This window comes from Acomys russatus, chromosome 22 (assembly GCF_903995435.1).
Source record: "Acomys russatus chromosome 22, mAcoRus1.1, whole genome shotgun sequence".
Lineage (NCBI taxonomy): Eukaryota > Metazoa > Chordata > Mammalia > Rodentia > Muridae > Acomys > Acomys russatus.
Window position 1 is genome coordinate 8885280 of NC_067158.1, and position 144179 is coordinate 9029458.

Sequence of the window (144179 nt, forward strand, 5' to 3'; positions counted from 1 at the left end):
CGTGAATCCCACACCTGGTGCCACCTCCTAATCTAGACAGAAAGAGCTATTTGATTTTGTTTTTAAATAGACCTATTTCCTTTATCACCACTTCAATTAAAGACTCTAAGAACAACAAAATCTCATTGTGTCTACACATCTGGTGACCCTAGGTCAGTTTGTGAGTGGATGCAATTAATACAATGAAATCCATGGCCTTCCTATCCTTTTGCATTAACTGAAGATGCACCCAACCCGGAGGCAGCTTCTGAGCTGAGAACGATATTGTTATCCAATACTGCTGATTCATCTTGAATCTTTAGATGTGTGTCTCCTGCCGCACAGGCGCTTTCTAAGGTGCTTTTCTGTCACACGGGCGTTACTGAGAGGACTGTCACCCAGCAGTCTGTGTCTTCTCATTTTCTATTTATCGTATCAGTCTGGTCTTTTTTTTTTTTTTTTTTTTTGGTTTTTCAAGACAGGGTTTCTCTGTGTAGCCTTGGCCATCCTGGACTCACTTTGTAGACCAGGCTGCCGTCGAACTCACAGCGATCTGCCTGCCTCTGCCTCCCGAGTGTTGGGATTAAAGGCGTGTGCCACCACCTCCACCCCCACCCCACCCTACCCCACCCCTGGCTTCGTGATTGCCAGTATACAAAAAAGGGAAAAAACACACCAGGAGGATACATGCTGAGTCTCCACAGGATCAGGCAGCTTTTCTCTGCTCACTGTAGCCACCAAGCAGGCTTTGGGAGCCCCACCCACCCACTGGCTCCTGTGACTATTTTTCTCCAATTTACCCACGTATGTCCTAACAGTAGAGATGCAGATACAGACAGCTTTAAAAAAACAAAAACAAAAAACCAAAAAAACCTCTTCTGACATGAGAACACACAGGAGCTCAATTCATCTCTTTTGGCCTTTGAGAGTTATAAAAACCCCTTCCTTACAGCATCATTATTAAGAACCATAACATCCCCAAAAGCTGTGCAAGTGAAATGACACAGCAGTGCTGAGGTACTCCCTTGGCCTAAGGCTGCCTCACTGCTTCCCAGAAGGCTGCTCTCGGGGCCGTAGTTAAGAGCCTCCAAAAACAAATGAGAAAAGAAGGCAAGGCCTTCAAGGCCCGAGGATCAGTAAAGTGGGCAGCGGTGCCCTTGCTTGATGTGTTTGGGATCTAAAATGTGCCACTCACTCAGTGTGGTTATCTCCTTTGGATGTCCCATCAGAATTGGCTTATCTTGATGGGGCCTCGGGCTGCCTCTCTTGGAAGCAAGGAAGTGGCTTAGGGCATTAGTGGACCACTCGTTATAGCGATGGGGATAGCCATCTAATTAAATTTGATCCTCATTAGACTATCACACTGTTGCTTCTTTTCTATTTCTACTCAAGTGTTTTCTGTTTTCAGAAATTTGATGGTTTCAAATTACCTCTCCCCCAAATGACTTTTTATGAACATATTTTCCCCAGTAGTGGAGGAGAACAAGTGTGTTCTAAAACTGCAACTAAAGTAGCTGATAGATCTGAGGGTGATCTTGCTGCGCCTCCTGTTTGTTTTTGGTTTGTTTGTTTGTTTTTTGTTTTGTTTTCGAGACAGGGTTTCTCTGTGTTAGCCTTGGCTGCCCTGGACTTGCTTTATAGACCAGGTTGGCCTCGAACTCACAGCGATCCACCTGCCTCTGCTTCCTGAGTGCTGGGATTGAAAGCCAACACTACCAGCTCACTTTTTTTTCTTTTCTTTTTAAAAAAGATTTACTTATTTTTATGTGCACTGATGTTCTGCCTGCTTGTATGTCCACGCAAGGGTGCCAAATCCTTTGGAACCGGAGTTACAGACAACGGTGAGCTGCCATGTAGGTGCTGGGAAGTGAACTCTGGTCTTCTGGAAGAGCAGCCCAGTACTTTTAACCACTGAGCCATCTCTCCAGCCCCCTCATAGTTTTTTCTTACTTGCTTGTTTGTTTTTATGTAGGTCAAGCTGGCCTGGAACTAATTGAATAGACCAGACTGGACCACTTTCCTTAGCCTTCTGGGTGGTTTGGGCCACTATGCCCAGGGAGCTGTATTTTGATTTGTATTGCATGTAGGCAGAATTATGCTTCTCAGTGTGCTACTGGCCACACTGGGCCAAGTGAATGAAAGTGTTTTGAGAAAGGAGATGGAAGCCAGGCATTCGTGGGCTTTTCAACTACTTTCTCGTGAGCACATTGCTCATTAAGCAGAGTTAGTTCTGTGGGTGGGTCCAGGAGCGCCAGCTTCTCAAGGGATGGCAAGGAGAAGGCGGTCTGGGTGGATTCTAAACCATCCAGGCAGGCAGAAGAAGGTGGTCTGGGTGGCTTCTAAACCATCCTTGTGGATTCACTTGTGACTGGAGTATTTGTGTCCTCCATCCTAACTCAAAGTTTTAAAACTTCTTATTATAAAATGTCTCAGATATCAAAGACAACATAAGCTGCCGTGCATCTATCACATATGCTTCAAAATGATTGTCTGTCTTCTCTTTTATTTCTTCCATACCCAGTTTTTTCTAAAGCTTTCAAAAGAAAATCTCATGTGTCATGCCACTTTGCTTATTAATATTTTAGTATGTTTTTCTAACAGATAAGAAAGACTTCTTATTGATAAATACATTAAAATTTTTAAGTCCTTGAGAACTCAAAAATTTGAATGTAAGAAAACTATCTGACCAATAAATGGACAAATGAACTGAACAGATTATTCTTAAAAACTTTTTTTTTTAAACAAATGGTATTGCAAAAGAAATACAAATAATGAATACATTCTTGGAAAATGTTCAACAATCTTAGGCAAATTCAAATTCAAATGACATTGAGAATGCATCTCATTCCAGGCAAAATGGCTATCATTAAGAAAATAAAAACTTTACCTACCAGGAAAGTGGGTCAGAGGGGAGGACATCCTATTGAGACTTTAGGTGTGAGAAGCCTGGGAGAATGAGGAAATAGAAGGATCCAGAGGGTCCTGGAAAACTACAGGCGTGTCTGGGCCCTGGGGTCCTCCTCAAACTATGGCACCAGCCAAGGAAAATATAGGCAGTAAACTTCGAACCCCTACCCAGACTAGCCGATGGACAGGACATTCTCCACCGTTAAATGGAGAAGGAGATCTGACTTTCACACAAACTCTGGTGCCCCATATTTGACCATGTCCCTTGGATGGGGACGCCTGGTGGCACTCAGAGGAAGGATAATACCCTATGAGCATATACAGGGGGAGGAGGTCCCCCTCAGTCACAGACATAGGGGAGGGGAATAGGGGGGGAAGCGGGAGGGAGGGAGGAATGGGAGGATACAAGGGATGGGCTAACAACTGAGATGTAATTTGAATAAATTAATAATAAAAAAAGGGAAAAAAAAAGAAAATAAGTAGAGGGCTGGAGAGATGGCTCAGAGGTTAAGAGCACTGGCTGCTCTTCCAAAGGTCCTGAGTTCAATTCCCAGTAACCACATTGTGGTTCATAACCATCTATAATGTGATCTGATGCCCTCTTCTGGCTGCATGTGTACATGCAGGCAGAGCACTGTATACATAATAATAAATAAATAAATCTTAAAAAAAAAAAGAAAGAAAGAAAACAAGTAGAAACTGGGCATGGTGGCACACACCTTTAAATCCAGCAGTTGAGAGGCAGAGAGGCAAGTGGATCTTTGTGAGTTCAAGGGCAGCCTAGACTACCTACATCGAAGTCTAGGCCAGCCCAGGTGATGTAATGAAACCCTGTCTATAAAGAGAAAGAAAAGAAAGAAAGGAAACAAGTGGAAGAAGGAGGTGAGACGGCTCAGTGGGTGGAAGTTCTTGCTATGCTACGGTGTAATCCTGATAACCTGAGTGCAATGCCTGCAGCCTGGGTAAAGATGGAAGGAGAGAGCTGACTCTGCAAGTTGTCTTCTGACCTCAGCACATACCGTAGCACATGTGCCTACACACACACACACACACACACACACACACACACACTCGTCATCAACAACAACAATAAGTTAAGAATATTAAAAAGTACAAGTGAGGAATTGGGGCAGTGACTCCGTGGATAAAAAGCACTTGCTGTGCAAACGCGAGGGCTGGATTTAGATCCCAGGGGCCCACACAATGCTCAGTGGCCTTGGTGGCCCACCTGCAACTCCAGAGCTCAGAGGACAGAGACAGGAATCACCAGAGCAAGCTAACTAGCTAGCTTGGGTTCAATTGACAGAGCTTGCCTCAAAGAGTAGGGTAGAGAGTGACGGAGGTAGGCTCTGGGTGTCAACCTCACGCACACAGATGTGCATTTGTATGCGCACTGGCACACCACACACAGGAAAAGTGAAACCAAATGCTGGTGACGATGCAGAGATAAAAACAAAGAAACAAACAAACAAAACCCCCTTATCTACTCTTGGTGAGAATGTAAGTGAATGCAGTCACTATGGAAATCAATTTGTAACCTCCTTAAAAATCTAAAAATGGAATTACCATATGATCTAGTTTTACTATTCCTGGGTATCTACCTGACAGAATCTAAGTCAGCATACTACAGATACTAACATCTCCTGCCCTGTCCACAATAGCCGCGATACAGATCCCCACACCCCAGAAATGCTTGTGAGCAGGTAAATGGATAAAGAAAATGGGGCACACATACACAATGGAGTTCTGTTCACACAAAGATTAAATTATGTCATTTGCAAAAAATGGACGGAACTGGAGATTATTATAGTAACCCAAATTAACCAGACTCTGACAATTATTACATTTTCTTTTGTTATGGAACTTAGACTACATGTATATATGTGTGTGTTTGTGTGTGTAATGTTATATATGTGATGTGAAAACAGGAAGAATAATAGGATGGGAAGAGATATTGTATGTTCTTTATTACAGGTGGAACTGATATTTACCACGTGTGTGAGGAAGCCTCATCCATACTTTTATGTACAGCAATAGTGTATCCATCCAGACTACTGGGTGTTTTTTACATGTCAGCATATGGAATATTTACATACTGTGATTCGTGTGCATATGGAGAACATGAAAGCAGAAGCAGAAGGACAACTCTGTGGCAGGAGGGAGAGGACCAGGAGGAGGGAGAGGACCACGAGGAGGGAGAGGACCAGCAGGAGGGAGAGGACCAGCAGGAGCGAGAGGACCAGGAGGAGGGAGAGGACCAGGAGGAGGGAGAGGACCAGCAGGAGGGAGAGGACCAGGAGGAGGGAGAGGACCAGGAGGAGGGAGAGGACCAGGAGGAGGGAGAGGACCAGGAGGAGGGAGAGGACCAGGAGGAGGGAGAGGACCAGCAGGAGGGAGAGGACCAGCAGGAGGAAGAGGACCAGGAGGAGGGAGAGGACCAGCAGGAGGGAGAGGACCAGCAGGAGGGAGAGGACCAGGAGGAGGGAGAGGACCAGGAGGACAGAGAGGATCAGCAGGAGGGAGAGGACCAGGAGGAGGAAGAGGACCAGGAGGACGGAGAGGACCAGGAGGACGGAGAGGACCAGCAGGAGGGAGAGGACCAGCAGGAGGGAGAGGACCAGGAGGAGGGAGAGGACCAGGAGGAGGGAGAGGACCAGGAGGAGGGAGAGGACCAGGAGGAGGGAGAGGACCAGGAGGAGGGAGAGGACCAGGAGGGGGGAGAGGACCAGGAAGAGGGAGAAGGCCAGGAGGGAGAGGACCAGCAGGAGAAGGGGGCAGGGAAGGGGAACAGGGGGTGAATATAAGCAAAGCATAGCTACAGACATACATGAAAATGTCATAAACCCATGTTTGTTAAACTTTGATTTACAACATGAAAACACTCTAGCTACCACATATCAAGACACTTTGTGCCAGGCGGTGGTGGAGCACTCCTTTAATCCCAGCACTTGGGAAACAGAGGCAGGCTGGAGTTCAAGGCCAGGCTGGTCTACAGAGTGAGTTCTAGGACAGCTAAGGCTACACAGAGAGACCCTGTCTTGGAAAAACAAGCCGGCGTGGTGGCGCATGCCTTTAATCCCAGCACTCGGGAGGCAGAGGCAGAGGCAGGCGGATCGCTGTGAGTTCAAGGCCAGCTTGGTCTACAAAGCAAGTCCAGGACAGCCAAGGCTAACACAGAGAGACCCTGTCTCAAAAAGAAAAAACAAGATAAAACAAAGAAACAGAAAGACAGACACACACTTTGGGTTGATGGTGCGGTCAGTGACAATGCGCCTGCCAGGGATGCACTACTTTCTGAAAGCAATGCCTAGAATTACCCAAGCAGTAGCTAAGGCAGTGGTTCTCAGCCTTCCTAATGCTTTGACCCTTTAATACAGTTCCTTGTGTTGTGGTGACCCCCTAACCAAAAAATTGTTTTGTTGCTACCTCAAAACTGTAATTTTGTTATAGTTATGAACTGTAATGCAAATATATGATATGCAGGCTATTGTTAGGGGACCCCTGTGAAAATTCATTTGACCCCCAAAAGGGCTCTCACCTCAGTTCGAGAACTGCTGGTCTACACCACGGTTTTAAACTCCTACCAGTTCCAATTATCTTTGCAGAGTTTTAAACTTTATATACATAGAATTAGTTTACAAAATCTAAATATGTAAGTAACATATTGCTGGGCTTCTGGCTCAACTTACCCAATATGTGCTTTTAATGAATTGTCCACAGGGCTGGAGAGATGGCGCAGTGGTTAAGAGCACTGGCTGCTCTTCCAGAGACCTAGTTGAGTTCCTAGCACCCACATGGCGGCTCACACTGTTTGTAACTCTGGTTCCAGGAGATAAGATACCCTCTTCTGGTCTCCTCAGGGAGCCAGGCATGTGTGTGGCACACAAACATACATTCAGACAAGACAGCCACACTCATAAAATAATTTTTAAAGGTTATTCAGCGCTGGGACCATAAATTTAGTGGTTATGCACTTGCCTAGTGTGTGTGAGGCCCTATATTCAATGTCCATCACTGAATAGGAGATTCGTCCATACGTTCATGGGCAGCAGTAGTTATTCATATAGACTATTGGATGTGTATAGAGCATTTACATACTATACATAGGGTATTGTGGTAATTTGAATATATGTTTGAATACTTGACTCACAGGGAGTGGCACCATTAGGAGATATGCCCTCATTGGAAAACGTGTGTTACTGTGGAGGCGGGCTTTGAGGTCTCTTATATGCTCAAAGTACACCCGGTGTGGCACACAGTCTCCTGTACATATCCTGTGGATAAAGATGTGGCCCTCTCAGCTCCTTCTCCAGCACCATGTCTGCCTGCGTGCCGCCATGCTTCCCGCCATGATGAGAATGGACTGAACCTCCGAAGTTGTTAAGCCAGCCCCAATGAAATCTTTTCTTTTATAAGAGTTGCCATGGTCATGGAGTCTCTTCACAGTAATAGAACCCAAACTAAGACAGGTATGTATTGTTAGAAGAAAATATTTTAAAGGTTTTAATTGATGGATATTTGATAATTTTCTACGGTAATTATATCTAGGAATTGCACTGGGGGCTTGCTGGGTATGACTCTATTTGGTTCTACTAGATTTCTTCAGTTTTCTCAATAGTCCCCCAAGCGGTGCCTGAGGAGTTAGAACTGCACCACATCACCACCTTTGGTATTGTCAGCAACGCAAGTTGTGTTCGCTGCTGAGGAGACTCTGGGAAGCAGAGTATCCTGTTGCATATGTATTAGGAGGGCTGCTTGAGATCAGCACCCACAGACGAGAAGGGCAGAGGCAATACTACCCAGGTGGAAGTTGGGTGGGCTGTGCAGCCGTTTCAGCGGAGAAAATGGAAAGCTCACATATTTGGATTATTACAGAGCCTCTGTCCTGTCATCCTGGCATGCTGTTTATGCCTCTCTCTCTCTCTCTTTTTTTTTTTTTTAGTTTTTCGAGATAGGGTTTCTCTGTGTAGCCTTGGTGGTCCTGGACTCACTTTGTAGACCAGGCTGGCCTCGAACTCGCAGCGATCCTGCCTGCCTCTGCCTCCCGAGTGCTGGGATTAAAGGCGTGAGCCACCACCGCCTGCCTCCTGTTTATGTCTCTTAACCCTAGAAGCAAATAAAAGAGGCCAACTGATGTCAACTGGTCCAGTCACTTGCCGTTTGGTTATTTGGTGGCTCTTTTGTGATACATGACCTCTGATGGTAGCAAGCAATCTTGATAGCCATTGTGTTTTCACTGTAGCACAGCTACCTTGGTGGTTAACCTGGCCAGTCTGCTTTCACTGGAGTCACCTAGGAGATACACCTCTAGGCAGGACTGTTGAAAGTGTTTATGGAGAATTTTAGTTGAGGAGGGAAACCCCACACTGAATGCCAGCAGTACCATCCACAGACTAGAATCTCAGGTAGAATGAAAGGAGGAAAGGAAGCTGGATGAGCACCAACATTTTTCTCTCTTTGCTTCCTGTGACACTGTGATTGGTGCCTCACTTTCTGTAACACCCTGTAATCGGTTGCCTCACTTCCTGTGACACAGTGTGATCAGCTGCCTCACTTCCTATGAACCACCATGCCTTCCTTGCCAACTTCGAGCCAAAGTAAGACAATCCTTCTGTAATATACTTTTATGAGACATCTTTTTTTCATAGCAGTGAGAGAATTAACTAATACAGCCGCCCTTCCCCAGAATTCCTCTTAATCTTTCTTCTTCCACGTTTCGACCTGCTGAGTTTTTGGTACCACTTTGGACTCTTTTTTTTGTCTGTCTGTTTGTTTTGTTTTGTTTTTCGAGACAGGGTCTCTCTGTGTAGCCCTGGCTGTCCTGTACTCACTTTGTAGACCAGGCTGGCCTCGAACTCGCAGCGATCCACCTGCCTCTGCCTCCCGAGTGCTGGGATTAAAGGCGTGCGCCACCACACCCAGCCCACTTTGGACTCTTTATGATGACAGGCACAATGAGGAGTGAGAATCAAAGTACGGGCGAGTGGCCCTTCGCTCCAGGCTACATGCTCCAGTCCCAGCAAGTTAAACTCACTGGAAACCTAGAAGTGAAGTATCAGGGTTTTGCATGCAACTTAGGTTTTCCAGGTGGCTGAGTTGATTGTACAGTGCTATACTCTTCAGACATTTTGGTTTTTGCCAAAACTGAGATGACAGTGGTTCTCAAAGCTGTTGGTGCATTAGAGTCGGGTGTAGGGTTTTCTATCACCTGCAGACATTCTGACTCAGAAAACCCAGGCAAGGTCCAAACCTTGCCTTTTTAACCAGTCATTTAAATGTATATGATTCTGAATCAAGTAGAATACAGCAAGTTCCTTCCTGTCAGGGAAACCCACTTCGTAGAAGCCACTTCAGTTGGTGACAGGAAGAATTTTAGTGGTGTTGAAAACCATTTCTAGAGACTGTATAAATTGTAATTTTCATTTTATTTTTTGTTTTGTTTGTTTGTTTGGTTTTGGTTTTTTGAGATAGGGTCTCTCTGTGTAGCCTTGATTGTCCTGGACTCGCTTTGTAGACCAGGCTGGCCTTGAACTCACAGCGATCCTCCTGCCTCTGCCTCCTGAGTGCTGGGATTAAAGGCGTGCACCACCACGCCCAGGGTAGTTTTCATTTTAAAGCCAGAGAGTCTTGAGTCTCTGGGTTGGTCTCAAACTGACTTTGTAACTGAGGATGGCCTTGAACTCTGATCCCCTGCTTCCATCTCCTAAGGGTTGGGATTACAGGTACGGCCACTACACCTGGTGTCATTGCAGCCGGGATGAGGCCTGAAGTTTGCGCATGCTGGGTAAGCACTCTACGGACTGTATCCCCAAGCTGCTAGGATGGTTAAATAAGGGTCTGCTTGAAAGCAGTGGTGGCTCTGAGTCGCGCTATGAGACACTAAGCTTATATTTAAAACATTCCAAAATGCATTTGACTTTTCTGAAATCTAGGTTATACTATTGAGAATGTTTTTAATAGAACAAGATAAAGTCATAGCAGGCTGTTTGCTATCTTTATAGCATTTAGTACTGTTGTTGGGGATGGTGATTGTTGGTGTGTGTGTGCCATGGTCCATGTGAGGAGGTCAGAAGGCAACTCCTGGGAGTTGATGCTTTTCCTGCTTTGGGGCTCTGAGACTGAAACTCAGGTCATCAGGTACGTGGCAGGCGCTTTTATCAGCTGAGCCATCTTTACATTCATATTAAACTTTTTTGCATTGGGCTTCATTCCTGGCAATAGCAATTTCACTCTCTGCGGCATTGCTTTTCCAACTCAGCGTTCCTAAAAATTCCATGGAACACTTGATAAAAATGTAGATTTTGGTTTTGCCAGTCTGGGAAAAAAGTCCCAGATTCTCCAGGGGACTCCGAGTGAAGTTAGGACAACTGTTCTGGGGACATCAGATTAGCTGCCTCCTGTGACCTCTAGTTTCTTCTCTCTACCCCGTCTTTACCTTGGAAGGAACTATGCGGCATTTCAGCCTAGAACTGAAGAGTCAAAACTTGGGTGGTTAACTGATCTCCTTACATATTCTGCCTTCAAGTCAGAAAGAAGACTTAGAGAAAAGAAATATTACTTTAAAAACAACTAAAAACATGATCCACATTTCTTTTCTTCCCCTACATTTTCCATAGTGACCTAGACTTTCCATGACCTTCCATCTCAACAACCTTGTCATATTCTGAGCTCTTGCTAATTTGCAAGACTTAAAAATATATCACTGGAAAAGATATCTTATATATATATATATTTTTTTTAGTGTTTTGAGACAGGGTTTCTCTGTGTAGCCTTGGCTGTCCTGGACTCGCTTTGTAGACCAGGCTGGCCTTGAACTCACAGTGATCTGTTTGCCTCTGCCTCCTGAAGGATGTGCTATTGTTTGACATTAAGATAAAGTAAAGATAAGTAAAATTCTCTTAGAAAGCCATTTAGTAATCTGGACCAAGAGATCCTCTGCTTGCTGGTAGCAGAATTGTTTTAATGTTTAGCTTATACTGCCATGCTTGATAATGGATTACAAATAACTTAGTTGCTTTATAAAATAAATATTTGTTGGGAGTCACTATGGGCTCCTCACTCGAACCGATAATAAGTTACTGCAGGGAAAAGGTCCTTGCTACAAAGATGTCTATTAATTAGTAACTAAAATGAACAGCTAGGAAACTACATCTTTAACAGCAGGGTAAGTTTTGACATAATAAAAACATAGTTCAGGACATTAAATATGCTGGGTAGATTATGACATTGTGTGTAAAACAAATGCAGTAGAAAGTCACAGAGGCAGAAAGTGAAATAGAAGATGGAATCCTAAATATTCAGTATGGTTACATAACATTTTGACAAATAAAATGTTGATAGCTGGACATGGTGGTGCATGTCTGCAGGCCTCACATTAGGAGGGCGGGGAGGGCAGAGGCAGGGGAATTTAGACTTCAAGGTCAGTCTGAACTCCACAACTAGATTCTGTGTCAAAAACAAACAACTGCAACCCACACCCACACATATACACGATGTAGGAACAGAAATACAACACACACACACACTCATATACACGATGTAGGAACAGAAATACAGCACCAACACACACACACACACACACACACACACACACACACACACACACACACACGCTGTACTGGAGGGCCAGATCCTCTGAGGGTTCATCTTCCTTCCCTGCTGTTGATGCATCTCCCAAAAGCTGTCCCTTACACCGCACCTAGCCCTTCTTGTCCTTGCTGTTCCTATGACTTGCTTTACTTCCTGTCTCTGCACCTGCAAGTGAAGGGTGGTGGGCAGAAATCTAAAGCTTTTTGTAGAGAAGAAACTAACACAGTTTTCCACAGAAGCTGCCAAATGTTACACATAATAAAAGGATCAGCCATGTTGTTGCCCCAAACTCAGAAAGATTAAAACCAGGCAGCAGGACATTTTCTAAAAAGTATTTTTCTTTTGTTTTTGAGGATTTAACAATTTAGTTACATCATTTTCCCTTCCTACTCCTCCCTCCAAACCCTCCCATACAAACCCGCCATTACATGTAATTTATATGCGCAAGTAAAAATTTAAATCTTAAAAACAACCAACCAACCACCACCACCACCAACAACAACAAAAAGAAACCCTCCTGTATACCCCTCTTTGCTCTCTTTCAAATTCATGGCCTCTTTTTCATTACTTGTTATTGAATGCACACACACACACACACACACACACACACACACACTCACTCGCTTTTTGTTGTTTTTGTTTGAAGTTTTGTTGTTGAGACAGCGTCTTCCTATGTAGCCCTGGCTGTCCTGGAACTCAAAACATAGACCAGGCTATCATTGAACTCACAGAGATCTGCCTGCCTCTATCTCCCGAGTGCTGGGATTAAAAGTGTACGCCACCATACCTGGCTATATATATATATATCCATAAATATAGCCTGTTCAGTCTATAATGCTACTTGTATGTATGTTTTTGGATCTGATCATTTGTTTGGAAGATTATTTCTCCTACTCTTAGGCTTTTTTTTAAAGCTATATTTGCTCCTTTTTTTTTTTTTAATTGTAAATTTTTTCAGAAGTTTGGTATTTAGCTGTAAACACCAGTTCACTCATATTTGAATCCACCCGTCACTGATATCACTGTCGGTAAGTTGAGAGAGTGGAGGCTGCCATGGGACAAGGCCATGGTGAGATGCACCTGTTCTTTACATTTGTTGTGTGGTGGTGGTAGGGGCAGTGAGGGGGGAAGGGAGGAGGGGGAGGGGAGAGGCAGATGGCAGGGGAGGACTGCGGGAATGAGCTGACCCAGGATGGGGTGGAAAGTGGAGAAGGGAAGTAGGGGTTCTGGAGATGATGATGGTGGATGGCATGTCAGTGCCCCATTCTGACCTTTGTATGAGGGAGACCTTCCTCTACCCTCCAAACTGTTGTTTTGTTTTGTTTTTTGTTTTTGTTAATGCCTTACTGCCTGGTTTCTGAGTTTGGGACAACAAATACTTTTTTCAAATGCCCACATAGCATCTTGCAGCGTCTGTAGGAAACTGTGGAGGAGTTTCTACTCTGGAAATGGCTAGGTCAGAGCGGTATCCAACTGTAGGTGGAGGAACAGGGGAGAAGCCAATCCATTGTGTGTACCCTGCAGCTGTCAGATCAAAAGGAAAACACCCATCAAAACCCTCTTAGGCCGGTGGAGAATAAGGACGCATGAAACTAGCTAATGGGTAGCCAATGAGAAGAGACGAGAGGAAAGAGAAGAGGAAGATGGACAAGCCAGCAGAGTGAGTGATTTAGGGAAAGATGAAGAGACCCTTGGAACAGATGAGACCTCAGTGGTCTGTCACAAACATTGTGTAGTTGTGGTGTTCACGTTCCCGTAGGAAGTCAGGACCTGGCTTAGAGATGCTGTCCCCAAGCTGTCAACCTTTACTCTCTTTTAGTCTTCTCACCCGCCGAAACCTTGCTAGGGCTGTGGAGAATAAGGATACAAAAAACTAGAAAGGCTAAGGACGTAGAAAGCCAGTCAGTGTTTGCCAAGGATTATTCTGAGCTAGTGTGTGTGAGCTACTGCTGCTGACACATGGAGAACGAGTGCCCTTGGTTCAGTGCTCTGGAGATGCCAGCTTCCCGTGGGTACCATTCATAGGTGACTTTTCTTAACTCCACTCAGTGCCTCCTAGTTTGTGTGGCTGCTTCCACTCCTGGCCCACAGAACGGAAGGCAGTGAGGTTGCGCACTCATTAATTTTGAATGGAGGAAGTGGGTGTTCGGTGACCTTGTTGAAAAGCCCAATGCTAATGTGGTACAGTAGGTGGCAGCCTTTCCCTGAGAGAGGGGAAGAGCTAATGCAAGATTGGCTTTGGCTGTAATAGTTCAGTTTTGTGGGTTTTTTTCCCCCCCTCTGATACAAGCATCAAGACTTGAAGTGATGGATTTATTACAGAAGGGAGGGCACTGGGAGCCCGGAGCCTGGTGGGGTGTGGGCATCTTCCAGACACGGCTCTAGAGCTGCTGCCTCTAATCAGTTGGCTGCCCAAGGAAAGTCTGGCCAAGTCCTGTTGGGGGATGGTCTGATGTATTTTGATGCTAATTAATAAAAAGCCATCCCACCTGGGCAGGGCAGATGAGAGGTGTGGCTAAATTTCCGGAGCTCAGACACACACACACACACACACACACACACACACACACACACACACACACACACACCACAACACACACAAAGTCTGGGAGGAAGAAGAAGCACAAGGCAGGTGTGGACGGAGATTCGAGATTCGGTCCAGGTGAAGAACGTTAGCAAGTGTGTGAGATTATGGATGGGAGGATCGCTTGATAGAAGTTAGTAGGAGCAGATGGCATGGGATTGGGGCAGGTATGTGATACCTACCCCACTATGGAAGTAGGTTAGAGGATTAATGTCTGCCCTGCCCCAGGTTAACTAAGGCTATCTTAAAATATAACAAGTGTCTGTGTCTTAATTGATTGCTAGCCGGGCATACAGGGCATACTGAAGTACTGATAATACTGATATTTAAAAACAACAAAGTCCAGATGTGACCAAACATGGTGGGCACAGGTCTCAGCATGGGGTGCAGAATGGGGCTCTGATCAGGAGTCCATAGGACAACACAGAAATGCCCCCAGAGACATAAATGGAACATGAATTACTGGCTGTGTACCAGAAAGACGTTTGATGGCAGAAGTGCCCTCTCTTTACTGCAGATCTGCAAACGGCCATGTAAGCTAATCTGCCAAGCTGGAAAGTACATTGGGTTATTTGGGTTCTTAGTGGAAAGTCAGACTGGGTGGAGGATCCTGACACTGGAAACCTGTCTGCTCTGTTTCCTTACTGGCAGAACTGTTCTCACCGTTTGTGACAGTTACTATTGTCAGCGTGACAGGGTCTACAGCTTATCCCCCTAGGAGACAAACTTCTGAGCATCTCCGTGAGGGCCTTTGTAGTGCTGGTTAACTGAAGCAAGAAGACCGGTGGCACCATTCCGTGGGTTTGGATCCAAGACTGAATTTAAAACGGAGAAAGCCAGCTGAGCACCAGCGACTCTCTCCCCGCTCACCAACTACGGATAACAGAGTGACTAGCCGCTTCGAGGCTTCTTTGCTCTGATGGACTGCATCTTCCAACTGAGAGCCAAAATAAGCCCTCCCTCCCTAAAGTCATGGACTTTGTTGAACAGTAAGAAAAGCAATGAGTTTTCTACTCACCAAAGGAAGGCTGCGGTGCTGGAGAGATGGCGCAGCAGCTCAGAGTGCATAAGGGTTTGGTTCTCAGCATCCATGTCAGTTGGCTCACAACGGCCCGTGACTCCAGGGTTCCTCTGCCCTCTCCTGGCTTCCACAGCAAGAACACTCACGTGAACATATTCCAACACAGACAGACACACAAACACATAACTGAAAGAAAATAATGCTATGTAGAAAAAGATGCTGTTTGAAACGCAGTGAATGAGGAGACACATATAGATCCTATATCTACTGTGCCTAAAGGAAATGTGGTGACCAGACTAGAAAAAGAACAAAGCTGGGGACTGGTGCAGATTATGAATGAAAGAAAATTAAAACCAAAACTTTAGTTCCTCAGTTACACTGGCCACATTTCAAAAGCTCGGGAGCCACCTGTACCTACCAAACAGCACAGATGACCGTTTCTCTAGGGTTGAAGATCGACCGGGAAGTGTTGCTGAGTCGAAGGACAGATAGGTGTTTAGCACAACCCCTCCAGGCTATACTGATTATTGGAGTAAAAGTTCCTGAGCATGGCAGGAGGTTCAAATGGCCTCTCACCACCCTCACAACAGCCCACATCAAAGTAACGCCACAGACACTGGGGAAACCTCCTGCAGGGCAGGCTCTCAGCTCTGCTGCCGGGGCTCACTGGTGTTTGCGTGGAACCACCAAAGAAGTTACTGGTGTTTTCTCTTCCTTCAGTAGATGAAGACACTGTGGCAGAGGTTTTGGGTAATATACCCACGATGACTTAATTTACAAGGAACAGCTACAGCTACGTTCTTCTGGGATAGAATAGAGAGGAGGAAGCTTGCTGTATGTGAGAGAAATTTAACCCCTTCCCTAAGGCAGGCCCAACTCTTAGCTTTCGTGACGTATACCATGTTTCTGGCTGCAGGCTTTCTACCAGGGCTGTAGAGCAACATTTCCTCAAGGCAGGTTGTGAGCCACTTCATGCTTCAGAGCAGACTGCTGTCTGCTTTACACAGAGGAAGTTGGTTTCTCAGAAGCTCACCTTTGGAGAAACACGTCTGTTGGGGGTGAAAATTCAAAAGTAAAATATTCTTAAGAAAATGAGGGCCACATATATGTGACAAATGCTTTTTCTCTAGGGAGTTAAATTATGATAAACTGCTTTTCTGTTAGTCTTTGTCTTGCAATTTTTATAAAAATTTTTAAAAATTCAAAGTCAGGCATCATATCATTATAAAAAGTGCGACTTGCTGTATATCACTGGCTAATGCTTTCATACTAATCTCAGAAATTGCTTTAAACTGAGTGCTGAACACTTTAGCCAATTGCAAGGGACTATAGAATTTAATTATAAGGTTTAAAAAAGACATCAATCGGGGCTGGGTCGATGGTGGCTAAAGTGCTCACTTTACAAGTATGAGGACCCAAGTTCTGATCCCCAGCACCCCTAACCCCAATCCCGGAGTGGTGGTGCATACCTGTGGCTGTGTGAGCAGCCAGTGTAGCCAAAGCAATGATCCCCAGGTCCAGTGAGCCCCAAGCTCAAAAATGGAGGTGAAGAAACAATTGAGGAAGACATCTTGACGAACACACACACCACAGAGAGACAGAGAGAATGTCTAGGAACTCTGGGTTTCCCCGCAGATGCCTGTGTCCTGTGTTGTGTCATACACTTCAAAAACAAAACAAACAAATAAACAAACAAACAAAAAAAACCCGAGACCGTCTGTGAATATCACTATTACTTTTATCATCAATTTACACGATGTAGTCTCTAAACACAAATAAACCTGACATGGAGATAAAGCGGGGGTTGTCTTTGGAGCTATGATAAAGGCCTATTCCTTCCAGATAAGATTCCTTAAACAGAAATGCTGCTTCTGAGAATGCGGGGCACTGGAACCACACGGAGACTGCTAAGTAACTGCCTCCACCTTCCCTCCAACGAACTACTACGGTTCTGTGGTAGTTTTTGATTATAGTCTTCATCTGCTTTAAGGATGTTACGTATTTCAAATTTGTATATTTTTATCTGTATGTTTGAGACTGAGTCTCACTGGGTAGCTTGGGCTGGCCTCCAACTCGTCATTCCCCTGCCTCACCCCTAGAGTTCTGGGATTATAGGTATGCACCTAGGTTTTTTTTAAGTTTACATACATCTAGAATTAGTTTTCTGTTAATGACATTAAATTTGGGGTACTTCTAAAGCATTCCTTGATATTCTTCTAGCTTAATCCTTGGGTGAGTTCACTATAGCCAAACACATTCTCAAATATCTAAGTACCTTGGGTTTATAGAACCACTTACTTGACTGAAAGTGATTTTAAACAGGATTTCAGGTACAAAAGGCCTCTCAGGCACCAACGGTAATAGAACTTCAAAGAATCACGGCTCCGCCCCTCCATCTCCTACCCCACCTCCTGGACTTCCATTTAAAACCACCGCTTCCTGTGTGGAGCCCTTGAAGGGAGGCTGCCCGTCTCTCAGCTGCGGAAAAACAAGGGGCACGTGACTTCCGAGAGCGTCTGCTGAGAAAGACTGACCTGCAACCCGGCAGCCCGGCAGCTCTCACCGCGGGGCTGTGAGGACTGACTGACGCCAAGCCGGGCCTTCTGAAGAGAAACAAGACGGTTGGCTTTGTTCACGTCCTCCTTTGGTGCAGGAGGACAGGCCGGGCAGCCTCAAAAAGGAAGTTCTGTGCTTCTTGTTTGGCTGAGAGCAACTTGAAACAAATTATATATATATATATATTTTTTTTTTTTTTTAAACAAAAACAAGAAACCAAGACAACCTTGAAACCATATATTCTCCCAGGCGTTCTCTGTTGCCTGACGACACCAAACAACGCACTGCCAACTGATGGCCTCTGCAGGTGCTGTAGACTTATACCTGCATGTCTTCTGTGTTGTTGTTTTTTTTCCCGTAGTTAATATTATTGTAGATAACTTGTCTCCTTGCTTGATAGAAATAACCGAGCTGGGCTTGGTGACGTGAAACTGCAGTGTCTCTCCCCCTCCCCGCCCAGGTCCCACTGTTTGATAAATACGGTCGGATGTGATCTTTGATTTACAAGTGTCCATTTGTTCTTGTATCCCACTCTCTGGCGTCCCGTGGACGTGTGTTTTGCTCAAGTGTCCCTGCAACTTAGAAGGACTAGGCTTGGATGAGTCGTGGTTTCCACTCTTAGAGCTATTTACATTGAGTACCTAAAAAAAAAAAAGCCGCCATATCTGTTAGTAATCAGGCAGCGATACAGCTACCCGTAAAGGCCCTGATGACGGTGAGAAAAACAGGCAACACCAAAACCACACCGGAAACACGTCACCGCCCACCGGCGGGACTCAAGCCCCTAAGCCATGGGTGTACTCTCTGCGCATGCGTATGTGCATGCGCTCGGTAGCTTATAAAGGAAACTCCTCCCATTTCTCTGTCTTCTCTCTCTCCCTCTCTCCCACACTTCCTCTCTCTGTCCACCTTCCTCTCTTCCCTCCTGTGTCTGCAGAGACTGTCTCTGCATTCCCGAATAAACCTCTTTAAGTGGGTGTGACTTCCATCCCTCCATACATCCTAACAATATCCCATCCATAAGATGGAGAAAGACGGGGCTCTGTTTCTCCACCTCTTTTGGACGCTGAGTGCAAAGACTTTACCTGATTCCCCTCGAAGGATCATGGCACGTGACCTTCCCTGCTGGGCCTTTTCCTGTCTTATTTTGTCTTATTCTCCGTCATCGTCAGCCTTACTGACAACAGCACATCAAGGGCTGACGCCACAGCCGGTATTCTATTGTGTTTAAATATGCGTAAGTACAAATGTTTCCCTGAATTTGTATGTGTGTGTTTATGTCTCTGTGCACATGCATACTATGTATATACATGTGGAGGCCTGAGGACAACCTCAGGAGCCATTCTCCTTAAATTGGGGACAGAGTTTCTTACTTGGGATCTGGGGTTTGCCTATGGGCTAAGCTAGCGGTTACTGAGTCCCCAAGATTACCGGCCGCTACCTCCCCAGTGTTGACATTTTAAGTGTGTGTCACCTTGCCCGGCTTTTAACATAGGTTCTGAGGAAGGAACTCTGGTCCGCAGTGCTCACGCTTGCCTACTAAGTGCTTTACTACTGAACTATTGCCCCAATCGCGCCCTGAGGGTTTTTCGAGACAGGGTTTCTCTATGTAGCCTTGGCTGTCCTAGACTCGCTTTGTAGACCAGGCTGGACTCAAACTCACAGAAATCCACCTGCCTCTGCCTCCCGAGTGCTGGGATTAAAGACGTGCACCACCATGCCCAGCCTCACATAATGTTGCTTTATGAACATAGATATTAAAATTCTATACTGTTCAATGGTTCCCACTGTCTTTCTTTCTTTTAAGATTTAGTTTATGTATATAAACACTATTTGTAAGTACACCTGCAGGCCAGAAGAGGGCATCAGATCACATTATAGATGGTTGTGAGCCAGCCATCAATTGCTGGGAATTGAACTCAGGACCTCTGGAAGAGCAGTCAGTGCTCTTAACCTCTGAGCCATCTCTCCAGCTCCCCACTGTATTTCTTATATGTTTGTTTATTTAATATCTTAATCTAATGCCAGGCTGGCTTAATCCATGCTGTATGCTGTCCTCAAATTTAGAGCGATCCCCCTGCCTCAGCCTTCTGAGTGCTGAGATTCTAGATGTGAACTGCCACAGCTGGTCCTGTCTCCCCTCTTCATCTCTGTCTCTGTCTCTCTGTACAGTGCTGTTTTCAGGTCCCCTCTGTGTCCTTTTATGTCTGTCGAGCTCGCGTCTTCTAACTGTTGTAAACGTCCACGAGGTACCTATCTGTCTCTGCCTGACTGCCTCTAACTGCCCGGCACAGTCACATTTCTGCCTGCCTCCTCATGGCCCTGTGCAGAGGGGGCTGTCTGAGTCCCGGGTTTACCCACACTCGCGCAGCCAGAAAGCTGTCTAGAATAGGAGGTGGGGATGTACCTTCCAACCCAACCGTTCTTGTTTTTCACAGGTCCAGCTTCCCAATTTTCACAAATAAGAGGACACTGGGTGATATCTCCGGTGCTTCTAGCGGCTGTTTTCAGTTACTTCTGACTCAGAACTTCCTGACCTTTAAGCACTTGTTGTTTCTGCTTCTGAGACCTCTGACAGCATTTCTGTCTCGTGCCTTGTCTGACGAGAGCTCCTTGTTGATTTGAGACGTTAAGAGTGTTCCTTCCCAGCTGCCCTCTGGCTGCGTTTGTGGTGGGCTCCAGCCGCAGACAGTTGTTACATTGTTGCTGCCAAGATCTGTCAAGCTTCGAATTTGTGGCTTGCGCTTTTTTGGATAGGGTTAACAAAGTCCCAGATTCATTTGACAGGTTTCTTTACTGCCTTTATCATTTTATGGTTTTACAATAAATAAAGGATGAGACCATTATTACTGGGTGCTCCTAACGTTAACCACATTGCTAGCCACCTTCTAGGATCTTAGTCTTTTAAAAGTCTGCTTCCATCTCTGGTCCTGCCTCTCTGGTAGTCAAATGAAGGGCTTCTCTGCTGGACACTATGTAGAGGCTCAGGAGGCTGCCTGGTCAACACAGGATCTGGCTCTGCCTTGCTGACAGACTTAATTTTCGTGGGCAGACACATAGAGAAAAGGCCAAGAATAGATAATTAACTTCCATGGAGAGATGATTAACTTTCAACATGGCTGCTTTCTTCACTCTCCCAACCGGAGACCAAAAGAAAGAAAAAAAAAAAGTGTCATCTTAAAACTAAAGCCTAATGGGCTTTTCCTCCTGTGGATTAAAAGCCAAAGGAGGCTGTGTTTATGACAAACGTGGGGACCTACCAGCCTCCCTGTCTTTGTTCATATTAGCTAACCCTAAGCTGAGGGACGAAGACCCCTCAAAGATCCTTAAGACACACCCCCTTGCAGCCCTCCAGGAGAGGCCACACTTCTGGAGTCTTCCATCTGCACTGCAGAGGGTCTTTCTCTCTGTGGATATTTTTCTCACCCCTAATCAAGTGTTTCTCCACCGGCTAGTTCTGTCTCCCTTACCTCTGCCTGCTGTACTTGGGATGTTTTGTTACTTTTAATTCTTCCAACTGGCAGGGAAACCCTCGAGAGCCTGAGACAGTAGGACTGTCACCACCTTGGTCCAAGCCTCTGTCATCTCATACCTGACCTCCTGCAGCAACCTCCTATCTGGCCACCTTCTGGCTTGTGTTCTAGATGTTTTTCTTATCCATTCTTAGCCTTGTCACAGTAATATGGTTTATGACAATATAGGCACCTAGGAAATGCCAGAAAAAGTTAATATTACCATAATTATTACAGAACAGCCCTTTGTTCTTATATAGTTACACGTGGAACCTGTGGCATGTATTGCACTAGTCAAAGGCTTCTTAGAAAACCTTGTTTCAGGGCTGGAGAGATGGCTCAGTGGTTAAGAGCACTGACTGCTTTCCCAGAGGACCTGGGTTCAATTCCCAGCACCTACCTGGCAGCTCACAACTATCTAATTCCAAGATCTGACACCCTCACACAGACATACGTGCAGACTCGCTTTGTAGACCAGGCTGGCCTCGAACTCACAGCGATCCGCCTGCCTCTGCCTCCCGAGTGCTGGGATTAAAGGCATGTGCCACACCGGGCTTAATGAATTTTTTAAATTACCTGATTAGACCAGCAAATCTGGCCATTTTTCATATTGCATAATAATACTTCCTGTACTTTAAAAAGATTTCTTAGACTTAATAATATTCATCACAAATTCACCCATTAATCATTTATCCCACGATGCCATTATCCCAATGCTGACCAACAACTACTGCACTGGGTGCACCCTATGTTCAGAAAAACTCCGATTTGGTCCTTATCAGCAAGCAGGACCCCTCTTCGTTGTTAGGGCTCTCTTACTGGAATCTCTCCCATGAGTCTCTATGGGCCTAATAAGCTTCAGTGACCTCTGAATCAGTGAGACCTGTGGGCAGGGGTGTTCACCTCAGAGAGAGAGGACTTTAGGGGAAAAAGGTTAAAGTTCTGCTGATGGAAATAGTAGACATCATGACACCAGAGGATATCCGCCCTCATTTAGTCTGATTTAAAAAAAAAAAAAAAAAAAAAAAAAAAACCAGCTACTGTTACTATAACTTTTTATAACAGTGTGGAGGTTTGAATGAGCTTGTCCCCCTAGGTTCAAATATTTGCATGCTTGGGTCTCCCGGGTTGTCAAGGAAGGGTTAGGAGATGTGTCAGTGGGGATAGGATTGGAGGTCTCCAAAGCCCACAGCACGCCCTGTCCCCTCCCGCTCTCCCTCCCTCCTTCTCTCTCTTCTTCCTCCTCCTCCTCCTCCTTTCTTCCTGAAGATCTTAGCCACTTCTCTAGTGCCATGTGTGACACCATGTCACCATGTTCCTCACCACGATGACAACAGACTAAGCCTCTCAAACTGTAAGCCAGCCCCCAACGAAATGTTTTCTTTTATAAGAGTTGCCCTGGTCATGGTGTCTCTTCGTATCAATAAAGCAGTGACTAAGACAGACAGGAATTTAAATATTTATTTATTTATTATGTATACAGTGTTGTGTCTGCATGTACACCTGCAGGCCAGAAGAGGGCACCAGATCTCATTACAGATGGCTGTGAGCCACCATGTGGTTGCTGGGAATTGAACTCAGGACCTCTGGAAGAGCAGCCAGTGCTCTTAACCACTGAGCCATCTCTCTAGCCCGAGACAGGATTTTAAAGTCTCTCCTTGACACACGGTTGCAATCTCAGTACTTGAAAAGCAGAAGCAGGAAGATTTTGAGTTTCAGGCCAGCCTGGGCTACATAGCAGGACCATGTTCTAGAGTGCCTCCAATGCCGTCATAAAACACTGAGCCAAAGTAACTTGGGGAGGAAAGGGTTTATGTGCCGTGCAGGTTACAGTCCATGGTTGAGAGAAGCCAGACAGGAACTGACGCAGAAAAGGAACACTGCTTAGTGGCTCCCTTCTCCGGGTTTGCCCAGCTATCTTTTATACAGGCCACGCCCACCTGACTAGCCATTGCACCATCCACTGTGGGTTGGGCCCGCCCACATCAATTAGCCAATCAAGAAAATGCCCTGAAGGCCACGCCCACGGGCCAGTTTCTCATAAGTAGTTTCTCAGTCCAGGTTTACCCATCGCAGATCGTGTTTCAAAATGCACAAACAGACTGATGAAGCCCTTGCTGCAGTTTTGTGGCCACTTGGGACTTTCCCAGCGTACTCATTAGTCATTCAAAACGTTAAATAACATATCAAGGAGAGCTGGGTTTCCAGATTTGAAAAATTAAGAAATTACCTAGAAATTGCCAGTGATTGTTATGGCAATCACTGATGGTGCCTGTGTTTGCATCTCATCAGCCTTGCCTCCTCAGCCTTGCTCAAAATGAAAGAAATCAAGGTACAGGTTTCAGCAATCAGGGAACCTTCAAACAGTGGGTGGGCCATACCAAAGCACACACAGGCGCACAGGTTTTACTCCTGCAAAGAAAGCGATGACCAACGTCTTCTTGATCTGACCTGGTTATTTTAAAAACCTGCCTTATGTGCTTGAAGAGCACATTGTCCCACGATTCCTTTACACAGACTCATGTGCCTGAACACAGAAATAAAACAACTGACCATTAGTCTAACGGGGTTAAAAACGCTGACATCAGGGCTATAACTAGGAGGTGGAGTTTTGAGGTACACAAGGTTCTGGGTTCAATTCCCAGCACAATAAAGAAATCTTTATCTGCTGTTTTCCTTCTCCCCTGCTTGAAATTAGTTCCAGTCCAAAGCTTTTACTGATGTGCACCATGTGCCAGGCTAGGAATATGGCATGGGAAAGGCCAAGCTAAAGCTCTAAGAAGGTCGCCTTAAAAAAAAAAAAGGTCGCCTTAAAAAAAAAAAAGGTCGCCTTCCAAATGGGGAAGCAAGAGCCAACAAACATAAACAAATAAAGCAACCCAGCTGCAGTAACTAAGGGCTGCAGAGGAGATAACGTGGGGCAACATGAGGATGGTGAGGTGTGGCTGACCTCGGAGTTGAGATCTGAAGGCTGACAAAGATTTGGCATGGTGACGATCTGAGGAAGCGGTTGGTCAGTACTTGTCACACTGAGTGCAGAGGGCTTGTGGGAGAAGTGAGTGTCCCATTTGAGGGCAGAAAGCTGGGCAGCTGCTGTAGCAGAGTAAGAGGGGAAGCCTGGAGGGCGATGGCGAGATGAGGAAGTAAGGGAAGACACCGGATGTGAGGCAGGGAGACTTGAGGGTGACAGGTTCTGAGCAGTGCCTACAGCGAGAACTGTGGCTACCTTGTAGGTTGTAGGAGGTCAAGCCGGGAAGTGGGAGGTCAGGGAGGCAACTGGGGCAGAAGTCCAGGTGACAGGTAGTGTGGCCTAGGGTTGTAACAGCAAGGTTAATGTTGGCCCACACAACGACTTTGTGAGAATCGGAAGGGGCCCTTTAGCTTAGCAGCACTAAAGACAAGAACACAGCATGACTTGTTGGTACCAGAGCGGCTGGGTTGAGAGAGGTGCAGGGCGGCTGCTTTCTGATGAGGCTCCCTGGGAGCCCACTGAGGTTTGCGCTCGCAGCAGCGGGTGTGGCTCTCTCTACCTGATAACTAAGCAGCAGTTACCAAGTGATGCTGGCTTCCCGTCTGCTGGCGCCGGAAATGTGCTGACGCATGTGACATATTAGGCCCATGTGTTTGCCGTCCTAATAAACTCTTGTCACCATGGCTCCCCTACTCTATGGGTCAGTGCCATGCACTGAGTGTGGAGAGAGAAAAACAGCCAAGTGGTAAGTCATCACTTAAAAGGGATTTCAAAATAGGACTTTTTTTTTTTTTTTTTTTTTAAATAATTTAGGAGAAGATGATAGCTTGACATCAAGTGATTTTTATCAACCAAAACCAGGCTATTGAAACAAACAAACAAAAGTATATTTTATGCCCCAGTAATGCAGAACATGCAGGATTTTCCCTGTGTAATTCACAGGTAGAGCCAGGCCAGACACATGCTACGATGCCTGCACCAATCCCCCCAATGGCTGGAAAAGGGGGTGAAAGGTTGAGCAACAGGCAGGAAGTTAGGAGATTACCCTCAGATGAGGGGAGGAGGAGCCCTTGATCACAGGAGGTGTGGACCTACCCACTCACTGCCCCTCCCACCACCACTAAAAAAAAAAAAAAAGAAAAAAGGAAAAAAAAAAAAAAAAGGCAACTACAGGGACATGAAACTCTGTGAGTTGACAATCAAGGCCTTGTATGTGTTTCCAGTTCCTGGGGTCTGTGCTTGCTCTGGGGAGGCCCAGAGCACGGATAACAAGACAGGACACATGGGAGGAGAGTATGGGCCACTCACACTCTCCTGCTGAAGGCTGCAATATGGCTGCAGCAGGAAGCAGCTGAGTTCATGTGTGTCAAAAGCAAAGAGAACTGCTTTCTCAGCAAGGCCAGTAAAAGAAAGAGCAGCAGGTTTTTCACTGAGCTGGGATGACATTTTGGATGACTTCCTAAAGGGATAAATTCACCAACTTCTTAAGAAACTAAGATCTTTAATTGGCAAGATCAAGCATTGCAAAGGCACCAGGAGTTGGGCTTTCTAGAAGGTCTACAGCAATCAAGTCAGTCATCTGTCTGTCTGTCTGTCTATCTATATCATCTTTTATTTTTTAGTAAGTATATTTCAGTCCTGCTCCATTAGGAAGGCCCGCATTATTACTGAAGTGAATTCAGCTTGAAGTCCCTTTGCCTCTAGTAGGCAAAATGAAAAAGGGTGAGAGGAGAGGGATGGATTCTGTCAACCACCGTTGCCTTCCGAAAGGCAACCAAGGGACAGCATGGAGAAGGACACATTTGTCACCGTGCACCTTCTGTGTCGTTTTGTCCTCATGCATGCATGAAGTATCTGAAAAGCTAAAGTGGGAAGGCTAAGTTTCTGCAATAAAAATAGGCTCATGCATAGAAATTGGCATCTGCTGTTTGACAAGGAACATTAGATCCTTTTCATCCCCCTGGAATCTTTGTCACTTCTCTGCAGTGCACCATGTGGCCATTCCTTTCCCCTGTGTTGACGACGGTTCTGTAAGCTGTTTCTCCTTCGCAGCACTAAGACATTCCATGCATCTTCTCTAAGGGGAAACCGTGCTGCTGTCCCTTGCTCGCTGCAGTGGGAGGAGGTGTGGGAGAGACGGATAAGGGGTGCTTGCTCCCACCCTGGTCATGTGCACCCCTTTGACGTCACAGAGTGACGAGCGGGTAGAGGAAGGAACTTGGGCCTGAGGAGTCAAACTCAATAGTGTTTGTGTCTGCCAACTACTCAGTATAGGGAGGGCCTGGGTCTCAGGTTTCTTCCTTTGCACACTGGAGAAATAGAAATGTCACTGAGCTATCCCAGCACAATGCTGGAGCTGTTCTGACCACCCCAGCCCCCCAGCCCAAAACAACAAAGACGGATTTCTGTGAAATCGTACATCTGGCCAGCTCGGCGTACTTTTTCTCCTTGATTTTCCCCAAGACACGGCCCCCTCTTGCACCACTCAGAGCACTTACTCTTGTGGTCACCCTTCCCTGCGGGTAGTTCAGGCCTTTGGCTCAACTTTGCTTCTTATAGTAATTCATGTTTTCTTTTGTAGGTAACAGCAAACCTTCAAGTATAATGGCTTTAAATATTAAGGCGGTTTATGAACTTACGTGACTGACCCTTTTGTGGCAATTGCCATTGGTATCTCATGGACTCCCCTTGAAAAGCGAGGTTCAAAACTTAACTGGGAACAGTCTGGCCCAGTGCACAGGTATGTGCTCCCAAAGGGTCTTCCCTTCTGCCTGACAGGTACGTCATAGTGTAACTGCTTATTGGCCCCTTCCTATGCTGTCAGCACACACAGGACATTGTTACTAACTTTCCTGACTCCAGTGCCTTTCACTGGCTCAATGTCCGTTTTCCCCATTACTTTATTTATTCACTTTTCATCCTGATCACAGTCTTCCCTTGCTCCCAGTCTCACCCTCACACTCCCCTCCCATTCTCCTCAGAGAAGGGGAGTGTCCCCCCACCCCACCCCATGTGTAGTGACCCACCCTGGCACATCAAGTCACAGTCGGACTAAGTGCATCCTCTCCTGAGGCCAGACAAGGCAGCCCAGGTCGGGGAAAGGGATTCAGAGGCAGACAGCAGAATCAGAGACGGCTCCTGCTCTGATCCTTAGGAGACCCACATGATGACCAAGCTGCACATCTGCTACATGTGTGTAGGGGGTCTAGGCCCAGCGCAATAAATGACTCCAGTGTTGGGGTTCTGTGTCGGGGGCATCTACTTTCCTTCTCAAGGGATAAATATGGCTAGCTAATCAGGCAATTAAGGATATTCAGTGCAGCAGCACTTTCAGCCAAAATTGACCTCTGACCTTTACATGAGCACCATGACACATGTACACCCTCATACATGCACCCAGAGAGGGAGAGAGAGAGAGAGAGAATCAAAGAAAGGAGATCTTCTGTAGATAGCTTCACTTTGTTTTTTTGCTTTTTTGAGACAAGAGGTTCTCTGTGTAGCCCTGGCTGTCCTGGAATTTGTAGCCCAGGCTGGCCTCGAACTCACAGGCTGTCTCTGCCTCCCTGAGTGCTGGGATTACAGATGTGCGCCGCCATGCCTGGCTCACCTTAACATGTTGAAGCCGCTAATTTTCAGGGAGCACTGTTGTGATACTCATGAAGTGAAAAGAGTGAAAACTTTTGAACTCTTGCTTTCTGGATTAAGCTGACAGACTTCCTTGCTTGAGGTTTGGCAGAGTCAAGCAGAGAGAATGATCTGTCCCGAGTGGCCATGCAGACACTTCCTGCTTCCTACTTCCTGCTTGCTTTCTCCTATCCTCTGGTCTCAGGGTTGCTAGGAAATTAAAAAAATAGCTCAACACACGAAGAGTGAAAGGGCCAGTTCTTATCTGTCCAAGTGTTTAATGAATATTTACCTTCAGGCTGGCTATAAGCATGAAGCCTGCTTTAAAAGCCGTGATCTACCTCTCTTCTCTCCTCTTTCTCTCTCCATCTCTCTCTCTCTCTCTGTGAGTGCGTGCATGAGGGTGTGCATGTGTAGGTCAAAGGTCAATTTTGGCTGTTGATACTCACTTCTGTTTTGAGACAGGCCTCTGTTACTGCATATGCTGGGTTAGCTGGCCTGCAGGCATATGGCGGTTTTTCTGCCTCTGCCTCCCATCTCATCGCGGATTACTGGATCACAGCTTATTACTTACTGTACCTAGATTATCAGGGTTCTAGGGACTCAGGCTCAGCCCCTCACCCCTGTGTGCTAAGCCTGCTAGCCACTGATCCATCTCCTAGACTGTATTTGGTTTTTTTGCACAGACCTCTCAAGAGACAGGAAAGCTTTCTTCTCCTGCTAAAGTCTTAAGCAGCGCAATAAAACCAGTAAGTTTCGGTTCTAGTCATCCAGGACCAGACCACATTCCTCAGACTTCAAAAGGGATTTTTCCCTGAGCTGTCACAACGGTCTAATACTGATGGGCGTGTAGCACACCAATGCCACTCTCTTATGTATCTGAGTCTCTGGAACATGCCTGTGAGAATGCAGGCCATAGACTGCTTTTGCCCATAAAAGGAAGTAATTGGCCAAGAAACAGAATCAAATTATAATGCCAAACAGACTGAGTGAAGGACTTCAACCTACTTGGAAAAGACCTCAACATCGAGTATCCATATGACCATCTTCTAGGTATCCAGGGTGAGCTCTTTGCTCAGACACAACACTTGAAAACAAAAGGAGAATGCTGCTGTTTCAGACACACCCTGTCAGCTGGAAATGAGCCGTCCAGAGGAGCACGTGACCGGGCCTCTGTGAACTGGCTTGCTCTCTACAGCCAGGAAGCTGCCGCCGCCACATCGTAAGAACCCTTTAGTTACACTCGTCTTTAGTCTCTATCACTAGTCCACAGAAAGAGAAACTTTTATTTATTTATTTTTTTTGAAACTTTTATTGTCAGACAAGATCTCGCTCTATAGCTCGGGCTGGTTTAGAACCCATGGCAACCCTGTGGTAGCCTCCTGAGTGCTGGGATTACAGGTGGGAGCCACCACAGTCAGCTAGGAAGAGGAAAAAAAAAAAAAAAAAAAGAAAAACAAAGTGGATTTCTGGCTTACTGTTGCCCTGTTATCACCCAGAGGCAGGAACTTGTTTAGGTACAAACCCTCCCTTGTAGATATTAACTAATTAATTAATTAACTAATGAAGGTATTTGGGGATCCATGTTAACTAGAGGCCCCATGCTGTTCATGGCAAAGAAGGACAATGGTTAAGGCTGGCTTAGTGTCACATTCTAGGGAGTGCAAACGTACACTCTGCATTCTGTATCTTGTTTCACTCGTGACTCTGCCATTTCACAGCGTGCTTGCTTTGTACGCAGGCTCACGCACACTACAACGAAGTCATGCACAGCACAGGAAGCTGAGGAACAAGCCTGCTTAAGTGAATTAGAAAACTTTTTTTTTTTTTTTCAGATCAAAAGACTACTGAAGGACTGGCCCTATGGATAAAGTGCCTGCTGTAGAAACAAGAGCACTCCACAAAGCAGCAGAGCAGGCCTGGAGGCATGTTTGCAATCTCAGCATTCAAGAACCAGGGACATCATTCTCAGAGCAGGCTAGCTATGTTAGCCCAATTGGGCAGCTCTAGGCACAGAGAAGACACTCAGTATCAATCTCTGGCTTGCTTACACACACACACACACACACACACACACACCTGTATATGTGTACACCCATATACATGTGAACACACACACATTCATATACATGCATGTCTCACACATAAAGATGCTCAAACTGGCCCAACATGTTAACATGAATAAGTCCCAATAAAAGCTACTGAGGATGGGTACTTGACTTAGTTACTGGGGTCAGTGCTCTGTGCTCTGTCCCCATCAAACTCTTTCCTTCTCTTTCACAGTGTTTGGCTACGAACTGTTTCATTTACCTTTCCCATTAGCCAGTAAATGACTAAAAGGTTCTATAGACTAAGGATACTATCATTTCTTTTTCTTTTTTAGATTATTTAGTTACTATGTATACAGTGCTCTGCTTGCATGTACACCTGCAGGCCAGCCAGCAGATCTCATTATAGATGGGTGCTGGGAATTGAACTCAGGACCACTGGAAGAGCAGCCAGTGCTCCTAACGTCTGAGCCATCTCTCCAGCCCCCCATAACACATTTAACATACTCTGACTTCGTTGTATCAAAAAGATGGAGCTCCTCAAATAAAAAGCTGGGGACCATCTGGCACACAATCTAATTCTATACAAGATCAACTCCAAGACGCAGGGAACTATGGCGAGATACAGTGAGCATCACACCATGGCTACCAGAGGGGTGCGTTATTTTCTTACCTATAGAACCACAGGCAGTGCAATCTGTGTCCAAAGACTTGAGGCCAAACTGAATTAAGGCTTGGGTTTCCGCCTTGTCTGAAGAATCCCTTGACGATGTGGAACCCCACCCAGATGTTTCCAATGTTCCCTTTGCATTTAGAGGGGTATTAAAATGCTATAAATACTGCCGTATTTGAGGTAAGGAGCAGTAGGAAAACCACGAAAGCTTCTTCAAATAAACTCTTGATTGTGAAGTCCGGAGGAACCCTGAAGCAGTCAGCTCTTTTGATGCCACTCTACACAAGGCCACATCCTCAGTGTCCCTGACTTGCATCCGCCAAGTCCAGAGTCACAGCTTTACATCACTCCTGCAAACAGACACCGACTTCGCACAGTGTAGTTGACTTAGTGACTCCTGACAATTTAGCTCTTTGAATAAAATCAAGAAAAAATATGCATCAACATTTGCATTCACAAAGAATGACTAATCCAGAAATGACAATAAACTTGTCAGATTTACACATTCAAATGAACATTTATTAAAAAAAAAAAAAAAAAAAAAACTAGTCATGGGCTGGAGAGATGGCTCAGAGGTTAGGAGGTCCTGAGTTCAATTCCCAGCAACCACATGGTGGCTCACAACCATCTATAATGTGATCTGATATCCTCTTCTAGTGTGCACGTGTACATGGAGGCAGAACACTGTATAATAAATAAATAAATCTTAAAAAAAAAAAAACTAGCCATTTTGAGAAGTGACACCCTAAAATTGGGAGCAATTCTCCAGCACACACACTCAGTGGGGTCCTAACTGCATCCCATAGCAACAGCCAGCACAGAGAACTGTTCCCAGGACCTCCGCGCCCCACCCCCACCCCGCCCCATCTAGCTTTGCAGTTCCCTGGCCTGGGTATCTGACAGCCTTTCTCTCATCCCTGTATACCCATCTAATTCAATTCCTGTATCACTTCACGATTTGCTCACTGTGAACTAAGAGTCTAAGATGAAATATGACCATTGCACCATGGTTACCTGAGGGTGGGTTATTTTTCCCATAGAATCCCAGGTAATGAGGTTCAAGCCCCCCTACTCTCTTCACTCAGTCTCTAGTTTACTTACAGCAAATGGCCGCCCTTTAGTTGGTACCTGCACTATATGAGCACCTAGCATTCACAAGATTATTCAACTATCTTGAGAGTAGGTATTTAGTTGCTTGACTATACAGTCATTGTTAGTGTTACCACCCCCAGGTCAAGTAACAAAATGTTACCAGGAATTAAGTTAATAGCCAAGCACTCTGACTTTCTGAGTGGATAACACATGCTGAGTGACTTATACTAGCTTACCAGGGAGCCCCAAAGTGAAATGGGTGGGCTTGGTTTTTCTTCTTCATTTGATTGGTTGAGGGCAGTTCTCCCTATAATCCCGAACCTTTGAGCACTGACTCCTGCTCCTCCTATCTTAGCCTACCCAGTATCTGGGAATCCAGGCTTGTCACCATTATCAGGTAGAACTCTTGATTTTTCTCTTGTCTTTCACTCCCAAAATCCAAATAGTCTTTGTTGTTTGAAACAAGATCTATTCTGTAGTCCTGGCTGTCCTGGAACTCATTATGTAGCTCAGGCTGGCCTCAAACTCAGAGATCTACCTGCTTTTGCCTCCAAGACCTGGGATCAAGTGTGTGTCACTGCCACACAGGCCCCCAAGCCAGGTAGGTTTAATGAAATCAAATCTGAAGCAGAGCATTCCACACGTGTGGGAACCTCTGGCCACATGACAAGGTACTTCCACTCTGTGGACACTCAGAATTTAGAAATAAAAGTTCCTAAATGCAATCAATGTATTACCTGTGCGCCAACAATTAAATCATGAGATTATTACTAAGTCTTGGTGACTCAAATGTTAATCAGGTATATTGGGATAAACTGGGCATGGCGGCTCACACCTGGAATTCCAGCACTCAGAAGGCGGAGGCAGAACTGCCAAAAGTTCAAAGCCAGCCTAGGTTATAGCCTGGTTACACAGTGAGTTTTAGGCCAGTGTAGGGCTACACAGTGAGAGCCTGTTTCAGCAAACAGATTACAAGAACAGATACAGTAGACCGAGAGGCTAACACCACGTACCTATTACTGGGTGGGTGACTTATCTGGACAGACTTGGTTTCCTCATCTGAAACTTGACTGCAAGCAGGATCCTTCTGGTTTACATCCAGTTTGAAAAATCACAACAGTGATATAATAAAAGTTCAGGACCACCTAAAACGACATTAATTTTTCCTACAAGTATTGGCCGCCTTCTATGCTTTTTCTCATCTGGGTACCAAACATTGAAGTTACACTTAAGCTTTCTAGTTTGCTGTCCTGTTGCTGTTGTAAAACTGAGGTAGGGATATGTAGTTTAGCTTCCTGGCTACAGCCCATCACTGAAGGAAGCCAGGAGCTCAGGATGGGAAACCCGGAGATAGGAACTGAAGCTGAGAGCCCCGAGGAACACTGCTCACAGGCTTGCTCACCTGCCTAGGAATGGCACTGCCCACAGTGGGCTGGGTCCTCCTACACCAGCTGGCAATGGAGAAACCACTTCACAGACATGACCACAGCCACTCTTCAGCAGAGGTCCCCTCTTCCAAGGTGACTCTAGGTCTGTGTCAAGCTGACAGCTGAAGCTATCTATGTGTGACACTCGGTGTTACTTTTCTCCGGGCTAGTGCTTTTCTGGTTCTCTTGCAGCACTCTTCACGGATTTTCTCATTATCTTGCTGAAGTTCAGGTTAGTGTCACGCTACACACTGTGTAGGTCTTCTGTCCAACCAAGGTAAACACATTTCCTGATAGAATCAACAGCTTCCATAGCCTTCATTCTTTTCGTTATTTTTTTTTTATTAGTTTGTCATGATAGTTTAATTGGTTTTCTCTGCTTATTGAGAAATAGTTTTTGAACATTTACCTTGTGTCTTAAATATGCTGTGACCATAATTACTTAATCCATCAACTTGTACTGACAAGTTAGAATCCTTCAATGTGTTCTCACTAAAATGGGGAAACATTCACAAATCAAGTCCCTACCCTGCTTCCTCGCCCCGTGCTCCCCGCCCCCCGCCCCATGGTTTCTCTGTGTAGCCTTGGCTGTCCTGGACTCACTTTGTAGACCAGGCTGGCCTCAAACTCACAGCAATCCGCCTGCCTCTGTCTCCCGAGTGCTGGGATTAAAGGCATGCGCCACCACCGCCCGGCCACAAATAAAAGTTTAAACTGTGAGTCTTTCGGTTATAAACCACGCGAACCGTGGGCAAATTACATTGCTGTGATGGGTTTCCAAATAACAGTTCCTCCCTCACAGGGGGGGACATGGGTTCTCAACATTGTGTTTGTAACTGTGACTGGCATACAGCAAACATTCAGTGGGTTTCCTCAGACTCACAAAGATGGGTTTATACTCTGACAAGAAGACCCATCACAGTGCCCAGACCAGTTATTCCCATTGGGCAGTCTAGGACAGTTACTGGGAAAGCTTTCCATTACTAACCTTCCATGGACAGTTACCAGAGAGAAACATACGTCCTTCAGGGAAGCAGATTTTAAAGTCTAGATTCATAAAACAAGCTTGAGAGCTCTCCTTTCCAAATGTGTCACTGTTGTTTTAAGGTTTAAGGAAAAAAATGTGTTATGTCAAAAAGATAGGAAGCTAATAATTGTTAATATTAGAGAAAACTGCACTTTATTTTTTAATTTAAAAGTTATTTTTAAAAGTACGTTTTCTTATTGTGCGTCCTTGTGTGTTTGGGGTGCATGTGCTACGTGACATACACATGTGTGGAGGCCAAAGAACTACTTGACAGCAGTTGGCTCCCTTTCTACCATGTGGGTCAACTCATGTATGTCTGTACTCGCTCATCACTGTTGCTGGCCTCTGAGGACCTTTCTTTAAAAAAAGTGTATTAGTAGGTAAGATAAATTCATCAGAATAGGAAACTCATCGCCATTGAAAAGAACTGCATTTCCTCAGAGGGTAGCTAAAGCAGACACACACCAGGAGCTGAGCCAACTCTATTTCAATAAAAGGAAGTTCACCATCCACCAAGGGAAATACTTTTTCTTTTTAATTTTTTTCTAAGAGAGCACAGAGTGTACAGACAACACCGATTATAATGGTTGAGAACTTTGGTGGCAAAAAAAAAAAAAAAAAAAAAAAAAAAAGGTGGTTATAATCTCAACACTCAGGAGGGAGAGGTGGGAGGATCTTGGGTTCAAGGCCAGCCTGGACTACATGGTGAGATCCTGATGAAAATACTGTACGGGGTATTATAGGTCCACAGAGAGCGCTTGCTTAGCACTGTCGAGACTGCACAGTCAATTCCCAGCACCATGAACAAAGTGGAAACACCTACCTTTGACAAAAACCCCATCTACTCTTGACGTCCTTGAATACAGTCCAATTTTACGATCCAGTGTGTCTTCCTGAATGGTTTCTGCATCATAACTAACTTGATAAATGATAATTTCATCCCCTCAGGTGGAGGCGAACAGAAATAGGTCTTTCTGCACACATACATGTGCTCACATGCACGTACACACGCTGGGAACTGAACCCACTCCTCTCCCAGTGAGCAACTCCTCACTTTGCAGCAGCTATTTTTTTTTTTTTTTCGAGACAAGGTTTCTCTGTGTAGCCTTGGCTATCCTGGACTCACTTTGTAGACCAGGCTAGCATCAAACTCACAGCGATCTGTCTGCCTCTGCCTCCCTAGTGCTGGGATTAAAGGCGTGCGCCACCACCGCCCAGCTGCTATTCTTGATGCCTTTCAATGACCTACACTTCGTCTGTCAGCTGTGCCTCCAAAACACACACAAGACCTGAGCAGTTTCCAAACCATCTTCACTACCCACCACCGTGACCCAAGACCCTGCCTGATCTCTCTAGGATCACGCCAACCCTCCTGCCCTCCCCTTTCACTCAGACTGTGTTCACGCTATGCTCCTCCCATGCCACACGGAGGCCATTCAGGATCTAGTTCTGCCCCCGTGTGCCCCCATCTCATACCATGCAGCTATACGTGCCCTCCTTCATGTTTAGAGTATCCCAGGCACACTTTCATTTCAGGGCCCTGGACGGCTGATTTTTTCTTTTTCTTCTGCATAGTACCAGCAGCCTTCAGCTCCTTCAAACTCCACCTCCTAGTACGGATTCCTCTGGTCCCAACCCAACACAGGACCTTCTCCACCTCCCCTTCCTGCTTCTTTGTCTGGCTAGTATGGCCTGCTATCCACTGTTGTAGCTTTTACTTTTTCTTGCTCCCATCTCCTTCATACTAGATTTATAATCAAGGTGGGGATCCTTTTTGCTTGCTATGTCATTCAATAAATAGAATACAGCCTGTGCACACCAAGCATTCAGATATAGCTCTATAGGAATGAGTGATGGGCATGGAAGGTGCTAGAACACACCCAGGTGCAATCCTGGAAGGCAGTGTGAGGTCCAGGGAAGAGGGTAGATATATGGAGCTCTGCTGACCTGATTGGCTACAGGAGAAAAAGCAATGGAAAGTTGTCTCTTGGGTGACTGCATAAACGCACTGAGCTAAAGTGCCACAGTTTTAAAAGTTGTTTACAACTTTAAAGAGAAACTGGACAAACACCTATTGGTGTCTTCAGCCTGTGTCAGAAAGTCATTATCACTCATGGGTCCCATGACAACCCGAGGGAGAATACTCAAATGACAGAGTAATTATTAATTTGCATAATCACTTATTTTTATCCTGTTCTGTAAGATTTTTCTAAGAGCAAAGCAAGCAATTACAACTTCAAAAAAGCTGGTAAGATGCAGCTCTTAGAGATTGCTTGCTAGGTGTGTGTAGGCCTTAACTTCTGATTTCCAGGACCATTTGGTGGGGTAGGACGGGGTAGTCTGGCAAAGATACTTGTGCCTGCCTGCCCTTCAGGATTTATAACAAGCGACATGAATAGAAATAGAATGCTTGTTAAGTTAAGGACCTAAATACAAAGATCGCTTTGACACAAGCAGCCTTAAAGATTACCTCCTTGACAGTCCATTTAGGAAAAATACAAACTTTTTTCCCTTGGGCAAAATATGGACTTTTCTTTCCTTCTTTACATATTTATTTTATGTGCATATATTTGCTGTGTGTGTGTGTATGTGTGCACATGTGTGCATGCAGGTGCAGGCACTCACAGAGGCCAGAAGAGGGTACCGAATTCCCTGGAGGCAGCCAAAAGTGGTGTAAACCACAGGATGTGGGTCTTCTGCAGGAGCAGCAAGTACTCTTAACCACTGAGGCATCTGCCCACTCCCTAAAGCTCTTTAATTCAGATGCGAAAGCATAGCACTGCCAAAGAAACAGAACTACTAGTCAAAGTGCTTGAACAAAACTACCCAACTGATGATTTATACTTCCTGTGTTTTAAAAATGAATGTCATAGAAAGTGAGCCATGTTTTCTTTTCTTAGCTGAAAGGAGAGAAAACCCAGGGCTTTGGGGAAGAACACGGAGCCTGTATTGTCATGAGTGCAATGCAGGCAGCTCAGTCACAGGCCTAACCTCACAAAGGCTCTCACTGCCTCGGCTGCACTGACTCCTGCAGCGACCCGGACAAGTGTAGTGCTCCCTTAAATGACAACTCTATGTGTTACACATGACTACGCCAGAAAATGGGGTGGTCTGTTTAGTCTGGAGCAGACTTATCACTCTGGCTTCCCATTCTCAAGCAAAAAGGAACCCACAGAGACAAAGTCACATATCTATTTTGAAAAGTATTTACTTAGTTTGAATAAATTAATTGCAAATAAAAATTAAGCTACAATATATAGCCTCAACAGAAATGACAAGAACACACACAACACAAGACGAGATTTCCTTGCATTAGTCACAAAATATGTGACGAGAAAACTTCAGAATCCATTAAATTCTTTGAAAAGAGGGTAATAACCAGCAGGTACTGATATATCACAGCTAACTTATAATACAAATTTCTTGACATGCATTTCCTGAGTGAACCCAAACGATCATTTTCAAAACAAGAAATTCTGACAATCAAATCAAATCAAATAGTTCATGGCTTCTAAGTGACTTTTTCTGTTTTAATTTTTAAAATCAAAACATTGATGTAATAAGATAAATTAAAGCTATACTATCACATACAAAAATTTGACAATAGTCAATTAAGTATCATACAATTTTTCAAACTAAAGGAAAAGAAGTCCAAAGACTGAAAGATGACTCCGTCTAATCTAAAGAATACCGACTTCTCCGAGTGTTGAAAGGGTCTGGTGTAGTGCAAGTGTCTGTACTTCTGTGCATCTGACACAAGGCTGGGATGAGAAGACACTGCCTTGCTGTCACACACTGGAACGAGACCCTGCAGACCCTGCGGCATGCCCTCCTCTGCTGTCACTGGCCTCGGGAGTCAGGCCCACAGTTAAGGCTGGTCTGCCAGGTACAAGGGGAGGTACTATTATCATTCACCCCTCACAGCTCGAGACTCTCTAATGCCTGGAATAACCCAAATACAGAATAAGTAACAAAACACTTTTTATTTTTCTAAAAGCAAATCAAGTAATTTTCTTGTTAATTTATTCACTTTCTCATAGGATTTTTTTTCTTTTTCTTTCTTTTCTTTTTTTTTTTTTTTTAGAAACAGTGAACAGATGAACCACAGTTTATATCCAAAAAAATAAACTTGCCAAATGTTGCCGGCACTAAAAACAGATCAGTTATCATGGGAGAAAAATAGATCATCTAGATTAAATTGCATATTCAAAGGAGCATATAAAACGTTTCTGAGCATTAACTTTTGTTATAGTACTACACTTGAGAGAAACATTAAGGAAAAAACATTTTCTGATTAACTTCAATGTGGTTAAAAACAAACACATCTTAGACAATGGTAATAATTAATATGAATCTGGTTTTATGAAATATTCTAGTTCATCAAATTCCTTACTTATGTGGGGCTGAGGGAGGGAAGCTCTCCTGTCTTTCTCCTTAACTTCGCAATCCTTGAGCTACGTGCCCACTAAACTACCACTCACACCGGAGGTGTGCGACACTGTCATTACCATGCTATAGCCTATCACGACATTCTAAGGTTATTTTCTATGATAAAGATAAATAGAAAAAAATGAATATACATGTTGCTGTATTTTACAATGTTTGCAACAAATTGTAAACTAACATAGTTTGAACCAACAGGCCCTCAGTTATACAGAACAACTTCTCAACACTGAGGGTGGGTGGTGATTCAAAAACACTAAAACGAAGGCATCAAATTAGACTATGTCTTTTTCTCCTCAAAATATATTTTCAAAACTCAGAATTCAGAAGTCTGGAGCTTTCAAAAATTCCTTTGTTTGAGTTTCCCGGATTTTTTTTCAGAAATTGCTATTATAAATATTTTAAAAAATTCTTCATCTTAATGCAAATGAGCAGAGCAGAGAAACTTACATGGACAATGGGTGAGAAAACCCAGCTCACTTAGCTTATAAACTTATAATGTAGTCCTAGAGTGTAGCTGTTAGTCTAGAGGTCCTTGGAAAATCAGTCTGATGTAGCCCTGTTCACCAGCCAGCTGATGTGCACAAAAGGGACAGGCTGCGTGAAAAGTGTGAGTACCATGAGGAAGTGGGATCTGGGACCAATACGCCGTTGTCTTTTCTGAACACACGTGCCCACAAGGGCTAAAGGCATGGGTGGGAGGGCCAGCGTCCACATAAAATCCAGCTTCACATCCAAGCCACAGAGGGACATAGGGACCAACAGACCTACACATAGGACATTCACGATCTTTTCCATCGCGTTCTTCTTTGTTTCCCCAATTATGGTAGCCATGAACATGGCCGCAGTTCAGATAGACCCATGGCTGCTTCTCATCTACAACGTCTTTCCTCTTCATACTGGGAAAGGCTAGTGTGTTGAACCCTACAGGGCACTGAGGCCTTGCTGCATTGATTTCCTGTCTTAGAGCTTCTAAGTGCTTCAGAGTAGGAGTGTGGGAAAGACCCTCTGCAGTACGCCACAGCAAGGTTGCCCCACAAAGGTCAATTAAGGAGCCGTCTTGTAGCTGATTGGTTTCAATTTCCACCTGAAGGAGAAAAGAATCAAAAGCACAGTTACCACTGTGTCACACCAGATCTTCAGCAAGTCCCAAGGAGACAGGAGACCTCCTAGGTTACCTGCTAAACCTAACGAAGTTTCCATCTGTGTGCAATCTGGAAGTACAACTTTTAGTAGCAGTTACAAAAAAATGCTAAATTTGAAAACCAACAATAACACATTGAATAGTAACTTTTCTCTTTCTAGCCAAAAGACAACTTATGATTTAATCATTTGGCTAGTCAACAAACCTAGTTATTTTAAATTATAAGTACAGTCAAAGACATACACAAAGAACAGATGCCTAAACTTTCCTACCTGGAACAAAACACCTCTAGAATTAGTATTTGGAAGTCAGTGTTTGACAGTTTTAATTTTCATGTGTCAGCAACATGTCTAAGACCTTTGCTGAAAACACACACACACACACACACACACACACACACACACACACACACACACTATTCAGTCCAACTCATCTTTTGTCTGTTTATTGTAGTAAAAAGAAGCTACACGTGCGTACTTACCATCTTCCCTCTCTGCTGGGCTGACCTGGTTTCGCGGAGACTGAACACATTCCCGCAGACTGAGATTTCTCTCCACACTCCAGGCTTGGAGTCCTCCGTGAACCCATTACGTGGGTGCATCACAAGAACTCCATTAGTGGTCAAGCCGTCCATCTGCCCATCAGATGTCTTCCACTTGGCAGCCTTTTCCTATAAAGGAGCAGTGCACTTGTATTTATGTGTAATTTGGAAACAGAAACTGTATAAAAGAGTGCATTAGGGAAGAAAAGGCTTTTTACCCCAAGAAAGATGTTTTTTGATGAATCAAACCCTGCTGCATAGATCCGAGCCGTAAAGGGGGGGTTACGCTCACATATGACCCTACAGGCAAACCTCGATATGGTGCTTTGCACGGACTGCGTGTCAGGGTTACTCTGACTTCCAGGGACTGTGTCCGTGACTACAAAATCAATAGGACTTTCAGTTGACCGACCAATCTAAAGGAAAGCAAAAGACAAAAAACTTAATTCAAAGAACACAGTGGATTCCATTAAGAAAGGGATAATGTAAAAACATTTAAGCCTCTGAAATTTCTTACGCTCAAACTCGCAACTTAACTATGGGGACATCTACACCTTTGAAAATTAATCTGTCACACTCTCTGATATAACAGTCACTTGGAGCATAGTGGAACACGTGATGAAATTTCCACAACCCTTGGGGAATAAGGAATACAATGTGGCTGAGATTCTGAGATGGCTGCAGGCTTCAGCCCTTTTCAGACAGACCTGTGTCAGATTTCCGCCATATAGCGCCCCACCGTAACAACACAGTGAAAATGTGTAAGTCTTTTATGACGACTCTAGAACATCACACTATGGGCAGCACTGAGAGAAAGCTAAACTGCTGCTGTGTTCAGGAGCTGTGCGTGGACCCGGCCTCCTGAGCCTCTGTAACAGCGCTCACCTCTTTTCCTTACATTCCCAGCTGTCAGTTCTTGCTTTTAGCAACAAGCTTCTCCTCTGACCACTTACACTGATAAGGACTGAGACATCAAATAACCAAACTTCAAAGAACGGGGCCTCAAAGGGACTTTGTGGAAGCACAGGAAGGAATTCTCTGTGTAGGCTGTAGGGTTTGTCCTAACCCAGCTATTTTTTTCATTTCTGAGTAGAAATGTTTCTAGCTGGAGTCCTGGGTGAGGCAGGGGTCAGGGTAAACCATTTAAAGTACTGGCTTGTAAACAGGTTACTTGCATCTTGAATGGAAGAGATGATAAAAGTGACACGTGTCACTAGTTTTAGTGGAAACATTCAGAAGACACCGGTCTGAACTGTATTACAACACAGAGCTGTACAACGTAAGGATGGCACACAGAGAGCACCAACACTCTGAGGGGCAGGCCTAGCTCTAGAGGACAGCCGAGGACCCCCTCTGCTCTGCTCTCCCAAGTAGCTGGAATTATAACTGTGCCACAGCGCATGTTTTTATTTTCCACAGGAGATAAAAGTTGATTCAAGATTTGCTAAAAAAAAAAAAAAAAGTCAATCCACACTAATTCCCTGTTATTGACAGGCACCATGTTCTGGCTGTAAGCAGACTCATCAATCGACCACGCTCCATACTGTTTCTCTGATGCCTTCCCCGCCCCCTCCCCTGCCCCAGAAGGTCTTTGTACTAGTTGGTGTCAAAAGTCCTACTAAACCTGGTTATAAGGTACAGATTAGAAAAAGGCTGTCAAGTCTTTTAGGTGCCATCCGTCCCCATCAGATCGTCCCCATGGGAAGTCTACACTTCACATTTAGACACGGGGAGCACCTACATATTTAACTGGACTGCAATCTGAATTTCTACCTGACAGACTCAACAGGAATGTTCTTACTCAGCTCAGAACGTAGATAATTCATTTCTCAAAGATGACCTAGTTTACTAGACTGTTTTCTTAGGGTCTGCAGTGCAGACAAAGTCCATTTTCCACAGGGATGACACATGTAGAAATTTTCTGATATTGGAAAATTAACTTAGGAAAACAAGAAGCCAACTACAAAGGATGAGATAAATAAATACAAGGTACTTTTTGAAGTTAAATTTCAAATCTGTGACCAAACAGCTATATATTATCTTGATTTTTAAAAAAAGCTAACCACATACATTTTAATCGCTTGTTGATAAAAATGTAATAAAAAACACTATTCTGTTATTTTATCATGATCCAATCTTTCATCACTAAGGATGTTGTTTATTTAGTTTAGTAAAAACAAGGAGGAACAAGCACCCATTTTCTAATACTAACTGTAAAGATACTATTCTTAAAAAAATTCTATGTCTCATTTACAGGGTTAGAAGAGAGATCAGCCTCAAAAATATTTTGCTAGTGATCAAAATTAAATACATCTCTAGGCTTTTCATTTAATATTATGAAGAAAAACTAATTGGGACAATAATTTTAATTGACAGTGAATTCTAATTAGGTTTCTTTAGAAAATCTAATATTAAGGGAGAAAATATCAAGAATTTTATGTCTTTGGTCATCACTGCTCTATAGTCTATCAGTATATAAAAACTGGCACAGGGAATGGGAGCCAGCAGGAGAAAGTTTTATTATTCCAGTAGCTCTGACCAGATGTGTGCTGAAAACCAAATCCCTACAGTTGATATAAATAGTTAGAAATTGCCTGTACTTTTTGTGACTTAGAGAGGAAAGGAAGAGGTGGCAGGGGAAAAAAAGGAAAAAGAGAAAGAAAGAAAGAAAGAAAAAGAAAGAAAGAGTCCTAACTATGTGCAGAGCGTTTCTGAGTTTCTTGTTTGCAATAACAACTAATATTCACTGAGAGCTCACCAGACAGCTGGCTTGGCGCTGCTTATTCTCAGCTCCCAAGGGAGAGGCTGCTCTCTGCACTCCACAGAAGAGGACGTGGAGGCACAGAGTAGCTAAGAAATGCTTACCAGGAATTTAGATCCCAGAGTCCGTCCCTCTCTCTTTTTTATTTTTATCTCATGCACATGTGTGTCTGTATGCATGCATGTGCAACTGTGTGTGCCTAGTGCCCTTGGAGGTCAGATCCCCTGGAACTGGAGCTACAGGAAGTTGTGAGGCACCTAATGTGGGAGCTGAAAAGCAAATCCGGGTCTTCTGTAAGAGCAGCAAGTGTTCTTAACCCCTGCGCCACCTCTAGCTTGACAGCCCATCTTTATACCACTCTACAAAGACGTTTAGATCTGAGGTTTCAATACGTATTTTAAACAGATATATCATGAAAGCATAACTAATCTGATCACAGCAAAGTCACTGACAACAGATTTTTAGCTTTTTCATTTTTAAGGAAAAACAATCATGCTATAGTACCTGGAACATGTCAGTGTTGCTGTCATGAGTGTATTCAACCACCACTGTCTGGGCTCGGGATAAAGTGTAGGAGATGCTGTGCTGGTCCTTGTTGCTTATTGCCTATAAATGAAAAGGTTGACAGCAAAAATTAGCAGTCAATCAAATCAGAAAATCTCTTCACTAAAGAAGGTAAACTATGTACATGCACTTGGGAAGCTGAGGCAGGTGGATCTCTGTGAGTTCAAGGACAGACAGGGTTACAGAGAAACCTTGTCTCAAAAAACAAAACAAAACAAAACAAAAAACTAAAAAGGTAAGCTATTTGTCACACACATGTATTTCACCCCTGGAATTTAGGGCAGAGGTGGGAAACTCTGTAACTTCAATTGTGACTGTGCCTTCATCACAAAGTTATAGAATACTTTTTAATAGTCACCGAATAAAAATACAAATTCTTAAAAGTCTGTTTCTCTTAAAAGCACTTTAAATTATAAGGGAACTAATATAAAATACCATGTGGAAATTGAAACGAACAGCCAATATATCTCTGATAAAGAAAAAATTCAAAATTTCACAAGGAAAAAATCCCATATTTTAATAGTGATATAAAAATTATATATAAAGTTAAGATTACATTATCAGCTTATTTTCTTATCCTACAGATGACAAATTTTCCCATATGCTGGACCAGATATAGAAAATTTTACAGAATAATTAAACATTACAGGAGAAAATAGACGCAATTCTGATGGCCACATTTTTGAGTTATCCTAAACTGAAGTCCACTGTTAAAAAGAACAAGTCTTATTTTCAGGTATTTCTATGTTAATGAGTTGAAGATAATATCAAAAGCGGGAAAACTTAGTTACTGCAAGAATGATTATACAGAGCAAAAAGGGGGAAATGTTTGATTTGCTTTTTAGCTAATCTTTAATAGGTAACAAATGTCTCAATATGCCAGGTGGTGGTGGTGGTGAGTCCAAGGAAGCCAAGGCCACACAGAGAAACCCTGTCTCAAAAAACCAACTAAACAAACAAAAAACACCAAAAAACTACTACCACCAAAACCAAAACAAATGTCTAAACATAATAAATACCTAAGCGCCAACTACCTGGTTTTAGCAAAGCTTAAAAGTGCTGGCTTACCATCTCACTTGGTTGTAGACAGTTTTGAGACAGGATCTCTGTACACAGCCCTGGATGGCCCTGGTTTGTAGACCAGATTAGCCTCTAATTTACAGAGAACCTTCTGCTCTGCCTCCTGAGGCCTAGGACTGAAAGCCTGAGCCACCACCCTGGGCTTCTCTGTTTCTGTTTGTTTTGAGAGTCTGGTTATATAGCCCAGGCAGTCCTTAAACTTGCGACCTTCTGTTTCAGTTTCTGTAAGTACTGGGATTACAGGTGTGTGCCACCGTACTTGGCCCTCATTTTCATCTATCTGGTTTTTAAATTGGGCCTTGTGCACCTCTGGATGACCTATACCTTACTATGCAATACAGAATGGCTTTCGACTTCGGTCCTTCTGAAGCTTTTCATGTGCTGGATTGTATAGGTGTAGGCACTCAAACAGAGACGTTTATTTATTTGTGTGTACATGTTCACACGCACATGCATAGGTAGGAATTGGAGTACAACTTGTGGGAATTACTTCTTTCCTTCTATCTTGTGGGCTCCAGGGATCCAACTCAGGTAGTCAGGGTTAGTGGGACGTCCATTAACCCACTGAGCCATCTTGGTGGCCCTTTTTGTTGTTGTTTTGAGGCTGCCCACATGTCCCTTCCTATCGAGGTATCCATCCTCAAGAACATGTATAATTTACAAGCATGGTGCTAATGTTTTACTACATATTTATGTACTTATAACTATTTATAATTGTTTCACATTTAAAAATCTATAGAAACTCTGTATTAATAAAATAAAAATTAGTAATTTCTGGAATTTTTTTAGGGGAGCAAGGGGAAAGGACAGGTCTCAAGGTGTTACCCATGTTGTCTATAGCTCTCCATCCTTCTTAGCCTCCAGAGCACTGAGATCTCAGGTGTATGCCACACGCGAAGGCTAAGAGTTAGCTTTGTTGTTGTGATCAAACACACAGGACATCACCCATGCTAGGAAACAGTCCTACCACTGAGCTTTATCTTTAGCTATGAAAGCTAATTCTTAATTTCTAAAACGTTTGTGGGTGTTGAGGCTATAATTTTTTTTTTAAACTGTTACACCTTTTCTTAGATTAATAATAAGGACTACACCAGGGTAAGTCTGAGTTTTACTGGAAGTCCTGGCTTTAATCCATCCTAGATGACTACCAGGATATAAACCAATTTTCTTCAGGATATACATATACATACATACTATATTGTTTTGAGACAGGGTCTCTCTGTGTAGCCCTGGCTGTCCTTGAACTCAGAGATCCTCCTGCCTCTGCCTCCCCAGTATAAAGGCACGTGCCACCTTTAAAGGCCAAAATTTTAAAAAATTGACACTAATCAATTTTCAATCCCTGAAGGTTTGTTGTTGTTGTTGTTTTGTTTTGGCTTGGTAAAACCAAAAAAGGGCTAACAGTGAAAGCATGAAGGACAAGACAATATAAAAAGTTGAGAAAGCAGGGCTGGGGAGGGAGGTATCTCAGGGCCGGGGATGCAGGGACAGGAGGCACCTGGAGCTCACTGGCCGGCCGGCCCGTCTTGATTAAGGACCTCAGGGTCAGTGAAACCCTGACTCAGGAAGTCAGATGACGAATGATGGGGGAAGACACCAGATGCTGACGTCTGTGTGGCTTTCACAGGCACAGACACAGACATACATAACATGCACACATACATACATACATACATACATATGCACATACAAAATAAGAAAGTATCTTAGAGGAAGATTATAAATATCGCCCTTGACAGCTGCCCTCAAACAGCTTTGAGGCTGCTTCTTGGGTGTCACAGTGATGTTAGTAATTAATGATTTTTAGTGCATGGAGAACCGAGGGTTTAAATGTCTTGTAACATGAAGCAGTGGTATACTCCACATGCCGAGAACACTTCCATGGGCAAATACTACAGAGAGCACCTCAGACTGAGCTGCCACCACCCACTAAGCAGCCCTTCCCACACACTCACTGGCTCTCATAGTAATCAAGGGAAGGCCAAATGGAAGCGTGGTATCCACGCTGGATACAGAACAAGGCTGAAATCTAGTTAACTTCAAGGACTAGGCACCTAAAACAAGTAACATACATCAACTTTAATGCATCTCATTTATTTAACCTAACAAGGGCAGAGCACGGAAGCTGTAATGTTCATGTATGACCTGGGGCTACATAGCTATAGATACCTCTAGAAGCCAAGGAACTCTGTAATATCGGATACCACATTACTGAACTCAGTTTGTGCTAAAAGAAAGAAAGGAATTCCAGGCAATATGAAGATTCAAAGCTTCCTCTGCTTTCATCAGTCTCAGAAAGGTGCGAGTGCTGTCAAGGTCCAGCCTCTAACACTTGGTGAGGAGACAGAAAGGGGCCAGCAGGACTGAGAGGGCCTGGGGGGCGAGCAGTCCACTGCAGGCACAGCAGGGACCGGGCGTGCCCTGCTCAGTCAGTGCAGCGCCTGCTGAGGTCTGCTCTGTACAAGGCACTGGGGCAAACCCAGCGAAGAGCAGAGTAAGCCTCAGGGATCTGGACAGCTTCTTTAGCTCCTCCCTGCCTCGGGTCTGTTGCTAAAGGGGAGGGGGCAAGTCCACATGGCACTCTCAAACACCATGTGTCCACGGTCTCTTCCTCAGTCCAAACAAAAGAAACAACCGAAACCGAGATGTGAAGCTCTAGCGAACAAAGGGCACACATCTCAGCTGACTGCATCGTACCTTGGCAGCCTGAGGAGTACATGCAATATGCACAGTGCTGGGCTTCACCCCATTTGCCTTAGGTCTTTTAAACAAAGCAAATCTACTCTTCCTCCTTCCTCTATCGCCATTTGGGAGAGACCCATTATACCTGAAAGAAAAGAAAATAGGTTTAGCTGATCTCTTGAAAGGATTATACAATTATAAAACAAAGGTTATGGTCTGCCTTACATGCATATTCAATTCTCGGTGACCTCATGGTCACCTAGCAACTGCTGATCTCCAGACCAGCTGCTTGGGTATGAATCAAAACGAGATTCTTTCTGGCTGTGTTTCAAGCCACAGAGAAGTATTATACACAGCTTTAAGTTATCTATATAAGTGAGAACTCAGCAACAGGATATTGTATTCCTAGGGACTACACACTTCCTGCCTCCCAGACTAGGTTTCTCTGTGTTTGCCTTGGCTATCTTGGACTTGCTTTGTAGACCAGGCTGGCCTCCAACTTAAAGATCTGCCTACCTCTGCCTCCCGGAGTGCTGGAACTACAGGAGAAAGGCACCACACCTGGCTGTGGCTATACTTTTTAAGGTAAATTTTCTGCAGAATTAATCGATAAAGAATCTACTTCCAAAGCTGAACTTGTGAAGTAAGCAGTGTCTGGACTTGTTAAATGCTAGCTACCCGAATAGAGCACTGACGTCTTGCAGCTCCTGTCCAACTGAGCTCTTTCCCACTTACTGTCACTCTTCCAAACCATTCTCCAGAGCACATGTGAGCCTCAATGGCAAGCAAGTGAGAAATGTAACTAAAGCAACCAGGAGAGTGAAAAGCAAATGTGAACATGTCTGGGTATGTGCCCCAACCAAGCAGTACTGAATTCTACCTCATCCATCATTAATCCCACACTCAAAAACAAAGACAAGCAAAACATCCTGGTAGGTTAAGCAGGCATAGAGCAATGAGTTCTCTAAGGTCACAGAAATGACACTGGCAAACCAAAATATTAATCCAAGTAAGTTTGCTGTGTGTGTGACATAACCCAGAGTGACCTGGGAAGAAAGGGCCTCAACTGAAGAACTGCCTCCATCAGACATCAGGCATGGGGGCCAGCCCATGGTAGGTGGTACCACCCTGGTTTAGATAAAAGCAACTGCCCATCCTTCACTCTGCAGATTGCCTTTGTTGGAGTGTAAATGACCGAGGTAACTGCTGAAGCAAGCAGACATCTATGTGCTGGGCTTGAGAGTCAGTTTGTTGCTCCCTTAGGTCTACACAAGTCTGTTTACCAGTAAGTATAAACACAGCTGGTCTTTAGGCACAAATTAACACTACTGCAGAAGGCAAAAGAACAAATACACACTAAGGGACACAAAATGACCTGAAGCAGGAAAGGGAAAGGCTTTTGGTAAAATTGGCAAAGTAGCTAAAGAAAAACCTTCAGAAGGATAGGACAGAAAATGCAGTCTTTCAAGGGTGAGGACAAAGTAAAGCTTACTCAGTGCCTTCCTGATGTGGGTGCTGGGAACTAAACTCAGGTCCACTGGGAGTTAAGAGCAGCAAGCCCCGTCACTATTAGCTCTGAGCCATCTCTCCAGCCCTTACTCAGTATTTCGATACAAGAATGGTTTAAATATGGGCATCAGAAACTTCTTAAACTGCTAACACTATTAACTTTAAATTATTTTGGAAGTAGTAAGATACAAATTCTTAAAACACAACAGCAAAAACTCTACCCGAGAGAGAATTACCACACCATACTCAGTTTTATGTTTCATCCTGCAGCATTCTTACCCTAAGACAATGAGTTCACCATATTTTACTGGGGCTTTGGAAGGATGATTTTCTTGATCAGGAGAAAACATGGGCTTGGCTGTCTTTCTCAAATCTTTGTTCACTGGTCAGGAGCCTTGAGACACCCTTTGCATTATTCCCTAGGGGAAAAAAAGTTTTGCTATTAACACAAACAATGATTTCAGTTTAAATAAAACAGTATTTTCCAAGTCTTCCTGAGCACATTATGCAAATCACATGAACTACACAGTATGTGATGTTCCCCTGATAATGGCTCTGCATTTGAGACCAAAAGATCAAATGCACACCTGGCTGTGTGCCACTTTACAGAACGTACATTTCCTTATTATTTCTACAAAGTACAATCAGAGGCCTTTGATATAATCATGTAAGAAGATATGATAAGTTTTTATAAATCTGGTAAGAAGGCTCACTAGTAAAGTTGCTTACCAGTAAGCCTGAATGACCTGAGTTTGATCTGGGTCTCCATGTGGCCAAGGAAAGAACCAACGCCTGCAAACTGTTCTTTGACCTCCACACGCACACCACAGCACATGCAGGCAGATGATAAATAAACATGAAAACAATATAAAAGAAGACATGAAAAGATGAGAGAGGCAGAACAGTAGGGATTTGGGGATCCAAGGAACAATATGAATTCTCTGTGCTCTCTTTGCCTAATGTATGCCAGATGTGGAACCGAGGAAGCCAGCAACCTGGAAATATCAACTAGTACAGACAAAAACAAACAAAAGCTTGCTCTCTGTTTAAAGGAGCAATCAAGTGGCAGCTTAGGAGATAGAAAGCTTTGGCCATAAGTGTTCTACTGTAGCCAAATACTATAGAAACTGCCCCATTCTCATTAGCCAGAGTGGAGTGCTGGGCCTCAGCAATCACCAGAACCACAAAAAGAGGCTGAAAACACAGCAGGATAGTGTCAATGCAGGTTAGACAGAAGCCAAGGCTCTTACTTCAATGGACAAGCATATTCTTTTAATCCCAGTGACACCAGTCGAAACTATGCAGATGGCTCTCATCTCCCTGTGCATACGCAGTGGGAAGGTTCTTTCCCCTGACTTGCCTTCAGAGACTTTATCTGCTGTCTAAGAGAGACATCCATTGCCCTGACAAGCAGTGTCAGGAAATGGCAGTGCAAACAGAAGGCTTAGATAATACAGTCTCAAAACAGAACTTGAAAATGTCCAGGTTTCAACATATTATCCTAACATATCAAGAACTAAAAAGATTTAAGACAGCAGAAACAGTAACTCACAGGCGACAAAACTGAGAAGACAAATCTAAGGCTACCCAACAAAGAGTTAGATGCAGCCATGATAAAATGTTCCATAAGCAATTACAAACACATGTGGGGATAAAGTACAAAGTCTCAGCAAACAAACAGAAGACACAAAGTGGAAATCTCCAAATTAAGGGATATAGTAAACCACTATAGAAAGCCTACCAGGTAGGCGGGGCAGCAGAGTGGGGCAGAACCTTCTGGGTCAGTGGGGCTACAGTATTTGCATAGCTGCATCCTCAAGAAGAAAAAGTGCAGAGCTGAAACAACACTCAAAGAAATAATGTCTGAAGACACAGCAACTGTGGGGAGAGACATACAACTGTAGATTCACAAAACTAAACAATCCCGTCTCAAGATAACCTAAAGATAACAAACAGCATCAAGATAAAGGTTCTAAAGACTTAAGTCAAAGAAACATCCTTAAACCAAGCAAACAAAATTAACAGTATTCCATCTACAGTGAAGAAGCTGGTAGAATGATAGCATATGTCTCACCAGAAATCATAAGACCCATAAAAGAGTGGCTCTATATGGCTTAAAAACTTACAGCCGGGCGTGGTGGCGCACGCCTTTAATCCCAGCACTTGGGAGGCAGAGGCAGGTGGATCCTCGTGAGTTCAAGGCCAGCCTGTTCTACAAACTGAGTCCAGGACAACCAGGGCTACACAGAGAAACCCTGTCTCAAACAACCAAAAAAATAAAACAACAAATCCCCCCAAAAAACCCACTCCACAAATTATTTATCGGAATTAAAATATAACACATCATTCCTCCCTTTCCTCTCTCCAATTCTTCCCACACAGCCCTTGCAACTATCACATTCATGGCCTTTATTTCTCGAATTCTTTTCGTTTGTTTGTTTTCGAGACAGGGTTTCTCTGTGCTAGCCTTGGCTGTCCCGGAACCGCTTTGTAGACCAGGCTGGCCTCGAACTCACAGCGATCCACCTATCTCTGCCTCCCGAGTGCTGGGATTAAAGGCGTGCGCCACCATGCCTGGCTTATTTCTCAAATTCTTGATGCTTGCATGCATCATGTATGCATATATACATACATGCTCCTAATGTAACTGCAACCTGCTCATCCTATTTAATGTTGCTTGTATGCATAGTAACAAGTGTCTGTATCCAATAAAACCAAGAGGAAAGCAATTCAAACATTTTTAGGCATAGAAAAATATAAAAAGGAAATTGCCAGTATCACGACGTAAAGAAACTAGTTAGAAGGGATTCTCTTAACAGAAAGAACAACTAACAGGGTAGCAAAAATATAGGTAAATATAAAAAACATTTTTTTCAAATTAATTACCAAAGTATGGCAAGTCTGAGAATGTTATATGAATGCCCACATTTGACTGACATTAGTGAATCACAGAGCTAGCGTGTCAGCCTGTGTTCTAGGTGCAGCTCTTTAAACAGAGCAATCTGTTCCATCTCTAAAAATGAAGGGACTAAAGTAGAATGAAGGGAATTTTGGCGCTGGGAAAATATAAGCAGCCACCTGGCCCTGGGCTGAGAATTTACAAGTAAAGCGTACACTGCTGCATTACTCAGGACGGCTCTACAGCAATGGTTCTTAACCTTCCTAATGCTGTGACCCTTTAATACAACTCTTCTTGTTGTGGTGACCACAAAATTGTATTCATTGCTACTTCATAACTGTAGTTTTGCTATGGTTGTGAACTTTTTGTTTGTTTCTTTTTTTGTTTTTTAAGACAGGGTTTCTCTATGTTATCTTGGCTGTCCTAGACTCACTTTGTAGACCAGGTTGGCCTAAAACTCACAGTGATCCACCTACCTCTGCCCCCTGAGTGCTGGGATTACAGGTGTGCACCACCACGCCCGGCTCTTATGGCTGTGACCTTTAATGTAAGTATCTAATATGTAGGATGTCTTATACGGGAGTCCCATGAGGGGGTCACCTGTGACCGACAGGGTGAGAACCACTGGTCTACAGGCGTACAGCAGAAGATCAAATCTTATTCAGGAATAAGAGCAGGTCTAATGTATGTTCCCCACTACATATAATATAAATATATTGGAAAATTTTATCACCGACACTAAAGCTGCAGTCACAGGAAGAAGCTCAAACTCAACTTCTACTCCTCTAATATTCTAAAGCCTAAAACAATCAGTCCCATCAGTTACTTACATACTTACACGATCCAGGATTAAGATTCCTTAAACACAGTGAACTGATGAGGAATTAACACTATAAACAACTGCCATTTCTCTTGCAATGAAATTCTAGAACATGGTGATGGCTATAACAGAAGTTACCAGAATCTTTACATGAAGGCCACTGGCCATTATCTATATAATGGGTCATCTTTCTTCTTTTGGTTTTTTGAGACAGGGTCTCTCTGTGTAGCCTTGGCTGTCCTGGACTTGCTTTGTAGACCAGGCTGGCCTCGAACTCACAGCGATCCACCTGCCTCTGCCTCCTAAGAGCTGGGATTAAAGGTGTGTGCCACCATGCCCGGCTAGGATCAGCATTTTTAATAAAAGGCCAGGAGCTAGACAGCGCTTTTGAACCCATTTCCTTCAAATATTCTCTTATGTATTCTTAAATCTGGGTGGATATGTAATTCTTCAAAATGAATCCCTGAATCATTCATTTTTGAGTATCTGAAGTGGATGCTACACAGAATGTCCTAAAGCCTCAGTTCTACTTGCTGTCCTTGTGTTAGCTGGGCTGACACCATGTGTGCATCCTAGCCTAATGCACTAGCACAAAGGACTTGGAACACCATTAATTCCACCAAGACAAGGAAAAAATGTTAAGAGGAAAAATCTTCCTGAGACAGTGGGGCTGTTTGCTGCAGCAGCTGCTGCAGTGAAGCTCTGCTTAACTGTTGGAAATTACACATGCTGCTTCTAATGGAGCAACTAACCTTCCTGAGAAAATGAGTCCCCTTTCCCCCCAAAAAAAACCATACTCTAAAATGGTAACATTTTTGGGTGGGATTGGGAGAAAATGAGAAGAAAGCCATAAAATATATTAAATTTTAGTTTGAATGCTAAAAGTCTGTGGCCATTTGTTCTATAAAATGCAGTAAAGGACATCTGTTTTCATATTAAGTCTTCCCAAAGACATACTTTTAAAGGGAAACTAAAACAACTGTTATTTTTCCTTAAATATTACAGGTTTGTTTTACTATTCACATTGCTAACAACCCTTTGCTTATTATCTACTAAACAGCTACGAATTCCTGCTCAAAAAGCAAGAGAAGTAAAATAAATACTAATCCAGGAACAAACAAAACAAGTGTGGGTGTTTACACAATTCATTTTGTTTTGTTTTGCAAGACAAAGTTTCTCTGTGTAGCCTTGGCTATCTTGGACTCATTTTGTAGACCAGGCTGGCCTCGAACTCATAGTGATTAGCCTGCCTCTGCCTCTCAAGTGCTTGGATTACAGGCGTGAGCCACCACAATCTTTTGATCACTTAAATTTTAGCAGGCATGAAAGTGGTGTGGAGACAGAAAATGGTTTAAAAGGTGAAAACAATTCCTTCTTCTTCTTTTTTATTTTTAAAAAGATTTATTTATTTTTATGTGCATCGGTGTTCTGCCTGCATGTTTGTGTCGGAGTGCCAGGTCCTCTGGAACTGTTCCAGAGAGTTGGGAGCTGCCATGTGGGTGCTGGGAACTGATCGAGGTCCTCTGCAAGAGCAGCCAGTGCTCTTAACCACGGAGCCATCGCTCCAGCCCCACTGCAATTCTTTATGAGAAACTATGGGTTGAATATATTCTCTGATGGGACAGATTTCTATTCTACACTAGAGTTCACCTGCATGTTTTCAACAGGATGAGTCAAAACAAAGTGCTAAGGTGTGTGTGGCGGAGCCACCCTGTGAGAGCAGCGCAGACCGGCCAGAAGGCATGGTTTCCACCTCCGCTGTTCTTTTATAATCAGAGGATTAAGAGCAGCTTTACACAGAAGGAGAACAAGGGTGTCAGAGGTGAGGTTGGAAGTGAGGACTTTTGTGTTTTCAGCTTAACGTAGCAGCAAAGTCCACAGTCTCCTCCCCAAAATAAATAAAGGGCACCACTGTGTACACATCCAACCCCTTCTAGACAAGTGACATGTCAAGAGTCGTATCACTCATAAGGATAACTTATTTCATCCTGACAGGAAAGCAATTAACATTTTCCCCCAAAGATATAATTTGTTTCTCTCAACTAGGAGTTTTCAGCCTGGGTACCACCACAAATTACATCTTAGGAACTTCATGAGCATCCCTGGCCTCTATATTCTCTAGAAGTCAGTAACACACATAATTGCTATAATCAAAAAAAAAAAAAAAAAAAAAAATCAGTGGCACTGGGCATGGTGGCACAGGCCAAGTAATCTCACTTCTGGAGAGTTATGGGCAGAAGATGAGTGCCAAACCAGCCAGATGTCTCAGATAATATCACCAACCAAGCAACCAATCACAAATGCCACTACTCCATTTAATCCACGTGAAAACCACCTCTCTGCTCTTGAACTGGGAATAAAAGAATTCATTCTCCAACAAAGGAAATCCCCCTGTTTTGATCTATTTTTTAGAACATGGAAAGGAACTCAAAACCATTTGCTTATCAGCACAGAGCTAACTCCTGTCTTTACACTTCCTGTGTTAAGCCTGTGCTGTGCTGTACAGGGAATGCATTTGAAGGTGGCAGCAGTGTCAGTGCCCTACTAGAACCATGACAGAAGCTAACTATCATTTCTATGCATTTAAAATGTTAACAGTGTCTCCTCAAAAGTTTAAAGCAGAGAAGCTGGAGCTGGGGTGAGCACAAAACCATTCAAGGTCCGTGCTGCAGGCAGGTTAGGAGGCCTTCTGGATAGAGACTCACATTTGTAAAAATTAGAAGCAAGCTTGGTTAAAAGTGAGAAAACCCTTTTACATACAAAGGAATGTCAGTTTGAATGAACTCATGGGTTAGGGTCTGTCTGGCACCTGTAGAGAATACTAATTAACAAAATGCTTTCATATAACATTATTTTATTTGACTCTAAAATTAGGTATCTGAATTGAAAATGAAAATCTTACTATTTCCAGTTTCTAGAGTGGGTCAGGAAGGGGGGGGGGTCCATTTATGGCCAAAAGCTCTGGCAGAGCAAGGACTAAAACCCACATTAACTCAGGACACATCAACTTGTCTTCTATCACAGCTACACAAGTGCAGCCATTCCCATTTTATAAACAGAGGAAGTGAGCCTCCCGGAGAGAAAGCAGCCTTAAGTTTCTAATATGCTGTTGACACAGAGATAAGGTTGAATGGGCTGGCTCTCACATAAGAACCAAGATAGCCTATTATGATGTCATTTAGGAAATTAGAAAGCATACTGTATAAGACAATTACAACTCAGTGTAAACTAGTAATGGAGACACAGCTATGACTTTTGAGATCATCTGAACCTTTGTCACTTCCTCAATGTTCAGTGTATTTGTCAACTCTATTTCTTGGTAGTGACCACCAATAAATGACATGGACCTTGTAGACTTATGTAAACAAAGGAGGGAAGAAAGGAATCCAAGGGGAAAAGCCTGGTACCACACAAAAGCAAATCCTTGGTACTTTCAGAAAGAAGAAAATGTATTAGAAAAATGAGTCCGAAGAGGCCAGGAAGAGAGAGTTCCATGCCCTCCGTGAACGTGAATGGAGAAGAAACTGCAAGGCTGTCGTCCTGACTGGGGAAGTGGAGTTTGCTTAAATGTTTATCATTCTGACCCAAATCATTTTATTCACTGTGTTACTGGAAAATGTAATTTTAAAACAACCAGGAACTCAAATATGTTGTTGTCCTGTCCATTTTCAGTTTGTATTCAACAATTTTAGATTACTTAAATTACTGAAGTGATTATATGCTTCTCAAAAAGATGGAAATTCCCCTATTACTATTAAAGGAACAATTTTTTTTTTTTTTTTTTAAACAGAAAGTGGCAAGTTTTATGGGACTTAGCAGCTATTCAGAATATAAGCACAGGAAAAATGCAGGGCATGCTAACTCTAAGTCAACACAGAACACCATTAGCTCTTCACTCAGACCCTTCAAAATGCCCAAGGCTGGGCTGTCTCTGTGTCAAGTACTGTTGTAAACATTTTACATGCGCAATTTAACCTCACAACAATCTTAAGAGACCAAAGCTATTACAATGCTAAAAGTTAAATGTTTTCTTTGAATTATCACCAATTATCTCATAATCATAGTGTTCTTTCAGAGATACTTTTGTTAAATAAGGTTATCACTACCTAAGACTAGCCCTAAAACCTTGGAATCTTGAGTAAGAGCTCTACCCAGTTCTTTATGAATTTCAAAATTTACCAGCCAGTTCTGTAGCATGAGGTTTCCATACCCTATAAAGGCAGTGACATCACTTATGTTACAGGACTTGTCATGAGGACCAAAAGAAAACAACTCTGCAGTAAGATTTCAAAGCTAGCCGGGCGGTGGTGGCACATGCCTTTAATCCCAGCGCTGTGAGTTTGAGGCCAGCGTGGTTTACAAAGCAATTCCAGGATAGTCAGGCTACACAGGGAAACCCTGTCTCAAAAAACCAAACCAAACCAAACAAACAAACAAAACAAAAAAACCTATCCCCCTCCCCCCCAAAAAAGGTTTCAAAGCTGGCCGTGTGCTAGGTTCACTCACCAAGTTACCTTCCTCCTTTTATAAGGTAACCTTATCCTGGGCAGGGTTCAAATGTGTGCCTCATTAAAATTACCAATAACTAAAAGGCATAGAGTTTGGGGAATCATAAAATTATTCCAACCGGAATATTATTCAGCTGTTAAGAAAAAAAAATGAAATTTACATATAAATGGATGGAGCTAGAAAAAAATCATCCTAAGGTAACTCAGATCCCAAAATACAAGTGTTGCATGTTTTCTCTTGTATGTGGATGTTACCTTGTAAGCTTTAGATATGTGCTACAATCCGAATAACCAGAGATTTGGTACCTGCTAAGGGACTGAACAGAAGGAGAGGATCTTCCAAGGAAGGGGAAATAGAATATAGTATTATGGAGAGATAAAGGGGAAAATAGGAGCATTCAATAGGGAGGAGGATGGAGCAAGGAAAAGGGAGGGACAACTAACACTAAAACCCTTTGCAAAGTCAGACTGTAGAAGCTTCCTCAAGTGCGTGTGTGTGTGTGTGTGTAAGTAATCTAAATGGAGTCACCAAGTAACGGCGGAGACAATGCTCTAACTACACATCTTATGCCACCAAGTAAAACCACCAGTGCCAGAACTGGGTTACTACATCTTGTTGAATCATTAGCCAAAAGGTCCTATGAACTCCCCTAAAACACCACAGGCTATTACTACCAACTCTACTGGTTGCTTCCCACAATCTGATGATAAGGCCCTATGGCTAAAGACAACACTTACTTATGTCAGTGAACACAGTAGTTGAGTTGGGTCCAACCAGAAGTTTCATCGTTACTAATGACTGTCATTCTTGGTGCTAGAGGGTGCCCTGTTATACAATCTCCATTATCCAGCTACAAACCCTGTGACCTACAACAGGCACTGCCTGCAAGGTATACTGGAGCAACTGTGTCATGGGAGTAGCCAACCACTTTTTGATTGCATTCAAAACCCACCTCTGAGGTGGAGCACATGACTGACACTGCTAAATGAGCCAAGAAACTGAGACTACATAGGTCATTAACTTAGCGGAAAACCTACTACTATTATTCTGTTAAAGGAACAAAGCAATAAATTGACCCCTAATGACATATTGCTATGCCCACAGATAAATGCCTTGCTCATCCTCATCAGAGAAGCTCTTCTTGAAGTAGATGGGCAATAACACAGACCCCATAACTAGGCAGTGTGCAGAGAATGAGGCCCGCTGGAGCTCTTAGACTAAACAGGGTGTCTTCATTAAACCCTCCTCTCAAGGCTCAGGGATCAATGCAAAGGGGGAGACTGAAAGATTGGAAAGGCCAGAGCCACGGACGATTCCAAGGAAACAGTGTCTTCCAGACGCAATACGACTGATGAGAAAGTGAATTCACAGAGACTGTGGTAGCACATACAGCACCTGTACAGGGTTAATCCATACAGGGCCCCAGCAGGAACAGGGGAAACTGGGCACGAGAACCCAACCCTAACCAAGAAGCTATCTGCAACTGACACCTACTGAAATCGGGAAAATCAATTTTCTCCAACGGAGTGTCACTGGGTATAGCAATCATTCTGCAGGGCAGGCCCCATGCCCAGGAGGAGTATGTCAATAAATCTGTGAGGTTACCCCCCCCAATTGTTTCCTCCCCCAATTTTTTTGGTCTTACTGGGTTTTTGTTCACTTTTTCATTTTTGTGGTATGTATGTATGTATGTATGTATGTATGTATGTATGTATGTGTGTGTGTATGTATGTATTTTAAGGGAATGCACACACATACAATTGGATGGGTAAGGAGGTAGAAAAGGTATAGGAGGAGCTAGGGGAGAGGAAAAATATGATCAAAATGTTTTCTGTAAGAAATAAAATTTTCAACAGTTATTTCCAATGATAATGTAATGTAAAAAAAAAAATCAAGTACTTATTAAATGCCTACTAAATATTTAATTAAGAATATAAAGTAGGGATTAATACATACTTTGTTGATTTATGGTGGCAATGTCCCATCATTTAAGATCTAACTATTCAGGGCTGGGTATGGTGGCACATGCCTTTAATCCCAGCACTTGGGAGGCAGAGGTAGACAGATCTCTGTGAGTTCAAGGCCAGGCTGGTCTACAAAGCAAGTCCAGGACAGCCAGGGCTACACAGAAAAACCCTGTCTCGAAAAAACCAACCAACCAAAAACAAACAAACAAACAAACAAACAAAAAAACCAAAAACAAAACAAAAACCAAAAGCCCCAAAACAAAAACAAAAAAGAAAACCTAACCATTCTCAGGTTTAACTGTGTGTTTCGTGATACCTAAGCTAATGTTTATCATTAATGCTTTGTAGACAACTTTGATACCATATACAAAGTTCAAGTTTTCTAATACTCTTAATACTGAATAATGGTCAAATATAATGCTTATAAGTATTATATAGTATAGCCATAATACATATAGCTAAGACATAATTTTTTTAAAAACCTCAAAATCTATTACAATCAATTAGTTTTAACATCAAATGATACACACACACACACGTTTAATTTTTTTTTCAATAGAGGAAAATCAGTTGAATTTAAACATGTTTTTACTACTCTCATAGAAGTTAACTTTTAAGGCATTTTCTTTTTTAAAAAATATTCATTTATTTATTTTTAACTGTTTCTGTTTATTTGTTTGTTTGTTTATTATGTATACAGTATTTCACCTGCATGTCAGAAGAGGGCATCAGATCTCATTGTAGATGGTTGTGAGCCACTATGTGGTTGCTGGGAATTAAACTCAGGACCTTTAGAAGAGCAGCCAGTGCTCTTAACCTCTGAGCCATCTCTCCAGCCCGGTATTTTCTTTTCAACATGTCTTAATAAGCTTCATTTTAAGAACAATGAGAAGAAAATTTTAGTTGAATTTCTTTCCTTTTTTTTTTTTTTTTTTTTTTGTTGTTATTATGTTTTTTTGAGACAGAGTTTCTCTGTGTGGCCTTGGCTGGCCTCAAACTCACAGGAATCCACCTGCTTCTGCTTCTCTGAGTGCTGGGATTACAGGCATGTGCCATTATGTCCAGCTTTTAGTTAAATTTCTAACTATTAATAAAATAAATTTTTTTCAGAGATGGTATCTTTCAATAAAGAGAAGCCATTGCTTTAAAAAAAAAAAAAATGACAATTACTGCTACTCCCAGTGAATAACTACAGTTTAACCCTCTAGTTTCTTTTCCTTCTTGGTCCTTGCAAAGCACTCAGGAGTAACAGGTGATCTTTCTCTGGTTGAGTGGTACTGTGTTCTCCAGAAACTTTGTAACAGTGACACTGTGTGTGGGAAGTTAAGAGCATTTAAAAAACAAAACAAAACCCTTTATCAGGAAAATAAACGCATATCACATATATCTGGGTTATTTCCTTCTTTCTTCTATCTGATTATTGTTTCATCATCAAATTACAAATATTCCAAATAACTAAATTATGGCCAACTTTCCATTTTATGTCACATGTATCTTATAATGTACAATAAACTTCTTCACAGACTAGAACACTAGGAAAAAAAGATCATATATACCAATATCTACATCAGATCTAGTTTCTTTTTAATTTCCTACAAAAACATTTTTTTCAAGTACGATTTTTTTTGTTTTGGTGAAAACACAACACTACTGGGAAATGATGACTTACTTTTTAGTGGAAATATTCCCCGTACTTAATAGTCCTATCTAATATTATTCAGTCCTCCCCCACCATAAGAACAATTAAAGCATTCTGGTAGAAACACTACTTAAAATCCTTGTGTGGCAGAGCTAGCAATGCACACGACGGCAACACTGTGCTAGCTACTGAATCATTTTCTTCAGAGAACTATGCAAGTCTCCATCTTGAAAGGGAAACTGCGATTAATAATATTATGTTCTAAAACATGTAAAAAAAAAAGCCAAGTACTATAGGTTAGGCTACATACATTAAAAATGAGAACAGCTTTCCATTTTCTGTTGGTGTATAACCAGCAGGCCATAATACCTGTAGTTATATGCCTCAGGCTTTCTTCATTGTGGATAGGAGTTTAATAGTTAAGTCCCAAGAACACAGAAACGTTGGATTTGAGATTTATCCAACCTTTCTCCTAAGACAGAAGGAAATGAAATCATATACAACACAATTCTAAAGCTGGGTATGAAGAAATGCCTCGTAAAAGCAGCCTGATGTGTTCCTGCCATTTCCTTTTGCAAGTTACCTTTACCTGAAGCCTCACGCTGACCCTTAAAATCAAGCCACAGGGCACCCACCTTTTTATTTTGTCGCTATCACCACACGCTAAACCTCCTTCTCACCAGAGGATGAAAATCGCGATAGTGTAAGGCATCTGCTGACTGCACTGGGAACCACACGCTGCACTGTGCCGTCTGCTCAGTGTTCTTTCACTGAAGCGCCTCAGAATGTGTGTGGGTGGGCCTGCATTACGCAGAGTAGGTAAACACTACAGGAGTCCAGCTTCTATTGGCTGAAGTGAGAACTCGCTTCGCCTGTCCCTCCTCCCTAAGACAGTATGTGGCCCAAAAGGGAAGAAACGGAAGTAAGAGGAAGCAGGGAACAATTTTTAACACAGGCTTAGCAGCAAATTATAGAATAAAGCACTTCAAAAGAAAAACATCCTACTTCTTAAAAAGCCATTCAGATTAACTGTGTACTTGCTCCGTAAATGCTGAAAATATAACTAAGGTGTCAAATTAGCTCATGATAGTAATTAATATACCTTGTTTTAAATGGTCTTTAGTATAGTAGATATCAGTTTATTATATTACTATACTCCATTTATGAAAACAAAATCAATAAAATTCACATGCATAAAATATCCATTTAGTATTATGAAATAAATTTGATTTTGCCCCTGATCTGGTCACAAAATACTATATTTCCCTGGATTTATAATCAGGTGAACATTTAATCCTATTCTCAATTGATAATATTTGTTACTTTATAGCTTTGTATTTTAAAATAAATTGAGGCTAGGGTCTAGATGTGTTGGTGGAATGGTTACCTAGCATGTAAAAGGCTCAACTCTCAGGACAGCAAGAACAGACAAAATAAATAAATAAATTAGATTTGTTTATGATCATGGAGAAATTACAGCAGTGCCTAGAAGCAAACTGGGACAACAGCTTTATAAAATCCCCACTGAAGGCATCCAATGCAAGATGTCTGGTGATCTCAGACCACCCCACTTGTAAATTACTCCTAAATCCCCTTTTAAGGAAAGCCCTTTACTTACCAGGAATGGGGTACACTGAGCATGTCTACTTCTCTGCATAGCCAAACATACTTAATTACATTTGCTTTCTTTTTTAATTTGGTGAAATTAAATCAAGAGTAAATGCTGATTATTTTGCTCCCCGCGCTGCACATGCAAGCCGTCTACACACCCCACCCACTGAAGTCCCACCAGATGCTACATACTTGATATTTATTCTCTTACTTAAGTTCGCTAGTTGGGACTGGAGAGATGGTCCAGCAGTTAAGAGTGCTAGGTGCTCTTCCAGAGGACCTGGGTTTGATTTTCAACACTTACAACTGTAAACTAGTTCCAGTGGATCTGATGCCCTCTTCAGGCCTCTGAAGGCAGCAGGGACGCATGTGGTGCAAACATGCAGAAGCCCTACACACACACACACACACACACACACACACACACACACACACACACGAAGGAATAACAACATCGCTCTCTGGGGGCACTCAAGGATCCAGCCCTAGTAAACATTCTACCTGCCTCAGACCTGATGCTGGTGCTCATGGTTAACAGCCACTATGGAAATGGCTCTCTAATTTGACAATTTAGCACTTCATTAAATCACGCTATGCTCAATAGCACCATTATTAGTGACACTTGATTCCAAAGTCAGTAAGTGCCCTTACTGATCTTAATTAGAATCAAAGTCTTGCCTAGAAATAGTTTATCTTTTTTGAAGTCATAAAAAATAATTTTAGTGTTTCTAAATTTATCTGAGAAACTTTCTCTCACAATGAGCCCACAGGACAACAGCTCTGATTCACAGCACGTCTATCATATTATGGACAATACTGTCATAATCATAATGCCTTGGCATAAAATGAACAGTTCTTGGAGCAGACAAGTTTATATCTATTCCTGCCAGTAATCCCTAACTGTGTCAACATGTCCCGAGACTGCCTTCAGTAAATCTTTTACCATTGCTTCTGGCCCTCTGCTGGCAGCAGGACCCCCTAAACAACGAAATAAATCCACTCAGACATTTAATCCCAGTGTTTGGGAGGCAGAGGCAGGCGGATCACTGTGAGTTCGAGGCCAGCCTGGTCTACAAAGCGAGTCCAGGACAGCCAAGGCTAACACAGAGAGACCCTGTCTCGAAAAGCCAAAACACAAAAAACAAAAACAGACATCCTGTTATGTCCAGTATGTACACACGCAGGCTCTAAAACTCACTGAATACATCCTAGGACCTTTTCTATCTGAGGACCCTATCTGTCACGTTATTCTAGGCCCAGGATTGCTCAAGAAACCGGGCACGGCAGGTTCAATACTCATACCATACAGAATGTAGTTGTTGCTGTCTATGCCTAACGTCATAACAAACCCTAAGGGCCTGCGGCCACTCTTTGGACCAACACACTAACTCTCCTATGTTCAGAAGTGTATTTCTTGCTCATTCCTAGATCAAATAGCCCATGTAGTATGAAGTCATTCCTAGTTTAATGAACAGAAGCAGAGAACTAAAAGTAGAGTTCCTTACGTGTTTCCTTTCAGGCTATGTTTATATCAAGTGATCCCAGGTGATGCATTTTTCTTAAAGAGCTCTGAAAAGATACTAAAAACAAAAACTTCCCTGTGTTCTAAACAATTATGACAAGATGTTTTTAGAATAGGTCACAGACATATCATATCCATAACAGAGAATGGCTAGAATTAAACTTGTAGCTTTTCTTCCTTAGCCTCAGCTCTGACTATTTAGCAAAACACTTTTGTGTCTGATATGTGCTTTTATTTATAATGATGTTTGATTAATAATGTCATGGAAGCCAGCCAAACACAAAACCAACTAGGCTGGTGGGAATTACTCACTAAGCTTTGGCAAATGGGCCTGAATCCCAACAACCTTTCTTCTGTTCTTAAGTATCTGGCTTGGACTATAGAAGCTTCCACTTGCTGGCCTCACTCTTCAATATGACTATGCAATTATTTTAGTTGAGCTCAAGGACCAACAATAAACTTGTCCCCTAAGACCTTTAAAATCATGATTTTTCACAAGTTAACCAAAACAAGGTACACTTACCTCACAAGTTCTAGGCTGGTTTCAGGTGTTTCTTTCCTTACTTGTCTCCTTTTTTCTTACGTGCTGTAGCCTAGGGTTCTGCTTCACCTTTGGACACAGCTGTCCTCTGAGAACTTGCTTCTCTAATGATCTATGCATACTTGCAAGGTTACAGTCAAGGACTCACTCCTTATAATCTCTGTACCTCTAGCCACACCCTCAGCAGGTGTGCAAATTATTTCTTCCTTTAGTTCCACCTTCCTGGTGATGCTTTGGTCATGTTCAACTAGCCACAATACAATTCATTTAGATGGTATCTGCTGTTGTACAGTAAGTTGTTGTTGTTGGTTTGTTTTTTATAGGCTATATGGATATGCCCAATTTTTTGTTTTGTTTTGCTTTTTACTTGCCAAATCAATTTAACTCCAATAACTGAGAAATTATTCATTAGGTCCAAGTTTTGTTAACAACGCATAATTCTTCCTGGTTAAGAGCACTAAGAAAAAAGTCACTAGTGAAACTATATTCTGCTGCTGAAAAGAACTTTAATGAATATACTGTTCAATTTGTTCCTTTCAAGTCTGCTCTTTTATGGGTGAGACAAGTCTGTATGGATGAGATCAAGCTATCTGGTGAAGGTCAGAAGAGTAAGCACTGCATCTAACCTGGGGAGCCAGTGACTCCATGTCAGAACATCCCAAACAGTAAATGTAGGCATTAAGGTGATTATGTAATTCAAATGCTAACTTCTGTGCCCCCAATTCTTGTTCTGAAAATCTCCTGTTTCAATGTTGTATAAACACTGCTCTCCAAATGTCCCTTGATATGCCAATAAAGCAGCTTACAGGCCATCGCTGCTCAGTGATGGAGAGAAAAAGGCAGAACTTCCTGTCAGCCAGAAGAGGAAGAGTTAGAGTAGGAAACAGGAGATACAGCCAGGGGATCGAGCCACAGGCAGGCGCCCAGGAGAGACCCAGAGAGAGAGCTCAGCAAGGAAAGCTACAAAATGCAAACAACTGTGGGATGTACAGCAGCCTAGGGCTCAGAAAGAACAAGTAAGTGTGAGCTCACTGAGCAGTAGGCCTCAGAGGCTGGAAACACTGTAGGCCTAGGTTAGACTGTGTGGAGGCTAGACGCTTCCAGCACTAGGCCTAGGATAGCACACAGAGGTAGTAAGCCTCCCAGACAACTGAACCAGGAGATTAAAATTACTTTTACACTATGGTGCTTTAAAGCTTATTAATAAGTGCAAAAGGTCTCCATGTCACTATTTGGGAGCAACAGCAGGTATTAGGGGGAAAATATTATATATATATATTTTTTCACTAAGTGCCATTTTAACTACCCATCCCCAATACTTACCAGAGCCATTGACTGTGCCATGTATTTTTGCTCATAATGGTTCTTTTCCTTCTTGTAAAGGGGTTACTATACTTGAAAATGTCATTAACCTAGGAGACCTAGACTTGCTTCAGGTAATATCGGTAATATCTCAAAGATGAAATTTAACTTTCCTTAAACTATACTGTTAGGACTATCTACTTCTTGTCTTCTTTCTTTTCTTTCTTTTTTCGAGACAGGGTTTCTCTGTGTAGCCTTGGCCATCCTGGACTCACTTTGTAGACCAGGCTGGCCTCGAACTCAAAGTGATCCACCTGCCTCTGCCTCCTGAGTGCTGGAATTAAAGGTGTGTGCCACCATGCCCGGCCTTACTCCTTGTTTTCAAACCAGCTCTCCACCTTATTTTATAATTCAGGCATGAATCACATGAATTTCATTTATACAGTTTATAGTTATTATTTTATAGTCTAGATAGCCAAAAAGAATAAACTCTAAATTAAATTCCCTCTTAGTAATTTTCGTTCAGGCCAAGATTCAATAAATAAATACCAACCATCTCTTTTCAGTCTCAAATCAGAATATATCAATATCAAAATGAGATACAAGGAGGAGGGCAGGGTGAGATTTAATGCCCAGAAAAGCCATGCTACCTTATCTTAAGATTTAGGTTAGCTCAGCAAATATCTGCAGAGAGACTACTATGGTTCTGGTGCTTTTGACAGAGTAATGTGAAATGCTCTTACCTTGTATGAGCTACTGAAACTAGATAAAACAGTTCTCCTCCTAGAGTTTCTCCTGTGACTTCCTGTTTTAGCTATATAATAATGGCCTTAAAAGTGAACAGCCTTTAATTCTAAGCCATCAGATTTGAAGACATACATTTAAAAGTGCAACGGTTTTGGTTGCCCACCAATATTTGTTTCTCTTTCTTCCAGCACCTCAGGCAGTTCTTTTCTCTGACTGGCTCTCAAATTCTTCCCTAAAACCTTATAGTTTAACTTGAGTTAAGAATCCGAGTTAGAGACTTAGTTGGACTACTGTGACATCTGTAATGAGTTTTTAAATGCATACTTTGATCTGTTTATATTTTCTCATTCATTATGCCTTCTTGGCATTTTACTACAGTTTTACTACAGAATATATAATGATTAAACTTTACATTTTAAAGTATTTTTAAAATGCACATCACAATCCTCGTAATATTTTAATATTTTCACATACTACAATTCACTAAAACACTGAGTTTAAATAGGCTTACGTGATTATTTTCATAACAGAATACAAAATCCTAATTACCATATTGCCCTCCCTCTCTAAAAGAAACATAGATATGTAATTGCATAAAATTGAGGAATCTGCAGCTATAAGTTTGTAGTCTTTTTAAACTTTTCATCACAGATTAGCAGGTCTCTTACTGAGCCAAGTATCCACAAAGATGAAGAGGAAAGCATCCTATTCATTACAGTGAAATCAATTAAGATATTCACACATTTAGTGAACACTTGCCAAAGCCTTCCCTTTTTTGGTTTCAATAAGAAGCAGTCATATTTTTTAAAAAGTTAGTTTGTTTTGGAAAAAAAAAAAAAAAAAAAAAAGGCCAGGGCTCTCAAACTCAGTGTCACTTCGCAGCTCTTGCTTCACTTGTGTGGGTGGAGGAAAGAAACCAAGACATCCAGAACAAAATGTGAAGTCAAGGGAAATTTTTAGACAGCAACAAATCGTAAAAGTCATTAACTTACAGGCAAAGAAACATAAATGGAAGAACTTTTATATACCCTGGCAATGCAAAACTACTAGGTGCACGATGCCATAAATGTGGAGATCTTATTTGTTTAAATTAATTTGGATCTTTTTCAACTCAATAAGCTACAACTGAAATGTATTTAAACCGTTTGTCTAACTGTTCTTAAAAATTATAAAAATTGTTGTACTTAGAGACTTGAAAATTTAACACTTTATGAAATATATTTTCTTTTATGGCAGTAAGAGTACTCTCTTCATTAAATACTTATAGCACCTAAGTACCTGTGAACTATCTCAGAAAGCCCATTGCAAAAAAAAAACCACGCAAATTTTGAAAAGACACAAGACCTATACCAACATTCAACAGATCCACAGCTGACCCTGGAAGACAGAGGAAGACAGTGGTTGCCATTTTTGTTGATATACACACACAAAATAGCAGGAATTTCATGAGTGTGGGATTATCTGAGTTTCTTCAACTTATTATACATGTATAATTATTTTTACCTGAGAAAGTTTTACATGACCCCCAGGCATACAGGCATATAAAATGGGTATACAAATCAAATATTTACTAAAAATAAACCATAAAATAATTTTGAAACAAGAAAACCTGGATGCAGTAAGTTTGTTGTGCTTATGTTTGCACAGAGCATTGTTTGCTAAGCATCTCACTGAGCTGTAAAGCAGCTGCAATATCCCCAGAGCTGGCTAACATTTTTTATAATCATCAATACTGAGACTATCTCCTTGAATATGCACAAAGTACAAAATGGTAGAAGTCTATTCAGGCCCTTTCAGAAACCATTAGAAAATTCTCAGCTGTAACTTCAGTGACTAGGTTGTCTAAGGCATTTCTTTTTACTGAATCTCCTTCTGTCTCATGGACTCTTGGGAGTAGTTATTACCACAGGTTTTGGGCCTATTTAAGAGTACCAGGAATGGGATCAATCCACGGAACAGGCTTTTTATTGTTTGGTCTTTGTTTTACTTTCAAGAAAGAGTCTCACTATGGGAATGGGCTTTAAATCTAACCAGAAAGTGCTTGGTTACTCCTAACAGCTGTGCCACTAGTCCATCAGTGGGTCTACCTTGCCAGGTCAGTTACTCAGTTACTTATTTGCCAGGTGAGCTGTGGCTCACAGAAGACGTTTCTCCCTTAGTAACACGCACAGAAACCCGCACAAGATCAAGCCAGCCAAAATCCCAAGCAGACTGTGAAAGGCTCAGGAACTCTTGCCCCTGTCTGAGGGCTACTGGCAATGGATGGCTGCTGAGGAAGGGAGAGCCAGGATCCTTTAGGACTTCAGGCACACTCCTGCGAATGGTCACGTACCCATGCCTATACATGCATGAAGCATTAAATGAACTCAGTGAGGATTTTAAAAAACAGCGAGCATATGAAGTTGGTAAAGAAAAGCAGTGGGGGTAGAGTAGGGAATATATTTGATTCAAACACATTATACTAAAAAAATTAGTGAATAGAAAGTGTTGGTAACTTTATTTAAGCCTTGGGTGGAGCAGAATGATACCACTCCAATTCATACAAATCAGTACATGCTCACCCCACTTAGTTCTGTTATAAGCTGAGTTTTCTATTACAATGCTCTTAACTATTACAAAAACTATTTCAATTTTCCCCCTGAGAGTAAACATATTAGGTCATAAAATTCAGTTCCAAGAAAAGATGAAAATATTTTCCTCACAGATGATTTGGGGTTTTCTACATCTGCCCTCCCTTCAAGGCCTGGGGCTTTGTGTTTTCTGTCTCATATTATCCCTAAAAAGGATTTTTTTTCCTATAGAAGACAAAACAAATTTCACAATGATAAAAAGTAACAAGTAATAGGAAGAGAAGATGTGGGGTAAACTATCTAGCTACACTGTAAACAGTAAACAGGTATGCTTTTACTTATGGTTCAAACAAGAGCTAGTGACTAACATTTATAAAATTAAGTAAATTTGGTGATACGCAAATCTTAATACAAAGGCACCAAAGTACTAACATCAAAGTTCTAATTTAAAAAGCAGCTGGTGAAAACTGGGATTCACAGGGACATGAGAATGGATGAGTTAGTCCTGCCTCTCACCTGGGCAGCACAGTAAAACTGGCCCTGTTGGAGAGGGTTGGGTGAGCAAGACAGAGCTGGCTCTGCCACTCATCTGCTGTGACGTGAGATGGCTGAGATGGTATGGGTGCCTCCGCCCCATCACTTGCAGCAGTCAGGTGTTGACTCAACAGTCAGGAGAGCTAGCCACCAAAATCATGAGAATGGGAGAGCTAGGCCTGACTGAGTCTCACTGGCCATAATGGGCTCTGCACCTCACCTGGGCAAAAAGTGGAGCTGGCCCTGACAGCAAAGGCACTGGTGAGCAAGCCCCAGGGTTGTGAGAGCAGGAGAGCTGGTCCAGCCCCTTGCCAGCCTGTAGCACTTGGGAGAGTAGGCCTCTTGCCTTGACTGGGCAGCACAGTGGAGCTGACTCTGGAGGCCTGGGTGTGGGTGAGCCAGCCCAAGGACATGAGAGCAGATCTGACCTCGTCTTCTGCAGATGGAGTTGTTAGGTGGCCTAGCCGAGCAGTGCTGAAGAACGTGTCCTGGTGAGGGAGCGCTGGTGGGCTGACCAGCTCAGCTGCCACTCTGGCCCAGATCTAGGACTCTCAGCTGGCCAACCCCCAAATCTGTATTATCTGTGAATAGTTGAGACACCTGAACGGGCCAGTCTCGCTGATCCAAAGCTGCAGGCTCTCCATGACACAGGGTAACAACAGGATATTTGAGCGAAGTCCCAGTAAGGTTCCAGAGTATTGATTGTATTGCCAGAGACCTCAAACCAGACCAATGACTCACTGCAATGAACATTTGCAAGTGACAAAGTGTGGGCAAGAGGTATATCATGAGACACACTGTAACATACTACAGCTTCCATGAAGAATTTTCTATGCTTAAAAAAAAAAATTTATTTTTGCTTGTTTGTGTGTGAGGGGGAGGTTGCAAGGGCAGAGGGCAGATACAAAGGGACAGGGAGATAAGTGGGACTGAGGTACATGAGGTAAAATACAAACAATCAAAAATTTAAAAAACTGGGGTTCACAAAACTACTTCAAAAATTAAACTGTCTTAGAAAAAAAAGAGAAAAAACCAAACAAACAAAAACAATCAGGCAAATCATTATATAATTTCAAGAGAAAAAAGTTACTCATGAAATAAAAATCCTTGATTTTATGCACGGTGATTATGATGCCCAAGATGCACTGAAAATAGCAAAAGGCTCAACGAAATAAGTCACAACCGAAGCCACTAATAACAATGCTGTGAAGCTACAGCAGCTACATGTTCTAGGGCTTTGGTGATTTAAGCTTAGGAGGAGGAAAAGCAAGCAATGCACAGAGACTAGGAAGGAGCTGTGGCGCACACTGTTTCCCAGGTCACAGCACAGTACACTTGTACACGTGCATCTTAGAGCTTCTCCATCTGGAAGCACCAGCTGTGCATCCTTGAAAGAATAACAACACAGTGAGGCCACTGACATGGAGGCAGCATGTGAGCTGATGAGGTAAGTTATTACTTGAGGTTAAATAAAACAGTGATCGTAAAGGAGTCTAGGACCCAGAGTGCCTATGCCTGACTGCTGACACAAGCATTTAGTTTCTGTAAGACTTGGACTAGCTTCCTTACTTGTAAACTTGTAATAATAAAAACAACTGCCATACTTGCAGCCTGTATCCTAGTGCCAAGCATCAGAATCTTACATGTTAATTCTTTCATTCTTAATAATGTTCTTAGCCAATGAATAATTTTAAAAGGTAGTGCCCAAGTCAGCTCACTTAATTGTTTGAGGGTACAAAACTTAAAAAAAAAAAAGCATCACTTAGGAGAGTTGGAAGGATGGTTCAGTGGTTAGGAGCACTAGTTGCTCTTCCAGAGGACCCAGGTCTATTTTAGCAGCCACACGGCAGCTCAACTGTCTGGACTCCAGCTCCTGAAGACTTGATTCCCTCTTCTTATTTCTGTGGGTAATGCATGCACATGGTGCACAGACATGTATCAGGAAAAACACTTATACATAAATTTTTTAAGTGACAGGACTAGACCATAAGAAATTTGGCTGAGAGGCAGACACTGCCATCCCTTCTCGTCGCTTGCTGCAGCCATGGTCAACCCCGTCGTGTTCTTCGACATCGCGGTTGATGGCGAGCCCTTGGGCCACATCTCCTTCGAGCTCTTTGCAGACAGAGTTCCAAAGACAGCAGAAAACTTCCGTGCTCTGAGCACTGGAGAAAAAGGATTTGGATATAAGGGTTCCTGCTTTCACAGAATTATTCCAGGATTCATGTGCCAGGGTGGTGACTTCACACGCCATAATGGCACTGGTGGCCGGTCCATCTATGGGGAGAAATTTGAGGATGAGAACTTCATCCTGAGGCACACAGGTCCTGGCATCTTGTCCATGGCAAATGCTGGACCAAACACAAACGGTTCCCAGTTTTTTATCTGCACTGCCAAGACTGAGTGGCTGGATAGCAACACGTGGTCTTTGGGAAGGTGAAGGAAGGCATGAGCATCGCGGAAGCCATGGAGCGCTTTGGGTCCAGGAATGGCAAGACCAGCAAGATGATCACCATTTCCGACTGTGGATAAATCTAATTCTTTTGACTTGCGGGCATCTTACCCACCAAACCATTCCTTCTGTAGCTCAGGAGAGCGGCCCCGCCCCATCTGCTCCCAGTACCCTGTAATCTCTGCTCTCACTGAAGTTCTTTGGGTTCCATATTGTCCTCACTCCCCTCCAAGTTTAGCTGGATTGCAGAGTTAAGTTTATGAGATTATGAATAAAAAGTAAATAGAAAAAAAAAAAGAAATTTGGCTGAGAACCTATATATGCGACCATTACATCCTGGAACATTACTTAATTTCAAAGTATTGTTATAAGATACTAAATGCCTAGAACACAGTAGGAGCACAACAGACCTTAATGATTAGTGTTCTTTGGACAGTTTCTGGTTACTAGAATCTTTATACTACCAGTCGCTTAAAAGTCTTCACAGTACAGACAGAGTTACGGTATGTAGAGAGTATAGAGAGGACAGGAGGGAAAAGGAGAGGGCCTAAAACTAAAGTGGCTGCAGCTGGCAAGAAAATGAAATGACGTATGTTAACAGTTAGCGCTGTGGAGGTGATGAAGTGACTTTCATAGCTTTTTCAAAGGATTTCTGGGATTTCAGTATTATTAGCATCATTATATACCTTATAATCAAGTTTAGAAAGCAGCTGTTGGGGAACTAGAGCAATGACTCAGTGGGTAAGAGAGCTTGTTCTTGCAGAGGACCTGGGCTCAGTTCCCAGCACCTACATGGAGGCTCACAGTGTCTATGGCTTCAGTTCCAGAGGACCCAGCACCCTCTCAGGGTTCACAGGCAGTGGGCAAAATGTGGTGTGCACACATGCGAGCAGGCAAAACACTTACACACGTGAAACAAGATAAGTAAATACGTCTTGTAAACATTTGAGGTATTTTGCCCCCTGCCAGCCAGCAATACTTCCTACCTACTAAGGACACTGTGGCTAAGCGTTCAACAGTCAAACTATCATCTAATGCCATTTTCCCAACTGCAAGTTAAGCACCTATGCTTTTAATTCTATAATGTTAGAACGTAGGAGGCTGAGACAAGAAGCTTGCAAGTTTAAGGCCTGGGTTAAAAAGACATCAAAAAACAAAGAAAACAACAAGAACCTAAAATATGTGTGTGTTTGTTTTTAATTTTGTTTTTCAAGACAGGGTTTCTCTGTGTCGCCTTGGTTGTCCTGCATTCTCTTTGTAGTCCAGGCTGGCCTCGAGCTCACAGAGATCTGCCTGCCTCTGCCTCCCAAGTGCTGGGGTTACAGGCCTGCGCCACCACGCCTGGCAAAATATGTTGTATTAGGCACCAGGAAAACAAGAAAACTAAGACCTGATTCCCGTCATTACAAAACTATGTAAGATAATTTAAGGTCAACACACTCTGGTAAAATAGTGCTTGGGCCTCATGGGAGCAAAGAACACTCATCCAAGTTTAGGGTACAGGGGTTTAGTCTTGCCTAGTTTAATAACAGTAGTAATAATAGTAGTAGTAGTAATAGTAATTAATAATAATAATAATAATACCACCCACTCACTGAATTTTCTGAGTTCTTCCCCAAATCTGAAGACCATGGGAACAAAACACAATAAATTTAGATCTCTATACATACAGCTCATGCCCTCTGAAGTAAATTCAGTGCGTTAAAAGAGAAATCCCAGGTCTGGGGATGTAGTCCAGCTGGTGAGTGCTGGCCTAGCATGCACTAAGTCCTGTGGGGCTGGCTGCAGTTGTAGCACTTGGGAAGAGGAAGAATAAAGATCAAAAGTTCAAAATCATCCTGGGCTACAGAAGTTCAGGAGGCCAGCCTGGGCTACAGAGGTTCAGGAGGCCAGCCTGGGCTACAAAGGCAAAAGAGAAGGGGAGGAGAAGGAAGAAAGGGAGAGAGATTTTACATCAGCACCATCACAAAGACAGAAAGCAAACAGTAAAGAGGCCTGAGACCCTAAAATTGAAGATTCTCTGTATAATATCTCAAATGTTCCGGCTAATAGAAAGGCCTCATGCAAGGGCATTTTTTTCTAAAGCACAGGTCCTATGCAGAGGACCAAAACTGCTTTGCAAAGAATAAGAATTCCTTTAGCCCCACGGTGGTTTTCAGTGGCTCATATATGTGAACACTTGGTCCCCAGCTGATGGCAGCTTGAGGTGGTTAGGCAGTCTCTAGCAGGTAGAGCTGTGCTGGAGGGAGTGTAACACTGGGGAGCAGGCTTTGAGGTTTATAGCTTCACCCTCCTTCCTGTTCTCTCTGCTTCCTGTGTGCTGATAAAATGTGACCAGCCAGCTTCCTGCTCTGGCTGACACGACATGCTGTGATGCACTCTATTCCTCTGGAGCAGTAAACCCTTTCTTTTGTAAGTTGTTTTTGTCAGTGTTTTATTGTGGCAACAGAAAAGAAACTAACACAAGCATGGCAATGAGAGGACAGCAAAGTTAGAAAGTCAAGTTGGAGCAGACATACCAGGAAATGCAAACATAGTGCAGAGGACTGACAGAACTGGGCTTATTTGGTCAAAATCTCAACCTGACAAACTCAAGGGGTTCCATCCGCTGGCCCCACCTGGCCCACCACAGTCTTCAGCTCAGTAAATGGCACCATTACCACTACTAACCTAGTAATGGCTCACGTCAGAAAACTCAAAGTCTGTAGTACTTCCTTCTCCATAACCCTTTAGGTCCAGCTCTGCCACTGTGCCACGGTCTGACTTCTGAAAGAGCCTCAGCATACACCACCAGCCCTCTTCTCGTTCCGGACTCTAAGCCTAAGCAACATGCTGCTCTAGCTCTTTAACTACCTGGTGCCTTCTTGTTCCTGATGCTTGCAGATTAAGTTCCTCAGACAGCTCTCTCTTATTATCCAATAGGGTGTGGGTCCTTTCTGCTGCTCTCACAGCACCTTGCTCTATACTGATTTATTTGTGCATTTAATATCTCCCTCCCTATTCTGTGGATTTCGTTCAGAAAAGCCTCTATTTTTTCTTTTACCATATACCCAATGCCTGCACAACATTTTCTTGATACACAGGAAAATAACTCTGACAGCAATATGGAAAGTGCATGAGAAACACGTGGCCACTAGACCAGGGACATCAGACAGAAGTAATCACAGCAGGATGCTGCTAAGAATAATAAAACTCGTTCCTAATTTCTTAGTATCCACTTTATGTTTGCTTTGTGCTGTGGGCGGAACAGAATATTTTTATCCCTCTCCATGCTGGTAAAAAGTTTAGATCCCAGGCAAGAGAGATGGCTTAGAGGTTAAGAGCACTGGCTGCTCTTCCAGAGGTCCTGAGTTCAATTCCCAGCAACCACATGGCGGTTCACAACCATCTATAGTGAGATCTGATGCCCTCTTGTAGCACGCAGTTGTACACGCAGACACAACATTGTATACATAATAATAAATAAAACTTAAAAAAAAAAAGTTTAGATCCCTGAAAGGTTAAGGAAACCACATCAACTGCCTAAGGCAACAAAGCTGCTAATCCCATGAAGGAGGGATCTGAGTTCAGTTCTCTTCTAATCAAAGTTTCTTTCAATTGTTTCACCTTATCTTTACCATGAATAGTACCCAGACTGGGGAAAATAGCAATGCGAAAGGAGCTATTAGACTGATAAATGAGGAGTCAGTCCAGAAATGAGGGGCTTCCGAAGAACAGTTTAGTGGTGACCACCCCCCAAATCAAAATAACTTTGGAATAACTACTTGTTTTATAAGTGAAATGGGTACATGGCTCTCAGTAGCAGCACACTTATATCTCAACACGTGGAAGGCTAAGGCAGGAGGGAGTTCAAAACCAGCTGGACTACACAGAGTTCAAGGCTAGCTTGAGATAGTACATAAGAAGTTATTTCAAAAATCCTAGGTAAACAAATAACTTCTGCTCTATGCAGACACAGTGAACGAGAGCGTGTATTTTAATACTGACCCCTGGCTTCATATCATACTGCTTGAGAAGTGATGGCGTGGTTCCATTAAGTAGATAAAGAAGACAACCACAACAAGAGCCCGTCTACAGCGCTACAGCACAGACACTTAATCTCTGGTTTCAAGCATCATTCACGTACCTGAGATCTATGTTAGAGAGCCTTTAGAACTGGAAATGAATTTAAATCAAGTTATTGTTAAGTATTTTAATTTGTTTCTATCCCTTTTTGAACCTGAAGTATCCGTGTAAATTTCCTTCAATCTTTCAATACCCTTCCTTTTATGGCACACTAAAATGCTATCCCTGAGTATAAAGAATGCCTAAGTCCACACAGTGCCACGAGTGACTCAACAATGTAAAGAGACATCAGTACAGACTGTCTCTATGGAAGCAAATCAGTAGAGAAGAGAGACTTCCTATAGGCAAGTGATTTCAAGTCATGAAATCTTGGAGCTGGAAGAGACTTTAAGGCTGAGATAACAAATCTAAAGTGCCAACTATATATGAAATGTATCGAGAAAGGAGTCTGGTTGAGTGCTGCCATGCACATCTATATCACCACAGCACTCAGGAAGCCAAGGCAGGATGATCACAAAGCCAACCCAGGCGACACGAAGACGACCCAGACTCAGAGGCCACAAGCCCACTAAAGGCGGCTTGTGCTCAACCATAAGCTGTGACTTTCATGAGGTGTTCCAAAGAGAGCCTAAGTACTCAGGGCATGTGCCTCTGTAAAGAGAAGGTGGGTTACATGAAATGCCCACGGCCACAAAGTAAATAAGCGGATGGAAACGGAACCCTAGCTCTGCAGCTTTGGGGACTGGGACTTTTACCCTGCAATGTAACGCTTCTCCTCTCTGATATATTTATACAATAAAATGCTCTTTTTATGTAACAGATAATAAAAACCAAACCAATTACAACTTAACAGGGAGGGAATACACCCCTTTGAAGGTTTTATTAGGCTATTACGGGGTTCGCAATACTATAATAAAGACCTATTCGTGTAAGTACATTCAAAGATTTAAACGAAGCCCACAACCTTTAGGTTCTGCCATCATGATCAATACATCTCTGACTTAAACTATTTCCTGACAATTTCACTTCATGGTGAATTTTTTCCATATGACAATTCTTCTTCAGAGTGTAGCCATTATGACTCAGGGCACCTCAACGCTATGAGGGAGCTTTCAATACAAGGGGTAGGAGGAGAATGAGGGGGCCCACTGAATCATTAGCAGCCCACGCAGTTATGAAACCCAGCAAATCTTTTTTGGAAATCATTTTCAAGGCAGTTTTAGGAGGAAAATTCTGGTGAAAACCTTATTAAAACAGTGGTCTGTAAGAGGAGGAAAATTCTGGTGAGAACCTTATTAAAACAGTGGTCTGTAAGAGGAGGAAAATTCTGGTGAGAACCTTATTAAAACAGTGGTCTGTAAGAGGTAATCTATATACAAGAAAGATCAACCTCTTATTTATTTAAAGACATATAACTAGGAAACTTCAGCAGAAAGATTTTCTTTTTGACTATCAGTGATACATATATCTTTATTTTGGTATCACTGAAGTCAGTATATGCTCTATGTTCAACAGCTGAAGGGCCTCCTCAACATCTGTCATAGCTCTCGGGTAAGCTGTGAGAACCAGCTCAGAGACTGAATCACCCTACGTCATGTGAGAATTAGAGCAAAGCAGTCAGAACATGTAGAGTGCTCTGATGCACTGAGTTTACATATAGACAAGGTTGTGGTTCCTAATTAAAAACAGCTACTACCTTACAAAGGCACACAGCGTAACACATTTTCTCAGGAATGCTAAACTTACTTAGGTTTGTAATTTGGAAGTTCTTGTCTTTTACGGTAAATGTACAGAAAGGCAATGAGAACAACCTGAGGAAAATCCGTCACATCAACCGGAGCCTGAAGAGAAGACAACCAGCTGCCAGGACTCAGTGTCTGGGACAAACCCACAGGAGCTGACGGACTAAGGACAGTGCCTGCTAGGAACCAGGAGTACAGCGTTAAGGTTTTGAGAACCAACGACGTACCTCCTAATGTTTCCGCTTACTGTTGAAAAATAAAACAACTTAATCGAGCCTTCAAAGAATTAACCCCACTGATGACCTGAAAACTACAATAAGCAACTAGGGAAAATCAAGGCCAATCACTTTGTGTTTCATTCTTGTGGAAGGAAGGTATAAACTTGTCATCACATTACCCATCTTCTCCTGCCTTCTGCTTGAATATGGGCAAAAGGCTCAACAGAAATGCAGCCATTTCCCCACTAATGTCATGTGCAATTACACTATTACAGTGCTGATTAAGCCTCCTATCATTTCACATTTTTGGGAAAGACAGCAAACAGGAAGAGCTGGAAATACCCTTTAAAATCCCATTCAGCTCTTCATTCTGTATCACATACTGTTCTAACCGCATACAGCTCCTCGTGAGTGTGGTAATAACGCCTGTTTCTGCCTCCCACATTGATCTGAAATCATTTATCCCCCAGGTCAGACAGTCTTATCTTTGAGTCTAACTGACAGAATGCACCACACCACCACCAAATACACATCTAAAAACCAAAGACAAAGATAAGTTAAAAAACAAACAAACATGTAAGCGGAAACATAGAGGGAACTGCTACATGTGTTATCCTTTACTTCTTAGGGTCTTCATTTTATCAAAACCCCAGTGGTAGGCTGGGTGAAGAAGAGTCTGTGTGACAGCAACAGGCAGAACAAAAGCTGGCAAAGGAGCACAGAGAAAGCGAGCTGAGGCGCTGTGGAGGTAGCTGAGGGCTTAAGACCTGCAGAGGCCTGTGTTCCACCCCCAGCATTTCCAGGGTGGCTCACAACTGTGTACAACTCCAGAGGTCTGGACATCCCTCCTCTGGACTTTGTGAGCAACAAGCACACACATGGTTCACACACATACACACAGGCAAAACATACACATAAAATAAATCTTAAAGAAGAAAAGAAAGCCAGTGGCCAAGTAATGGAAAAAAGATGAAAGTAAAAAAGGTAGAAATGTGGAATTAGGAGTGCCTTGCAACAAGCTGAGACTAACAGCCTAGAATCTGCTGCTATGAAAGTTTACAAAGCTTAAGCAATAGACTGGATTTTCAGAAGTGTGTCGCTGTTGTGCTTGTGTGTATGCACGGTGCACTGTGGGAGAGTGCATGTGTGGAGGGACTCTGTGAAGCCAGTTGTCCTCTTTCACCTTTCTGTGGGTTTCAAAGGCCAAATTCAGGTTTCCAGGCTTGCACAGCAAGCATTCTTACCAGCTGAGCCAGCCAGTCATCTCTATTCTGAATTTTAAATGCTCTTAATTACTGCTAATCATTATTTCCACAATTAAGTACAGGTTTTACTGTGGTTTCAGTGTTAGAATGATACATCTTTACATAGCAATTGTTTTCCTTGAAACTATATTTTTCTTTTTTTTTCCACTTAGCTTATAAATCTATACCTTAGTTGTCTAGTAGTAATAACCATTTCTCTGTCTTTGCTGCCCTCTTTTGCTCTCTAGCCACTCTACTTCTGTACATTATTTATTCCACAAAAATGAGAATTAAGATTTACAATCCTGTCACCAATTCAGTAGACAACACAGTATTTCTTTCTCTCTTAAAAAAGTTATTTCTAGCCGGGTGTGGTGGCGCACGCCTTTAATCCCAGCACTCGGGAGGCAGAGGCAGGCGGATTTCTGTGAGTTCGAGGCCAGCCTGGTCTACAAAGCGAGTCCAGGACAGCCAAGGCTACACAGAGAGACTCTGTCTTGAAAAAACAAAACAACAAAAAATGTTTTTTTCTAAACATGTTTGGTTATCATGAACTTTTTTTAAAAGCCATTTTAATAGGTGAATCAAAGACAGCTTTTAAAACTTTCAGAACAACAGCAAAGAAACAAAAGCCACCCAAAATTAAACATAGCTGTTTTATATATCATGCTAACAAAACAGTGTTTAAAATACATTAAGTAATCTAGTTTAGTCCCTTTATTCTGATAGTATGTTTACATAAAGACTAAACCTAGGTGTTCTCTCTCTCTCTCTCTCTCTCTCTCTCTCTCTCTCTCTCTCTCTCTCACACACACACACACACTCCTACATTTCTAACAATTTACAGTAACTATTTTAAGACAGAATTTTGCTTAGTACAGCTGGGCATGGTGGTGCACGTCTTTAATCCCAGCATGGCAGAGGCAGAGGCAGAGAGGCAGAGAGATCTCTGTGAGTTCCAGAACAGCCATGGCTATATCAATAGAACCTGTCCAACCAACCAACCAACAAACAACAACAAAAATCTTCCCGCCCCCATTCTTGACAGCTAGTATTTTATTCAGACAACAGTCTCATTACACATGGTCCAAGAATATTCAAATAAGAACTCAAATAAAATTGGATGTTAAAAAATTGGTCTTCAAACACCATAGCCAACAATGTCACATTTGTCTGTGATCTCTCTGGTGTAAGACCACATCCACACTTCAGTGACCACCAAACCATTCAGCATGTTTTCCTTAACTGTAAACTGTTTGAAGCTACCAGTTTCAGCACTTTGAATTTTTTTTTTTTTTTTTTTTTTTTTCCGCTCTCTGAATAGCTGCAGGGAATTCAGCAGGGTTAGAGGAACTACTTCAACCTTGGCACAGTGCCAAAATATTGCCAATTGATGGCCAGTCACATCAGCATTCACTAGCACCAGTGCCTTCTCCTTGAAGTTATGAAGGAATCTGGCCATGGTCTAAGGCTCATCAAGTATTCTTAATACAGATTTGCATTTATAGTCTTAATAGTTACTACATAATTTATCATATAATTAAAGTTCACAAATTCTGATCACTGCCACTAAATTCTAAAAATATGAATGAAAAGTTGTATTTCCCCCCTTATTAGACATAACTATGAAATGTGTGATCTTTATTAAAGCATCTAAATAAATAAGCTTTATTTCTCTGGTTGGAAACAATAACTGTATAAAGTACAAACAAAACATTAAATTTCCAAAATTAATAATGTCTACATATACACTGTCCTATGGATAGAATGTTTAAACATTTGGATAAGATTAATTTTTTTCACCCATGATTCGGGTGCTCATACGCTGAGGTGACAGAGTACTGAACATAGCTCCTCTAAATCCATATCTCTGTGCCCACAGATTGGGGCAGCTGTCAGACCTCAGCAGAGAAGTTTCTTCATGCAGTGTATGGTGGGTAATGCAGAGAAACTCACAACTTGTCAAAGTGCAAAGACTAAGTATCAGCGGCATGCTCAGCCAAATAAAGCATCTCTGTCATATATTTCCTCCAGGCTCAAGGGGCCACTGTGGAAGAGGGGGCAGAAAGACTCTAAGAGCCCGAAGTCAGGAAGCACTGGAGTAAAACTAGCTTCTGGACTTGACAAGCAGAGGCATCCATGAACTCACAGCAGCCTGATCTGGGCAAGATCAAGCCAATCAACACTCTAATGTGGAGGGAGAAGAGACTCATGCGATACTAGTTCTGAGGCGTTGAGTTGATGGCTTCTAGGAGAGAAGTGTGGCTGGCCTCGGTGGTCAACAAGGCTCCAGTGAACGGCCCCACACCCAGGAAGATATGGGCAGCCCCAGGAAGAGATGAGTCAGACTGGATGGGTTACTATTATTTTTTAAGACACCAAGTTGGAGATAGGGTGAGGTAGATGTGGGAGGAGTGAGAGATAATAAAGACCAAAAAAAAAAAAAAAAAAAAAAAAAAAAAAACGCTGTATGAAAATTGTCAAGGAATTAATAAAAACATTAAAAGATCTAATTTCTTATAGTTCAATAGTAAAGATTTAACGTTATTATCTCCTGATCTGAGAAATTAAGCAGGGATACACAATTTGTAAGTCAGACACACCATGTGTGGAGGACAGAGGCATCTTCTCAATTGCCCCCTGCCCCCATTAGTTCTGAATACAATCTCATCAAGATCCTGGAGCTCACCATTTCAGCAAAGCCAGCTAGCCTGTGAGCTACAGCGATCCTCCGCTTCCCACTTCTGCAGTGCTGGATTACAGGTGCACGCCACCAAGCGCTGCTCTAGTTACATGGGTGCTAGCGAGCCACACTCAGGTCTGTGCTTACATCTGACTGAGCCACCTCCCAACCCCACACTCATCTCCTAACATGCCACTTGTTAGTCTTCCAGCTGCCCAACTGTATGCCACATCAATAAGAAAGTTATAACTGGTCACCACTGAAAGTACTATGTTTAGCCCTAAATACACGCTATATATGAAACATGTGCAACAACTGTTTTTGAATACTTAAGCATTAAGAAAGGCACATGGTCATGTATACCTATCTGTCTTAATATTCAGAACATAAATATCCAAACAAGTTTATTGCTTTCCACACAGTCACACCTATTCCTCATTCCAAATACTGTAACTGTCCAGAAAATTATTCAAACTCCTAGGATTATGGGTGGATCTAATCTTTAGAAATAGCAACTGCCTTCTCAGAGTAGATATGAATTTTAGAAATAGCTTCATGTTACTTCCTATTTCCCTATCAAAATCTATATCTGAAAAATAATGAAGTAATCTATCTAATAGGTTTCTTTTCTTAAAAACAAGGAACAAAGAATAAACACAAAATAATGAACTATTTTCATGTGTGGCTGCTAGACTGGCTTTTAAGGCAATTAAAAAAAAACTTCTAAAACTATTTTGAGCAATCTTAATGTTGAATAATAAATATATGGTTTTCATAATGACTAAAGACTTATTACACACACACACAGAGTTTTCTTGAGACAGAGTTTTCTGTGTAGCCTTGGGTGTCCTCGAACACCTGCCTCTGCCTCCTGGAGATGACAGGTGTGCATCACATGCTCAGCTAGTAATATGGTTTTATCCAGTTCTGTGGGCAACCAAGAGAAACTGACTATACCCTGTACTTTTGAGGGGTCTTTTAGGACCTCCATGACCAACAAATAACTCATAAAGTGGTATCCTCCACCTGGAATTTTTCTGGGAGGAGCAGTATCTACCTGTGCAGGGTACCTCCCTAAAGCAAGTCCTCCCTGAAGACCCTTCATCTTCCTTTCTCTCCACAGTCCCTCTACTACTTCTCTGACACATTTCCATGTGTACAACAATTTTAAGCATTACACAAAAGTAGAAAGAATATATGAAGTTTCTTGTATCTACCTTTATGCCATCTATCCCCAAACATTTTCAATCTAGGTCAATTACACACCATCAATGTTTTCCCTTTTCAAATAATTTAAAACCAAAAATTCTAAACATCCTATCTGAGTGTGTGCACATATGCTAGGAGGTGAGAGGTTGACATTGGGTGCGTTCCTCAAAGGGTCTTCACCTCATCTTTTTCCTTTGTTTTTGTTTTGTTTTTAGATAGGCTCTTTGATCCAGCTGGACTGGCTGGCTAGAGGCCCTGGGAATCATCCTGTTCACACCTACCCAGCGCTGGGGTTACAGGCAGGGACGCCGTGCCAGGCCTTTCTATGAATGCAAGGCTTAAACTCAGGCTCTCGTGCTTTTGCAAGAAGCATCCTGTTGCCTATGACATGGCACAGACCCTGGAAATTATGTCTTACTAACTGTCTACAAAGTAAAGATTGATATTATCATACCTTAAAAGAAAAACTGACACTTCCTCTTCATTAAAAATCCAGAGTCTCACCTGTCACCACTTCCCACAAATATCCATTTACTGTTAACTTGCTCAAAGCACCGTTCAACTCAAGTCCGTGCCATGGTGGATCTCCCTCTTGGGGCAATTTTAAACCTTACAGTTTCTTCTTCCTCTCTGACTTTTTGCCTGTATGTTTGAAAGAAACTTGGTCATTTTCTCTTGAAATGTGAAATATTTAAAATTTTTAAATTTTGGTGGTGCTGGAGTTTGAATACATGGCCTCATAGATGCTAGCACCTGCTAAGCAACACCCTGAATGTGCTCATTCATTTCATGGTTTGGGTCTTGTGATTAGAATGTAAAATGGCAGTAAGCACTTGATGTAATGTCAAGAAAAAGTACCCAATATTAAATGAATAAATTATTTGGCATTCATATCAAAACTATACTTTGTGTGTTGAAATTCTGCTGGAATTTAGTATAACAAATTATAGAGTGTTTAAATATTTCTTTGCTTATTCTAGATAGCTAGGGCAAGGGAGAGTAAACTGTAGTGTCCCCCCTCAAAAAAAAGAAAGCAGAAAATTATGGGAAACTAGGGATACTACATATTTTTACAGTTAGTTGCATCCCAAGAGGCTCATTATAAAATAAAAGCAACAACAAATGCTTTGAAAAGGAAGTAAACTCCATGTGTGCTGAATTAATTTTAGCTATACAAATGGCAGGCGTCAGGGTGGGCTTCTCATTTATAAGCATTAGTAACATTCTATTTTTCTGTGAACGGTTTCTTGATAGTACAGGATACAAGAGTAAAGGAACAGGCGGTCCAGCAACCCACACAGGGAAGAGAACCACCCCGCACTGTCCTCCGACACCTACCTGTGAGGAAAGGCTCTGTAGGTGGCTAACAACCATGCCCCTGCCTCATACAGAGAAATAAATAAGCAAAATGCAAGATGCTGTTTGTTTGAAGTGGAGTTGATTGTGGCAAAATCACCACCATTACCAAAAATATCCTGTGTAACATTCTGGGGAGAAAAATGTTCTGAGAATCATGTGCAATTCATTTCTCTTAAACCATCCAATGAAGCTCTTTCTCTCTAAACCTACTTCTGAAATTAGCTACCTATTTCATCAAGAGATTCCAATCTTCCTGGTATGGAACCCTCCTGGGGTGGCTAAGGAAGGAAGGAGGGTTTTCAGTTCAAGGTTAGGGTGGGAAATACTACATGGCAAAATTTGATCTAAAAACAAAACAAAACTTTTGAGTGAAACAAAACCTGTAAATTCCCCCAAGAAATCTCATGCTTCCCTTTACCATAAATGCATCTTAACCAGGACAAAGATTATCTATATAGTATGGGAGCCAGTATTTCCAACCATTGATCTACTTAAAATAACATAGAAAGGGCTAATAGATAACTTGAAATCATACCCAGATCTTTGAGTAACCTGTATTTCCTGTTTTAAGGTCTCACATATTAGTGTAGGCTGAGGGAAACTTTCTCTAGCAGAGGTCAGACTTGAACAAAGGAAAAAAAAAATGTAAACACTCTACCACAAAGTGTAATAAGAAACTCTAGAACAACCTGAATTATTTTAAAGAGTATCTTTTATTTACTTTTCTACAATATATGTAGGGGGGCTCTGAGAAAGGTAGCTACAAATCTATAAACTGAAAGTGCTATGTGTATTTCACTGTCTGGAACTTCAACTAGAATTTTGTTCCTTATTTATAAATGTTTCCAGGAATATTTAATATTGTACTTCCTAAAATCTTTGTCAGTTTCCTTATCTATTAATTTTTGTTCTTTCAATGGTGTTTTCAATCTGCTTTACATTTCCCAATTAAAATTCCTAACTGAAATAAAACTTTTTTTTCCCAAAATGACTCCCCAAACCACCTCAAGTGCCATCATATATTAGCTGTTACAACATTTTAACACTGTGTGTGTGTGTGTGAGAGAGACAGACAGACAGACAGACAGACAGACAGACAGACACAGAGACCTGTAAGTCTGACTGAAGTGATACGCCTATTTTACTGTTCCATGGGAAAATATATTTGCATGCTGGACAAGACTCTAAGTCTTGGTTTAAAACCTCTACCACCTACAGAAGCTTGAATCTGAAAAACTGTCCACAAAGCAGAACTCTACAGCTCTTTACACTTACCTACAATGGAACACACTCTAAACCAAGAGACTCGAAATACAAGTGACATTTTACAAGTGAAAAGGAAGCTGAAACTAAGGCAATGGAAACATTCTGAGCCCCGCCCCCCAGTAGCACCATTTCCGCTTCTTTTTTTTCAGTCACTTGTCTTAAAGGGTCCCAAAGACCTCAGGAAAGCTGCAAAACTAGATTTGTCTAACTTCTGCGATCTGACTAGACAAAGGCACTGTTAGTTGTTTCCTTAAAAGTACAAATGGCCCTGGTAAGCCTGGGTGGTTAAGTACTTTGGAAAAAATTCAATATGAGGTTAAAAATACCTAGTCTCATTTTCATTTTCTGACACACTTACTATCTGGGGGGCAGCTATACATCAGAAGATTAAGTGTGTAAGAGAAAATACCGCAACTGCAGTTCTGAATCTCATACAACTTAGGAAATGAATGTGTAAAAATAACAACTGATTTAAACTTTTCACACCTTCCATTTGGCACCAAAAAATTTTAAATGTACTGAGATTAATTGCCCTCAAAGTATTTACTACAATATTAACTGTGAATAAAACCCCAAGAATTTGTATTTAATGGTCTAATTTAATTGTATTTGGACAATGAGGAGACTATTTAAAGCATATGTATCTGAGTACTCGGAGAAAAAATTGTTACCTGCGAAAACATATCATAAACCGAAACAGAAGAAATTGAGGAAATGCACCCTTTCCATAATGGAAAAACTTTAAATTCACACTACTAGGCAAACTAAGTCCTATATGATACAAAAGACCACCTGCTACAAAGACAAAGTAACCTTCTACCAAGAGCAAGTAATGAGCCTCTGAATCAAAACAGAAAACCTAGGATACACAGAAGCATCGATTCTTGGTATAACCAAGCGTCCTATAGATGCAGCGCTCAAGAGGATTTGTTGATGGGAAGAGTGCTGGGGCTCAAACCAGAACGAATATTGTCTGTAGTGACTATACATGTTAAATGTAGGCTTAGTAGAAATTATTCCCTTCCCCCATCCTTGCTGTCTGACTTTGCAGGAGACTTGGCGCATATAAACATATACGTCGAGACTTACAGAGTCTACACCGCTCGGAACATATTTTCGGAAAGCCCTTTGAGGTTTTAAGATTCAAACACTATTTAAAAAGAATTATTGTTTCAACTACCTAACAATTATCCAGACTTCACTTGACCTGTAAGTAAAATGAGCATCTTTAACTTTTCCACAGGGCATTTGGAGAATGAGTTATTACTCGTAAACGCTTTCGGAGCCTCAGATACCAGGCGCGGTACATCAAGCGTATCCATCAATTTGAGGGTTTTCTGGACCTCAGTTTACCCACTTACGGAAACGGGCTTGGCAAGGGCCGGGAGGTGAAATTAATTAGTGTTTTTAAAATGCTCTGAGATCCAAAGATGAAAGGGAATCTGAGAGGCACGCAGAGATGATGACAATAATCATAACAATAAAAAGAATGACTAACTTGGAGGTCTGCGTTATGTAAGGAAGCAGTGAAGTTACCAGATTCGCACAAACAAAAGAGAAGCCCACCGCCCCTTTGTTCCCCCATCCACTTCGCCGGCCTGTAGCCGGGCCGTGGGACCGAGGACCGGACAGCCGGGCCGGGGCTCGCAGCCGCCGCGCGCCGGCTCCAGCCGTGGGGAGGGGGGGGGGGAGGGCGTTCCGGGGCAGCTCCTCACAAAGGCGCTTCCTCCCACCGCGAGGGATGCGGCGCCGCAAACTCCGCTCCCCGCCGCCTCGCCGCGGGCGGGCGGGCGCGCGCACAGCCGCCGCCGTCGCCGCCGCCACCGGCACGGCCCGGGAGGAAGTTCCGAGCCGCCGGCCCTCGCGCCCCGCGTCCCCGCGCCGCACTCACCGGACGACTGCTGGTGGCCGGAACGCCAGCTCGGCCCCGCCGCGAGGGCCGGAGCGCGGACACCCGGGGCGCGGGGGCGGCCCGAGCACCGGTTGAACGCAGGCTCCGGCGGAGCCCCGCCGCCTTCCCGCCAGCCGCCAAGCCCGGCGAGGCCGAGCGGAACGCGGAGCCGGGAGCCGAGCGCGGAGCTCCCCCGGGCTGCAGGCAGATCCGGTGGCGCCGCACGGCCGCTGCTATCGCTGCTGCTGCTCCCGCTGCTGCTGCCGCTGCTGCTGCTGCTGCTGCTCGAGAGGCGGCGGCGGCGGCGGCGCCCCCAACGGTCCCTCCGCCTCTAACCGCCTTTGGGTCACTGACACTCACTGGGAGGGAGGGGACGGGACTAGCGGGAGGGCGGGACGTAAGAGGGACGGGGCAGGGCCACATTGGGAGGCGGTGCCGAGGGGCTCTTGGGAACTGTAGTTCTCTGACTGAGAGAGGAAAAAAGCGTCTGTTGTGGAGGAACCTACCACTCGCTCTGCGTTGCGCGTGCGCAGGGGGATTGGGGGGGGCGGGGACTGTTGCCATGGTCACCGATTCACTAAGCCTGAAGGTTCTGGATTGTCGTTGACTAAACAAGGCTGGTCTTGTGTCTTTGGTGCCACTGGTGTTCTGTTCTATGGCCAGTCTCTCCTGCTTCACCCCACCCCCAACAATTTGCAAGTGCCCAGTGAAATCTCACTTCCTCCCGGACATGCCCCTCCTCCCTCTGGCTACTTACATTTCTTCTGCAAATCATAAACAGACCCTTCCTTTGCCTCCTTCAAGTGAATTACACAAGGTAATAAAAATCTAGTTGTTCTTAGTATTTTAATACTTAGCTTGAAAAACTGTTGGGAGCGTGGCCATTGGCGGAATCCCATCATTTCTTTGCTGAGTTAGTTACGTTTAACTAAAGTACAAGCAAAAGTAAGGTTCAGTATTGATAGCATTGTTGGATCATTTTACTGCAATTTGTTCATCTGAAAATATAATTTTTCAGGCATCCGAATTCCATAAATATAACTTCAAAAGATAGGCGGAGAGTTCAAAAACTGTTCAGGGCCTGTTCAGGGCGTGTATCAGCCAATTTTAATTTGGTAATGAGAAACCTGAACCAAGGTATGGATATGTTGCTGGGCTTCTAAGTCTACACCCAATCCAGGTACCCAGGGATGTCTATGTGGTGGTGCTAAGAAGTGTGGGGAAAACCAAGTCACAGGACTGGCTCTCCAACAGGCTTAGAAGTAACCTGCCTCAGTTTCCCTCAATAGGCTACTTAGGACCCTACACTCTGGAAGAAAGAGACTAATGCCAAAGAATCACACATATATTTCAGGAAGGGAAGCTAAGGATTTTTAAATAATCTCAGAGTCAGAACAAGTGCCCAGGAACAGGAGGGTGGACAGCAGTTAAGAGTACTCACTACACTTCCAGAGGAGCTGGGTTCAATTCCCAGTACCCACGTGGAGACTTACGACCCTCTGCAACTTCAGTTCCAGGAAACCCAACACCATCTTCTGGCTCATTGGCACATAGACATAGATGCAGAGACACCTCTATTTAAAATATTTAATGCAGATATTTAAATAAAATACTGAAGAACAAGTAAATATATTTACTAAGTGCCAGGGACTTTGCTGGGCCTGGAAAAAATAGAGCTATAAAAAATGTAAAAGAAGCATAGTTTGTATTCAAAGTCCTTTCTCTGCCAAGGAAGAGACAGATAAATGGACTCAGTGTAATCCACGGTGTCATAGGAAAATTCGTACGACCTCAGACTTGGGCAGGGTCAGGAAGTGCTTCAAAGATCATTTGAATGTGAGGGTGACTCACAGTTTTCAAGTTTGTGTATTTTAGGAGAAAGAGAGAAGCGAGGGAGAACATTAAATGCAAACACTTTTGCTAGCAGCAGTAGAATGGCGCTGGGGAGAGCTGCAAAAGGAAACTTCAAATACCTAAATGAGAAAGCTAAGCCCGTGAAGGTCTTGGGTAATTAATAAAGAACGTCATTTTTTTTTTCTTCCTGGAAACAGTAGATTACAAACAGATGAAATTTTGATAAGACACATGCTTTAGAAAAATCAGTCTGTGAGACGTAATATGTATAAGGTTGTATTAGAGTTACTAGTATTGTGAAGGCACACCATGACTACGGCAACTCTTGTAAGGGAAACCATTTCATTGGGGCTGGCTTAGAGATTCAGAGGTTTAGTCCCTTGTTGTCATGGTGAGAAGCATAGTGGTGGTAGACATGGTATTGGAGAAGGAGCCAAGAGTTCTACGTCTGGATCAACAGGCAGCAAGAAGAGGGAGAGATGCAGGGTCCGGCTTGAGCTCTCGATAGACCTCCACCCGAAATGGTATACTTCCTCCAACAAAGCCATACCCACTCCAACAAGGCCACACCCACTCAAGGCCACACCCACTCCAACAAAGCCACACCTACTCCAAAAAAGCCAAACTCCCAATAGTGCTTGCTGCTCTCTCTGAGCCTATGTGAGCCATTTTCATTAACGCCACCACAGAAGTCTGTTACAGTATTATTGGGGGGTAGATAGAGACGGAACTGAGGCATGGGCAGTGCAGAAAACAAATTTGGGTGTAATTAGGCCTAACTTAGAGACTAGAATTCTCTGGTGCTTGATTGTGTTTATGGGATAAGGGGTGATAGGAAGTTATGGGTGGGGGTGCTTTTAGTGAAAGTAGCAGAAACCAAACTTCAACTGACTTAAGCGATAAAGAAATTTTGACCCACTTAGCTAAAAATAACCCAGGTAAGGGATGGCTACAGGACTGATTGGTTCAACAACCTAGTGAGGTCATTAAAGACTTCCTTCTTTCACCGTTTTGCTGTTTTTCTTTGCTTAGTATTAGTTTTCTGGTCAAGTCACAGTTTCCAGCAACTGCTGTTTTACCTTCTGTGTCTAGGAAGATATAAGAAGAAAGTCTTTCTTGGAAGCTCTTTTTAGAAAGGATTGGAAACCCCTAGGATCTCAAGCAATGGATCCCCTTACCCATGCATAAATTAAAAATGGTGGCCAGGAAAGTGCACAAGGTTATCTCTCTTCAGATGCAGACACATGCCCACTCCTAGAGCAAAAGTAGTGAGTTCCCCAAAGCCATGACATGGGTTATTTTGATAAAATTGTGGTGATTGCCTAAACTAAGCAGAATAGAGGCGGAGAAGGACATCACAATATCTACTAAAGGAAGGCACAAGAGTGGCTCCTGATTCCCAGCTTCCAGCCTTACACGTTGGCCAAGCCATTCCTTCAGTGAGAGGACAAGGAAAGTCCATCACTTTTGAGAGTGGTTTGGTGTTGTGGCGCTTGGGTGCACTGAGTCTGAGAAGACTCTGGAACCTCTGGATGGAAGGGTGCAGTGAGGCGCAGTGACTATGCCTCTTGGGCTCTGGGAAGAGATCAGGCATCATAATCGATTGCTGCTGAAATGATGGTGGGTGGATGAGACCACCCTGCTGTGGTGTGTGTAGCATAAAAGGGGGGGGGGGCGTCAGTAACAGAACCTGGGAAGGCATTGAAGACGGAGGCAGCCAGATCCAGAAGATTCCTGGGAAGTAGCAGGAGAACTGGGATATATGGAGAAGGGAAAATAGAACCTATCACCAGGTGTGATGTCTGTCTACAAAAAGCCACAAGGACTGACGTGATAGGATTAGCAGTCAATAGTAAAGCACCTATGATAAGCAGCTTCCATATAGTGAAAGAAAAATTGGAGATAGGAGGGAAAAAAATAGAACCTAAAGACTAGACTTACAGGGCTGGAGAGATGGCTCAGAGGTTGAGAGCACTGTCTGTTCTCCCAAAGGTCCTGAGTTCGATTCCCAGCAACCACATGGTGGCTCACAACCATCTGTAATGAGATCTAGCCTCTTCTGGCTTGCAAGCACACATGCAGTCAAAATACTGTATACATGATAAATAAATAAATCTTAAAAAAAAAATACTAAAATTACAACTTCTAAAATAAAACTTTTACTGGATAAGATTAGAACTCAGGGACAATTGGCCCTGAGCAAATAAAGGCAGTCAAAAGAAAATTAAAAATAGTATGCCTGAAGACAGAGCCATAGACTCTCTCCAAAATAAGGCACGTTACACACATACACCAAAGAAAAAGTCCCTCAGATAGAATGTGGTCCGTGAAATAATACCAAATATTCTAATATTTGTGTAATTGCAGTTCCTGGTAAGAGAGCAGCCATCAGTAGTGTAAAAGGAACTTTTATTTGCCTGTTTCAATTGTTGCCTTCTGCTAACCTAGGCCTAGCCTCCACTCAAGCTAATCTACACCCAGAATGTTCTCAGCCTCTGAGACTTACTGCTGAATAAGCTCACCCTTACTTGTTCTCTCTGAGCTCTGGGCCGGCTGGTTCAACTCAGCTGTTCTGGCTCAAACTCCTCTCCCAGCTGACTGATTCAATCTGGCTTCTCTCTCAGCCGCTGAATTGCTCTGCTTGGCCTCATGCTAACTCCAGCCGTCTGCTCTAATCTCATTCTGTGCCTCACTTTGTCTTCCCCAGTGTCTACCCAGTGTCTAGCTTGTTCCCTCATTAAGCCTTTCTATAAAAGTCTCCCAGTAAAACTGCCTTCTCTCTCTCTCTCTCTCATTCTCTGCGTTGCTCCCTTAAGTAGCTTCCCTTTCCTCCCTGTTCTCATGAGAGTTGGGCGTATCCTATTCTGTCAAATCTTTCTCTGATTTGTCACTTTCTTTTTCTGCCACTCAATTGGACATCACTTTCAAACGCGGGCGCTTCCTTCTACAAACTAATTTTGCCTTCATTGTTTGGGATTAAAGACATGTGCCACCATGCCTGGACCTAAGCTTTTCTTTACCAGAACCTTACTGTATACCAGGCTGGCCTTGAACTCAGTTCTGCTTGCCTCTTTCTCCTGGATTAAAGGCGTGTTTGTATTTAGCCAGATCACACAGACCTAGAAGAAGACCAGAGCAGCCATGTTCTGAATTAAAATTCCTCTACACAGCAGTGTGACACAAAGGTTATTTGAAGAAATATGTCTGACAATACTTTACTATTTAGTGAAAATTATAAACCCACATATTTGAAAAGCTTAATGAACCCTAACCAGGGTAAATGCACACACATATAAAAAAGCCACCACAGGACGTGTGAGATAGTTCAGTGGAGTAAATGCACTTGCTCCCAAGCCAAACAGCCTGAGTGCCGAAAATATAAATATATACGATCCCCTTCATTAAACATAGTTTAAAGATAATTTAAAGCAAAAACAGCAACACTGTATGAGACCATAACTTGTGCAGAAGAAGTAAAATGTTTTGCAACAAATAACTCAAAGGATTGAAGGAGGAAACAGAATCGGATGGTTTAGATTGGAGTTAGTTGGAAGGGCATACCCTGAAGTGTAGAATAGCTGTCAGAAATAAACCGAACACGGATACACAAAAGCGAAGATGAAATGAAAGGCTAATCCTAAAGCAAGCAAACACTGGATGGAAAAGCAGAAACACAGAAGTTATGTCCTTAATGACCATGGAGCTGACACATCTGCTCTGGACTCTGATTTAAGATTTGGAGGAAAACAAGCTTCTATCCTGTTTAGAAATGGTCCAGGTTCTGCACGGCTCAGTCTGTGCAGAGCAGCCAGGAGCTGACAGCAGCTTCATGAAATAGACTATGTTTCTCAGATTCAGGCAGCCTCACACATTGCACAGAGTCTGTCTACCACACCAGCAACAGAGACAAATACACTTAGTGATAAGTTCATCTTTTAGATAAATGTCGCTGTTTATTCCTGTAAGTTTTCCCTTTCCCTTCTTCCTCTCTTCCTTACTATTACTCTGTGTGTGGCCACTAAAGAGCAACTTTGTGAAACTGATTCTCTTCTTCCATCTTCACATGGTTTCTGGGACTCACACTCAAGTCACCAGACTTTCAGAGCTAGCTCCTTTCCTTGCTGAGCTGTCCCTCTGGCTCCTTTTTAATTTCTTGTTTTGTTCAGACACGGTGTATCTGTGTCTGGCTTGTCTTGAACTTGCTGGCCTCAGACTTGATATCCATGTGCCACCATGCCCAACTCCAGTTTTTCTTGAAGGCTAAAATACATGCAAATGCTTAGCATAATCCTTAGGGTATAGATATAGTAAGTAGCAAGCACTTTATAATACGTCGGTCTGAGCCACAATAATAAAGTAGCTATGTAGTGGAAGTTTTGGTTATTTTATGCAAACATGTTTTGTTTGATCACAAGAAACTGCCTTTAGCAGCCTCCTGAGAGGGTTTGTGATCTTTGTCTACTGGGAACTGCTTTGGGGGATGGGGCGTGGTCTTTGCCAACTAGAATACATCCTTGTGCAGATTCTGAGAGGGTATAAACAGGAGTCCAGAGAGAGAGAGAGAGAGAGAGAGAGAGAGAGAGAGAGAGAGAGAGAGAGAGAGAGAGAGAGAGAGAGAGAGAGAGAGAGAGAGAGAGAGGGAGGGAGGGAGGGAGGGAGAAAGGTCATTTAAAGGTGTTCCTAAAGAGAAATGCTCCGGAGAATGCTTCGAGAAGGCTGTTGCTGTTTGTTGTTTAGCTGGACTGCTGGAATCCTGGTGAAGAAGAGTGGAGTCCTCCCGGGAACTGAGTCTAGCAAGGCCTACATGTCCTGCCCCTACTAACCTTCTTTCTCTCCTACCTGGGGTCAGTGGGTTGGAAGAGAGGTAGAGGCATTAAAGTAGGTTAAAAAAAAATAGAAGCATAGGGGGCTAGCGAGGTGGCTCAGAGGTTAAGAGCACCTGCTGTTCTTCCAAAGGTCCAGAGTTCAATTCCCAGCAACCACATGGTGGCTCACAACCATCTATAAGATCTGGTATCCTCATCTGGTGTGCAGGCATACATGCAAGCAGAGCACTGTATGCAGAATAAATAAATAAATAAATATTTAAAAGAATAGAGGCCTGCATAGAACAATACAATTTATATAATTGCTGTACTATAAACACAGGTGTAGAAATCAAGGCAGTGCCCAAGTCACCTATGTTGTATATATCAAGATTTATGAAGTCCTGTTTGGAACTATGTCTTTACCTTCACAATATAGTTCAACACAACTCTTCAAAAATTGCTAAAGCCTTGATCTGGGCATGATGGTGCACACCTTTAGTCCCAGCACTGGAGTCAGAGGCAGGTGGATCTTTGCAGAGCGTGTTCCAGGACAGTCAGGGCTACCCAGAGGAACCCTGTCTCAAAAATAAATAAATAAATAAATAAATAAATAAATAAATAAATAGGCAAGCCTTTGAATTCAGGACAGTTCTGTCATGGAAAATTAATGCACTTACAAATCTTATCCATTCAGTCTCCAATTATAGGTACGTATCTATGTACCCTTAGCAGCAACTCTGCTTTGTGCTATGCCATCTGACTACGTAAGAATCAACTAAAATTCTCTTTTTTGTCCTCAAAGAAACACACAATGTTAGGATATGAATAGATCTTTAATGAGGACATGGTGTCACTGAGCTTTCCATTAAGGACAACAAATGCCCCTGATAGACCTCTGAAAAGAGAAAAGAGTCATTTGGGCTCATGGTTTTGGTGGTTTCGGTGTCTGTTCTGTTGTCCTGATTGCTTCTCGGCCTGTGTGAGGCTGCACATTACGGTGCACAGCAAAGCTGCTCACTTGAAGCCTGGAAGGTGCTGCTGCCCAACCCCCCCATACAGCCGCACTGCCATCGCCACAGCACGCCTCTGGGAAGCAAGTTTTTACCACACGGGCCTTGAGGAGACACTTAAGATTCAACCTATTCTAAAACAACATTCACTGAATAGAATTTTCTGGTAAACAATCCAGGGTTAACTGGGCATACCAGTCTCTTCTTGCAACTTGAGGAATAATTGCAAACTAACTTTTTTTCTTTCATGGCAATGTTTTATCATCTTCAAATGAATGTATCTTTGTATCTTCTCGGGTTTGCAGTTTAAAAGAATTCCAAGTGGACTTCTTCCTTTTGGGACCAGGAAGATGGAGACTACATTATGTTGAGCTGCTTGACCCTCTGAGTGACAGTTTTATAAGCCTGTGTTCATTTTGATGTCCAAATTACAAGTAGTTTATCTCTCAGAACTCCAACTTTCCAACATTGCTTCCCGAAATAAAAGTGTTCTCTCCTAATATCCACAAAGTCTCCAAATAGCTCATAGTCAGCATGGAACGTGCTCCTATTTTAAACCTGTGCATGGCACACAATTTGAAGGCTTGGGCTTCCACTCAAAAGATTTGTAGGCCCCAAATGCTGTCTGTGACATTTTAGATATATTTGGAAAATGTCAAAGACAAGCTCGTTAAGATTTTCCTGTTTTAAAAGAAAATTCTCGTACAATGAGGAATACAGCCTGGGTAGTCTCAGCATTAGAGAAAATAGCATGTACACGAGCAGTTGATTTAGTATGTCAGAAGACAGTATGAAGCTGGTCTTGACGGCACACACTCATGATCTCAACGCTTGGCAAGCAAAGGCAAGAAGATTACAAAGCAGAAGCCAGACTGGACTATTATGTAGTTAGACCCTGTCTCAACAAACAAAACAAACAATGAAATGAGAGACATGGGGAATTCCTGAAGAAAAGACACAGTTTTCCATCCTTAAAGTTGACTTTTTTTTTTTTTTATGTTTTTGCAAATGGACTAATTGGTTGGTTTCTGTTTCGTGCAGCCCAGGCTATCCTTGTGCGCCTGGAGACAGCTCTGAACTTCCGATCCTCCTGCTTCCTCTCCCCAAGTAAGAGCATTAATTACCACCACAGCTGTGTTGTTTTTTAAACACAAAAATCTCATTTTCCCCCTGACGCACAAAGGAGTACATTAACAAAAAGCAAATCATATAAATACTGAGGGGAAGGCTGCCCCCTTGACTACATACACATATGTATGCATTGTTTTGTTTTGTCTCGGTTGCATAAGCTGTGGCTACAGACTGTGGATACAGAAACTGGCCCATTATCATCTCCTCCCAAACCCCTTTTAATCCAGTAAATAAAGTAAAATCTTTTATGGGCACTTTTTAAAAAATATGCCTATGGAATAGCAGGAATATAAAGAATAAAATAATCAATTTTACCTGAGGATACAGTCAGAAAACTAAGTTAGAGAAAAGGTAGCACGTAGGCACAAGGTTATTGTGTAGTTTAAATGCTCATTTCTGTACACCCCCACCCCACCCCACCCCATGTCTGGTTGCATGCTTTGTTCTGAGAGTTTACTGTCTAAATGTTGTCTAAACTTTGCTCCTCAATTGTCCCCCTGATATAACAATAAATCTGCTTACAGCCAATCGCTGAGCAGGGAAGAGAATAGGGCTGGACTTCCTGCCAGCCAAAGGAGGAGGAGTTAGAGGAGGAAGAGAGGATTCAGCCATGGGTAGAGAGGTTCAAGGAAGATGAGGAGGAAGGAGCTGGAGCTGAGGAAAGCTACAGAGTGCAAGTGTCACTGGGCTGCTTGCTGGGAGTGAGATAGAACAGCACAGAGGGTTAAGAACAGACTTAAACTGCTCAAGATTGTGTTGTGAAGCTTAATTTTAAACAAATATAAAAGACTCTTCAGTTATTTGTGCGATAGCCAGGTTAAGAAATAAGCTAAGAGGGGCTGAAGAGATGGCTCAGTGGCTAAGAGCACTGCCTGCTCTTCCAAAGGACCTGGGTTCAATTCCCAGCACCCACATAGCAGCTCACAACTGTCTGTAACTCCAAGATCTCATATCTCACACCAATGCACATAAATTAAAGTTAAATAAAATGTTTAAAAAAAAAAAAGAAAAGAAATGAGCTAAGAGAAACAAACACTGTTTTAACAAATAACTTCAATAGTAGCAATCATGCCGGAGCCTAGGAAACAAGCAGGTGCTAAGCCGGCGGCCGGTGACTAACAGAAGGCTTAGCACAGCTCCTGGTCAGAAAGCCCAGAAGGACAAAAGAGCTGGGCTGCTTAGAGTGCATGTGGATGGTGACACAGCACCGAGGTCCTCTTATTTCAACAAGTTTGGCAATAGGATCTGTTGAAAGATTTCTGACAGAGGAGAGAGTTCAAACCATATTTGTGTTTGTGTGGAGTAACAAGCTGAGACTATACAACAGAAGCCACTGGTGGTGACTCACATCTTTAATCCGAGGGCTTGGAAGGCAGAGGCAGGCAGATCTGTGAATTCAAGGGCAGCCTGGTCTAGACAGTGTATTCCAGGACAGCCAGGACTACATAGAGAAACCCTGTCTCAAAATACACACACACACACACACACACACACACACACACACACACACACACACACACGATATATGTTGCATCATTCTATTGTAATTTTTATTTATACTTTTTTTTATGATTAAAGAAACCAAACAGGTTTAGAAAAAATGTTGGCCATTTGGAAATTCTTCTTCTGAAGGGTCTAAGTTAAAATGTTGTCTATTTTGTCATCTTTTTTTCTTACTGATGGGAGTTCTTTATATATCCCGTGTGTGTGTGTGTGTGTGTGTGTGTGTGTGTGTGTGTGTGTGTGTCTGTGCGCGCGCGCATGCATTGAATACATATTATACTCTAGTCTAGTTTTCTCCTAGCACAGAGGTAGTACAAATGCAGCTTCTACACTCAGTGGTTATAGAACACTCAGTGGTTTAGGGCTCTTGAGGGAATTTTTTTCTACTCACAGTTCAGGACAGAAAACAGATTATTTGCTACTAGTCCAGTCTGGTAGTTGACTCTGTTTTGCCTCCTGTTGTGGACTGCACAGGTACTTGGAAGTCTAGGCTTTAGCACAAATCCCAATCTAAGCTCCAACTGCAGGTGCAAGGACACATTTTCTTTCCTTGTAGGATATTAAAACCTGGTCCCAGCCCCTGGCCCTTTTATTGCAGGCTGTTGGCTTTGAGTGATCCCTGTGCATCTCAGCCCCTGACTGGGATGTCCCTTCTCAATTTTACTCCTTTTGTTACCACATGCACCACAGTTCTATGTATGTATGTATTTATTTTTATTTATTTTATTTTATTTTGGTTTTTCGAGACAGGGTTTCTCTGTGTAGCCTTGGCTGTTCTAGACTCGCTCTGTAGACCAGGCTGCCCTCGAACTCACAGCGATCTGCCTGCTACTGCCTCTGGAGTGCTGGTATTAAAGACATGTGCCACCCAGCCCGGCTCTGTTCTGTGTATTTATATCAGGTTAGTTTGCTCTGACTGTCATGATGTAGGGTTCTTCTCCCCCCCCCCCCCCCCAGTTCTGAGGATTGGGCCCAGCTCCTGAGGAAAGATGGGCACCCACTGTACCAGTGTGTCGCACTCCTAGCCCATGGAAAAGCCTATTGGTGATTCATTTTTAAAAAACTATGTCAAGCAATTTGCTACAACTTTCTATCTTATTTTTCCAAAATGTTTTACTAACACTTTAAATCATATGCCTGACTGTGTAAAGTGCTGTTTCATAATACTTGGACAAAAGAGACACTTATGCTCTGTTATGTATTAGCACATGTAGAGAAAAACTATGGGTATTTGGCACATTGTTGGGAAATGGTGTCGGCCTGATACAAGCTAGCATCGTCTGAGGTGAGGGAACTCCAACTGAGACACTGCTTCCTAAGGCTGGGCTGTAGGCAAGCCTGTAGAGCATTTTCTTAATTAGTGATTGGTGGGAGTGTGGGGCAGCTCACTGTAGGGGGCCCATCCCTGGCCTGGTGGTCCTGGGTTCTGTAAGTGAGCAGGCTAAGCAAGCCGTGGGAGCAAGCCAGTAAGCAGCACCCCTCCACTGCCGCTGCATCACCTCCTGCCTCCAGGTTCCTGTCTGCTTGACTTCCTGTCCTGACTTCCCTCAGTGATGGACTATGATGTCCAACTAAACCCTTTCCTCCCCAACTTGTTTTTGGTCATGGTCTTAGCAATGGTACCCTACGATAGGATGGGGAAGCTGGGGAGAGTTTAGGGTCCTACCTTACTTAAATTTGATGAGTTAAGGGAATAAAATAAGTTCGGTTCTGTTTCATCCCTCCAGCTAAGTGGAGCGCCAAATAACCCGATTCTTCCTGTTAATTTCCTCTAGTTCTGCCCCTTTAGTTATTCAAGTAGTAAGCTACTGCTTTAATACTTTTCTTTATTTCCTTGTAATCCCTTCATTAACCCGTGGAGCGACTCCAGCAGGTTGAGCCCCTCTGTTTAAGTTGTGCCTCTCTGGCTTCCGCATCCCAGCTCTCTGGAGCTCCAGCTCGGCTGTTTCCTCCAGGGAGTCTCCCTGGCAGCTTCATTTCCTGGCTTGCTCCTCGCCAGCCTCTCTTACTAGTGCCGCCCCCACAGTTACCGCTGAGATGAGTTGCTGCCCAACTCCACCCACTGCGCCACGCAGAAGGTTCCCAGCCTCCCTTCTGCCCTGAGTCACCACACGCCCCCTTCTGCTCTTAGCAGCCCCAGGGCTCCTGTCATAGGCCTCGACTCTATTCTGATAGAATCAGATTCACAGATTAGCACACAGGCAGTTCCATTTGCTACAGTCAGCCACCCAAAACAAACAAAACCCAAGTGTTCTCCTAAACCCTTTTCGTTATTGAAAAATTTAACATACACAGGAAGAGCAAGCATAGACCAATGACCCACAAGTGGCCGCCACTCACCTTCAACAGTTCCAAATAGTGGTCAATCTTGTTGTTTCTGCCTCGACCACACCCACTGGTTAATTGAACTCCAAACGCTGTGTAATTTCTTTTATATCTGTATATGCCACTCTTAAAAAGGAAACAGCCCTTTTAAGCTAGAAAATCATTATCACATCTGAAAATAAGAACACCAAGTAATTCCTTCATATTCTCAAATATCCTGGTTTTCCTGGAGATCTTCTTTTACTCACTGTGTGGTTTTGCTTGCTTGTTTGTTTGTTTTTCTGTATGTGAGAATTCCAAAGACTATATAGAGACAGTGAAAAAAGTAAATGATAAAGAAAGGAAGAGGTGGTGAAAAACATACTCTCCTAAAAAAAAAGCCACATATCTAAAGATGATCATTGTAAAACAGATGCCTAAATTTTTATTTCTGACTGGCCATATTTAACAATAGTTAAGAATATTGTGAGGAGCAATACCTTCCTCGCAGAAAACAAACTCTAAGAAAGCCCTGTCAATCACAAGTAGCTTTAGTAATCATTAAGAATAAAAGGGAACTAGCCCAAGGGGCATGTCCCATGAAAGTCTTCACTTACCAGGAAACTGGGACAGAGAGGAGGACATCCTATTGGGACTCTAGATGAGAGAAGCATGGGAGAATAGCAAAGTAGAAGGATACAGAGGGTCCTAGAAACCTACAAGAAGAACATTATGATGGGCGGATCTGGGCCCAGGGGTCCCGCTTAAACTATGGCACCAGCCAAGGACAATACAGGCAGTAAACTTCAAACCCCTACTCAGATCTAGCCAATGGACAGGACATTCTCCACAGTTGAGTGGAGAGTGGGATATGACTTTCACACGAACTCTGGTGCCCCATATTTGACCACGTCCCCTGGATGGGAAGGCCTGGGGGCACTCAGAGGAAGAATAGCAGGTTACCAAGAAGAGACTTGATACCCTATGAGCATATACAGGGGGAGGAGGTCCCCCTCAGTCACAGTCATAGGGGAGGGGAGTAGGGGGAAAGCGGGAGGGAGGGAGGAATGGGAGGACACAAGGGATGGGAGAACAATTGAGATGTAATATGAATAAATTAATAAAACAAAAAAGGAAAAAAGAATAAAAGGGAATTTAGCAAAAGCCTTATTCTGTTTAAAGTAGTGCAGTTGCTGTAAAATAAGAACACGTCATTTCAGAACTTTTGTTTACGCAGTTTCAGCATTTCATCATCCTGATTGAGCTGTGCACAGCTTTTGAGACTATTTTCTGGCTGTAGTAAGCAGTTTGTCACTGTTCCGTTTTCAACCATAGCTATCTAAGTTACTCTCGTATACTTCAGTTCCAGATTCCAACAGATTATTCGACTGTGGGAATTAGCCTAGGCTACTAAGAGGGTCATGTGTATCAGAACATGTGTAGTTATTCTGGAGACAGATCCTGTGAGAGGCAATGAGGGGCTGGGTGAGGGATGCTGTGTAGTGTTAAACTTAGAGTCAGATCTGAGAGTTGGGAGTGGTCCTTAGCTGGCAGTCACTGATGCCTCTTACTCCTTAAAAAAATGTCTGCTGTGTCGTAATCACGGAGCAAATGCCAAATGCCTTCTGGGATGTTCTGATCTTGCCAAGAATACCCTCTTCCCTGAGCTCTTATCTACCCTGTGGGAAAGCTTTGGAATTTCCAAGCCTCTAGCTGGCCACACCTATATCCTGGCTACCCAACCCTAACAAGTGTCTCTGCTTCAAACAGCCTGGTAAGTAGTTTGGAGGGAAAATGCCCAAGGGGAGGGGATAATTAGAAGTGGTGGTATATGTGCCTGTTTTTTTATCTGTTACGCAGAAATGGCTGTTAGGGTTCTGTTGGTGTCATATCAGTGGGCAAAACAGAAGCGTGGTGCAGTAAGAACCTCCTCCTGTTGAGCAATGGGACTTATAGGACACAAAATAAGCTCTTTCATAACTTGTAGCTCAGCCAAACCTTTGTTTGTGCAATTGCTAGACTTAATTGTTCAATACAGCCACAAATGCATCCCACTTAATGAGATTATTTCACTGTCTCAAACAATTTGCTGAGGCTCATTCTTCCAGCCGTAACTGTTCGCCCTCTCTCAATTTCTAAATTCTAATAAGTTATTCAGCTGGAGGATTAGATTTGTGCTAATGGCTGAAGACAAATAGCTGGTATTTGGACACAAAGAAATGGAATGCAGAGTGTAAATACTTTACAATATTATCCAAGTATGAAATGAGTAAGGTGTTAAGCTTTATAAACATAACCGCTGGGAACTTGTACTGATAACATGGTGAGTTCTGGACTTGGCTGTTGACATATTGGCCACTCGTGAGCAAAAAGGCAAACATTTGTACATGACAATGCCGGCAAACTGGTTGGCTTAGAGAAAAACCTTAAAAGCTATCTTTGCAAATGGAACAGAGAAAATGGAGCCAAATCACATAATGAGAAAAAACAAAAAGGAGAAGACCGTTTATCGCTAGCTGTATAAGGCAAAAGTGTTAAAAAGGCTTGAGACCATCTACCCAGTAGTCACACAGGATCCCGTAAGCCAGAGTAGATTGGAGCTGCTAATAATCAATGAGAAGAAAGAGGAAGGGGAGGAGATGCAGCAGCAGTTATAGGACTAAAGCTCACAAAATTTCCTAGTAGACAATTTAAAATTTCAACTTACTTAAGTACATATGAATCTGTCATCCCCCAGATCACGGGAGACTAGAAGCAACAGCAACACTTTCCCAGGCTGTATAGATGCTAACGCTGTGCGTTAGCAGTGTACAAGGGGTGATCACATGAATGGGTACCTTGAATCGCTGAGTAGGTGATGTAGTTAGTTCATCTCATTTTATATACCAGAAAGCTGAGGCAGGAGATTTGTCCAAGGTCACACAGTAATAGCTGGCGGGGTCCAGATTCAAATATGAATGTTTTACCAGAGCCCCACATCTAGGGAAGGATGGCACACCCCGAGGTACAGCGGGCCTGGAGGGAGATGAAGGGGTGGGGTCTATGCCCTTGACAGTTGCTAAACGGTTGACTAACTTTCCACGCGTGCACAGTTAGTAGACAGTGGTTCTGGAACTGGAGTCTAAGTCTGCCTAACACCCAGGCTCACTTTCTCCTGTGTCTCAGTAACAACCCCCCAACAAACATAGTCACTTAGAAAGCATTCTTTTTCAATACAGAAGGCAGCGGCTACCCTGAACACACCACACCAGAACTCACTGGGGCCTTTGTGGTTGAATGCCGGGCAAGCAGAGCAATCGTGAACGTGAATGAATAGTGAATAGTGAATAGTGCGTGTGTGGAATGAATGCCCCAGTCAATCATCAAGAAGTGGGCATGTCTTGTTGACTCTTTGTTTAGGAAAGCAGGGGAGTGAGTGTACATGTATATTTTTAAAAGTTAAAAAAAACAAAATTAAAACCAATATAGGTTTAGAGGAATGAGCTTAAAGTTGTAGATGATTCTCCTGTGTGGAATTCCTCTTTTCTAAAGTATTAGATAAAGATTTTTATGCTGGAAAAATCATACAAACAGATATTCTAATTACAATTTAACATTATTTTGTGTCACAGAAATCAGCAAAAAATAGCTCTTACACTTTAATAACAACTTGGATTACATGTTAGTTCTGAATAAAACATAATTTCAAATGACTTAAAATTGTTTAAAACATAACTTACCATGAGTCAAAGTGTTAGAAATTAAGTAATTGGATCCTCCTGATTATAATTGTGACAATTAACAAATATTCTTTAAAAAAATACTGAAAGTTCACATAGTCACACTAAGTAAGCAGGAATTTCTGAAAAGAATGATGTATTTAGTATTTCTTTCTTTTTTGTGGCTTGTTTTTTGAGATGGTCTCACTATGCAGCCTTGACTGTCCTGGAACTCTATGTAGAGCCGGCTGGCCTTGAACTCACAGAGTTCCTGCCTCTGCTTCCCAAGTGCTGGGATATTGGGCATGCATAGCCACATGTGGCCTTTGATATGTCTTAAATGTGTGTTCAACTCTCCTTTGGATAGTTTTTCTTCTGTAATGGCCAGTCTCACAGTGGTAATCATGATTTATAATCTGAGCTATGAAAAGAGAAAAAGATAATCTGTGTTCACTGCAACTGTGCCTGATTTTTATCATTTAAACTCAACTGACAATGTTTTTAGATACATTACTATATAAAATGTTATTATTCAATCTATTCCTTTGAACTTTTGAAGAAATTCCTAGACAACCATATTAGCTATGTAAGACAATAATTTTTTTTTGCCTATTGTACATTACTTTTATAGATATTCTTTTAAAGCCCTCTGCTGTGCTTAGAGATTTGATAGGCTGTTAATAAAAAATTTAATAATTTATAAACAGCAGTAATTTTTCAAGTGGTTAGATGATTTTAGACAGAAACATTCAAACAAACATAAATCATGCTAACATTTTGCTTACACTGAAGGAGTTCTGTGGAGGTAGTAATTAACTTAATTTAGATCTATAGACATATACCATTCAAAATGGTAATAATCAGACAAAAGCCATGGGAAAGGGTTTTGGTAAAGGCATTTTGGTAACTGTAGAAGTTGTTGAAAAATCCAAGCTTGGCGAGGTAACAGGCACTTAATAGCTCAGCATGCAGGAGACTAAGGCTTTGTTAGGATTATGAGCCCAAGGCCAACCTGGACTACACAATGAGACCCTGATTTTAAAAACAAACAAATGATCAAAAAACAAGAGGCAAAGGAACCAAGAAGCACATGTAGTTTAAAGATGAGAGAGAGAAAGAGGAAAAGAAAAAGCATTGTTTTCTTCCTAGACATTTATACCAAGGATGCTATTTGGCTGCAAGTATCTTTTTCAGATTTTGTAAGAGAGTCTCTATTATATTTGTGTGTGTGTGTGTGTGTGTGTGTGTGTGTGTGTGTGTGCCTGCATGAAATTATGTGCACCATGTGTGTAAAGGTGCCTTTGGAGGCCAAAAGAGAGCACGGGCTCCCTAGAATTGGAGTTCCAGACAGTTAGTTGTGAGCCACCTTGTGAGTGCTTGGAATGAACTGGCTCTTCTAAGAGAGCAGAAAGTCCTTTTAACCACTGAGCCGTCTGTCCAACTTTTAGTATTTCATTTAAACCCACATTAAACCATCAATTTGATACTAATATATTAAAATTACTTCAGAGGACAATAATCTGACTTTTTAGAGAAAAATCTTACTTTTTCTTTGATTCTAAATGGTTTTAGCATTATCAAAGAATTTCCAAAAGTGAGCTCTGTGCTCATTGGAAGCCTAGAGTAGTGGCTGGGGTGCTACCTCAATGCAGTACACAAGCATGTGGACCCAAGTGTGATCCCCAGTGCCACCTAAGTGCATGGTGGCCTGCACTTGTCACCTGGTGATGGCACAGTGAGGACAGGAGCACACCTGACTCTTGCCAAGCAGGCAGTCCAGCGAGGTGGGCAGCTTCTGAGAAATGACATCTGAGGTTGACTTCTGACATCCACACGTGTGTGCACACACATGTGCACCCACGCATAAGACACTTGTGCACGTACACAATCTAGAGCATTTCACTAATAAAGCGCAGTTTATTTTTGAATAGCTCTTTTTTCCCTCAGAAATATTCAGAGCCAGGTGGTAGTGGTGCTTACCTTTACTCCTAGCACTCAGGAGGCAGAGGCAAGCAGATTTTCTGAGTTCGAGGCCAGCCTGGTCTACAGATGGAGTTCTAAGACAGCCAAGGCTACACAGAGAGACCCTGTCCGGGGTGGGGGCAGGAAGAAAGGAAGAAGGGAACAAACAAACAGACAAGTAAATATTCTGCAATGTGGTTCTCGAATTCCAGCTTAGGCCTTCATCTAGTAAACTGATTAAAATGCAAGTTAGGAAGAAAGTTTGTCATCCTCTGGGATAGAATTTCTAAAATGTTTTTCTTTCTCTTTTTGAAAACATTTACTCTAATTATATTTTCTGAGGAATTATTTAAATATTGAATCGGTATGATAGGCTTTGTCAAAGCAACAATTGCATAATTGGCTTAAAATAGTACTTTGTACAGTTAAGCTGAAGCCTGGAGTGTAAAAGTGTGTAACAGCTGTTTTCTTCTCCGCGAAGAAAGGGAAGTGTGTTAGCAGTGACAGTGTCGAGACAGAGCATACCTCCTTCCTGCTTGTCTGTAAAATGTTGGCAGTGATTCGATTTCATTTGCTTTCCATCTTCTCAAAAAGATCAATCTTTAAGTTTCCTTTCTTTTTCCTCTTTACTATTTTTAGTTGGTTCATATAATTCAGACCTCAGAGAACAGTGCCATCTTCCCCGCCCTAGGACATATCTCCAATACTACAACACCCATGCCATTCTATGACACCGCTTTCTTTTTCTTTTTCTTTTTAAAAAATTAATTAATTAATTTAGTCACTTTACATCCCAATCATAGCACCCTCCCAGTCCCATCAGACCCCGATATTTTTAATGATGAGATGTGTCTTAGTTACAGTGCTATTGCTCTGAAGAGATACCATGATCAAGGCTACTTATAAAAGGAGGCATATACTGGGGGCTTGCATACAGTTTCAGAGGGTGAGTCCATGACATTATGGTACGCAACACGGAGATAGGCAGACATGGTGTTGGAGCAATAGCTGAGAGCTTACATCTGACCCACAACCAGGAGGCAAGAGAGGCAGGGTGTGTGGGAAGGACTGGGCCTGGCATGGGCTTTTGAAACCTCGAAGCCCACCCCTAGTGACAACACACCAACTCCTGCAAGGCCATACCTCCTAATGCTTCATATATGGTTCCACCAACTGGGAACCAAACACCCAAATATATGAGCTCATGAGGACCATCCCCACTCAGACAACCATAAGATCACACCTCTATACTCAACAGAAGAACTTTTTCTGACCATCCATGTATATATATAGATTAGATTTTGTTCTAGTGTAGTTTACTGTTGCTATGATAAACACCATAACCAAAAGCAACTTGGGAAAGAAAGAGTTTTATTTCATCTTGCAGATTACAGCCTGCCTTTGAAGGAAATCAGGGAGGAACTCAAATCTAGAACTCAGAGGCTAAAACCATAGAAGAAGGATGCTTACGGCCTTGCTCTCTGACTCGTATTCAGCTACCTTTTCTATACAGGTACCACCTAGGAATGGTACCACTCTCAGTGGACTAAGTCCACTGAGAAAATATGCCACAAATATGTCCATAGGCCAATATGATAGAGGCAGGGTTTCAGCTGAGGGTCCCCCCCCCCCGCCAAGTATAAGAAATTGACGACCAAGATTAGCCATCAGTGATTTAGAGCTTGTCCAAAAAGGCTCCAAATGCAATTCGTGTCAAGGTCCCAGAACTGACAGACTATTAATGTTTGTGTTTATGTCTTATAGACGACATGATGCAAACTCACATAATCAGGGCCAAGAGCCAAAGCGTCCTCAAGGGCTAGTGCATGTACAGTATATATGCATGTACATGTAGCATGAATTCCTACATTTGTAGTTCATAAACGTTCATGTCTAGACAGAAAAGAAACACAGTGCAGTGCTTCAGAATTACTTGTGTGGGACACTAATTTGAGGTGACCATTTAGGTGGATCTAGAATACGTAAGTCAGATATGGCGTTTCTGGGAGAAATAGATCCTCCTCCACTTCTTTTCCATGTGAAAAAATAGTTAACTCTTTGTTGTTGTTGTTGTTTTGAGATAGAGTTTCTCTGTGAAGCCTTGGCTGTTAGTTAACTCTTTTTCTTTTTTTTTTTTTTAACTTAACTATTTCCCCCCCTATGACTCAAAGAAACACATTTTTGTGTGGTCTTTTAAATAACATCATAAAATGACATCTAGTAAGTTTAAATGGAATTAGGGAAATATTTAAGAATTCAAATTTTAGACAGTATGCTTTTCTTGAAACTTGATAGTTTCAAAGTTCACAAATATTCAAAAATATTGTACTACCTCTTTGAGAATTTTATGCACTGTTTTGATCATATCTCTTTTCACTCCTCTCCCAGGTCCCTCTCCTCCCTACTGTCTCAAATTTTTATATTTTGTTTTGTGGTTTTTAATAACTCACTTGAGTCCAAATTGTGCTCCTGAATATATTCCTGGATATAGGGCCATCCACTGGAGTGTAGGGGACCCTTAAAAACCAACTGAGTGCCAGGCACGGTGGCACACGCCTTTAATACCAGCAGAAACAGGTAGATCTCTGTGAGTTGGAGGCCAGCCTGGTCTACAGAGTGAGTCTAGGACAGCCAAGGCCACAGAGAAACCCCCGTCTCGAAAAACCAACCAACGAACAAACCAGCCAAACAAACAAACAAACCAACTGAGTGTCTCTCCTTCAGCAGTCACCAACTGTCCATAGCCCCAGTTAGGGGTGGAGGTTTGTGAGCCCCTTCCTGCTCCATGCTAAAATATTGCCTGACTGATCATCACGAATTATTTTCCCTCTCTTACATAAATAAACACTATCTAACAATTGGAAGATAAAAAATATATATCAAAACATCATCATTGCATCTATCCAATGGGCATGTGTACTGTCTTTGAATACTTGACTAAGTCAATCTGTAGGCAACTGTGTGGACCATGACTGTCAGTTCTAAATGATCACAGTGAGCTCGGCCCAGGCAGAGCAAGACCTTTTGGCATCCATACAGTCACCATCCATGCCTCTGGTCTGTCATCCTGCCTTCCTCAGTGTTCACTGCGGTGAGGTTCAGAAGCCTCAGGGTGCCCATTTCACAACCAATTTGTTGTGCTCAGCTAGTGGATTCGGCTCCCTTTGCTGTGACATTGACCCCGCCCCCTCTGCTGGCTGTCCTAGAGATGCCCTCTCCGTGTAGCTTTCTCCGGTGGCTATTACTCTCCTTCTCTCTTACCATTTGAGCTTCTTGAGAGAGGACTCTGTTGTCCTTCCATCTGCATACCGCCCTTTTGTTCCCTTTCTCTTTTTCATTACAGTAAAATTTCATTACCCAAAAGTTGCCATTTAAATTGATTTCAAGTGTTCAACTCTGGAGCCTTAAGCACATTCACACTCTAGAGCAGCAAGCACCTCTATCCCATCTCCAGAACATCTTCCCAGTGGAAAGGCATCCATCCGTTAAACAGGAAGTCTCTCCCCTGACCCTTGGCAGCTATCAGTTTTAAGTCCTATCTCCATGGATCTGATAGCCCTGGGTGCCTCACACGTCCTTGTGGCTAGCTCATTTGAAGGCATCTTCCGAGCTCATTTCTATCTCCCTCCTCTCTTTATTCTGGCGCCATCTTCATGCCATTATTTTGTGCTGACATTACTCTCTCCCCTGGCTTCTCCCTTCTATCCCTGGTTGACTCTGACTCCACGTCCAACCCAGATTCATTTTCTAAACTCTAGGACTAGCCTAACATCTGTAGCTAGAGATCTCTACAGGAATGTTCCAGAGACCATGATGATAAAAACCAGACTTTCCCTCTAGGGTTGCCACACCCAGAACAGTCCATTGGTTCTCTTGAGCGTTCTCAGTTTTTCTACTCAGCATGCCTAGTGCTGCTTGTCGGTTTGAGTACTGGACCAGTTCCATCTCCACTCCAGCATCACAGCCCCGTTCTCCTGCCAAATCTGCTTCTCTTTCTTCAGATTCAGCCTTAAGTGATGCCTACCTGCTCCCGTAGTCCCTTAACTGCTGAGAATGCCGGCTCCTAACTTCAGCTGCTTTTCATTCCAGAAACTGTCCTTGTTGGAGAGAGCCTAAGGCCGTGACTGCTCAAGGCCATACGGGGCCGCAGACAATCCTGCCTCTATAGTTCTCTCATGGAGGCCTGAGGTGTGTGTTGTAACTGGTCATAGCCCAGCTTGTCCTTCTGAAGCACTAGGTTCTGCTTTGCTCCTTAACCCTACAGGCCTGGTGCACACAGCTTCACCGAATCTGTCTGCCCAGACACTGGGTAGCAGCCCTGGGGCGGAGCTCTCAACATCGCTCGCTTGTTTCCATCACATCTCTGTGCTGTGATCCCACAATTACCTGTTTACGCCAGCATCGATGCCTAAATATAGTCAGCGACTCGAGAACAGGGATTTCACTCTTACCGTTTTGTCCTAATTGAATCCTTCTAAATAAACGACTGTGTAAATAAAAGCAAGAGAGGTCGCCATTTTTGAAAGCAGTGGGGGCAGGGGCATTCCTAAAATCAGTTCAATCCTTCCTGAGCCATATTTCTCTTTGGAATAGCCCCATAAAATCCGAGTTACCTTTCCTTGGATATATTTTAGGTATGGCTTCAAAGGTCTGGACTTGGAAGCCTGAATCAAATTCTCACAGCACTGTATACTAGTTTGTGATTAGGGAAAATACCGTAACTCTTCGTGTCTCAGTTTACTAGGATAATCTAGCCCATAGGTACTGCCAGGGGGTGAATGAATGGGGTGACACTGTGTAAGGTGGTGCCGTAAAGGAGTTACTTAGTAAACTTTTACTTCCCCTCTCTTCTGTTTCTTTTTAGATTGAATCTACCCTTCCATAAGAACTCGCAAGAAAGTAAATGACAGTAGTCCACTCATGCTGAGCCATCTCCGTAGCTCTCATCTCTTTTGTTCTCTCCTCACATGCCCAAATCCACCATCCTCTGCCACCGAACTGATTTTAGAAGGGAAGCAAGTGATTAAAGGCATCTGCTCAACCATGCAAGTCCTTGCATGCTACAGGCTTTGTTACTCATTTGTGAAACATCCAATATGCCAGTGGCAAGGGGTGTGGCTAGGTATGTCTGAGAGTGAATCAAAGGTGAGTATGTGAGGTGAATGTAGCATTGCCTGATGGGTTTCAGTGAGGAGGAGGAGGAGCCAAAATTATTAACTTGGGCCCCAGTGAAAGGTTAGAGTGTTGATAGCAAGGTCCTTCGCATATAGAGGAGAGGAAAGAGATTCCTGAATCAAGTCAGGGGTTGGAAAGGGCCAGTGTTGCCCTTAGAGTCCTTCCTGCTGATTAGGGGTGTTGCACTCCCTGGGGCAAGTGTGATCTTTGCCATCAGGATATCTAACGTCTTCTTGTTGTTTCTTCTTTGCACACGACTACTTAACAAACTGAGACCAATAGCAGCCAACCGCAACCAACAATCAACCAACAATCCACCCCACCTCTCAGGGTCCTAGCATTTATATACTCTCTGAAAAGTCCCAAGAATTCCAAATGTCACACAGTCACAGAAACTTATCTGTAGCTGGCAAAATCACGCCCCTGCTAGAGCATGAGGTATGTTATAGTCAGCTGCTGTTAAGCAGCCCCATATATGACTAGAGTGACACAATGGTTTTGATTTTAGGAACCCCTTTTTGGTTTTGGGAAACTCCATTAATTGGTGGATGTAGGACCCACTTCCTACCAATGAAATGCAAGGCCAGTTTCCATATTCCTGAAAATAAGGGTGTGCTCATGTGATCTACTGTAGCAGCAAAGCTGAGAAACAATTTATTTTGATAAAAGGGATTATTGCAGCACAGTCAAGCTAGTGACATCAGTGTCCATGGTTTCCAGAAGTAGCGTTTATGTCTTGTGAAGTACAGAAAATATTAACCATAGTGACCCAGAAAAAACAGGCATGTTTGGCTGTTCCAATCTCTTGACTTTCCTTGGTTCTGATTCATTTATTTTTCTTTTCCTTGCTTTTTTCTCCTTCCTTCTTTGTTCCTTTCCTTTTCTCTTTCTTCTTTCTTTTTTTCTTTCTTTCTTTCTTTCTTTAATATACCTACAGTATAGTTAGTAACTGTATATTATTTATAACAATGATAAATCCAGTTTTTGCCTTCTGATAGATACCATACTGGGCATGTGCTAGCCTATGAGAAGCAACCTTTCCAAATAACTGTACGTGAAGCAATGTTTTGAGACACATTTTCTTCTCGGCTCCATCTTGAGGCAAGTTGGGTACCCTTTCATCTTTCTACAATGTGACATCCAGACAAGGAACCGGAGAAGCAGAGCTTAAAAGGAGGCCAGCCGTTCAGGTGGGATGCAGTGAGCTGGGGCTTAATGACCACATCCGTCTTCTCACCGAGACCTGTTCTCCTGGCATGCCTGCCAAAAGCACGCTGACCAGCGCTCCAGTCAACTGCGGAGGCGGTCATGTGGGACGACTGTGGGTGAGACTCTCTGTCCTGAGAGTCCTTCAGCCTCTGTGCACACTAGGACATTTGAAGAGCACTTTCTGTACCCTGCATGGGATATTTTTAGAGCCTTAGCTGCCTCAAAGTAGAAAGTAAAACTCAACAGGATTTTTTAGCTTGTTTTTAATTTCTATGTTTCCTTGGCAGCTGTAATATTATACATTGTAAATATCTAGGGTAAACCAAATAGTCACATGGAAAAATGATATTTCACACCTCTATTTTGGAATTATGTGCAAAATTTGCCACATCCCTCATGCTGAATATCACATACATTGCTAACCAGTTCAGTGTGGTGAACTACAATTAAATTATTACTCATTGTCCTATTGCATAGAAATATTTGATTTCTCAACTCAGATACAATATGTAGTAAAGGTTGCTGCTTCATAAGTATTTTATCACTGACTTATGCAAAGCTGAGAAAATCAGATTAACAATGGCTTCAGAGTGAACAACTGGAGAAATTAAATCCTCTGTCAGAAGCAACAAAACAAATATGAAAAGTAAAAATTTCTAATAGAAGAACAAAACTAAAAGGCCTCAGCTTCTCAGTCACGGGCACTAGAATTCTGGAGCCTGTGGCATATATTAGCCATGTTAAAAGTCTCCCTTGGGGCTACAAAGGCACACTGACTCAAGCAGCTGGCTGGCAGCGGGACGCCCCATGTCTTTACTTTTTTCCTCCCTGTCCCACGCTCCTTCCCTGCTTCTTTCTCACGCCCCTCCCCTTTTTGTCTCCCGCTTCCTCATCTTTTGTTGTAGTCTTCAGTCCTGATGCTCTTTCTTTCCTCCATATCTCATTCTCCTCGGTTCTCTCAAGGTAAAGCTCACAGTGGTTATTAACAGCGCATGGTCTGAAAGCAGATTAAGGCTCCCAGTTCTGGCTTTCCATTGGCTAGCTGAGCGATCTTGAGTAAGCCACTTAACCTTACCTGATGCCATTAGTGTGGTTTTAGATCAAGGTTCAGATAGGGAAACAGAACAGTCCCTTGGGAGACACCAGGAAATGGAAGTCTGAAGAGTGATCTAGGGTGGGTGAGCAGGCTGAGGAGCCCGTCGGTTCGTTAACACGGCAGACAGATCTGGCTGGGGAAAGGGAGCACATAGAGAGCTGGTGGAGAGCCAGCGGAGGATTTCACATGCATGCACGAGGTGATGCTGCCTGTGATCAGTGGGGCCTGAGGTCTCAGAACCATGTCAGGCTGTGGAACAAGGGAAGCAGACAGCCAGGACTTGCTGGCCCCTCCCTCTGCCCAATACTGTATTTAACCCTCTACCTCTTGTATCTCAAGCAAATTCCACTTTGGCTTAAATCAAACCCAGAATCATACAAGAAGATTATGGAGACCTTAAGGTCCAGCTCAACCAAATTGATAGAGTTAAAAAAAAAAATATATATATATATTCATCTGAGTAATTTTTAAAAACACAGTTATTAGTATTTCATAAATGGTGCTGTGGAAAATTAAATGTGGTGTAATGCACACGAAGAAAGCACTTCTCATTGTGACCCAGAATGAGCACCCAACAGGTGCAGTTCATGATTCCGCCTTCCACCTCAGCCCCTTCCTGTGTACTCCGACGCTGAGCACCATCGCCAGATTTCCCAGCATCCTTGCTGTTCGGCCAGTGCTCAGGACGCTGGGGAACTATAACAGAAGGGATGTCACATGCTCTTTTCTAGGTGATATATGCTCGATCTCTTTAGACATCAACAGTGTGAGGCTTTTAGCAGTGTATGAACTAGGTAGCAAGACCAGTCACATTAAAAGATGATAACATTGACGCAGAGGGAGCATACATGCACTTGTCCAAACCACAAAGGGTTTACACATAGTACCAATTTCCACAGAGCAATAGAAACACAACCATTTCAAAAATTCAATGTGTATGATGTGTGTATGTGTGTGGGCATGGTGTGTGTGTGTGTGTATAGTGTACGTGTTGTGTGTTTTGTGTGTGTGTTGTATGTGTGTTAGGTGTGTTATGTGTATGGTGTATGTGTGTGTGCGCGTGTGGTGTGTGTGGGTGTGTATACTGTGTGTGTTATGTGTTTTGTGTACGTGTGCTGTATATGATGTTTGTGTTGTGTGTGTTGTGTATATGTGTGTGTGTGTACGTGTTATGTGTAGTGTGTGTGTGTGTGTGTGTAAGGTATGTGTGGTGTGTATGTGTATGTGGGATGTGTGCATGTGCTCAGGAGCACATGTTGCCATAGGTTGAGGTCAGAGAGCAGCTTTGGAATGGAGACAGTTCTTTGCTTCTGCTGTGGGCTCCAAGGACTTGGGTCGTCAGGCCTGTGCTCTTACCTGCGGAGTTGTCTCCCCAGCCCTAAATCCACTACTTACCACAGCTCATTCAAAGGCAACAAAGGGTCTGTCACATGAAACCTGGACAGGCTACAAATGTCCTTTGTGGTTTGGGGATACTTCTAATGGTCAGGAAGAATTTGGAATGGCACAGGTTAGACAAAGTAGCCTTGACCAAGCCAAGAAAACGTTGGGATAATTAGTGAAGAGGATGAAGAAAAGTTAAAGTTACTTCATAACTAGACATTAATTTTGCAACCTAAATCATGAAAAACTTGCTGTTAAGGAACCCCCACCCCATTGCACCCTTGAAAGCCTTATGGTCCCTAAGAGATAAGGAAAAAAATCCCTTGAATTATTCCAGCCCACAAGCCACTTGCCATAAATTCAAACCCCAAATCATCAACTCCAAAGACTACTCAATGGAGCTTTGCAGTTCAATGCTTTTTCATGGTGGGGCTCACTTAGCAATGTCCACCCACCTTTCGTTGGTACCTGGTGCCCAGCCTGTTCCATTTATTATTACTTGCCTCGATCTAGAGAGCAGGTGGGTTTCTAACTCCTGGTGTCTAAGAGGACAAATTAAAAAGAGGGTGCTGGTTCTGATAGCCATGTAAAAGTCACCGGACAAGGAGAACAGACTTCATTTCTTCCATTAAAAAACAAAGGGAAAAAAAAAAAAACTTAGCTGGCCCCTGCTTTCTCAGCTTTTACCCCAAGTCTTTTATAGATAAATTTCCTCATAGCTTTGTCCTCTGTGAAGCAAGACCTGGGTGCTCCAAAGGCCAAGTAGCCGAATGACACAATCTTATCTTTGTCACGTGTGACACGTATTTTGAAACTGAAAAATCCTGAGACATAAAGGCTGATTGCACACAGAAAAAAAAAAAAAAAATCAAAGACTCAATGTAAATAATTAATTCAAAGTAGTGCTGTGTTCAGTGGTTAACTTAACTGAAACCAGAATGTGCAGTAAAATGACTCATTCAAAAGCTGGATTTGGGAAAAATGTATATCAAAACCACTTAAAATACTGGTTAAAGTAACCATTAATATGTTTGATAGAACCTCCCTTTTTCTGTGGTGCTATGGAGATAAATGGGATTAGATTCCTGCCTGCCGAAAGGAGATACGGGGAAGTGGGGCTGGCACTTGCAGGGGTCTGCTCCTCGGGCTGCACCCTGGACTGTGCACAGAAACCGGGGCATGAAGCACAGTCTTGCATCCTCCCTGTTCTCTCAAGCTTCTATGAACAGTTATTGTACTAAAGATATTTTGCTAGGGACCAGGAAATAACTTGATGATTGGGCACATGGCTGGCATGTACAAGGAGGGAGGGGGGTAGGGTGAGGGCACGGGAGGGTGAAGGGGTGGGGCTGGAGGGAGAGAGATTTTTCCTTACTTCATATTTAAATAAAATAGTTACTTTTGGTTAAGTATCAACCCACAATTTAATTTTCTTAAGCTCTGAGAACTTTGTTCTCCCAAAAGAAAATATCTGTTTATAATTTAAAAATAGAATTAACTAAAACCCTTGTTTTAATCTTTTTACAGTGTGTGTGTGTGTGTGTGTGTGTGTGTGTGTTGTGGTGCACACATGCCTCTGTATATGAAGTCAGAGGGTGACTCTGTGGACTCGTGTTTTGCAGGACTGTCCTCTGAGGCAGATCCCGTCATCCTAGGCTTTAGCTGTATCCACTTGCAAAAGATTAGATCCACTAAGCCCTGGACTCTTTCTATCCTCTCACAGAAGGGAGGGCAGGGTGAGGAGAGCCACACACGGGTATCCAGCCCCTCCCTGCAGCTTGTTGTACGCATCTCTACCCTGGCTGATCAAGGCCTGGAGGAGGGGCTAGAGTGTATTGGCTAGTATATAAGACTAGAGGTGGGGTACTTTCAAGCTTAATAATTTTTCTGGGTGCTTAGGTAAATATACAGAATAATAAATAGTCCCTTAGACCTCTATAATCCAAAGTAGCCAGATTATTTATTGGACTTTTTGAAGAAACGAGAAGTGTTTGGACTAAGTTCCATCAATGAGTGGAAATAGTTTTTTTTTTTTTGAAAATGTCTTAAGCCACACAGTTAACATTTAAAACGACAGCAATAATAATGATCAGACTGAACATGTAAAAATCATAGCCTCCTGGGGTCGAGGCTTAGAATGACTTGAACTGTGCCAATAGAAATGTCTTCAGTGATAGACATACTCTCTTATGTGCACCGTCAAGCATGCCTAAGCCACGTGTGCCTACTGAGCATCCGGGCCGCGCAACTGAAGAGCTAAACTTTAGCTCTAGTCAGCTTAAGGCTGCCTCTCAGCAGCCACCTGAGCGGTATTCAACAGCAGCGCCTCAAGTAAGCAGCGTGGTCCTTACAGGATTTTTTGCTGAAACCTGTAGGAGACGTTCCTTTAAATCCCTCATTTCTTCATGCATGTAAATATATGTGCCTTAATTTACTATTTGTACAAATATTCATTGAATGTTTTCCTTATTTCTGGCACTGAGAATATAGAGGTAAGTAACACGGCCTGAAGTCCACCTTCATGGATGTTGCATAGCCTTATGGACTAGGTAAATTCAGATTAAATAGTCACACAGCTGGTGGGACTTAATCAGAATGTAGTATTATTAGCCCCTGTGGCTGATTTCTTTGAAGAAAACCAGGCTTACAACCTCTTTTAATGTCTTTTGATTTCTCCCATGGAAATGACTTGTGACCTAGGATAAGAAAGATGTCTGTGACCCTAAGGAAGGATGGTTTTTTATCAACTGACACTACAGAGATGAAATGGGGTCAGCAGACAGAAAGCTGCACGTGTTTCATACTAACTACATCTGTAAACAAACTCACTAGTTCTCTTTAGAATGAAGGGGATCAGAAGAAGCTTTAAAGCTGTCAAAAACTGAAGACAGAAGAGCAAGCCCCAGGGTACTCAGGAAGTTTCCTGGTCTTTTTGACTCAGTACAAAGCAAGGCCTCTCCTTGTCATTAAATAAAGTATAGAAGATACGTGTGCCGCACACACGTGCACTGCTTATAATCAAGAGGTCAGAGGTTGGGTGAATTACAGTTCTTTAAAGAGACACTTTTGAGATGTTCTTGGAAGAATACATCCCTACTGAATACTAATGTGAAAATAAACAAACATGACGTGTCTCTTGAAAACATGCCATGTAAAACAACAGTGTCAAATTTTCCCACTTCCCTAAGATGCTTATCTGGGAAACAGTTGATCCCAGGGTCCAAGGAACAAAGTATCTGAGAGGCTACTGCGTATAAATTAAACTCTTGTTTGCTTGTGGAATTTCAATCTCCCTGGAAGCTTTAACTCATAATCAAGCTTAATTGTGAAATGATTTATGATAATTTGAAATTAATTAGGCACTCTCCAATGAGACGCCACTCAAGTATGGTGGCTCTGAATTAAAGTAGCATGCGACACTCCAGCTTTAGCTGCTGTGACTTTAAGTTGGGTTTTATCTCAGGATGGAACTGTCTCATCAAAACATCCTGAGCTGATAAAAACATCCAGGCGGAATTTCTCCCTCCTTCAAAGCATACAAAAAGAGTATGTAGCCAGCCACCTGGGTAATGGTCTACGAATCTCCCCAGACTTACGGAAGAGTTCCAGCTGCCTGCACTTGCTCTTCTCCCCACCCCCCCCCCCTTTTTTTTTTTAAATTTTCTTTCCTGGAAGTGCTTGGGAAGACCTGAGTTGTATGTATGTAACAGAGATCACTATATAATAGACTATGGTATTCTGTGGGAGGAGTTGATACCCAAAGCCTTTGAGAATGCTTGGGTCAATGCATCATTGAAGGCTTTGTTTCAACCACAAATATCGACACCATGTCTTCCCCTGGATAAGGCGTGGGAGCGAGTAGACACCGCTCCCCCCATAATTCACCTCTGCTCCTCTCCCAGGCCTTGGAACTTTGCCGATTGCACTGTCAAACCCACGGGCTACGTTCCCAGGTTTTCCCAGAACTGGCACTACTACTAGTGGAACTCCAGCGCCCTGCTGCTATATCACCATCTTTTCAAGTCTCTTGTTGAGTAGGTGTTTGTGAACGAAGAGGCCGAGAAAATTTCAGTCCATCTCCCGGCTGGGCATTGATGGCGGCTCTGCCTGCTCTTGCTCTACCTTACTTTAACATATAAGCAGATTGCCTATTTTAAACGCCTACAATGGTAAATTGTAAAGAAGACCTAAAGCACCATCAGTGTCCCAAGGTCCTCCTTTCAGTTTCCATGGGGTCACCTCATGGCCGTGTGATCTCATCTACTCTCCCACCTCCTGGGTCCTCTGTGTGTTGTTGAACTTAAGAAAGTGAATGAACAAGTTGAAACTGCATGGAGCGTAGACTGCCTCCCTGACCCTTCTCTCTCCAGGAAGAAGCAACAGCTCTTGGGAGTCCCTAGGCTTGTATCTCTACTTTTCTTCTAGCACCTGCCACATCTTGGACTTCTTGTGTATTTTTCTTTTACACTGAATCTTTGAAGGTAGGATCTGTGAGTAATGCACCCAGAGTTCAATAAATATTTGTTGAATGGGTGAAAAGATATATAAAGATACATTATAGTGACTAAAACCAAATCAAATTTAGATAAAATAGATCCACACCTAAATTCCAAATACTCTCTCTCTCTCTCTCTCTCTCTCTCTCTCTCTCTCACACACACACACACACACACACACACACACACACACACACACACACACACACACACACACACACACACATACACACAAAGAGGAGGTAGGGAGAGGTCTCTCATTAATCTCCTGACTAGATTCTAAATCTAGTCCAAGCTGGAAATCCTTGGCTTACAGGATTGTGATGGACTAGGAAAGAGAGCATGTGTGAGGTCTCCTACCTGTCACGTGATTAGCACTCCCAGGCCTTGGTAATGCTGCAACCACTTCCTGAGATCTTAATATTTGTTGGCACTAGACTAAACAGGATACAAGCTGTGCCCTGCCCCCCCCCCCCCAGCCATGTTGGCAGAATATCTAGGACTAAGGAAAAGGGGTTGGTTCATCTGGGCTCATGGTTCTGGAAGTGCATGGTACAGGCCACAGTCTGCATCATAATATGATGGGAAAGCAGTAAGGCAAATGGGCATTTATAGAAGAGGAGAGCTGGTCAACCCTCTGTAACTAACCTACTTCCATGGGAAAAACCTACCGACTCTCCTATGAGTCCCGGTACCTTTTAAGGCCCATCACATTGAACCCACTTACTTTAAGGACCAAGCTTCAGTGTGCGGTTCATAAGTGATGATGAACTCTACTCAAGCTGTGGCACAAGCATTATCTTAATTACTTCTATTATTGGCGATGATTGAGGAAATCGGGTGATGTATTCAAGGTCACAGAGCTCGTAAGAGATGGAATTAGGACTTGAAGACTTGGCCCTGGAACTTTCTGACTCAGAGGAGGAATTCTTTGCCGTTACTCTTCTGCCTAGATTTATTGTAATTACTTTGAAACCTTGCATAGACAAGTGATTTTCTTGAAATGTTAGGGCCAATGATTTTTCTCTCAGTCACTTATTGAGAAATAGGCCATGTTGAATAACAAAGAGAGTTCATAGTAGAAAGGCAAACAATGGGGACCACATTTGTTTTTAATCTTAAATTGCACAGTGATAGAATACACTGATGGAGAATCAGTATAGTCAGGGGACGTGGAATGTACGCGGACTAATTTGTAACACTAATTTTAGCGTAGTGAGAAAACATTCCTAAATTTGTCGTTTCCATACGGCACCTACAGAAATAGTAGGATAAAAAAGATAAAACGTTTAAGCCAAGAAGGATGCAAATGATTGTAGTCCCCTCATTTGGGGTGGGAGATGGGAACCGAGAAGCAAGAGAAGGCTAAGCTAAGACCAACCTGGGGTACGTCAGTGTCTCCAAGACCACACTCGGCCCTAATTTTAAAAAAAAGATATAACATTGGTACATTTTTCTGAAGAAGTTTTTGAGAAGGCATCAAGCATGAAGCATGAAATGGGTACTTCCTGGGGAACGAAGGGTGAAACATAAAATAGTCTCTGAAGTCACTCCCAGTGGGAGACAGTGTTTAACACTTGCTTAAGCTTTAGGAAAACACTCTAGCCAAACCTCTAAAGAATATGTATTTTCTTTTTTTTTCTTCCTCCTTATTAGACGTCCTGGCATTTTCTAAACATATTAGTCACTATTGGAAAACTCCCACTAAAATACTCAAAATGACTGTTACAGTTCTCTCCAAATAAAAATGTTTAGATTTGCTCTTCAAGAAAATGCTCCCCAGCCTGGCAAGCAGGCTTCAAATTGGGCAAGCATGGCTGGTCCCTATAAGTTTCCATGTTCCAGATACAGATTTACTGTAGTAAAGCAAAATCTGAGTCAAGTGTCTGAAGAACACAGTGTGACTTAGCATCCTTGTCAGTTACGTTACAGCATGTTTGGAGAAGCTGCCCCCGGACCAGCTGTCTCGGGTATCTCTTGAGAGTCTCCCAATAGAAGCTTCTGTGAGGTCCCAGGAGGACAGGATCTTTGTGGTTCCCACCTCTGCAGGCTCAGGACAGGCACACCCTAAGTCCTGACTGACGGAGTGTGGAATGGGCAGGAAAAGTCTATGCTATAGTGTGGTCTTTCTAGGATGCCAGCTTTGTGCTTATCATCATGGTTAAAGCTAACCCTAAACAAACGGCTGACTCCTGGATGTTACATGGAAACACTTTTCAAATTAGTTATGGCTAACAACCTCGATGAATATGGCGACTATGAGCCAACTACTCCAGTATTGTCCTGAGCTAATTCCTCGGGGTCATGTCTTCTGACAGAGACGAGGCAGACCCCTAAGTGGACAAACGTGGCACAGAACAATGGTTCCCTCCAGTTGCTCCTGACGTAAATATTTGTTAGGCCGGAGAGGTCAGTGCGTTTGCTGCTCATACACAGGCTCTTTTTTTCTTTATGTACTGTGTAGACTTTTCTTGCTAAGCTAAATGTCATTGATGAACAGTATGGAGATCTCACGGCTGAGCATGGGGGTGTCTGGACGCCCGACGGTCTCTGACCAGAGGACAGAAGAAGGAGTCGTAGCCACCTACCTCTGGCAGGATTGGTGCATGGTACTCTGACAGGGCTGTCCCACTCTGTTCTGGTTTGGATGTGGGGTGGGCATACTTGCTCAGAAATTCTCAGAGAAAGAGAGAGAGACAGGACAATAGGTGAGTTGTCACGTGGGTGCACAGCTCCAAGTATATCCATCTTTGGCCTCTAATTTAGGTTTATTCTCCCCCTCCCCCACCCTCACCCCTGAGACAGGGTTTCTTGGGGTAGCCTTGGCTGTCCTGGACTCCCTGTAGACCAGGGTGGCCTCCAGACATCTGCCTGGCCTCTGCCTCCCAGAGTGCTGAGCTTATAGGCCTGCATTGCCGAGCCAGGCTTCTGGCCTCTCAAATGCAAGCAACTAAAGAACAAAATTGCTTCGTAGGTGTTTAAAGTGCCTCAGTTTCCCAAAGTTTAGTCAGTATGAACGAGGGCAAGAGCATACTTACATCTTGGGGCCGTGCCTGCAGCAGGAAATAGCGCTGTTGCGTGTAGCCCTGTGCACAGCGTGAGACTATCCCTAAGAGGCCTGGCCAGTGACCTTCTGAAGTTCTGGCCTTTGTGTGACTGCAGCCAGAGCTGGGATTGTGACCAGCAGAAAGACAGCTGGTGCTGAGGAGAACAAAGGAGACTGAAGGCAACTGGGTTACCAACCAACCAGCCAACCAGCCAACTGACCCCACCAGTAATGCCTGGGGAGCAGCATGGATAGGACACAGTAGTCACCGGTGAGGGTGAGCTCAGTTCATATCAGAGCTTCAGTTAACTGGCCTAGCCTCTCGCCAGCAGAGTGACTTTGGGCAAGTTATTCGCTTTTCCAGGCCTCGCTTTCCCCATCTGCAGAATGAAAACAATGCCCTGAAGTCGTTATAAAGTCCAGATGATATATCCGTGTGAAACAAAGGCATTGACCCGACGGAGAGTAAGGGCTCAATACAGATTAGACCTTATCACGTGCAGCTCAGGCTTGTACTCGTGGTGTGTTGGGACTGGTTTGTCTGCAGTCAGTCTCACAGGGGCCTGCTTCCGAGCCTGAATTTCTGCCGGGGGGGGCACATCATAGAAACGCACACGTGTGTAGGAAAGGCTTGGGGCTCTCCCAGAAATGTGCTGAAGAAGGGTCATATCTGTCACTAATTGTGAGTTATTTGGCAAATTTAGTATCACAAATAACAAAGAGAATTATTTTTTTTTTTTTTGTCCCTATCCTTACTTGGCAATAAGACATTTAATATATCCCACACTTACTTATTCATAATATGAGGCAATTAAAAAACTCCATACAACAGTGCATTAAAAAACAAAAATAAAACCAAACAAAGCCCTGCCCCCTCAAAAACCCCCTAGACCATCTGAAGAGCAGCTCCTTTCTCACATAAGAATATCTTGTCTTTAAATATCAGGTCAGCCTGTATTGAGGGTTGGGAGTGAGGTAGCTCTCTCAATAGTCTACAAAGATCTGAGTTAAAAGCCCATAGGCAGAAGGATTTCTGGAACTTCCAAATAACCCCATGGTCAAGAACTCATAGGCCCTGAACCTGCTAACGTGTCATGAAGCCAGCACATGCCATCGAGAAAGGGTGACACTACAGTAAGTGTGCTATATCTGCTGACTTGGTTAGAAAGGGAGGTGATAATGGACATTTCTTCTACTTGATTATTAAAACTCAGAGTTGGCAAAGAACCCAACAACCTTCTAGACCAGCAGTTCTAACTACTCTCACAGGGGTCACCTAAGACCATTGGAAAACACAGATATTTACATTATGATTTATAACAGTAGCAAAATTACAGTTGTGAAGTAACAATGGAAAATAATTTTATGGTTGAGGATCACCACAACGTGAGGAACTGTATTAAAGGATCTCAGCATTAGGAAAGTTGAAAGCCACTGTTCTAGACACTCAATGTCAAAATACCTAATGTAACCTCATTTAGAAGTTAGCCAGGCAGTAGTGGTACACTCAGGCAGAGGCAGAGGCAGAGGCAGAGGCAGAGGCAGAGGCAGAGGCAGAGGCAGAGGCAGAGGCAGAGGCAGAGGCAGAGGCAGATCTCTGACTTTGAGGCCAGCCTGATTTATAGAGTTCCAGGACAGCCAAGGCTATACAGAAAAACTCTATCTGGAAATAAATAAATAAAGGAAGGAAGGAAGGAAGGAACAATAAATAATAAATAAATAAATAAAAGAAAGGAAAAGAAAGAAAGAAGGGAGGGAGGGAGAAAGGGGAGACAGAAGGAAAAGAAAGGAAAAAAGTTATCTAGGAATATAGGACACATGTTTTTTATTGTCAGCACATAAATCTCAGAAAACAAGATTTCCCTAGGGTCAGGTGGTTTGGGTCAGGAAAATAGTCATTGCTGTATTTTCATGGAGTCTAGATTTATGTTTTAACCAAGGACTAGAATTCCTCCACCTCTCCCTAACCTCCTCACCCCTACCAAAAATGGAAAAGTTCCTGGAAGCCACTGTGACGTGTTCTTCTGTAACTGGTCTATGTAGCTGGTCTTTGCTACTCTGTGGGTTCTTCTTTTTCCCACCCTTTATCTTTCCTCCACTTTCCCCCTAACACTAGATAGGAGAGAAACAAGGATAGAATGGAGAGAGAAATTAGAAAAATCCCTGAATCTAATTCCTTTCCTTTTGTTTCTTCTTTGACCACAGCCACTAACAAGATGCAACCAGTCTTCCTAAAGGACCACCAACCACCAATTCCTCCTCTTGGGGCCCTTGCATTTATTCACCCTCTGAAAAGTTCCCAGAATTCCAAATGTCACACAATGGCAGAAATTGTCTGCAGCTGGCAAAACCATGCTTCTGCTAGAACAGGAGGCAAATCATGGTCAGCTGCTGCAGACAGCCCAAAGCAGCCCCACAGCCCTGGATTAAAGAAAAGTACATTCTTATAATATCTCTGTGGTTTTTCTTTCTTTCTTTTTTTTTTTTTTTAAGGAAACCAATTTTTCAAAATGTCACTACATGTCTGTGATAATAGGTCTCAGAAAAGCACCCTGGGAAGCCTACACTCATCTTTTCAGGGGGTGTGGGTGCAGGAACCAGAGACTCACTATGTAGCCCAGGCTAGCCCCAGTTTCCCTAGTGCTGGGATTAGAGGGATCTATGCCACACCTAGCTGGAAAGATGAGTCCTTATTCTAGGGTTTTCTCAGCTCCTATACTTGGCCAAAGAGGAGGTGCAAACTAAAGTTAGATTTAGCCTGAGATTCCAATCTGACTTTTTCTTACTTGGAAAAGAAAGTGTTTTGGGGCAACCATTGTGAATAGTTCAGAAATAGAAATAATAAGTTCTGAACCAAAATACCATAGTTCATAGGGAAGAAAAAATTAAAAAAAAAAAAAAACATTTGAATTTGATGGCTGGAAAGCTTGGAGTTTGGACCTTGGCTTCCAGCGGGATCACGGTGGGACCCTCAGCTCATCTTACTTCGGATAGGGACTTGGGTAGATAATCTAATCTTTTAGGCTTGTAAAGACAACCTTACAGACATTTATTTCTCCTATACAGACTATATAGCACAGAATAAAATGATTGCCAACTGTTTGGCACAGCTGATCAGTAAGATAATGGAATCAGCCATTGCCAGCCTGGCTCTCTTTGACTTGCCTGCCTCTGTTGCATTCCTGGCCTCACTAGCCAGCTCAGGACTTGCTTCCCTTTTCTTTAAGCCCAGCGCATCTGACTGTTTTTCCCCCTTGTGAAATTAAGCAACGTAGAGAGTCCTCAGTTAGAGGAACACGTTAAAGATGTTTTAAAACTGGAGGGTCGAACATTTTTGTGTTTTGAGCCTCCACTTCCTGTATCAACCCCCAAAGTCTGGCTTCCAAGTTCCCTTGGGTCATCTATCTGCCTCATAGCCAGTGGCTCTGAAACTCGAAGGGGTGACATAAAACAGATGGCTGCACCTAACCTGCAGGGTTTCTGATCCAGGAGGTCTTAGGTAGGACCTGAGAACTTGTATTTCCCATGACTTTATAGGTGAAGTTGACTCAGAAGACCACAGTTTGGAGAGGCTACGGAAACCAGCCTCCTGTCCGTTTTGCTCCCTGGCAGAGGTCCCCCACGGCCCTTCGCTGTGGGTGAGTGCCAGGGCCTCTTGCTGCTTTTCAGAATGCCCTGGCTGGGAGCTAACGCTGCAGCCTACAGTTCCCTGACCCCATCTAATACAAAAGGGCTGGTTAAGAGAGGGGATTGCAAACGGGAGCTAAAAATGGGAAACTGAAGCTAAATCTGGTTATTTTGGTAATGTATCCTTCAGCTTGTTTTGCTTGTTTGGTTGGTTTTCGTTTCGTTGGTTTTTTGTTTTTTGTTTTTTTTTTCCTTCATATCTCCCCTAAGGAAATTATTTAGAACATTGTTTTCCTTAACTGTGTCTGACCTCGAATCCCACTCCTGCTTATGGAACTTAACCACCACAGACAGGTTGTGTTTGTTAATTTACCATGGTCTTTTGGAGAATCATGAGACATCATAATATCTTTATTCCTCCCACCTACCAAGTACTAATTAAAAAAAAAAAATCTCTTTATTAGCCAGCTGAAGAGTTCACATAGCAGGGCCATTAAGACGATTTAAACTGCTTGTGTGTTCCGCGTGTGGTCGCCCTTTTCTTCTCACCTTGCTAGTGTTCCCAAGCTGTCCTGTTCTCACTGAGAGGGCCCTGCAGTGTTTGTGCTTGTGTGGTGCTCTTCCTGCCTCTCTCCCTCCCTCTCCCTCCCTTCCCTGCCCCCATTCTTCCCTCTTTTTTCTTCCCTCCATTCCTCCCTACTTTCTTCTTTTTCTCCCGGCTTAGCCCTCCCCCCTGGGGAGGTACAGCCAGCAACAGTTTGGGAAAAGAGTTGTTCAACTAATTACATATTTTTAAAATATGGAACTCTGATTTATTAGGACAGGATGTGCATTTTGTGCTTTTTTTCCCCTAAATATCAAATATGGGGTAAACTTCTCTTAATCCGTGGGCTAAGGTTTTATACCAAGCCCAGGTCAGTAGCCAAGACTCAAGGAGACAGATGCTTGTGTTGAAACCAACTCTCTGACTGACTACAGGCATAGGTGCCATAGGAGTGACCTCTGTTTCTAGGCCTGGAAAAGAGATCCGAGTTGGCCTAACTGAACTTTATCACCCTGTATTGAGGAGTGTGGTCCACATGCATCTTAGCTTGTCCAGGAAAACGAACAGAGCTCATGCCCAACAGCATGGGGTTTCCCTGGGTTCCTTCCTCTTCCTTTATTGTCAAGCTGGGATTCTGCTTTTCATATCCACCACCAAGATGTGTCAAATCCAGCAGCGGAGAAACCTGAAAGGCCTGTCTGGGTTTAGGCTCCAACTTTCTGAAGCTAAAGAGAGCGGGATGCATTTTTGGCCTCCTGAATGTGAGTGGGGACAGGGAGAGGGCAGTGGAGGAGGCCTTGCCACTTAGGAGAGCTTTTACACATCTTAGGAGCCTCCAAGCCTGGAAGCATCTTCCCAGGGTTGCCACATGACCAACATGGAAACCAAGAAAGGAAAAAAGGAAGCTAAGGATGAAGGAAGGCAAGGTTTCCCTTTCTGTCTCCAGTTCCTCTTCCAGCACAGGAAGCAGAAGAAACAAGACTGGATGACATCAGCATCTTTGGTTAAAAGAGAGACAGAAACAGAGGGTGTATGAGGCAGGAAGTAGCAACCTGGCAGTGATTGGACCGGCAGATGCAAACAGGGCGTCCTGCCCTGATCCCCGAGGAAGCACTGTACAAATGAGTGTAGCCTTGGTTGCAGAGTTGGACCCCAGATCTGTAACTTGACCAAATTCAAATAAAAATGTCAAACATTGATTTTATGCCATATATGTGCTATGGGAATTGATAATGCAGCGCAGACCTTATTTTCAAGTGTTTTACTACCAAGGGAAAGACACTATAGTCTGTAAACTAAGCAGAATGGAACTGTGCTGCCAAAGAGAGGGAAACAAAGCTCTCTAGGAGACCTGGGGTTCTGACTACAAATGAGCTCATGGCCAACACTGGAGCCTCCACAGAAAGTTTAGAGAAGACTAAGTGTAGGGGTTATGCTGGGGAGTGGGTGCAGAAGAGCTTACCAACTCACTGTGGAAGCAGCTACTTCTGGCTAGCCACTGTGGCTCCTGAGGGCACTTTTCAGATTTGGTCTGTGTGTTTGTAGCCCTACTGTTCTCAGGGCTTTCCTTACTCTCAGACCTATACTTAAAGATAACAAATCTCCCCCCCCCTCTCTCTCTCTCACACACACACACACACACACACACACACTTGGGTTGTCAAAAAAAAAAAATTTCATGTACAAGTTCAAGTTCAAGCTTTGGAAGACAGGTGCATCTGTGTTTGTGATTGCATAACCCCAAACTGAAAACAGAAAGCTAACAGATAACTGTGAAACTAATATGTTCCTTTTGAACTAGCAAGAATTAAAACTGTGTTCTTGGTCTTTGGGACATGATAACTGGCAGTTTTCTAAGTAGCAGATGCCTTGATATGGAGTCCCTCGAATCGCTATGAAAAATAGCACAGAAAATAGCAACACAACTTAAGCCACAGGCTCCTGAGGTTTGTTTTGTTTTTTTGTTATTCTATTATTTCCTGATAAGTGGGTCTAGAAGTAATTCCTAAATGCCTTCAAAACAGAGTTTTTTTGTATGGAAGAAATAGCTAGTAGACAGCTAAAAACCGATTTTCTTCTATCATGGAGCTGTGGCCTAGAGGAAGCTTCTAAGACAGAGGCTACAGTCATCAGTGAACTTCTCCAACCCTGTAGCCATGTGTCAGGAAAACATGGCAGGAGGTGTGTGCCTTTCTTTTAGGTCCAGCCTTCTTAGATGAGAGCGGACTTCTTCATTTTCTCTTCCCCATCTGCTGACTGGCTGCAGATGGCAGAACCGCTTGGTGGACATAGCATAGATCATCAAATAAGGAGAAAGGCCTCTTCCCCACCAGAAGCAATGAGGTGGAACTAATGAGTGAGAAGCCAAAGTGCGTTGTTTGGTAGGCCCTATTGCTCTTCCCAGCCGCCGGCTCCCTGAGCAGCTACAGGGCTCTTCTGTAGTGAGCTTCCCGGAAGGACGAGCACACTTCCTGTCCACTGCTAGAATGTGGTCATATGACTCGCTTGGCTACCGGAATGTGAATAGAAGTTGTAGGCATGGATTCAAGATGCCTCAAGGGTGGTTACAGAATCCCACTGATATTCTTTCCTTGTTCTGTAGGTAGCCTGTCTAGCCTACATCCCGGATGAGGAAGACGTTTGGAGCATCGGTGTAGCTGGGCCCCTGGGATGACATAGATGATGAACAGAAAGAAGCATTGCTGTTTATGGGAGAACAGTAATGAAGGCTGACACATTGTGCTAATCTATTGACTTTTTTTTTTCCAGACACATTCTTACTATCAGTCCAAGCTAGTCTTAAACTTGCTGTGTAGCCTCGAGTGACCTAGGACTCATGGCGCTCAGCCTCAGCCTCTCAAGTGCTGAGATTACAGCCAGGCATAATCACAGCTGGTTTTGACTGGAGAGTGGGAAACAGTGAATCAGAGATCATAAAATGATTTAAAAAAAAAAAAAAAGTAGAGTTAAGCACAAATGAATGAAATGAAGTCTTATTAAGTATAAATTAAAAATTGTAAACTGGTAAAGTTATAAACTAGTAAATTTGATGATAAATCATTAAGTTAATGGACTACCCTCCTACTCCACCAACACACTGGGTTCCTTCTGCCAACTGAGTATCCCTGGTAGATACTACAGAGGGGAGTTAAGACTGGAGATGGAGTGAGTTCTATAACAACTTCTGTGTTCCTTAAGTTTCTTATTTTGAACGATGGTTTGAGGGGCTATAGTGTAGTGGGGGGATTCATGGCGATGGGCAACTCCATGGATACCTCTGCCCCTGGTCCTATGGTCCATCTACCAGCTAGCCCTGACATTCCAGAACCCACCCACCCTCAGCAGTACCAGAAGCTAGAGACCAAGTGTTCAAACGCACGACTCTGTGTGAGCCTACGGTGGACATTTCACACCCAACCCACAGCGATTCCTATGTTTCTACGACCCCAGGGCAGTCTACCCTGCCTACCGCCTCTTCCTTCTAGGATGCCATGAGAGCTCAATGCCAAATGGATGCAGAAAAGCCAAACACAGAAAGAGATGATGTGGGGTGGGGTGGAAAGGAAAGCTTGTGATGACCGTAACCAGCTAATACCCAGACATCTCACATCTTCCTTGCTCAAACAGGATAGTAATAAGTAAGGGATAAGAAATTAAAAAGTACAAAAGTCATAAAAAAAATTGAAGATATGCTCTAGTAGGTTAAAAAAACAAGACTTCATATTTTTCTTTACTTTGTTACAATCAAGGAATTTGTGTCTAAAAGCAATAATTTAGCTGGTCATAGTAGCACACACCTTTAATCCCAGCACTCAGGAGGCAGAGGCAGGCAGATCGCTGTGAGCTCAAGGCCAGCCTGGTGTACAAAGTGAGTCCAGGACAGCCAAGGTTACACAGAGAAACCCTTCTGGCAAATTAAAAAATAAAAACAATAGCTTTATGGGAAATGTTATTTAGTTATCTAATAGTTCGTAAACTAGAGAATAAAAGGCCCATGGTGACATCTGACTGAGTTACAGAAGAAAGTTAGGTTGTAACCATTAGTTCTACCATCCTGCCAAGCTCTCTGCTACAGGGATAGAGATTCTTGTATTTGGTGCCACGTGCCACTCGGCTTTAAACAATAGCAGTGACTCATTGGCTCTCTCACAATATGCTTTTGATGAGGTCTCACTTGGGTGACACTGGTCGCGCAGTCCACACACTCCATTCGGCAGATGCCCCGCCCCCTTTTTTGTATTGTAGTTGTCCCTTTTATCTGAAGTTTTACTTCTTAAGATTTCAGTCACCCATGGTCAATCATGCCCTGAGAATATTAAATGGAAATTTCTAGATGCTAGCAAATCATAAGATTCATATGGCATGCGATTCCAAAGTATGTCATGGAACCTTGAGTCACCATACTCTGTCTTTTCCAGAATGTAAATCATCTCACCATGATCCAGCATATCCATGCTGTATAAGCTGCCCTCCCATGAGTCACTTAGTGCTTTCTTTTTACTTGATTGGGATACTGTGAGCTGTCACAAGCCCTTTGGTAGACTGTAGATCTTGGCATGTGAGCCTCTGGGAGCAGTACTGTATTTTAACTTAGCAGCTTCTTGTGACCTGAATGGATATTTTCTAGACATGGCAGGTGGGTGGTGACAAGTGCATGGCTCAGGTCTTCACCACATGCTGCCTAACGTCATGTTAGGCTGAGAGCAAGCGAGATTCTGGAGCGACACAAGCTGCTCTAAATGCGAACGATCTGGTGAGCGGTTTAATGTATAGCACTCCAGTAGCTTTCACATCTGTGTTTAATTAGGAAATTAAGTTAAATGTGTGACAACTAGGAAGATGGTGTATGGTATGAGGTGGCTGTAACCTTGGCAACGGTACCTAAAGCACTATGCCCCTGGCAATGGACAAAGCCAAGGACCAGCCTGTGAGAAGCTTATCGCCGTGGATGCCAGTATATACGACAGGACGGAAGATCATTCGGCAATACTTGCTGCCTCTTTCTTTCACCAAAACGTGGTTAACAAAGTCATCTAGTTAGTGCTGAGAACACATGAAAATGTTTTAAAATACAACAGCACACGGCATATTTCCTATAACATGGTACAGGTCCCAGGACTCAAACTTTATGTTTGTTGAAAATGTTTTATATTTGTATTACTATTATTCTCATGTCAAGTCTTTATTTTTCCCCAAGGAACAAACTGGAGTGGATGATGAGGAAAGAATCTGAGCAGGAGGCCATAAGAGTGAGGAAATGCCTAGTAGGGAGACAGGAAACTAAATATTGATCTTTGCTCTTTCTGTAGGGATGCTTGTGTTTTTAAGACATCATCATGGCTGCAGTACGAGGGTTCATGTGACCTAGCACTCAGCTGTGGTCCTTCTCGGTTCTGAAAGAACACTGTGTTTGGGCTTCAGCCGACAACAGAGGAAGCTTCTAAGGTAAGTCTTTATGGTGAGAACACCTCTCTTCATGCGCTACATAAGATATGAAGCATTCTGGGGGTAACAAAAGAAACTGGCTTTAAAGAAACAACACAACTTAAACATGCAAATAAGCCTTATCCCTCTGGAAACTATAATGAAAGAGAAACGCTTGTCTGAAAGGCACCCTTGTTCAGAGCGGTGCACGTCTCTGTCTTGAGATGTCTTCAGATCTGAGGTTGGGGTCTGTAAACCACCTGGGACTAAATTCTTTGTGTTTTGCCTCAGTGTTTAGCCCTGACACAGGTTGACTCCTTCCTTCCCTCCCCTTTGAAACAAACGCCAAAGAAGTAAGACATTTAAAGCCATCCAATCTCAGTTATTTACTCATCTGCTGGTTTATTTGCTTAGTAACTACTGACTGAGTTGCCCTGCAGACGTTGAGGATCCTGAGACAAACAGACAGACACACTGCCTCTTCTCATAAAGCTAAAGTTATTATAACTGATGTTCTTAGACTGACCCAACCGGCTCCCGGCTCCCATGCTGAGAGACAAATTCATCAACTGCTTGCCAGATGGGCTAAGCAGCCGGAAGTAAACGGAGGCGGTACTGAGCCAGAGGCGTGAGAAGTGGTGAGATTTTTAGGTGGGCAAAGCAACATTCAAGCACACGTCCAGCCTTAAAGGAGATAGGCACCCTGCCACCACTGGGAGTGCTGGAATGAACAGGCCTCCCTTTTGGAGGGCAATTTTAGGCAGAGCTTCCTTTTCCCACAGCAAAATTGCTCTCTGTAGGACATGAGGTTGTGTCCCTAACCAGCTTGGTAGCCACAAAAATAATGCTTGAAAGTCCAAAAATAATCTGCTGTTGTCGGGTTGCCCGTGACAGCAAAATGTTTTATCTCATCTGGTAGCGCTCACTAATTGGTAGCCGATGTGCTCTGGTTGTTTTGCTTGCTTGTTTTTTTTTTTTTTACCTCAACACACACACACACACACACACACACACACACACAGCGGAGCAAGGAGGTAATTCTTAATACAAACATCTAGATTGTCTTATCTGCAAGGCCCTAGTAGTTCCAATATTTCCTCTAGTGAGACCTCAGCAGCACTTGAGAAATGTCCACAAGGTCCTGACAAGGAGGTGTCACTTGGAACCACTTGCCCCACTACGATGGACAGACAGGGCACAGTGGTAAGCTCTTCTTGCTTTTCGGCAAGACAGTGCCATCAATCTTGAGAAGGGGTCTGCCCTGGCATACCTGCTTGGGCGTGGGATGGAGTCATGTCCCGTTAGCTTAGTGTGAGCATGAGGTTAAGGAGGTAGCCCTCCTCCTGCCCCCGCTGTCCCCTCCCCACCCTTGTGATGACGAAGTGCTCTGGGGGTGATATTTAGAGACCACACACTTTCCTTGTTTTCCACCATTTTGCTGCCACAGGAACAACTCAGCCTGGTGAGATTCCACCAACATGCTGTGTCATCCATTAGCACATGACATTTCAGGAGGAGTTTGAAGAACTCAGGGCTCTATGAAATGATAGGTGTTATCCAGACATTATAACTGATTAATTGCATTTAATAATAACACTTTCATTAAAAACTGTTATCTTGTGGGAAATAAGTAGATTTCCCTTCATGTGGCTGAGGAGAAAATAGTGTTAAATAAGTCAATTACTAAAATGGGTAATTGTTATGGTCAGGTTTCTTGTCTCCCAAATATTCTTATCTAAATGTTGGTCCTATTTCCTTTGTCTTTCATCTTTCTTTCTTTCTTTCTTTTTTTTTAGATTTATTTATTTATTATTATGTATACAATGCTCAAAGAAGGCATCAGATCTCATTATAGATGGTTGTGAGCCATGATGTGGTTGCTGGGAATTGAACTCAGGACCTCTGGAGGAGCAGTCAGTGTCCTTAACCACTGAGCCATCTCTCCAGCCCTGTCTTTCATCTTTCAATGCCAGGGAAGAACTACCAGACCAAAGACACTGTGAGGGGCAAGGATAACCAAATATTCCTTAGAGCCATCAACCATAACTATAGGTTGGGTAGATTAATGTTAGATTTTACTTTTTAAAAGCCACACTGTGGTAGCTTTTATATGAATGTAATCCCTTTTATTGAGTCTAAACATGAGGGCCTGTCCTAGAGACTTCCTGCTGTGATATAGTCCATGGGGTAATTGAATTAGGGTAATAGGGTTGAAACATTTTGTAATTTAATGAGTTTGCGGATTTCTTATTCCCAGAATTACAAAAGAACGTCTGTGAATGTCAAATTCAGTAATTATCACACTGAACAGAATTTGGCTCTATTTAACCAACTGGCAGATTCTGTAGATAACAACATGATTTGATATTTATAAAAAGCCTATCCTCCACCCCTACTCTTAGAAACAGAAATTAATTAAGTTTAAAGGTTTTCACAATTTTGTGAAGAAATTCACTTTTCTGGAACGTTTTCAGTCTCTAAATTAGACATTTTAAAAAGAGAGGCCATTTTTCAAAATATGGATTCTTCAGCTTTCCATGAAATACAAGTGGCCAGTTGTGGCTCAAGATACTAACTGGTTAATGGATGATGGTGATGATGACGATGATGAAAAGCAAAGTCTCTTCAGCCTTAAGAGTAATAAACAACTGAATTCAGGGGAAAGAGATGAAGTTAAGGTGTAGCGAAGCTGAGGCATTAAAATCTGGCATTAAGTACACACGTGGATTGATTTGCAGAAGAAATAGAAAAGTGTCACTTTTGCCATTCCTTGACTTTTTCCCTACTAAGTACTGTTACCAAATGTGCTAAGAAATCACAGTAGCCCACATTTATATTCTTGATATTTATAAGGGTATTTCATCCAGGCCAGCTGCTCTAGAAGATCTAAGTATTTTTCCCTCTTTGAAAGATGAAGTTACAAACTGGGCACACCTGTAGCCCCAGTACTCAGGAGGCAGAGGCAGATGGATCTCTGTGAGTTCGAGGGCAGCCTTATCTACAGAGAGAGTTCCAGGACAGCCAGGGCTGTTTAGAGAAACCCTGTCTCAAAACAAAAAACAAAACAAACAAACAATAAAACAAAACAAAACAACAACAACAACAACAAAAAACAAAAACAAAAAAGAGAGAAAGAGGGAGAGAGAGACACAGATACAGACACAGACACAGACACAGAGAGACACAGAAAGACACCTGGGACCACAGAGTTTAGGCAACAGCCTACAGAATAATCTGGCTGAAACTCAAATGAACAACATGGCTGTAGGATCTGAGAGCTTAAGGCCAGGCGACGTTGCCTCCCAAAGTGTGTCACCTCTTCACCCGGGGCCAGAGAGACTTAGAGCCCTCCTTACAGGAAGAGTGATGAAAGCTTCGTTTGAACACAAAGACTGCAATCCTTGGTACAGCTTTTAAGCCAAGATGGAGGCTGATTATGTGGCGAAAACGACTTGTGCAAAGCGTTCCCATGCTACTAGCAGACCCAGGAGGACCGTGAAGATCCTCCTCCCATCCCTATCTGTGGATTTAGCCAGTGAGGGATGCTCTTCCCAACTCAACAACATGAAAAGCAAATAGCGTCCTTTCTTGTCAGCAGGAACTCATTCAATACTTGTTCTGCATTTCTCCCTCAGGGCCAACGTTCCTGGCAAAGAAAACAAAGGCAGATAAGAGCCATCATAGACAGTATGAAATGGCTTCTTATCTGAATCCCTACGCTCACCCACCCCCTTTAGTGCCCTCACAAGACACTCCAGACTCATGGAATTATCTTCTCAATGACTCATGGGCGTTCCTCTTTTCCATCTGTGTTACTTTTCCTTTCAGGGCTGAGTTCGGATGACGAAGAGGGGAAATTCACCCTCTAGTTTCAGGTGAGCTTTTACTGAAACCCAGCGTGGAGACTGTAGACCTGAAGGGTAAGTGGCATGCTTAGCTGTTTTACATCTGTGGCAAATTTCATAAAAACACAGCCCAATTGTCATCTACCCATCTAGGCAATTATTGCATCATGAAGCACTGCAGTCAATAAGACCCTAAAAGAAGCCACATGCTGTCCCTTCCTTCAAGACACTTGTGCTCTTTTGTACAATGTGTGGCTGCTCCTCTGGGCCAGCCTAGGACAGGCTGGCCTTACACCTGCTTTTCTGGTATAATCATAAAAAGCACCCTATTTCATCCTCAAATTCACCTCTGTTTGGATAATAAATACATACCCAAGTAATAATTCTTCTCATTGGATGATGTTTTTTTAAATTCTTGTGCTTCTTGGGTGTAACTAAAGGGCACAAGTAGTAAAGATCCCAAAACAGGGCATGGCGTTCTGTTTTATTTTGGAATAATTATTTCTGCCACTCAGTGTAAACTTAAGCAAGTTCTTTGGGAAAGGGGTTACATTTGGTTTTATGTTATTTTTAAAAGTGTAGCTAGCATCCAGTGTCTGTAGGGAAGATAATGAAACGGACAGGGTCATTAAGAGACCGAGGGAATGTTGCCGTAAATGGAGATCACAGCATCTATTGTGCGTGTATATCCAGTTTTGGAGAGGAGCAAAAGGCAAATTAGGACGCAGGGACCCTTCTGGGCAAGGGAAGTGTCAGGCAGAGTAGCCAAGACAATGGCTGGAGGCCTTGATGTCACCAGCCTCAGGGATGAGGGATGTATCACAGTGGTCCAGCACTTGCCTAGCGTGTGTGATGGCCTAGGTTCCAACCTCAGTGTTGCCAGAAAGGGATGAAAAGTGGAAAGAACCGGAAACTATGACTTGAGGTTGTCTTGACAATTCTATTTGGGCCATCAGTAGTTCATCATGAATGTCATAGGGGCTCATGAGGTCCCACCCCTGCCTGGGAGACTCTTGGCAGTTAATGGTTGCTTTGGGAAGGAGGCGGGTCTTTTGGTTTTGGTTTTGTTTGTTTGTTTGTTTGTTTTAGTGCCACAGTCACTGGTAAGGTGGCATGCTTCATAAGTAATATCCCATCTACGTAGGCAAGCCAAACCCAAAGGATCACAGAATTAGACACACTAGTTGAGCATAGTGGTGCATGACATTAACTCTAGCCCTCTGGGAAGCAGAAGCCAGCCTGGTCTATATAGTAAGTTCCAGGACAGCCAGAGAGCCTGTCTCAAATAAAGAAAGGCATGAAAGGGAAGAAGGCCGTTAGAAGGAGAGAAGGGGAAATGAGAGAGAGGGAGGGAGAGAGAGAGGCAGGGAGAGAGAGAGGGGGAGGGAGAGAGAGAGAGAGGGAGGGAGAGAGAGAGAGGGAGGGAGAGAGAGAGAGGAAGGGAGAGAGAGAGAGGGAGGGAGAGAGAGAGGGAGGGAGAGAGAGGGAGAGAGAGAGGGAGGGAGAGAGAGGGAGAGAGAGAGAGAGGGAAAGAGGGAGAAAGAGAGAGAGGGAGGGAGAGAGAGGGAGAGAGAGAGAGGGAGAAAGAGAGAGAGAGAAAGAGAGAGGGGGAGAGAGGGGGGAGGGAGAGGGAGAGAGAGAGGGAGGGAGGGAGGGAGGGAGGGAGGGAGAGAGAGAGAGAGAGAGAGAGAGAAGTGTGAATATGATCAAACTCCATCACGCACATGTAGTAAACGATCAAAGAATGAAACAACAGAAGGCAGAGTGGGGCCTCTAAGCCTAAAGTCCACTTGTTCCTTGTGACTCCCCGATCTCTCCCTCCCGTATTCTTTTGTTCGGCTTTGTTTTGAGGCTAGTCTCCTGTCCTCTGGCTGGCCTGGAATCCCTGTGCCGAGGGTGACCTTGTGTGCCGCCACACCCAGTTCATTTTTGTTTTTGTTTTTGTTGGCCCAGGAGTTAGCACCTAGGACTTTGTGCCCGTTAGTCCCCAGCATTCTACCAAATGGAGCTACATCTCCACCCTCCCTTCACTGTTTTAAGTTAAATCTTTATTATTTTTTTAGCTGTGTGTGGATGTTTGTGTGTGGGCTCGTGTGTACGAGTGCGTGTAGGTGCCTTGAGGAGTTAAAGGCGTTGGGAACTCCTGGCGCTGGAGTCAGCGGTGGTTGGTGCGCTAATGGACATGGCTACGCAGAAGAGCTGTCTGCACACCTAACTGCTGAGCCTCTGGTGTTCCGCTATGTTAGGCAAGTCTCACTCCGTAGGCCTTGGTGGCTTTGGACTCGCAGTAATCCACCTGTCGCTGCCTCCCAAAGACTGGGGGTACCCTCTACCCCATTTCTAAAAGAACTGCATTGTTTCTATGTAGAAAGTGTTTGAGAAATTTGTTGTTTTTACCAAACCTTTCCAACTCCTCATAGCCCACACGCAGCACTTTTCCTTCCCGATGCCCTGTGCTTTTTTTGGACTGCGTCTCCGTAGTATCTGTATGTCCCGGGGTGTAAGGCTGCTCACTGGAACACAGGCAGCCTATCAAGGCTGACTTTCCCTCCTCCACTGGGAGCCATCATTTGCCAAAGCTCCTTAGTGGGCTAGGATGAAGACTTCTTCTTCTTCTTCTTCTTCTTCTTCTTCTTCTTCTTCTTCTTCTTCTTCTTCTTCTTCTTCTTCTCCTTCTTCTCCTTCTCCTCCTTCTCCTTCTCCTTCTCCTTCTCCTTCTCCTTCTCCTTCTCCTTCTCCTTCTTCTTCTTCTTCTTCTTCTTCTTCTTCTTCTTCTTCTTCTTTTAAAGCTAACTATGGCATACTTTGTGAAAGGCTGGTGTCTTTGGGACTTCTAATAACACATTACTTTGTGTACACTGCCTGAATATGTATATGGGCATATTTTGATATTGGAGGCCAGCTATTTTTAGTTTCCTTTTTGGTATGTTTGGAGAAACTCCTAACTGTTGCTATGTTGCTATGGGAACAGTATCCACGCACACTGACATGTTTATAATCGTTTAAAACACTATAAACTTCCCAGGGCAAAGGCAAGCAGCTTACTTCTATCAAAGCTGCCCTGTGCCTTCCTCTTATTAGTAGTTTATTTATTTCTCCAGGTCCATGTTAGAATCTGCTTAAAACCCAATCCCTTTGGCATCTGTGCCTGCACCAGGGGCTTTTTTCCCCTCTCCGATATGCATCATTATTCAATTAATTTCACACTCATAACTACAGTCCTGCTGAAGGCAAATGAAAACATTTCCCCCTGAAACCAGAAACATTACTTGTTCTTGTAAGGAGCTGAGAACTGAAGGCCTCAGAGGTTTCTGGGTGAGAAGTAGAAATCCTACCCCTTCCTCTGTGCCAACTCATCTGTGGACATAAGTCCTCCATGGTCATAGGTCTATCTGTGACTTTTTTTTTCCTTCCCCGTGGGAAGGATTTCTCTCCTACTCTTGGAGCTTAGCTGCAGTTAGGAATGTGACCCCAAGGTCACATTTAGATTAGAACCCCGCAAAACCTGATGGGCTTGCTAAGCAGGGCAATGAGAGGAACTCACAGGTCCAGCTGCGGCCCCCTTCCATGGAGTGGGGTGGGCAGGGTCACGGGAGTGCCTAACAGGAAGTGAATCTTAGCTGTTAAAGTCACAGGGCAGGAGACTCACACATTAATTTCTTGGGGTGATCAACAGGATTGGGATGCAAGGGGCGTGGCAGTGCTGGAGCACCTCACTATACACGCACACACACACACACACACATACACACACACACACCGCCACACACACACACCCCAACACACACACACCCCGACACACACACATCCTGACACACACACACCCCCGACACACACACCCCCGACACACACACACCCCAACACACACACACACACACACCCCAACACACACACACACACACACCCCGACACACACACACACCCCAACACACACACACACACACACACACACACACATGCACGCACGCACACACATGCGCGTCCCGGCAGCTTCCTCATCCAGACTCTCTTCACAAGTGTTCTCCATCTCCACCTCGTCTCTGAGGGAATTTCCCAAACTAACATTCTCTAAACTTTCTTGGGGGCTGTGTGTGAGGGCAGGTGGAGGAATTTCCTCCTTCTGACCACAGTGTTGCTTGGAGAGACTTGACTGCTGATTTCTAGGTGTTTTTCTCTCCGGCACACAGCTACTTCCTGTTTCCCAGCGGTCTCTGCTCTCTGGGAACTAGAGAGTTGTCAAAGTGGCAGAACCCTGCGCACAGAGAAAGCAAGTGTGTTTATAACACAGTGATGCCTGCCCCCTCCTTGCTCCTAGTTCTGGGCCGCTGTGATGTTGAATTGGTAAAGCACGCCCAGGAACCTTGCTGAGAGATTTGGGCAGATAACACTGAAAATTACAGAAGTATTTGGAATATGCCTTGTCATTGTGAGCCACATAAAGGATTGTTTCATAGATTTAGGATGCATAGAAATGTCTATGTTAAAAGAAACCACTAGGAGCTAGAGAGACGGCTGCCTGACTGAGGGAAGATGCTCTTGAAGAGGCTTGGATCTGGTTCTCAGCATTAGCAGAGGGTGTCTGTTCACACTCCCTGGCCTTCTGGACCTGCACATGTGTGCACATACCTACATGCACATAATTAAAAGTAAAAAAATAATTTTTTTTGAGTGGACCATGAAAGAGAGCACTTGCCTCTTCCCTCTTTGAGAAGTGCTGTGGATGAAACTCAGGTCTTCACAATGCTTGGCAGGCACCCCACTCACCTGCACACGCCAAGCCCTCACTGCCTCTTTGACTTAAGGACAGTGTACCACCCCCCACTGAGTGTCCCGTGTGGGAAGCGTGGCACCAGGGAGTTGCATTCACTTCTCATTTGATCCTGGTAAAAGTTAGGAGAAGTGGGCCTTATTGGACCCAATTAGCCAGTGAGGGGGTAGCTAACAGCTATATTTCCGAATCTGTGGATTGCCTAAAGTCCACACATATTTATTTACCCATGAGTTTGTATCAAAGCTTGGGTCTATTTCACTGGCTTTTGAGGGGCTACTACCATCAGAGTGGTTGGGAAGGACAGAGACCGAAAACTAAAACCAAAAGTATTTTTTGAAGCAGAATTGGTGGTCTTTATTGATGGTCTTCATACCTGGTGCTGCTGAGAATAAATGTGTGCGGGAGACATCAATCAAACTACCCAACTAGTTCTTTCTCCTAGAGAATGTTTTCATCTAATCTTACTTGCCAACCTATCATTGTTAATTTTATCAAGGTCCTTGGAATTAATTCCCAGGAGACAGGTCCTAGCCTTTCTCTCACCCTGTGCTGAGGAGGCACCTACTGCAGAAACTGTCACCTACAATTGACTCTTGTCTTTAAACCAGCCAGACTAATGTGTGTGTGTGCGCGCGCGCGCGTGCGTGAGCCCAGGGCCCTCAGGAGGATAGATTATTAGCAACAGATGACCTTTGCAAAGGTCTGCAAGTATTTTCAGTTCCACAGAGGAGAGAGACCAGCATGTGAGGTTCTGGAGGACACTTCCATGCCCTGCCCCCCCCCCCCCCCCCCCGAGAGAGTGAAACATGATCCAGGGAGGTTCCAAAGGCTACAGAGGCTGCAACGATTGCTCAGGTGCCCCTTACCCCACTCACTGCCCACGTTGCCTTTTCTCTCCACAATCTGAAGAAGCGAGGCCCAGCTGTGTGCTCTTCAGCCACACAGTCCACTCAGACGCTGATTGCCCCAAGAAGTTGTCCAATGATAAACCTGCATTAATTAGTAAGTCTAAGGGGTAGGATTAAAAAATTAATCTAATTCCTAGTCGTGGCCGTCAGATTCCAGGTCTCACACGTGCTAGGCAGATGCTCTACGCCCAAGCCTTATTTTATTTTATTGAGATAAGGTAGCAGGCAGCCTAGGCTGGCCTTGAACTTGCTATCTAGACAGAAATGACCGTAAACTTCCAAATCTCCTACCTCCTAAAAAACAAAACAAAACAAAACTGGAATTACAAGTTTGTTCCATCATGTCTAGCTCTGCCCCTTATTTATTAAGCCACCAGGAAAATACACCCGAGTCCTTGAACTGTAGATGTCCAGGCTGGGTTATTATTTCAAGTACTCAGGTGGCAAAATCGGGGCAAGCACCTACTCTGCTTGATCCTCAATACCCGGGAAGGAGCAAGTAGGGCCCTGAGGTAAGGAGGGGATGCCTTCCATTGTCTAAGGGGGCATGCCTTCCTTGTCTTCACCTTGCCAGGGCACCTTCTCAGCAGGGTTTGCAACTTTGGGGGGCGGGGAGCTAAGCAACCAGTGGATTAGGCTTTCGGCCCGCTTCGTTCCAGAAAACAACGAAAACCAAAACAAAGCCTTTAAAAATCAAACCTAGCCCTCCCCAATTCTTCCTAAGCTAACTGCCGCCACACTTTCATCATGTGTTCCTCCCACACAATGGTACATACACATTATTGTCAAATTCCCCCTTTCCTTCAAGTCTCACTGCCCTTCCTGCCATTCTGCAGATGAGCAGGGGAACAGCAATTTAAGGGGCCATCAAATCAGGGCCTGAGTGGGGCCTCTTTCTACCAGTCACAGAATGACATGACCCTTTCCTGTACCATTCAGTGTCCAGACTGAAAGATGGAAAGTCCCAGAGTCTCAGGAAACGCCCCCATTCTGTCTTGGTGGCCAGATCGGCATATCCAGCAGAGACTGCCAAGGTTCTGATTTCAGGCCCCATCTTACAGATTGACATATTAATTTCAAGCTTTGTTGTTTGCTTGCCGAGTCAGAGTCTTGTGTGACTCCGGCTACCCTCTAACTCCCTATGTAGCCAGGACTGGCTCTGAATTCCTTGATCCTCCTGCCTCTGCCTCCCACGTGCTGGAACCGCAGACATGTGCCTCCACAGTTGGCTTAATTTCAAAATTGAGTACTAAACCCAAACCAGACCAAATAACCCTCAAGGATGTTTTTTCTCCTTAAGTTAAAATGTCTATCATGGCTGTTTCTTAATGGTCTACATAAAATGGTGTGATGGCATGCCAGGTATAAGGTGGGCCTCATGGCATACAGGAAATTGGCAACCATCAGATTAGAAGAACCTTCCAGCCTGTTGCTGTGTGCCAAGAACTCTGGGTGCCTCCAAGGGTGCCACTGGTTTGGTACAAGAGAGATCTATACTGTAAAACTAGCTCTTCACGCATGGCTGTAGAAAAACCCCAAGCTACCACTGGCCCAGAATGCATCATTGTCTTCTTCCATGTCTGTTTCTGTGGACTAAATTGTCAGAGTCAAGTGTTCAGGGGGAAGGCAAGCATATTATAGAGCTTAATGCAACTCTTGATATTTTTTTTTCATGCTCTTATGTGCTTAAAAGGAAAAAGAAAACCAACCAAGCCAACTCCTTCTTTCAAGCATCCCCCCCTGCCAGCCATGGTAAAGATGCTTATTTTCCTTTGTATCTGTCCAACTATTGGAAATGCTTCATGTTCTTTGTGTCCGTCTTGGCTAGTGCTGGCTGGTCCTAGAGCTTTCCCGACTGGTGGGTCAGCAGTCCTGCACATGTTGGCATCCATAGACTGTCTCTGCTGTACAGATGCCTGGTGCTTACCAAGCCCTGCACACTGTTGATGTTTTATCTTCCCAGACCCTTCTCTGGGAAAGTCACCACCTCTTAAACACAGTTCTGTGCTTCGCAGTGCCCACATGGACCCGGGAGAGTGAGGTCACGTCTTCATTGTCCTTCCCAGGTCATCACAGTCATTGCTGGTCCCAGTGATCAGCAGTGTAACGTGATGTAATGCAACTGGATGGTTGCTGGCCAAGCAGTGACTTCTTCTCACAATATTCTTAGCTTCTGAAAGTCACAATTCTGAAGACAAGCAGTTGTTAGTAGATTCAAAATGCATTAGCCATAAATTCTTCTCCATAGTGTGTTAAATATGATTTCAAATTTTACTCTTATAAAATGAAACTGCTTATACAGCTAGGAGAGGAAGGACCCATGACAGTGAAAAGCTGCAATCGTATCCTTCTTACTCACAGACCCTAACCCTGATTGCAAACACAGTCCTCCATGTTACCTTTCTCTCAAAGATATTTTCAGATTAAATATTGGCCATTACTTAGATATCATGACACGTCTTAGGTGACCTTTAGATGTGGTAAAGGAACACGGTGGCAAAACCTTGCCGCTGACCCCACCCCTCTAAAATAAATAAAGCTTTAAAAACGCACACACGAGAAGGCACATGCAGTCTCGGGCTCAAAGTTATTGGAGCAAGACGCCAGAGTCACAGAAGAAATTAGTCACAGACTTAGGGCTGACATCTCAGAAACAGTTGCTGTTCTCTCTCCGCCCTCCCTTGTCACCACCCAAACGTACACTCACTCCTGTGAGCTACTCTTGTGTTATTGGAGGCAAGGCATCATCAGCCTTGCTGTAGGAGGTGTGTGGTGTTGCGGAGTGGCAACGGGTATCTGTCTGGATTTTACTGCACTCTGCAGTTCCTTCTTAGAAAACTGGTAGTGTTTGAGAGGGACAG

At 43.2% G+C, this 144179-nt stretch overlaps 2 protein-coding genes and 1 long non-coding RNA gene across 3 annotated transcripts; 2 read left to right on the forward strand and 1 right to left on the reverse strand.

Annotated features, from left to right (window-relative positions):
* Window positions 1-24153: 24153 nt before the first annotated feature.
* LOC127205997 (uncharacterized) lies at window positions 24154-29646 on the forward strand. The gene is made up of 3 exons (XR_007832713.1): window positions 24154-24864; window positions 26701-26859; window positions 29579-29646. It is a non-coding gene; the product is annotated as an uncharacterized LOC127205997 (long non-coding RNA).
* An 8882-nt stretch (window positions 29647-38528) lies between these two features.
* On the reverse strand, window positions 38529-87690 carry Peli1 (pellino E3 ubiquitin protein ligase 1). Its single transcript, XM_051165358.1, has 7 exons — window positions 87525-87690; window positions 49014-49153; window positions 47241-47370; window positions 43404-43505; window positions 40357-40554; window positions 40079-40267; window positions 38529-39540 (listed from the first exon to the last, which is right to left on the reverse strand). Exons 2-7 carry the CDS (start codon window positions 49082-49084, stop codon window positions 38974-38976), a joined length of 1257 nt encoding a protein of 418 aa, XP_051021315.1. The 5' UTR covers window positions 49085-49153; window positions 87525-87690; the 3' UTR covers window positions 38529-38973.
* On the forward strand, window positions 71408-72148 carry LOC127205991 (peptidyl-prolyl cis-trans isomerase A-like). Its single transcript, XM_051165355.1, is given in 2 exon segments — window positions 71408-71806; window positions 71809-72148. Coding segments are annotated over 2 exon segments (486 nt in total). The 5' UTR covers window positions 71408-71439; the 3' UTR covers window positions 71928-72148.
* Window positions 87691-144179: the final 56489 nt, after the last annotated feature.

Excerpts from the sequence above, each read along its gene's own strand:
- Peli1 (XM_051165358.1), bottom strand. The coding sequence starts at position 49,084 with ATGTTTTCTCCTGATCAAGAAAATCATCCTTCCAAAGCCCCAGTAAAA. Across the intron at positions 43,506-47,240 it reads GTACTCCTCAGGCTGCCAAG|GCAATAAGCAACAAGGACCA; the intron begins GTACGATGCAGT and ends TTTCATTTATAG. Across the intron at positions 40,268-40,356 it reads CAAAAAACATCTTTCTTGGG|GAAAAGGCTGCCAAGTGGAA; the intron begins GTAAAAAGCCTT and ends GCTCCTTTATAG.